Consider the following 144,179-nt stretch of genomic DNA (forward strand, 5'->3'; position numbering starts at 1 on the left):
GAAAGACACCCATTAGACGATGTTTCATGATGTTAAGTTTTTATGTCACACATATAATGAAAAACAACGATCTTTCCTCCCTCGCCCCCTCCCGGCAGGGCTAATTTTAACTCAAGGGCTTTTATTTAAACAAACTTGGTAGACACCCATAAGAAGATGTTTCATTCTAAACATCTAAGCTCTAGCTCATCGGGTTTTTTAAAAGAAGATTTTTTAAGTTTTTACTATACACATATAAGGAAAATCAACGACACCTCTGGGGCGGGCCAATTTTGACCCCAGGGCTTTTATTTGAACAAACTTGGTAGACACTCACTAGAAGATGTTTCATGCTTAATATCTAAACTCCAGCTATTTGTTTTTTTTCAAAGAAGATTTTTTAAGGTTTTTCTATACACATATAAGGAAAATCAATGACCCCCTGGGGCGGGCCAATTTTGACCCAAGGGCTTTTATTTGAACAAACTTGGTAGACACTCATTGGAAGATGTTTCATGCATAATATCTAAGCTCTAGCTCTTTGAGTTCTTTAAAAGAAGATTTTTTAAGTTTTTACTATATGCATATAGGGAAAATCAATGACCCCCTGGGGCGGGGCCAATTTTGACCCAAGGGCTTTTATTTGAACAAACTTGGTAGACACCCATTAGAACATGTTTCATGCTAAATATCTTAGCTCTAGCTCTTTGAGTTCTTTAAGAGAAGATTTTTTATGTTTTTACTATATACATATAGGGAAAATCAATGACCCCCTTGGGCGGGGCCAATTTTGACCCCAGGGCTTTTATTTGAACAAACTTGGTAGACACCCATTAGAACATGTTTCATGCTAAATATCTTAGCTCTAGCTCGTTGAGTTCTTTAAAAGAAGATTTTTTAAGTTTTTACTATATACATATAGGGAAAATCAATGACCCCCTGGGGCGGAGCCAATTTTGACCCCAGGGCTTTTATTTGAACAAACTTGGTAGACACCCATTAGAACATGTTTTATGCTAAATATCTTAGCTCTAGCTCTTTTGGATCTTTAAAAGAAGATTTTTTAAGTTTTTACTATATACATATAGGGAAAATCAATGACCCCCTGGGGCGGGGCCAATTTTGACCCCAGGGCTTTTATTTGAACATTCTTGGTAGACACTCACTAGAAGATGTTTCATGCCAAATATCTAAGCTCTAGCTCTTTCGATTTTTAAAAGGAGATATTTAAAGTTTTTTTCTTTTGGTTGCCATGGCAACCAGAGTTCTGCATGGAATTTAATTCTTTGAACAATTTTTAAAGGTGACCACCAAAGGAACATTCCTGTGAAGTTTGGATTAAATTGGCTTAGTGGTTTATGAGGAGATGTCATTTAAAGTAAAAGTTTACAGACGGACGACGGACGGACGACGGACGAAAAGCGATCACAAAAGCTCACCCTGTCACTTTGTGACAGGTGAGCTAAAAAAATAATTAACATAACTTCTTAAGATAACAGCAGCTGGGTGTACAGATAATATAGATTATAGAACACTATTTATATATAATTACCCAGTGGAAAGACACCAAACGTGTAGTATTATAAGGAAATGTTAACATAAATAAAAAGTATTTAATTAAATCCATTTTAACATCACTTACCAAGATTGGACTGTGAAGTGACATTGGTATATGTCTATAAACTGTGCACAGAACAAGAACCAGAAAACTGTAATGAACAAACAGTAATTATAAAAGCTCTGAACAAAGAGCTTCAAAAAAAAACAAAAAACAAACAAACAAAAAACAATAATTTAAAATAAAAATAGAACAATAAAAAAAAACATGAACAAGGAAAACAAATAAAAAAATCCAGAATGAAGTCTCAGAAGACATCAAGTTGATTGCATAATAAATATTTTTAACTGTTTGATTTATGTACAAACACACAAAAAAAGAACTTCAAAAAAAAAGAAGTGTAATATTATAACATTTTTGATGATGTCTGTGTTCATTCAAAGCACTGGAAAACATTTGCAATATCATTCCAACACACTTGTCTTGTTCTAGAGCAGACAAACTTACAAAAACAAGAAATGCGGCTGTTAAAGACAGATTGTTATCTAATATGGGTGTCCGCAAAATTTAATTCCACATTTTAACTTATTAAACTTCATAAAAAAGAAAATTGCTTTGTTTGTGTTATATATATTGGATCATTCACCTAGGCAACTCAACTTAAAAACTTAAAAGATAACTCAACAGAACTCAAATATAACGAGAAAATCTGTATTGAAAGAAATGTACCTTAGAAATATAATGTCTCCCTTCATTGATGAAGGCAGCTGTTGCCTTGACTCGAAAATCTAATGCCTCTGTGCCACCATAATAAATATTCTTTGGTGCTCGGAGAGTGACTTCTCGATTAGCATGTTCACACTGCTGGCTGGAGCCAAGATCAGCAAACTGACTAGCTTTGAGTATTATTGGCTTCATTATTTCATCAAACTTTTCACGCAAAACTTCTCCAGTTAAATTTGTTTTATACGGTAAAGAACGGTGAACATACTTTTCATCAGGGGTTCTCAACTGTCCACAAAAGCTGGCTTTGCACAACTGATGGTCACCAAAGTTATGTGGAACTATAGCACATAAATTTTCTTGAAGAGCAACCTCATTACCACTATTTTTGACAAAGCATATGAAATGCATTTCTGTAAATGAATTATTGTGTTTTTACTTAATTTCACACCTTTTTGAGACTGTAAAGAATACAAACTTTTGCCAATGTTTTTCATTATATGGTTTTTATCAAATCTTTTCTTCAATGAAATGTTCTGATTATTTTTAAGTCTAGCTAGAAGAGTTGTATCTCCATCCCCTTCAATGTATTCTACAGGTGTACCTTCATTAGCAAGCTCTAAGACTCCCTTTTCCCCACTTGTGCTCTCCATCAGCCTCGCGCTTCCGGTATGATTACGTACACATCTGTGTTCTCGGACTTTCTTCCCTGGTCTGTTTCGTCTCCACCATGTGCACGTTGAACACTGCCTATGACTAACTATACCCTTCACAATTTTCTTCCCATAACGAGACTTGCTCATGAAAAAAGTATGGGCTGAAACAACAAAATGTTTTTTGGCACTAATAAATAAGTTGTTCTGAAAATCCTTTTTACTCAGAAAACTAAGCTATACATGATTATAATAACGGCTAAACGTCTATGTTCTCTACAATGATGATTTCAAATAATTATGTCTCTCAAGAGCTAAGATACCTTTTAATTAGAATTATATTTCTGTTATTAATTATTATATTTCAGTGTTTTTTTTTTTCTTTATTCATGATGACTTATCTTACTTGTAGCTGAAAAAAATGCATAAAAAAAATTCCCAATTTAAGTAAAAATAGCGCATTTTTCCCCAATCAGCCTGGTACCAGCACCATTCCCAAAGAAGTGTAAAAAAACGCTGTATTTCATGATAAAGAATGTATCAGTTACTAAGTATTTACAGCTGTACACATTAAGTTACCTGTTTGACTGTCAAATCCACGTTTCTGCCATGCAGTATCCACTGCACAGGACATTCCATATCGCCGCTTGCATGGAAATTTGGGCATTAGCTTCTTCTTAGCCTTCAGTTCAACATCACTAGCATTTCTTGTACGGAATTTTCTTTTATAATGTTTTGCTGGAGTTTCCGAAGCAGGAGAGTCAAAATCCACAGTAGTCCGTTGTATTCTCTCTCTTAAAAGTATCAGAAGAAATATACCTAAATGCTTAATAAAATTAATTACATGAAAAACACATGATGGCAAAATTGTACAAAACAAAATTTAACTGCTCTAAAATCAAAATAGGTATTATAAATAATTCAACAAAAAATAAATTTTATTATGCAAACAGCCAAAATTAATGGAAAAAAGGCTAGAAAAGGTAACAATTCAAATCAGACTTTCAGTTTATAAATATGGATATCAGTAGAAAACTGGATACTGCTCAAGCTGGTGCTAGAAAGCGCAAGTTTCATTAATACTGAACATTTCATAATCTCTTACAAACAGACTCAATCAAACAGAGTTTGCAACTTTCATATAATTTTGCTGTTTTTCAGTTCTTCCGAGATATCTCTCTTTTCCAGATTTTTTTATACTATTCATCATGTACAACTAAATCAATGCATGTTGCACTTAAATACAACATAGAAACTTACTTTAATGATGGTGATGCATCAGGCATTGGACAAACTCCAAGGTCATCTATAAGTCCTTCCATATGTTTAGCTGCCTCTTCTGTTTCTTCATTAGCAATATCACTATAAAAGGAAAATAATATTGAATGTGTAACTTTCATTTATTCCTTGGTAAATATACAATACCTCCTTGGGACTGGGAATTCCCATCTGCACCGGTTACAAGTGTAAGATTCACATGCTCTTAATGAAAATCAACAACATACATTGTATTTATTTCATTATAAAACATGCTGAAATATTATTGGAGTTGAAGATAAAAATGATGATATATAGTGTATACCAATCAGCAAATTTGAATTGAAACTGAATTCTCACCTCATTTCTTTCTTAAATGCATCCTTTGCTGCACTTCTTATTGAATTTTCAGCAACATCTTCGACGAAACTGCCTGACCTCCTTTCAATGTGTTTAAGATTTTTCCTGTGTATTGGCTGGATATTAAGTGTTGACAACAGATTATTCACTTTTCCTGCACCACCAACACTGTCAATCATAGCTGCAAAAAATCCAATATCAATATATTCACAATTCATGTGTGATATTTTACAGCAATGGCGTGACTAAAGTAAAGGGAGTTAACCTTTAAAATATCAACAGGGTCTAAAAGTAATTTTCCATTTTCCGGTACATACCGTATTCACAGTGTAAGAAATTCAGATTTGAATCCACTAGGCTGGTCGGACTACCAGATTGGAATATTCACTAGCCCAAAAGACATTTCACTAGCACGATTTATTTGTTCAAAACAGTTGTTTATATATTGCCTCTGAAAATACAGTAGCCTGGTCGGGCTTGTTACTGTGAAAAGTTGGTAGCCCGAGAAGAAATTTAGTAGTCGGGGGCTATAGGACTACTGCTAATTTCGAACACTGTATTCAGCTAAAGGCGATTTAATTCAGTGCAGCATAAATTGATGCACATTTGAGTTTGACATTACTGACATATTTTCCAAAAATGATATAATGAAAACATGAGGCCTAGACTACCTATTTTCCTATTCGGGTAAGTTTTTGGTCACAGTAAATAATTTACAACCAAAAGATTAGAATTTATTATAGTGTCTGTTGACATAAGTAATCCCATAAGAGGTGATTTTAAGAAAATAATATTCATATTCGGTACTTCCATTCATATTCGTGAATATGAATTCATATTCGGTATTTAGTCATACCGCAGCATGAACACTCATAGGCATACTATACATGTTGTTGATCTGTTATACATTAATTCAATAAAATAATAAAATACAATGAAATCAAACAAACTTCCTGACTGCTTACCTATTCCGAGATTTGTGTTCCCTGTAAAGCATGGCATGCCTCTCTTTTTGACCCTTCGAGTTTTGCAATAAGGTACACAATTGACTTCTCCACAGTCTATATTCTGACACTTGACGTATAGAAAGCCACCCAGTCCTTTCCTAAGCTCACCAACAACACTTCTGTTAGTTAAAAGCACTGGTCCGAGCCTACATACAGAACAACACTTCAAATTGTCCAACAAAAAACCCAGATCTAGTACACGCATTCCAACTCTCCAACCATCGCGTTTCACGTTATTTGGCAGGTCAATATGGATATCAGACTCACAGTAAGGCCGATTACATTCCTGTCCGTTACACATCGTTAACGTATCAGTATAATTGTGGTCAATTTCAAAATAATTACCGTCTACGGACGTTTTCCTACCCAAAATAGTTTTGGAATATCTGCCCCGTTTGTCAGGAGCAGCCATTTTGAACATTCGGATGACGTAATGGTTTCCCACTATAGTGTTATCCGTTGACTGGTAACCAGGAACCAGAAATTATTTACGAAACAAGTCGAGTGGTTACGATGGAAACAGGACGTTTCGGCCCCAAACCAAATCGGCCCCAGTCGAAAAATCGGCCCCTGGACGTTTCGGCCCTTTTCCGTGAGACGTTTCGGCCCCACTATAGTATATTGCTTGATTGATTAACAACAATTTATTTAATAACAATTAAACAATTATGACACTTTAATTCTTTAAATGATTATTTATTATCTTTTGATCTCTTGAACCATTTAGATGTACGTTAATGTTTTTAAAGGTGTAACAAACAATAAAGGCAGGTTACTTAATTTATAAAACAAACCACTAAAACTTCTGGATTAAGAAAGTTAATTACAATTATTACTTAGATAACATTATCTTTTGATCTTAATTAAACTATACGTAATTTTTTTCAAGGTGTAACTAATTAACTGTTTATAGCTTTATGCTAATTGGCGGTAAGTAATATCAGAGAAAACTTCAAAAGATATGAAAAACGGTTTGCTATAATCTCATGATAATATTTTTAATTATTATTGCTATTAGATAATGATAGATGCTAGATGTTATAAAACTGATTGAAAAACTGAAACCAAATTATAAATGCTATGTACATGCTATAGATAAGTTATAACATTCGAAAATAAAGTGTTTGTGCGTATAATTGTTGGAATAACTATAGTGGGGCCGAAACGTCTCACGGAAAAGGGCCGAAAAGTCCAGGGGCCGATTTTTCGACTGGGGCCGATTTGGTTTGGGGCCGAAACGTCCTGTTTCCATCTATGTCAAGATGCGACAACAAAACACAATTCAATAAAATGGTAAATACAAGTTCTTTTTATTTGCACAATTTGCTGGAAATAATAAGAACAGTGGTACCATAGGGGACCATCCTATGTATAATATAATACAATAATATAATAGTATACCTGATCTGCAGATATCTCTTATTTTTCATTTAAAATACATTAGATCACAGGAACCTGAAATTATGTCCAAAACAAAAAAAATAACGATTTAAAAAAAATCCCATACTGGGCAGGAACCAGTTTCCGGACAGAATTCGAGTTTTTTTAAATGTTTATTTTTTAATAATAAACATGCATTAATAAAACTAACATTACCAAAAACCTGAGCTCTAACTACGTCCGATAACACAATTAATACTGCCTGGTGACGTAAGCAATGTACAAACTGAAGGGTTAAATTAGGTCATCAAAAGTGTAAATTGTTCACTCTTGCAGAATATTAAGCTGCTATTCATATCTGTTTTTAACTGATAATTATTCTAATATAACAAAAAATTTCTTCTGACATATTAGCTTTCTTATATAATTAAGCTGATTTACTGAAAAATGTTTATGATAGGAAAAATAACGATCACGTGATGGGTCTCGGAATGACTGAAAAGTGAAACGGATTTTTTTGTGTGTACGGCAGCAACGAAGTGCGAAAGTGGAGAAAACCTAGTTAAACACCGTTTTCCAATACGTTACAGATTTAGTTTTGGGGAATTACAACCAATGAACTTCGAATGAAGTAGATTGTGCATTAATTGCTACCCCAAATTATATCCCCATACAAAACAAAATATTGCGCATGCGCAGAACAAATTACATGCCCCAAAGGGATATAAGGCTGTTTTTAAAACACAGGTAAGATATCCTCACGCAATTTTAATGATGTATCAACTTGGAAGGAAATTTATTTTCTCAAACAATCAAACCAAGCATCTTCATGACATAAAATACCGATTGTCATCGATAAAGCCAAAATTAAGCCGTTATAATACTTGTCCAGAAACTCGTATTGTCTGGAAATTTGGTTCCTGCCAAGTATATATACTATAAAAATTAGAGTATATATATGGGATTTTTTTTAAATCGTTATTTTTAGTGTTGTCCAGATTGTCTCTGAAAATCGATAACTAATCGGACCACCCCAAAATCGGCAACTATCGATAGTCCTTTTTAAAAATCGATTGTTCTAATGTTCTACCACCGCATGAATTGCTTAGGGCGTAACTTTTTTACACGCGGTAAAATAGAAATTTCCTGACTGAATCTCTTCAATTCCAGACAATCCTTAAGTCTTTTTGTATTCAAAACCTATTTATCATGGTTAATACTTCTTAGATAATTATAGTGTGTAATAACATAACATTATAAACTTATATGTAATTATCTACTGTAGTTAAATGAGTGATCTACAATACTACTCATTTACACTGTGACCTGTTGACTAGTACTAATATTGACTGCCATAAAGTTGTATTATACAATAATTGACTGTCACAAAGTAGTGTTAATTAGGTATTTGTGTCATTTATTTTGAATTCAAAGAGCAAATCATACTTTAATCTTGGAGACAAGTTTATTTATTCTCAAAATGTGGTCACTACTGTATAAAAAAATATATACAAGGATTGGTACCTTAAACGAAAATAGGTCCATAATAAGTGCGAAACTCGATTATACTATAGGCAGACTATTGATTGTGGTGGTCCGATTATCGATAGTGATTTTTGAGTCCTATACCCAAGACTAGTTATTTTTTTGTTTTGGATATAATTTCAGGTGCCTGTGATTAGATGGTTTTGATAACATGCAAGTAATCAGAACAAAATTAATGTTTTTTTTTTTTTAAGTTGGCCGAGTTGACCCGTGCCGAGCTGGTATACAGGTATAGGGCCGAGTTGTCTCAACCCTGTAGATCTAGTCAAGAGGGGGCTCTGTAGGCTACGTCAACCCATTTATATCAAATAAGAAAAAAACGATCTTTTTAAAACAATAAAATGGGGAGAAACTGTCTGCAAAATATCGCACAAATACAGACAGTTCTCTACAGTGCCAGTGGGGATACAGGCACTAGACACAATTATTATACCCATAATATATACGCTCATTATACTACATATAAAGAATATTCTTTGTATATAGTATTATGAGCGTATATGGGTAAAATAATTGTGTCTAGTGCCTGTGAGTGGGGAGGTCATGAGGGGTCCCTGTGTCAGTGTGTCCCGTAACACTTTCCGCGTATTTGTTCCGTTCGCTTTTCAGTATTATTTCTAACAAAATTGACAATAATAGAATGAAACATACAGGGTATCTTAAGCTTATTTACGGGTCTTTACTTACACGAAAAGAGAGTTGGTTTGTTTCTCGTGTTGAAAGATGATGTCTCCCAATTTTTGAAGGGAGTTTGAACCAGAAAAATGGTATTTTTTCTGGACAATTTCCCGCGCCTCAGTTTTGGAAGCCTCCATCTTGTTTTTCTGTGATGTCATAAGCATGTGACTTCGAAACTCCGCCTCCTCCAGGAAAGGGATGTCCGAAAGTGATTACCGTTCTTGAATCAATATAATGAATTTGTAATGACATTTGTTACTGGATGAAGCTTATAAGAGTGCCTTGCTGTAATGGAATTCTATTGAATTTTACGCATGAATTAAAACGTAAAGGTACATTGCCGTAAAATATCCACTATTTGATATATAATTTACATGTATATTTCAACAAAGAAATAAATGGACCTTTTTATACAACTTGCCGTCGCAGTATAATGAACTGTATCATGTTTTCAGGAATTCAACTTTCGGTTAATAAATTTCATTTCATCTTTCTCCAAACTTAAGACATTTAGTTTTTTGTATCACATTTTGAATTTACATTTAGTTTTATTTATATATTTTTATTCATATTTTGTTTTATAGAAATTTCTATTTCAGCATAAAATACTAAATTGTTGATTGTTCTATTAATTTGAATTATCTTTTATAAAAAATGCAACGTAAATAATTCTTAATGTGACAATTAACGAAAATAAATTTGATACAGTTATAATTGCGTGCCAACCAAATTTAACGCTAAATAAACGTCATGGATGGTTTATTAAACTCATTGTTTTATTTGGAACCCCGTGACGTTGAATACGCATAGTAATTGTTCTATAGTCCCAATAATAAATCTTTCAATACAAATAAGTGACCGCCTGTTGAGTTATCCGATCGCGTCATTTACTCAAAATTTTAATATAAAAAAGGTTTATCGTTGGGTAATATTTGTATATTATTTTTGTTATAAGAACACGCTTATAAATTAATAGTGAACAACTGAAGTGTAAAACCGCAAGACTGCCATGACAATAATTAATGACTACGCAACATGTTAAGCAATCTAGAAAATTTCCTGTTTGTAAACATTGTACATGTACCTTTACTTCAGCCCAAGAGCTTGAAATTTGGTCAATAAATGTATAATATTGTCAAACAAATAAGAATTTACGCCAAATGTACACCATATGATGGGAGTATACATGTATATTGTATAATTGTTGACTAGTAAGCTATTCAATACGATGTGATATTCACCAGCTAATGTCATATTGACCGAGACAATAGCCGTTAGATTGTTCGAAGAATTATTTTCAAGTGTGTATAAAATTAAACAATATCGACATATTGTGTACACATTTTTGTTTAGAGACATTGACACGGGGGAGGAATTGTTACACGAGGGATGGAGTTCTTATGATAACTTGTCAAGGAGTTCTTGTGATAACTGTCACGGACTTCGTCGTAAAACTGTTGTGAATACTGCAAAACACTATTCAAAAATGGTAATTTTCATCGTTAAAAAGTGAGTATTAGGTAGTAAATTAAACGTTAATGATTAAGCTTGCCTTATATATTGTATTATGTGTCAAAAACTAATTCATAGTCCATTATTCATAGCCTCTTGCTTAAACTCTGGTAGTTTTGAGTAAAATTTCCAAATTATTTATTGACCGGTTCATTTCAAGTCTTCATCCTTGCCGTACATAATTACCTAATTATAATGCAAAATTGCAAATATAAAGCCCCGACTAACAAATTTATACCCTATTTTTTAAATGTCCCTGAGTTCTTGTGATAACTCAAAATATGTCCTGGAGTTCTTATGATAACTTTTGTTACTGCCAATGTATTTCTTGAGATAAATCACGGCACGTTTTAGCGATTTTATTATTCATTAAGGTTGTAAATAATTATGAAATATAATAGGCTCATCCTTTGCACAAAAATGAGGATATATTGTTGGTCTTGATGGAGTGTCTGCAAAGGATTCACATGTGATATTCTAACATCTACAGTAAAGATTGAATCAGCGGCAGTATCATGGCCTAAACCACAAAACTAAAATGTATCAAAATTTACACGTTGTTCGTTACAATCTTTCTTAAGCAGATAAAATATAGTTGTGCATCGCTTAACGAAAGGCTAAGTAATTTGTTTCATTTTATACCATAATAAAGAAGTACATGTATAAAACCAGGATAATTTCTTCAAACCTATGTTTCCAATAAGTACGACACTGTGATAAAAACTCTACTGCAGTTGGCTCTATAACTACCGATCTCTCGAACAAATTTGCAAGTCACTCCGGGTTCAAACGAAATAAGCGCATTTTATCATGAAAATCAATGCTCTACATCAATCCTTTTTCCAGTCTACGAAATTTGCGTCAGCAAAAATACCATAAAAAGAAACGGGGATAAGATATCTCAGTAATATCTCTTTAACTAAAATACATATCTAACTCACTTTTTAAGTATGAAAATTTCCACTTTTGACGAGTGTATTTGCAGTATATACAATAGTTTTCCGACGAAGTCTGTGACACTTATCACAAGAACTCCTTGACAAGTTATCATAAGAACTCCATCCCTTGTGTAACACTTCCTCCCCCGTGATTGAGTATGAACATGTCACTTCTGTTAATCCGACCGCCTAAGAGGACTTATAGAATTTGTAAAGGTGTTATTACTAGATCTAGCTATTTATATTTTTTTAATCTTTATATATTTCTACACATATTTTGTTATTTTATTGAATGAATATTATTTACATGTGTCCATAACATGCATAGCTTAGTCATTTGTTTAGAAATATAAATCGACTTTCTCAGGACTATTTTGGTGAAAAGGAATGCTAAGCAGCTCTTATGCAACGATACAATGGCATCCCAATGTGTTCATACAAGGTATGTCGTTATTTTCTAGTGCTCAGATTTGTAATATCTGTCATATGTTGGATTTCAGATCGAAATATCCGTCCCGAGGGTTACCCATCCATTGAGCGGATATACCGATCCGAACCGTAAACATATGTCAGATATTTATATATAGAATTAATTTCTTTTGTTACTATTTTCTTACAGATTGATCCATATTAAGTATTTAAAGCTCCATACCTCAAGATGAGCTAAAATGTTTCTAGACAAGAAATGAAAAGATTTAAGATAAAAGTAATAATTTCTGTGTTATAAGCAATTTATGATCGATTTTGCAGTATTTTCCCCAATATTTCTACTGCGTTACTAACGCAGTAAGGCCTATTTTTGCATATTTCGACCTCTTTTTGGTAATATACATGGGTTATTTATGCTGTTTGCAATGTAAAAATTATTTTTTTGTCTGTTCACTTCACAATATTTTACTTTTTAATACATTTTAAAAAATTTCATGAAAATAAACATGAATCTTAGTTTGAACATATTTATTCTCAGAATATGTACATTATAACATTTGAAATATATACACATACAAAATTTGGCAATATTCAAAGAAGAGGATTAGAACGAAAGACTAGGTCTTATAGGATTCTTCTCCTTTTAGTTGTTAAATATTTCGGTGTCGAACTGGTGATGTAAATTTCTGAGAAAAATATATATAACCATACGTATAATAGAAACAAATATATATGAAAAACATGAATCTTGAGATGGGTGTGCTGCTTTAACAGAAACTGTTAATTGAAGCCCGCGTCGCCAAAGTAAAACCCAATAAAACTGTTATATTTGAAGCGCTCTATATGCAGGTATTATTACTCCTAACATTAAGCAAAGCGTTTCCACAATCTACCCCTCCCCCACCATAACTAAATGGTTAGAGATAGAACTTCGGAGTCTCATATGTCCTATCGTATCAAGAAATATATGACTGTTACTCAACATTATCATGCAAAATTATATAATAATGTAGAATTTCTATGTAGCGTGAAGCAAAACGCTTCCCATTTTATCACCACTAATCACCGGCATATATAAGGGTGTCATGCAAACATTAAATTAAAAGCATCCCAGCTGCCCCTTTTGAGTTCCAGGGCAAGGTTTTAGCGGTAAAATTTGACAAACCTAACAAAGGATTAAAAAACGGTTGAAATTCCTCATGTGATCATGTCATGATTCGCTCATAGCCTTATTATTCCGTAGCGAAATTCTAAGGTCTTTCAATGTGGACAGAATTAACGAAATCGCTGAAAAATCTACAAGCCAGTTAATCCCTATCCATCACTGGTTAAAATTAATCATAACCTAGTTGCTTGCTTATATCTATTTCCATCTGTCAATTTAGTGTTTCCATTTTTATCCGCCATAGCTTTTTGTACATGTACTTCCGTTAGAAGTATGAAATCAGACAAATTTTTGCATTTCTAAGCGGCCATTTTTATTTGATCTTTTGAACGCCAAGGTTAAAGGTCAACATTATTTATCTTATGCATACCGGTATTTGTTTGAAACACTTAAGATACCATTTTTACCATAAAACCCTTGCATTCAATCAGTACTGTCTATTATACACACATACATGTACATACATAGATGTATTTTATAAATATCTTATATGGGTGATCATCAATAATTGACGGACAATAATTATGTAAATTTATCCACGATCTAAAAATAATAACAAGGAGTAAAACACTGTTGTGATATCGGACTGGTTAATGTTCTGAATTATGTAAATTTCCAAGGAATGACATTCAATTCACAGTTCTATCTCTTCTAGTCTTCTAAATACGTCGTATTTGATAGTATCAGCTAGTTGACCAATAACATCGGAATGGGACCGGCGAAAATCAGTGCATTTAATGGTGTTTGTCATGTAAAACAGATACTTGTCTGCACGGCGAACATGTTTGGTAGTTGTATTCAACCATTCCTCTCTACAATGTCTATAATGATGTATAACGGCTTCATTCACATTCTCCATATAACTGAAAAAAAAAGAAATGGCTTTTATAAATTAGTTGGGCATGTTGTTGTTTAATGATTGTCATTTTTCTTTTTCATTATTATGGTAAGAGTTATTACATATTAGTTTGCCATCTTGTTTAATTTTACTTTAATTAATGAGCCTAGGGATTTAGAAAAGATTATTCAAGTACCTAGTAAAACCCTGTAACGGATAAACTTGATGTGTCCACACACTTCCTTGTCGTATTCGAGATGGCATAAATACACCCTTAGTTCTATCATACATTGGTAATGTACAGTTGCTATATTGTCCGATATGAAGCGGATGGCTTTTGTTTGAAGGTCCCCACGTATATGCATGGATTCTAACGGAAAAGAACAACGCCCCAACATTCTCTGTACTAAACTTATTTTCCTAGAAAACACAAAAAGAACAAATGATGCATAAGATGTTTGCTTTATAGTAGGCATTATGCGTAAAAAAAAATTCGGCATTGGTACCAGTTACATATTCGTAGAATAAGATGTATTAATAATAAGACGGTTCGGATCGGAATATGGGCGGGTTTCCGAGGAACGCATATTCCGATCAAAACCGCAAACATATGTCAGATATTTTTTCTTGCATGTTTCTATATATATTAAATTCCTTTTCTTAATGAAAAATTTCCCATGCAAATGTTTGTTATTACACTAGTAACAGTTTCTCTTACAACAGCGTATGAAATTACAACTTCATTCGTAAAGTTAGAACTTTATGAATGAAGTTGTAATTTCATACGCTGTTCTGCAGCATGCCATTGTATAGAACGCGACTCATCTGGTACCCCCTTAAATATTAGATGAAATTTCCGGAATGGGTAGAACTAACGGAAACATCAGTCTGATATGCAAGAAAGTTTGTTTAATAATTTTGAAATGGTTTTGATTTATATCTGTTATGCTGAATACGGAAAACTGACTATTCATTCTATGTTAATGATCCAGACATATAGTTTCAATAGAGTAAATAATAATGTGCATAGCATACAATTTTTTTTTATATCTATTTATATGACGAATGTCCGGCCACTTTAAAATGACTTACTAGGTATATTTTCCAAGCATTTTTGAAATGTTTCGTACTCGGTAGTAAGAACTCATCTGTGTCGATGACTGCAACATAATCATAATGCCTTAGTCGTTCCTGGCAGTCAAATAACACCACTTGTTCATCATTCCAGTATTGATTGTCCTCACCACCAATGTTGCGTTTTACGATATCTGAAAATATTACTTAACAAGTCGTTAACAAGTCGTTTAATGTCAAATAAACTCATTCTTTTAAGTATAATTGAGAAAATTGTTTTATGGTTAACAAATTATATTTGTCTGCCAGCTAGCTTCTTCATCCCTCGTCGGAAAAGGGATATCAAAATAGCATCGTCTGTCCGTTCGTCTGGCAAGGTGAACGAGATTATATTTGTTGCGTACAGGGAAATATGAGTAACGATATATTTTAATAATTCTGACAGACAACATCAACAACAAAAAATATAAGGACGTCCTTCTTGATTAACTTCGTAAAATCGGTCATAGTTCTAAAAAATTTATGAATAAAAAATACTTTTTTGAATGTTCTTTAAACAACATGTTGAATATCTACCATTGAATGTTTCATTTACTTGATTTGATATGTGTATATGCCTTACCTTTCTGTGGAATTCTTACCTTTCTCTGGAAGGTCAAAGTAGTCATAAACCTGAGCCATTCCACTTCTTTCATAAAATCTCAGAACCTTAGCTGCTTTTAAATTTAATTGGTAGGTATATGCTATAACCTTGTCAACACCAAATAGTTTATGGATCTCAAACCATTCTATCAGTCTTTGTGCATCTAAAGATCCAAATGCGAGTTTTATACAAACACCAATATTCCGACTCCTTATATTTTTAGGACGTCTTTTGTGTTTAATGATTGTAGTAGTAATGTAGAATATGTTTTCCTCTGGACAAGTTGCATTTTTATCATTTAAAATAGTGATCGAAGAAATATCGTTAATATCAAAGTTAACTGGACATTTGAACTGTTTTGCCTGTAAAGTAACGTTTTCTAGAAATAACCAATGAGATTTATTCAATGAAAGAACGGAAACGAACGTGCCATTCTTTAATCTGAAGCAACATTTAAAATCAGAAGAGGATCCGTTTTTATGTTCCCATCCAGTGACAATAGCAGTTGGAGATACTTCAGTAGTATTTTGAGTTTGATTTTGTTTAAATGCCTGATCGTTTTCTATATAGGCAATAATGGCAGAAAATAAATATATCCGACCAGTTTTAGTTTTTATAAAAGGTGGCACTATTTTTGCAGTCACATCTCGATTTGTCAAGTGTGTTACATTTATTTCTAGTTGTTCGATAACGTCAGTTTGCTGAAATAACAAAAAATATTCGGTTTATAAAACTAGTATATTTATTAATATCAAGAAGTTTATCTAAACTATAATATAAATAGACAAAACTAGTTTAGAAATGAACTAGTGGTTCTGATGCACAGTCGTAAGATTTAAATGACGATATTTATCTTACCTTTTATTTCACTATAAGACCATTGCATTGTCTCATTGCTTTATATTCGAACTCATATTTTTTTGGAGCGCGTTCTTAAAGGATTCTGTTTTTTTCTATTGTATATAAAACGCTAGACTGGAAATGATTTTAGATATATAGAAAGTTATATTACCTTTAAAACAGAGGTAAGACTGGAGGTGAGTTTAAATATATAGAAAGTAATGTTACTGTTTAATCAGAGGTTATTCTAGAAATGTGTGTAAATATACATGGAGATATATTACCTTTAAAACAGAGGTTAGACTGGAAATCAATTTAAATTTTGTTGGAGCGAGAAAGATCACTATTATTATAGCAGCTATATAAACCATAATATTTCTCTGCAGACGAACTCTATAAAAGTTGCAACGGGACAGTCGTCTCATAGTGCGAACCTATTAAACAACAACAAGACATTATTTACATATATAGATAATTGGTCATACAAAAGCTGTAAATAATTTATCAAGAAATAAGAATAAAAACTTGTTATTCAGAGAGTATCAAATTGTATTCACTTTATCCGAGGTAAAATAAAACAACATTGAAAGGGACATATAAAGGAAACACTTAGCGTCTTTGAGGTTACATATTTATAATTAACGTACAGAGACTGGGTCTATAGACAGTATTGATTGTGTTACGAGGGATGTTCGTAATGTATTGCTTATTTCTATCTGTAGACTTCAAATTTCAAGTTAGCTCAAAAAGTGTTCATTTCATGCTCTCGAAGTACTCCCCGTGGTTAGAAATGCAAAAGTTTCAGCCGATGTAAATCCACTTCTTGAAGGTGTCACGGTACGCTGATTTGGGCACAGTAATAAGGTACTGGTGAATGGCAGATCCAAGTGTCTGTTGAGACTTGTATTTCCGCCTAGCAAGGAAGGATTTCAATTTCGGAAACAAAAAGGAATCACATGGGGCAAGGTCTGGAGAATACGGGGGGTGAGGCAAAACAGTTACTTTTTCTTTTTTCAAAAACGCCGAAACTATTGCGGAGGTATGAGCGGGCATTGTCATGTAGAAGACGTATATGCTTAAAACCAGTGACAGGGCGTCGTTTCTTATAATACTTTTTCTGTTCCTTAAGTACTACGTCTTTGTAGTACTTCCCAGTGATACTTTTGCCTTTTTTCACCGGCACTTTTATTGCGACACCTTCACCAGAGAAGAAAATTGCATACAAAACCTTCTTTGCACTCAAAGACCGTTTGGCAATTATTGGGCGTTTGTTGTGTGTTTAGTGGCTCAGATTTTGTTGCTAAAAATTTTCTGAAATGGCTCAAAAAAATTTACCCAAGTTTTATCACCTTTTGACCAAAATTGGGGGAAACTTTTTTTTGTCTTTTTGAAAAAAAATTTTTAAACAGCTTTTTTTTCAACCTTTTCCCTTTTTCCCCTTTTTTTGCTCATCGTTAACAGATGTGGACCCATCTAGGGAGAAATTTTTCCCACTTTTAAAAGCTTCTTTTGAATAAAGTGAAAAACCCTTGATAGGGGATATGCCCACCTTTCATGCCCAAAATCAGAACTGTAAAACTGGCAAAACCCCCTTCAAATATTTTCTTTATTTTGGAATTGATTTCGTTAACCGGGGGAAACGATTTTGGCCTACCCTTTATTTTGGTTTCCCCAAATTTTGGTTTAAAGCTACCCCAGGGCTCCCAAAAATTTTTTTTCTTTTTCTCCTAACTATGTCATAAGACACACAAGAAGGCCCATAAGCAGTAAAGAGTTCAGTCATCAACTGCTTCAAAGAGCAACCCAGTTTTGAGCGAGTTTTGATGTTTGCCCGTATTTCATCTTTTTTGTCGACACTTGTACAAACCATTTTTACTTCAGTGGTCAATGACTGCGTGTATTTAAATGGCAAATTGTATGTCCTACACTAAGTCTTACATGTACATTTATACACCGTTGTGTAGGTATTGAATTACCCTATACAGGTATGTATTGGTTTTTATCGTGTCCCACGTGGATCACGAGATAGAGGACAATAAGCATTTCTTTTCGGACAGCCCTCGTATAACGGAATTCTGCATGTTGGTTAAAATTGAATACCCTTTAGAAAGTGTGGTCAAGCTATTATGATCAATGACTGTGTTGTCGTTGTTGTTATTTACGATCACAAAGTTTTTCAACTTATTGAAAAGTGAAGTGCATGATAACCATAAAATAAAATAGAATATAATAAAAAGCTTTCCAGTCATTGGCCTTTACAGGCATATAATCATATTATAATAATGATACTGTACAAAATGCACGGAACTAAGATGTAATATAACAACTAAAGCTTAAGTATGATTAGCAAACACAATTAACAAAAGACAATAAGAAACTAAAGCATGCATTAAATGACAACAGTGGATAAAGGTGACACTATGAATACTAGTAAGCCAAAAATAATAATCCGCTAAATAAGTTCAACCAGATGAAACAACAGTTTTTAGAAATTTGAGTCTTGACGACAAAATTTGCTACAGCATTAACAGAACCAGTATTCTCACAAAACATCATATACACAAACTGTTCTGATTTTTTTAGAGTTTGAAAATTTGTTAATTTTTCAGTTATACGCGATATTTAGAAATGTCTTGCAAAATCATAAAGATGACATCTCAACATAACGTGTTCTTCCGTTTCAATATCTTGTTAATAGACAACATTTACAAATTCTATTGTTAACAGGAATATTTCCATATCTTCTAGTTTCTATTTCTAGTTCATGAGCAATAATAAAGTTAAAACATCATAAAACTCAATTATTTTAGTCGTTGCTTTTATCAGAAAAGCAATATGACTGCATGTGGTGCACTTCTTGTAGCCTCTTCTTACTTTTCTGAAATAGCTAGGAAATATTTTCTAAATACAGCATGGCTGCCTTTAGTCCTATCTCATGTAGACCATAACTTTTCTAACAGAATGTATCGAATTTCTATACCCCATTACTTTAAACGCATACTTTGATGTGGTGGCTCATTCGTTTGTAGGTCCTGTTATCTTTGTTTGGTCATTCTGAGAGAAGTTATAAACTTAAGTTAGATGTAGATGATTGATTTTAAGTTCAGTAGGTCAATGTGAAGATTCCAGGACCCAGTGACATTGACCACTATAACGCTATGGTCTACAGTCCTAATATCAAAGATGGAGGTTGTGTATGACTGATAGATGACCTCTTTAAATGTTGAGGTTAATAGATCAAAACCTCAAGGTCACCGTAACATTGGTCACTAAACAATCATCAGACCAATTGCTAAAGGCACTTTGGCCTACATTTCTGATTTAGTGTGTATAGCATATAACCAATATTATTTGATAAAAGCGAAACTTTTTAAAGACATTGCTCTGGTCATAAGACGAATCCTATTAATGTAGAGGTCATTTGTGAATATCCCAGCGACACCCTGTGTAAAATCCTTACTTCAAAGATAACCGGAATTTTTTTTGGGAAACTTCACATTCGTGTTATTTGTGCCGTGTGGCGGCTGTAAAATGTCAATGATGTTATATTTTCGATCCTTGTAGATCGTTCAGCACGACATTATTGTTGTGTATACATGTAATGTGGTACTTTAAGTTTCTTCTATTTGGCCTTTTTCTACTTTGGTGGTTCCAGTATTCCTACTTGAATACTGTATAATCACCATTAGGATATGTTGCCTGCTTTTTAAATTTGTCTTTTGACGTCATATCTGTGATATGCAGGCTTCATAACCTCAGATCCCCTTTCAAAATTCCATTTTATTTAGTTCCGCCCATTGTTTTCTCGTTTAGGTCACAAGCATTATTTTACTTGGGGACCATACGCCGCTTTTCATGGAATGGCACTACTGTGTCACATTGAAGGTTCCATGATAATAGCCGTATGAACACATCTGCGGATGTTTCTAAATTCAAAATTTCACCATTTTTGTGTTAAATGTTGAATTCTGCTTAAGCCGGTGCTAGGGGGCGTGGACGGAAACTTGCACTTTCCATTACCGTTCATGAATAGGCTCAATCAAACCGATCCTGCAACATTTTCAATTTTGTTGTGTTGGGCTTTCTTTAGGGATTCTGTATTCATATAGACATTGTAAATGGTAATAAGATGACCCCTTTTGTTTTTAATGTCAATAGGAACATGGTTGAAGTCACAGTGAAACTGTTTGTTACATTCATGTCTGATCGATAACTTCATAAATATTAAGCCAAAATTTATGAAATGGGATAGAGACATTGTCAATGGATAATAAGTCTCAAGTAATTTTGGGGTCGTTTATTCAACAGACAAGGCCAAAGTATGAATGTAAATATGCCACTGTGAGAAGTGAATGACGTTAGAGCACATATGAAACAAATAATTAAAATAAATTATCAAATGTATAATTATGCATGTTAAATACTTTGCTATTTCCTTACAGCAGCTTTTTTTGAAGTTCATTTTTGTGATTCTACGTATTATTGCAACAAATGAATTCAACATAAAGTAGAAATACTTTTTATCAATATGTATCAAATATATAGATATTGTTGCACGACTGTTTTCGTTCCCACATCACATGTGACAAATGCTAGAATTATATTGACAATTTCCATACAATACTGTGGTTTTCATTGCTTCTAGGGGTCAATCTTTTCCCCTAATTTGAACTATCGCGCCGAACTCATGATTGTTGTTTTTAGCTGATTTGCTCTAAGGTAAGTTTCATTCTGTTTCCTTTTTTCAATCTTTGCACCCCCATCCCAAATTTTCGTGACCATCTGGTCAATTACCCTACACCCTTATCACTGTGTTGCATATCTTTGCACCCCCATCCCAAATTTCGTGACGATCTGGTCAATTACCCTTCACCCTTATTACTGTGTTGCCCTTAAGATTATTTATCTTCTTTAATTTCCTTGTCGGCTTCTATAATGTTCCATTTTGAATTATTTATAATAACACCCCGTCCGTGCTTTGCCCCCTTCTACTGTTTTTGGTTGGTGTTCACGATGTTCATGTTAATCATGTTGAAAACTCATGTTAGCACGATCACCTGTCCATGGTGCTTTCATATCTTTCTTTGCATATTCATGTTGTTTAACCTATATCTGATTGACGACATTTTATGCTGTGTACAGTCATCTAATCACGGCGTACGTTGTTCGATATACAGGCAGCCCTTATTTTGAAAATTTCCATAATTGGTCTTGTCCATATTGAAGAAAGTCAATTCCATTTTAGATATTTATTATATGGTATGTATGTTTCTTATGTTTCTTGATTTGTTAATTTTTTCATAAAGAAAAGACCCGATATACAATTATTGTGGCGTATATCTATCAGATAAAACAGCATATTTTTCTTCTTTATCAGTTTAATGCTATCCTTAGCCCGATTTTACTTAAAAGTGTTGCAAAGCTTTTATAATGTTAGGTCATTAGAATAATTATTTTGGAAAAACTGTGTGAGCAAATGTTCTGATTTTTTTTCAAACAAGTTTTTGGTCTGGACCTTCATTAAATAAAACTTTTTTTTAAAATTCAAGTCCCGTCATGTCAAAAAATCTCAGTGGAGTCTCCCTTAAATTAATAAAAAAAATGAATATGACTAAATTTGGGTATAGGGTTCTATGTCAAAAAAGTTACATAGTGAGTATAAATAAAAATATTCAAATATTGGAGGCAATTGTTTCCAAGTTCATTATTTTTTGTTTGATTCACGAACTCTTAAGAGTAGTAAATGAAATGTAACTAGTTTGTTGTTTCGCAATACTTTAAAAACTATATGTCAACATTTATCCTACCATATTTGCGCATTGAAGTAAAAATTTAAAGTTCGTCACGATCAACAGTTTCTTTTTCTTTTTGCTTCTTTCACATGTTTATTTCGATGTTATTCACAGACCTATGCAGTTCTGTAAATTAACTCTTGCATAACCATGGAAATTTCAGATATATTAAATATAGTGATAATTTGTCAAGTTCACTTCAAGAACACATCGCAACAAATGATTTGTTGCACTTAAAGGTATTACATACGATATATATGCAATATAAATTAAATATCAGCATGTAACAGATTGTGCATGCTACAAAATAACATATAATTACCCTTAAATCATACCTATTATTCAATAATATGTACAGAGTTTCCATTTATGTCATTGCCCTCCTGGGGTTTTCCCTTTCTTTCATGTCAATGGTTTTAGCGCTTCAAGATTAAAGAAATAAAGAATCATAAATGAAACAGCAAAAAAAAACCCTCATGTTATCATTATTTTAATTGAAGTATTTAGGCATAATAGCAGTTGTTTGTTAAAAGACAGATTTTAATATTTGGGACATCAGATCATGATAAATGTTCTATTCTGCTTAAGCCGGTGCTAGCGTCCATGAACAGTTTGTACACACCTTTCTAAACCTAACTGCATTAAAGGGTTTTCCAAGTCAGTACGAAAAAATAAACGGACCACAGCCTGTGGTTTTGGCAATCGCAACTACTCGGTCCTTTCCGTCAGTCTTCGGATAAGTACCTCGAACACAATAGCATGAATACACAGAACGGATGCGGTATTTCGGTCTAACCTACGATAAGAAACTAAACATGTCAACAAATAGTAATTTAATGCTGGGAGTTGTTGACAAGTTTTTTTCTTCTAAAATATGTAGTAAAAGTCCACCAAAAATAAGTGAAATCATAGGTACAAAAGCAAACAATACATTATTTATATATTTATTATTATGGTTGTAGAAACCGAAAGTACAAAAAACCAACCTGTTGACATTTAGTCGGATTTGTTTAAAATTGAACATCAGTAGGCAAATTTAAATTACAAATTGTTGTCAGTCATATTTTCAAGCATAAAAGTAACGGAACATTAGATGTCAAATATATACATTCGTTTTACATTATCTCTGTTCTGTTTACATCTGAAACAGCGTGGAAGAACTACTTTCAATCCGTATTGTTTCCGAGCTTATAATAGATAATAGCCGAGGCAGTTTCCGAATGCGGATTTAGTAGACTAAACTGACTTACCGCTTCCTTAAACGTTTGGATGCTCTCACTGGCGAATACTTTTGTAAAATAGTTAACTCCAAATTATGGTAATAGTAGCGTTGAAGTGTAATTTACATTGAACTTTTGTCGCTATTTATGTCCTTAAAGCGTTGTTGCAGTTTAATTGATCCCGAAATAAATTTGTCTATAGTTATGTATCCTCAAGTTATGCAACATACGGCACATCAAAGTCAATACTACAGTTGGCATTAGAAACATTTTGTACATTTAGAGCTTTATTGCAGCATATATTGTCAGTAAAATATGACTTTGACCCATGCTTGAATGACTTGTGTCATTTTATTATACAGATAACATCTACATCAAATTTGAAAAGGGAATGTTTATTAAACAGTTCCGTCATATTTTAAACGTATATTTACGTGATTTGGGAAGACTACTCGTATATTAATTGGCAAAACTGCAAAGCAAAGGGGGTATCATATAATTGAGTTCAGCATATAAGATACATGTTTTTTGTATTAGACAAATTTGTAACTAGATCACATATATTAAACTTTATCGACTATAGACAAATTTAAAGAATGATGAAAAGAAAAAAATCACACCTTAAAAAACATATTAAATGACGATCATGAATAGAATCCATATAGAAAATAACCGAGACATGCATTTATTAACACAGTTTGACAAAAAGTGTTTTGTATATCGCTTTGTGGGTAAAGTGAGCAAATATATTAGCTAAGAATACGCTTAGCACGGCGGAATTGAAAATGTTGCAAGGTCAATTGTTTTCTCGTTCAGGGCACACGAGTTTGTTTACTTGTGGACTATATGCGGCTTTTCATGGCATGGCACCAACGTGTCTCATTGAAGAATTCATGATAACCGCCGTAGAACACATAAACTGATGATTTTAAATTCAAAATTTTGCTTTTTCATGTAAAATGTTGAATTCTGTTGAAGGCGATGCTGGGGGTGGAACTGTACTTACCAGTACTCAAACCGAACTTGCAACATTTTCAATTTTGCCGTTTTTGGTGGTCGTTCTTTAGAGTTTCCTTTTTTGTTTTTTAACACCATATCAGCGTTTTGTATCGTCGGGTGGTACAACGGAAGCCGGTGCTAGGCGGTATGAGGGATATTGCAATTTTTCATTATCCCTCATGTACAGACTTAATCAAATCGAATCTACAATTTTCATGTAACTTTGTTTATGGAAATAAATGTTTCCGAGAGATCACTTTTTTCCATATTTTTATATCATGAAATAAATGAATTGAGTTGAGCTGAGTATATGGAAACAATTAAATCATCTATTATGCCATTCACATAGCAATAACCTATGCATCAAGTATAGGAATACACCAAATGTGACCATTACATTTGTGAAATGAATATTAGATAAACCAATATATTGTAGTGCTATTGTTAACTTGCAGAGTACGATCTGAAATTTCTTTTTGTCTTAACTGATATCTAGCGCGTAGTTAACAATAAATAACTATTTCTGCAGAACTAGCCGGACTATAGCATTTTTAGTCTTAAAAATTATTTGAACATTTTCTTTAAACTTTCAATTGTTTCATATCAGATATTTAATATTATTTAATAGTGTTCTACTTACTGGTGTATTTTTTGACGCGCATTTTACTGTATCATAGACTAGACTGCAAATGTTAGTTTATGCCACGTTATGTTGTTCAGAGATGAAAAAGAGCTTACCGAAACATGATATTGACATTAACTTTTGCATTCGTGAAGATGTTATTCTACATTATCTTTCAGGTCCTTTCAAAGCGCATATTCCAACGATTTGAGCCGCCTATGTCAGCGTAGTATCACAAAAATTTACGCAATATTCGTCGCAGTTGTAACATTTATGATTGTCATGGACCTTATTCAGTTTTCAGCTCGCCCTTTTACCATAACAGTAGGAAAGGTAATATGACTACAATAACCATAGGTAAAATTGTATGGATACTGCCATACTAACTTCAAAGTATTAATTTATGTATCATCTCTATGAAAGGGTTCTAAAAGTTCACTTTTACTTTATCGAGTAAGAAAACGTGAAAATCTCACTATGGCCTGTATAGTATGCGCATGCATAACAAGATTAGATTGTAAATACATTGTGCATATATTTCCTACGGTCTTTTAAATAACAGCATTTGAAAGTACTTACATTCAACGCAGATAAACAAATATATCTTTAGGCTCTGGAGCGCATAAATTAAAATTGATTTTATTTTTATTTTTTCAGAAAAGTAATGTTTTTGGTCAACTTCAAATCAATGTGAACCATATGAGAATTGTGGATGAAGTTTAGAAAATAGTGCAGCCGTTTATAAAAGTTAAAAACGCTCGAACATATTTATTTTCTGCCATCATTTCCCGAGTTTAATAGTAAATCGCTTCCTTTATTATAACTTAAAGGGCTTACGTGAAGGCACAGGACGCTACTATGCATCATTACAGAAGCTGTAGGAAGGAATGGCTTAAACCATGTTCTGTGGAGGTCAGCAAAGAGAAACGCTACCTGTATAATATGAAAAATACAACCAAACGTTTCGATCTCCGTCGATCACATTCACAAATTACAGAGGAACTAGCCCATGTTGTCAGAGATGAAGTGCTTTTACAAAATTCTGGAAACAAAGTGATCCCTCGGTAGCATTAGTCACAACAAAATAACGTAAGAATTGCAGACTCGGTTTGATTGAGTCTGTACATGAGGGATAATGAATTAGTGCAACATCCCTCACGCCCCCCAGCACCGGCCCGAGCGGCACTCAATTCCCAACACTCTATAGTGTTGGCACCAATGATCCCGAAGGACCAGAAAATATAACAACACTGAAGTGAAGTACGGGGCAACTTTTTACGGCTGCCACACGGCACTTGACACCCGCTGTTGTGAAGTACAAAATTCTGGAAACAAAGTGATCCCTCGGTAGCATTAGTCACAACAAAATAACGTAAGAATTGCAGACTCGGTTTGATTGAGTCTGTACATGAGGGATAATAAATTAGTGCAACATCCCTCACGCCCTCCAGCACCGGCCCGAGCGGCACTCAATTCCCAACACTCTATAGTGTTGGCACCAATGATCCCGAAGGACCAGAAAATATAACAACACTGAAGTGAAGTACGGGGCAACTTTTTACGGCTGCCACACGGCACTCGACACCTGCTGTTGTGAAGTACAAAATTCTGGAAACAAAGCGATCCTTCGGAAGCATTAATCACAACAAAATAACATAAGAATTGCAGACTCGGTTTGACCGAGTCTGTACATGAGGGATAAGGAACAAGCGCAACATCCCTCACGCCCCCAGCACCGGCCCGAGCGGCACTCAATACTCAACAATTTACAGCACTGGCATCAATGATCCCGAAGGACCAGAAAATATAACAACACTGAAGTGAAGTACGGGCAAAGGACACCCGCCAAAGAAATTATATAACAATTGCAGACTCGGTTTGAAGTACATGATAATGAATTAGTGCAACATCCCTCACGCCCCCCAGCACCGGCCCGAGCGGCACTCAATTCCCAACACTCTATAGTGTTGGCACCAATGATCCCGAAGGACCAGAAAATATAACAACACTGAAGTGAAGTACGGGGCAACTTTTTACGGCTGCCACACGGCACTTGACACCCGCTGTTGTGAAGTACAAAATTCTGGAAACAAAGTGATCCCTCGGTAGCATTAGTCACAACAAAATAACGTAAGAATTGCAGACTCGGTTAGATTGAGTCTGTACATGAGGGATACTGAATTAGTGCAACATCCCTCACGCCCCCCAGCACCGGCCCGAGCGGCACTCAATTCCCAACACTGTCTCGAACAATAGAGGAGAAGTGTATGTCCTTCTGCCACACATGTATAACGCCGCATTAGTGTAATTGATTCAGAAATAGATATGTCTATAGTTATATATACTCACATATTACTAGTATACATGTAAATTTTTGTAACAGAAGGTATATCAAATGCAACATTAAAGTTGACATTAGAAGCCTTATGTCAATTTAGAGCCATAAAGAAACGTATATTACTGACATAATCTGATAATCTTATAAATACATATGCAATATGACTTGTGCCATAAATTACACAGTAACCATTTAACTATATCAAATTATTAAGCAAATATCTATAAATGGCGCCGTCATATTATGAAATGTTTATTTAACTAAACATGCACCATATCTCGAAAGACAATGTGTAAATTTTCCTAAGTTGCAAAGGGATTATAAGGCCATATAATTAATTTTATATATAAAAACAGTACTATATGATACACCATTTTAAAATGAATAACAATTCATAATTTACCGGGTATATAATAGCTTTTAAGAAAGAAATACTAGAGTTGTCACAAGAATGACAAATAACCCTACCACATATCTATGCCACATGATATTATGTAGTGCACTTTATAATTAATATTAAAATTAAACGTTTGAGGCAAGTTTTTTTAAGTCATTTGAAAAGTATAAAACCTATTGAGGAAAAACAAAATATTCGAATTTTTATCTTCAAGGATACCCTGGACCTTTAGCCTACACAATGGCAGCACAAGCTTATTAAAGTAACACTTTTCAACCAAGTATGTAGAAAATGCCTCAAAGGGTATATTATTTAAAGAATGAACAAAGAATTGTCTTTCTGATATTTGACATACATGGGATTCCTTGGCCTTGAGTTTCCACATCGGGGGCATCGGTTCTACACATCGCATTGTTGGGTGAACATTTGAGCCAAGTCTACAGAAAATCCTCCAACTGGTATAGGCTTTATAAAGCGACAAACGATTTCAGACATTCGACTTTCAAGGGTTCCCTTTGCCTTGCACATCTGCTGTATGGGCTCTTTGAGCTAAGTTTGAAAAATTTTGAGCTAAGTTTGAAAAATATCCTTTAAGTAATATGAGATTTATAGAGTTATTGAGTAGACTCGAACTTGTCCGACATTTCACATTCAAAGGGTATAGAATTTAAAAAGCAGACAAAACAGTATCAGATACTTGACCTTTGACCTTCAAGGATGACCCTGCCGGCACAAGCGGTACATTATGCTTCTGCACTTTGCCTTGTTGCGATGAACATTTAAGCAAATATTAAAGAAAATGCGTCAAGAGGTATGGAATTTAAAGACAGGACACAAAATTGCTGAATGTATGACCTCCAAGGGTGACCTTCACCTTAGGTCTGCACATAGCCTTGTTGAGTTAACATTCTATAGTCAAGTTTTAAGAAAGTCATTCAATAGGATAGGTATTTGGTTTATAGAGCGAACACGATGGACTGAACGACCAGTTTAGTTCCCATACATTATGTGGTTGGAGTATAATAATGATTTTCACTTGTAGTACAATCATTTTTAATGATCATTTAGAATTAAGTATATACAAACAATAAGGAATTTAAAGACGTACCGATGTAGCTTGTATTCATAAACAAAATAATAGGAAAATGGCAATCTTTCAGAACGCCAAGCAAGACAAAATTAAAAAAGGTTCCAAGATCTGTCTAAGTGTAAATACAGTTCCCTATTAATCTTACTACAAGCTAAGTTAAATGTTGTAGTGTAACCTTGAAAAGGTTACTAAAATCCCTGCAATATTTGTATCCACTCAAAAAATAACATCAAACATTGAAGGAGACTGACTCATTGCAACACGATTCTTAAACATGAGTCTACATAAAATATAATGTCCATGTAGGGGACAGAACCTGAATTTATCTTAAAACTTGATAAGAGTTACTTGTTCAACTCCTCTTGCAACAGGTAACCAGGCTACCGCCACTCATGAAAATCAATATTTATTTTCATACTTCTCGATGAAAACAAATCCTGTATTTATAAAAAAGTCTTGAATATCCTATACATACTCATTTGTATAAATTAAAAAATAAGACATGTCAACAAAATATACTTTTAAATTCAAATTCCGATTTCTTGAACTTGACATACACTTCTCCTCTATTGTTCGAGACAGGTCTATCATTTTCGGTTGGACCTGTTTTAAAAAAAAATCTGTAACGAGGTCTTTCTTGGTTTAAACAGTTTTGTTAATGCTCGATTGCGAAACAAGTTCTTGCAAGTAATATTAATCAAGTCCGCTTCCTGGAACTAATCAGTACTGGTGTCATATGATGAAACATGGTCGTGACCCAATTTGGACTCGAACCCATAATCCCTGGGTTGAGAGACAGACACCTTAACCACAAGGCCACCGCTCTTTCGTATGCATGTGCACAGTTAGATCTAGTATTTTCCGACAGTCGAGGTGATGTAAAGCAATCGGAGAACATGTACATGCAGTAAAAGATAACAATAAGATAAATGAAAACTATGAATGAAATCAAAAATTTTACATGATTTTTATAGTATCCCTTTCATACTAAAACTAGAAACGAACTGTAAACGGGATAATGATACGGGATAATGATTAATTTTTCCAAATCATGGACAACCTATCAACGTTGAGACACATTTAAGATTTATTTGATCGTGTTATTTTCAAAGTTATAATCTAAACGGTTCTTCCGGCATAAATACGTTCACGATATGTTATAAGTGGAAGCTTGAGGTTTACTTCTATAAAACTGTAACTTTTATCAAAGCGGTACTTTTCGACATTTTAAATGACATGATTCAAAACATGTTAAATGCACTTAAAATTACAGAATGTTAAAATTGTACATAAAGTTCATATCGGAAAAAACATAGCAAAACTATGTTCGTGGAAGCGTCTGTGTGGTTCAAATAAAAACTATTTGATTAACGCTATGCATCATCATATGACACCGCAGTCAGCGGGATCAATAAGATTGATAAATAACTATAACATACCCCTCTTTATATAGACCTTTGAAAATATATTGTTCGGTAAGCATCTTTAATACAAATATAAGCAGATCGATCTAGAAGAGACAGTGCTTGCTCATACGGTCACCGGTTACTGACGTCGTTCAGAAATTTATTTTATTTAAAAGCCCGCTTCATGCTCTTATACTAACTTAATATAAGAAGGAATACATTTATGTACGGTGTCATATTAGGATGTACGTTCGAGAGACATTTCAAAGAAGACAGAAAATGCATTACAATGGGAAGCCATGGCTGTCTCATATTGTTATTTTCCCATTAATTTAACCATTTGGATAATATTTAAGTTCACTTCGACAATATATGAATTGAAAACGTCTTCCTTCTTATTAAATCGGAAACTATTTTATAAATCCGAAGTACAATATATGAAACCATGCCGCCAGTGTATGAAACCTAGTAGTTATATATAAGTTGGTTTTCTCAATATACGATACCAATTTTTCAATATATGGTATCAAAGAAACTATATATGGAACCAGATGTCCTTATAGACCTTTTTACGACGCTGTCCGTTGCTATGAAAAAATGACCGGAAGTAGTATTTTTCGCGCATGCGCAATTAGCGTAGGGCAAAAAAAGCTATGCCCTACATAGAAATGAAGTAAAAATTCATGGACAATTCCGAGTTTGTTTAAGGTCAATCTGTTTGACACTTACCGCACGCCTAGCCAATCCACTTTCAAAGCAATACCAATTGTGTAATAGTATGTAATACATGGGTAATAAAATGTGACCCTGCTGTTTTAATTTAAATTACTGATGAAAACGTCACCTAATGATACCTTGAACAGAGGACTTTTGTTCGTTGAATTACAAGTCCCGCTAATTTTGTATATCTGTTATGAATATCAATTCACGTTTAAAGTACTTACCGCTTTAATTCATCACAAAATTTCTTTTTTTTTTGGGGGGGGGGGGGGTGACATAACTTGAAATCACGCCTTTTAAATACTTTAAGTGCGCTAAATGTATGCTATCGTTATTGCGCTTTTGAATGCGCATGCGGGAAATGCAATATACGTTGCTATGGAAAATCGTACTGTAAAAAGGCCTATATGAGTACGAATTATCAGTATATTAATTTATTTTTCAATATATAAAATCATGTCGTCAATGTATGAAACCAAAGTATGAATATATAAGTTGATTTCACATTATATGTTACCAATTACTCGATATATTGTACCAAAGTAACCATGTAACGAACCAGATGTTCATATATGAAACTGAATCATGAATGTATTAATTCATTTTTACAATATATGAAACAATTTAGTCAATTTATGGAACCAAAGTAGCAATATATCAGTTGATTATCACATTATATGATTAAATTTTTCATTATATAGAACCAAATAGCCGTGTATGGAACCAGGTGTCCTTATTTGGAACGGAATTATCAATGTATTAATTCATTTTTACAATAAATAAAACCATTTGAGTGATTTATTGAACCAAAGTGGCAATATATAAGTTGATTACCACATTATATGACACCACTTCTTCAATATATGGTAACTTATTCCGGTTATTTAAAAGTAGTGGCGCGTTTTAAATTTCCAAATAAAATGTAATTTAAATGATCTTGTAACGTTTGTTCTGGGGAAATGTAATGATCAGGACTATAAACAGATATATATATAGTGAAGTGAAATGTAAAGAATTGCGGATTTTTGGTGGGTACGTAAGTTAAAACGTCTTATTTGTGATACACGCGTCATATCCCACCCACATCATACCCCACCCGCTTATTTTATATATCATCAATATGCATCCAGATGCCTGCAAAATTGAAAAGTAAGCGTAAAAGACACAAATCCTCCCCAAATCAGGACACGCATCAGAGTATATTTCTGAAACGCCACACATATGTTGACCAATCAGATACAGAATCAGAATACTTGAGTGCTGTTTTGGATAGTTCGGACACTCCAAACACAACATATCTCTCACCCAACATAATGTTTTCCAAGTAGGAACTTGAGAAGGTTGTGGCTAGAATGCTAGCTAAACTGAAGGTAGATCTTATCCATGAACTAAAATTCGAACTTAAAACAGAAATAGATCATATTGTGGATGCTAAAACGGAGAAATTGAAAAATGAGGTCATAGAACTACGTCAGGAGGTATTACATCTACGCAACTGTATTAAAACTGCTAACCACAAAAACGATGACTCAGAACAATATGGTCGGCGGATGATGTTGTATGTTTCTGACATATCTGGAGATACAGGAAACCCTCAAGAAGATGTTGAGGATAAAATTGTGAAATTTGCCAACAGTCAATTAGACATACCTCTATCCGCTGGAGATATTGATAAAGCCCACAGAATTAATAGGTAGATTTGATGAATAGACGTAAAATAGTGAAATTTACCAATTCTAAAGCACGTCAGTGTGTATACAATAAGCGTAAGTCAGCACCCGACGGAATTTTCATACAAGAATCACAAACAAAAAAACGTGAGCAACTTGCGTACGAAGCCAGAAAATTGAAACATGAAAATAAACTTCAACAAACATGGGTAGCAGGAAGTAACATCTATGGGATTATGCTTATGAACAGTACTGAAACAAAAGTAACAACAAAGTCCCTTGAAGCCATCGAAGAAATACGGGTAGGTAATGAACCAACTTACCATGCTCAAGCATACTGGGGCAGTGTTTGTTTATTTACATTATGTTGACCTCAATGATAAATTGAATATTTATAGACAACCGGTTTTCCACTCTATTATTAGCAACGCTGTTCTAAAAATGAACTGTGTCTTACCTGTAAATTTCATATCTATCCTCAAACATCATCAGGAATCCAATCTATTAATCCGATTTATTTAGTAAAGTGAGTATTAGAATATCATTGTTATGTAGATGAACAATACACATGTATAATTAATATGCACTTTATATAGACCTTTTTACACTACGGTTCTTCCATAGTAACCGATGTTGCATTTCGCGCATGTTATGTCAACCAGAAAACAGTAGTTTTGGGATGACTTAAAACGTGAATTGATATCCATAACAGATATACGAAAATATGCGGGACTACTAATTCAATGTTCAAAATGCGCATACAAAAGTCGTAAAATTTAAGGTATCATTAGACGACTTTTTCATCCGTGATTTAAATTTAAATTGTATCATAGTTTGGGGGCCTTTCTCTTGAAAATGTTATATCGTATACATATACATGCACAGTGCGTTAACTGGAGAGCAGGTATTAGTTACCCGCACTCAAGAGCAGCCCATTAATTGGCTCATTTTTGTTGGGGTTTACAAATTATGACGGCAGAGAAGGGGAAAGCGAAAGAAATATTATATTCAGATGCTCGTTCATTGGTTCCTTTTTTCTGGGGTTTCATATTGTGACAAAAGGGAACGTGTTTTTATATATGTTTGACTATGATACAAAAGAGAAAGAACATCAAAACACTCGGCAATCTGATTAATACTCGGGGGCTACGCCCCCTCGTACAAATCAGATACCCTCGTGTTTCGATGCTCTTTCTATTACCAGCAGGGTGTTAAAGATAAATCAAGAGATTAAATTTTATTACCCCTGTATTACATAATATTACACAATTGGTATTGTACACTTCCTTTGAATTGGCCAGATTGACTCGCGACCGGTTGTTTGTTTAGTATCATTCAACCGGGACGTTTTAGAACTATAACACAGTTAATCGTAATTTAAGTAACTTTTACATATACCGATCTCATCAATGTTTATTGATTTTGTGAAGGGACAATAGTGCATTGAAAAAATTTAATATGTGTTACAAGGAACCGGATAAAATGTGTGTTATTTCACTTCCCCTATCCATCTTCTCTCAAGATTTGTTTTAAAAATACTATTTAATAATTTAAAATACATGTATATTTATTATTATATATTGCATCACAGTAAAATCGGATTAAGGATGAAATCAAGTAAACTGAACACTAAAAGTGCATTATATATCACCTGTTCTAACTTTTTTCAGAATGATAATTAACCTCGATTTCATACGTTATAATAATTTCTTTTATCTTTTTTTCAGCTAGACTACTATTTCAACAACAACTTAGATAACCTCTTTATTTGCTTATACATGTAGATTGTATTCCACATTTTCTGTAAAAAAAACTCAATGTCAAGTTCGTGACCACAAGGTGGAATTCTTAAACAATTACCTTTTCTGTGCCTTTTTATGGCAATCTCTGTCACAAAACTATAATGAAATCTTTTCTATTTTTGTTAAAAGCTATTTTATATAATTATCTACCTTAAACCTTTAACTAACTCGGAATTGTCTATGAACATCTACCTTATTTCTATGTAATGCCATGCTTTTTGCCTTACGCAGATTGCGCATGCGCGAGAAAGTACTACTTCCGATCAATTTTTCATTCTTATTTATAGACCTTTTTACAGTACGATTTTTCCATAGCAACGTATGTTGCATTTTGCGCATGCGCATTCTGCGTAGGACAAAAGCGCAATAACGATAGCATGCATTTTAGTGTACTTAAAGACTTTAAAAGGCGTGATTTCAAGTTATGTCACGCAGAAAAAAAAATTTTGGGATGAATTGAAGCGGTACGTAAGTACTAAAAACGTGCATTGATATTTATAACAGATATACAAAATTAGCGGTACTTATAATTCAACGACCAAAAGTCCTCTGTTCAAGGTATCATTAGGAGACTTTTCATCAGTGATTTCAATTAAAACAGCAGGGTGTTAAAGATCACATTTTATTACCCATGTATTACATAATATTACACAATTGGTATTCCTTTGAAAGTGGATTGGCAAGGCGGTAAGTGTCAAACAGGCCACTCAACGTGACTGGTTGTTATTTGCCAGCTAGTTTATCATTCAACCGGGTCGTTTTAGTAACGTGACATAGTTAATTACTTAAACCTATGAAAATTATTAATCGTAATTTAAGTAACTTTTATTTACACCAATCTAATCAATGATTTTGTGAAGTGACAGTGCACGTGACGTGTGTTAAATGAACCGGACAAAATGTGTGTTATTCCACCACTCATCTTAACTTCCCAAGAGTTTGAAAAATTATTGAAATATATAATTTATGTGACTTAAAAAATTTTTGTTTGGCATCTCAGTCAAGTCGGATAAAGGATAAAATTAGCTAAACTGAAAACTAAAAATGCATTATAACACGTATTCCGGCTTTTTTTTCAGAATGATAATTAAACTCGATTTTAAATGTGATAAAATTTCTATAAAAATGTTATATATTATATGTTATAAAATAGTTTTTATATGGACGATTTGAACAACAATTGAATTGACTTCTTTATTTGCTAATATATATATTTCCACATTTTTTTACAAGAATAACTTCAATGTCAGGTCCGTGATCGTAAGGGGGAATTCTTAAAAAAATCGTCTTTCCGTGCCTTTTTTGGGCAATCTTGGCCACAAAGCTATGAAGGCATCCTTTGTGTTTCTGATTATATGATTTTCTTATTTTTACCTTAAACTAACTCGGAATTGTCTATGAATTTCTACTACATTTCTATGTAGGGCAAGGCATTTTCTGTCCTACGCAAATTGCGCATGCGCGAAAAAACTACTACTTCCGGTCAATTTTTCATAGCAACGGACCGCGTCGTAAAAAGGTCTATTGACAGAAAAACAAATTATGACACAAAAGTAGGGCAATGACATAATCAGAAATTATGTACATATTAATGCATAATTTATTTAATAAAATGGTTATTACATGTAATTTGGTAACATGTGTAGTCCGATAGTTGCTGATATAAATATTTAGTGTCCAACTTTATTTGTCATCCAATGAATAAGCTGTATTTCTTAAAAAAATGTGTGCGTTAATTTTTATAGAAGTACAAAAGTCGATACTGGAAGGGAAAGGAAGACGGACAAAACCCCACCAGTTAAAACCCACCACTCAAAATTTTATAGAGTGGACAAAACCCCACCACTAAATTTTATAGAGTGGACAAAACCCCACCACTAAATTTTACAGAGTGGACAAAACCCCACCACTTACCAATTATTGGGCAAGATTTGATGAATTAAAATATATATAATATACAGTACACATTTCACATTTTATTTTTTAATTTCAATATAACATTTGTGTAATATAAAAGATCATACAAACAATTTACAAACTGTTAAATCAACATCAAAGAGTAGTCATTTATTTGAGACTGTGCCACATTTATGACCTTGAATTATCCATTATTTTTAGTTTCTTCAAATTCATTTCTTCAATTTATTTATATAAAAAATAAACTACTTACTATTAATCAAGAATGTAGCACATTTTCATCAATTAATGATTAAAAAATAGCACATTTTTATAGCACATTTCTAATTTATTCAGTTCAGTCAATTTTCCTTCATTGTACTTCATTGTACTTAGTTTAAGTGGATACTGTGGCTGAAGCCTGAAGAAACTCGGGTACAGTCTTCTCCTTATTGATGAGTTGTTCACACATTCTTTTGAGTTTCTGCTGATGCACAATTGTTTGTTTTTTAACATGTTTACAAGAAAGTTTTGTCCACTCTATAAAACTGAAGTGGTGGGGTTTTGTCCACTCTGTAAAATTAAGTGGTGGGGTTTTGTCCACTCTATAAAATTTAGTGGTGGGGTTTTGTCCACTCTATAAAATTTTGAGTGGTGGGGTTTTAACTGGTGGGGTTTTGTCCTACATTCGTCGATACTATATCGAATTCCGTTCATAGTCGCCTTCTATTTTTCATAGTACTTCATAGAACCGCGTAGTGACGTAATAAAGTGGATAATCATGAGGCCAAATAAAGTTTGACACTAAATATGTTAGTATTCATCTGTGCTGTTCTACAGAAATTAGAAACATTCTCCTGTCGCTATCGCTCCCGTCAAAGTTTCTAATTTCTGTAGAACAGCACGTATGAACACTAACATATACATATTGCATAGTGGGTACGTTTAAGTATATGTTAGTGTTCATCCGTGATGTTCTACAGAGACGGGAGCGACAGCGACAGGAGAATGTTTCTAATTTCTGTAGAACAGCTACGGATGAATACTAACATACTTAGTGTCAAGCTTTATTTGGCCTCATTATTATTCACTTTATTACGTCACTATGCGGTTCTATAAAGTACTATGAAAAACAGAAGGCGACTATGACACGGTGATAGGGCGATTACCACAACTTTTCCGCGCAACGTCAAAATATCTTACTTCTGTCCGAGACACCGTATATTTCTGTGGTACAAAATGAACAGCAAGCCTGTAACCGAGACGAAAACAGCATATAATTTGCTCAAAACAAGGTAAAATCATCATTTTTTCTTTTTCATCGAATGTGCCATTTAATTTGAAACTTATTTATCTTTACTACATGCAAAATACTTCATTAATTAAGTCGGGATAGTGAAAACATTTAGGGCATACTGAAAAAAACTTGCTTTGATTACGAAATATAACGTATTTCTAGTCCGTTCAGTTCATATAACTGGTCAAAATACAATATAAATATGTACATTATTGTCGTATGAACAAGTTACAATACATAAATAACCCGTTTTTTGTATATTTGGTATGATTTTTATGTTTCCACGTGTGTATTTTAAGGCACCGCACAACTTTGTCAATCATAAGATTAGGGCACCGCATTATTCCTCCTTAAAATCACCGCATTTTTCTGTCTTTTTAGCACCGTTGATTTTTGATATTAATGTTTGCTTTCAGAAAAAGAAGACGTTCAAACCTATGTCTGAACAAGCCAAAGCAACGTGCGAAATTGGCAAAGCTGCAGATACATCAACTGGAGAGCGCCCAACTAAGTCTTCTGATATCAGCAGTACGCCAATGGATCAGCGCCTCCCTGTATTTCAGGACGATATGCGTAACGCACCACATAAGAAAAAGAATATGAAGTCAAACTTTCGCAAAAGATTGTTTAAAAAGCACATTGGAGACGATGACTAAAGAGATTATGGAAATATTGTCCGGGTTCCTGCAAAAACTACACCATGAAAATTTGTGTTATGACTTTTGCAACTTTATCAAATTAGTATGCAATAAGAAATTCCCATTAACAAATAGTTCATTCCTTTTGTTTCTCGATGTTGTTTGATGGTATAGTCTGCCAAGAACTTCAATCTTTCCATGTGGGGTTTATCAATTTGAATAAGTTCGAAAAGGAAAAGACATCCTTATCTATATATAGATACCATTGCACTTATCTAACTGGTAGTATTAACACAAATCAGACCTTCAGAAATTTTCCATAACATAACGTATGATATAACAGCAACATAACATAACAGCAAGTAAACAATCTTTCTTCAAACTTTCATCAAATAAAAGTTATTATAAAACATATTTGTAAGATTATTGTATAATTCAAAAGAAGACGGTTCCAGTATTTATCGGTCTAACGGAAAAAGAATGCGGTGTTTGAATTCAGTGTTGTACGGTGCTCCAATATTCGGGTCAGTAGGCCTTTTTTCAACAAATATTCCCTGAAATTTACGATAGAAACACACAATTTTGTATGGAACTTGAACTTAGGGTTAACCATAATAAATACACGAGCTCGTTAGGTCATAGAACAAAGACATCGTCGTTATAACATATGTTTTTGTGACAACTACGAGTCATGTTGAGGTACACACAATCTTTTGTAAACACTATTTCTTCGAAGTATGTGTTTTTGTGTGAATTGTATTGTGCTAGATTAACAATAAATTGTCTCAAAAATTCGATGGAATACTTAAACAATTGGAATAATCTTGCAATGTCCAGCAGTAAGATATTTTGTAAGCTATTACCTGGAATTTGTTTATCCCGCCATTAATATTTTGTCCAGAAATATACGGTGTCTCGGTCAGAAGGATGATATTTTGACGTTGCGCGGAAAAGTTGTGGTAATCGCCCTATCATCGTGTATGAACGGAATTCGATAAAGTATCGGCTTTTGTTCTACTATGAAAATTAACGTACAGAATTTTTAAGAAATACAGCGTTTTCATTGGATGACAAATAAAGTTGCACACTAAATATAGAAATAGTGTTATAGAACTGTGTAGCTAATTTTTGCGATCCTTCTTGTAAAGAACTTGCATGACAAATTCACAATTTTGTTAATACAACTGAAGTGAAAGTTTTCATTATTATACAAATGTCAATTTGTAGAACTACAAAGGTCTGCAACAGCGTTGAAAAATAAACGTGTACAATAAACTATTGATCTCGACTGAACATTAATTTTTCAATTTCAGTGCACAAAAAATATAGCATGGTAAATAAAGAAACGAATATATTGTTTTAAAAGCATTGTTAAGCAACAAACTACTTACATGTCATTTCAACTTTTAAGAATTTGTGAATCAAACAAAACAATATGGCTGAATTGCGAATAGTGCATACCTTCATCAGACGGCACCGCGGTGTCGGCTGCAAATAGAATTAGACGCTGCCACTAGGCTGTAGTTGAAACTAAAAGAAAAGTCAAAGTGAGACACCATGAAAAGGTCTTCGTGCCAACATTAGAAAAGGCAAAAATTAGACAATACCAAATTGTTAAGGGCGAGCCTCGTAAGTCTGGTTCCGGCATTGCTGCAAGTGCTATTGGGACAAAAAATACGGTCCTGCAACAATATGCTCAAAATTAATATGTCTCATCTACTTTGTCTATATTAAGTTTCAAAAACATGCGCTAATTTCTTCTAGGATCATCGAGGGGACATACAAATATTTAACACAGGTATTTTTGGCGCAGCAGCAGCTAGATAAATATAGATTTGGTTGACATATTAAAATACTTAACACTTTTGTCAAAACTTTATGCATAAAGTAAATAAAAAAGACTCGCTGGCATCAAATATAACTATTCTTTCTTTATTTATTTTATTCTTTATTTATTCACAGCTTGTGTATGTGTGTATCAAAAATTACTTAATACAACAAAAACTTATTGAGGTTGAATAGGTTCGCCTAATCATAATTTTCACTTAGAATCCTATTGCGACTATAACCGAGATCGTCAGCACAGAAATATTATGGTAAATACAGCTGTAGTCATTACAGTACTGCAAGTATAAAAAAAAACTTATTTCAAGACTTACCTCTGTTTTAAATGTTATATAATTTCCTATTTAGTTACACACGTTTCAAGAATAATCTCTGTTTTATAAATGAAATAAAATAGCATAACATTATTTGTCATAGCATAAGAGTTGAATAAAATTATAATATGCGAGCCTCTGGCGAGCATAGAATTATTTTAGCATAAGAGTTGAATAAAATTATAATATGCGAGCTTCTGGCGAGCATAGAATTATTTTAGCATAAGAGTTGGATAAAATCATAATATGCGAGCCTCTGGCGAGCATAGAATTATTTCATTTAACAGTTCAAGAAATTTAGTTTATGATCGTACACGAATATAAAATTCTATTCATCACATATCTAAAATCAGAACTGTTAGCGGTAAAAAAAGAAGCGCTTATAGCGATACGTTATCATTTAACGCTATTTTTGTATGACGAAAATTACGTTTCGTCAAAATATATGCACATTTTTACGGAGTCGCAAAATCGGTACGGATATGTGTGATAGTGTTCCCTATTTATTTATAAACATTTCATGACTAACCTCTGATTTAAACATTTTAAAGTGACATTATGCTCATCCATGGGTAGATATAGAGTGAACAAATAAGTTACCATTTTTTCGTAATTCCTTTCAATGTTATAATTTACCTCACATGAACGATAAATAACTCACTAGACCCTGTGAAATGTTTGTAATTATCCGTCTGAATGTATTTGTAACTTTAAATTTATAAAAAGAGTGGGGCAGTCTTTTTAAATATTTAGGTAAATGTATTTTTTACCCTAAACATTTTCAAATATCATGTGTTGGTCAATCACCGTTATAACGACTAGTCTATTGAAATATATACAAATGTAGTCAATTAAAGTCAATTTGACAACGAAAAAATGAGCATAATGTCACTTTAAGTCGAAGGTAAGATATATAAACTAATTTCAAGACTTACCTCTGTTTTAACTCTATCAATATTTCAGAAGCAGTAAATTAAAAATTGTGTTGTATACAATCGCAATGTAACCTACATAAACATAAACAATAAATATACTTGATGTTTCAACATCTCCGTATAAATATAGTAAAATAACAGTGGATATGTAATAGTTTACAGGTTATTCTGGGGTATTATATTATATTATTTCATATTATATCATATATAATAAAACAAAACTTTGTTTTCAGTAGAACACCACGTGACAATTGACATTGCGCCGCCTGTCAATCAAGCTGGCAGGAGTCTTACAGATAAGCCAATCAGCGATCGTTATCAGTTTCACGCTAAAATGTCTGAGAAGTCCGCCATTTTCCTTAGACAAGCTATTTGTATAAGACAATGGTGCAGCAGTATTTATATTGAAATTATTTTGATTTTTTTTTTGTAAATTTAAAGCTATTACAGCGGTATATCTAAGTTACAAAATATCCTGACAGATTGACAGATGGAGTCAGTTAGTTCATTTTACAAAAAACAAAAATATCAGTAACTTTCTATATATGAAGATAATAAGTTATATAGCTGAGGTACGAAAGTAAAAACTGGCTATACCACATTGCAATAAACAAGGAAAAAGTTTAAACAAATACTCTATTCCTTCCTTCATTACAATTATGTCTATTCATAATCACATATATTATAAGGTCTCAGGATATCAAGATGATATGACATTTTTGATCGTTTACAACATAGTGTTAATAAAATGCTGCAGTAGAAAAAAAGCACTTGCAAATAAAATGAGAAAATATGCAATAAATATTTTAGGTGAAATTATTCTACCTAAATATTTCTATTAAAGCTCATGTACACAATGAATTCAATACATCTGATTCAAAAATATCATTATCTGATCACGGTTTTAATTCAAAGCCGAGGTCTGGTATATGCGAAACTTATTTTGAAGTGAATACTATAGCGTTTTATCACGAAAACATCTAATGTACGAATATACATATAATATATCATACAACAAAGTTACGCAAGGGCAATTTTCTCATTTAATTTTGACAATTTATGCACAAATGCATTACATATAAGTGTTTTCGCACATAAAACCACAAAAAATGTAAATGTTACTGTTTCATTGATTTGTAGGATTTATTTCATTTGTGAGTTTAAAATTTTTTAATGTTTGATATTTGCTGATTATTTAAGAAATAACATCGGCCTGAGAGGTGTATATCGGCTATTTAACACCGGTTTGGAGTTTTGATGCGTAAGAATTGACCACGAAGGCCGTAGGTGAGATATTATTTCGGTATTGTATGAAAAGAAAACATTATAAGAACTGAAAATAAAAATGAGAATGCTTTATATTGTTGCTTTAAAAGGTTTTGTAAACTATATAATCCAGGGTGAAAACATAACAGCCGCATATACAAGTAGTCCCTAACCAGTGTTTATTGGCAGTTTAACACCGGGTTTTTCCTTCTTTCTCTATAGTGACAAAATCACTCCTTCTTTCTCTATAGTGACAAAATCACGCGGAGTGTTAGAATTATTATTTAAAGATTAAATGTGTAGTTTTTTTGTGTACCGCCCACGCCTCTATACCTATAATGTTTCAAAATTGACCAATATTGTTAAACATTCTTCAACATGTATGGACATCTACCCCCGAATCCAACTTCTTTTAATAATAAGATGTTCAAATAAATAAAAATCGATGGTTACCTTTTTCAAGTTGCTCCGTTGCATGTCCCTATTATTATAATTATATTGATATAACAGTTATTGTATACTCTTGTTTCTATAGTGAAAACACCGAGAGTTAAATTTTAAAGTTTGTTTTGTTTTTTTGTAACTTTTATGTAACTATATGTCTTGACCATATTTAGTATGTTGTAAATGGTCAAAAGCATTTTATAAATGCCTTTGACCATTTACAACATATACTAAATATGGTCAAGACATATTTGCCAATAAATGAAATGATATAATTTTACTATTATATGTTCCGCTACATCAATTTTAACTATCTTTGAATTTGTAAACTAAAATGATATTTTGTATGAAGTCAGCGAGAAATATAACAAGATCTTTGCCAAACGTTTTATTCATCATTAATGCGTGAATGCAGTTATTTGTTACTTTTTTATATATCAGGCAAATAAATGACAAAATATCAAAATTTATTATATTTACTCAAGTCACGCTAAAATGAAGTTTTTAAAAGTCCCAGCATGTTTTTTTTTCTGGAGAAATATTATATAAAATGTGAGTTTGAAACGTAAATAAATCTACATATGTTGAACAAAATGAAGACGCAGAAAGAATCAACAAGTAGTTTTAAAACAAGTCATTTGACAGTAACAATCCCTGAAAGTTGAAAAAAACATACATTGTGGATATTTTAAGATTGAATCAAGTCCAACTTGCTCATATGACATGTTCTTTTACGTTCCTATAGTTTACTGTGATAACTATCGTAAACTCTTAATGCTCTAACCTGACCCGCGTAGGTCAGGTTAGGAAACCAACATTTTTTACTTTATATGGAGAAAATTTTTGTTCCCTAAACTACTAAGTGTATTCATTTCTACCACATTTATAGAATATTGGATGAAAAATTCAAATCGAAAATATGAAAATTTTGCCTGTGTCTCAGAAACTGAGAAAGTAGTTACCTGTGATAAGCAAGATTAATAGCAAAGAGATAACCTGTACCGCTGCAAAACTGGAAGTATTGTTTTTTGGGGAATTTAACATATATTTCAAACCATTTATTGCTATTCGTCTTCAGACAAATTATAAATGTTATATAAAAATACATTTTATAGTATGACTTGTGCATAACCAAACCATTGGTTCATTTAAACCGACAGAACGTAGGAAGTAACACATTGCGCTATTGTGTAGCCAAGTCTTGTGTTATTAGTGTAACATGGTGTACTTCTTTTTCATTTTTATCACTTTAAATGTTTCCAGCGCATGTGCAAAGAGAGTACCGTTGTAGTAGATTTCGCATGGGCGTAAGTTAGCCTCTAATGTACACAACAACACTGCTGCCCCTGCATACTGTATACTAGTATATATATTTCATTGAAAAAAGTGTACCTTCCTGTGTATAACCCCTAATATACTGAAAATTCAAACAAGATGTTTTTAAACATTTTAATGACATATCAAGGCTTCCAATTTATAACAACATACTAGTAACCAATACATTTAAATTTTCATACAGTGCATAATTATTCTTATTAAACAACCTGAGCACATTGTAATGGTGTAATATGTTGAAAGTTAATGTCAGCTATAACCAGACCCTGTAAATAAAATCAACAATGTCTGTTCGTATATTACAAATGTAACAGCAAAAAGAAGCTAGTTTTTAGTTATTCTTCAACTGAAGCCAAAGCATTCTACTGTTCGTAGGTTTTTAATGATCACTGGCAAGGTAAATCGACTGACTTAAAATTATATAAAGAAAATAGGACAAATGACATAATTTGAACAATATTGAAACAGACCCACTAGACAATAAGTACGCATCAGCCTTTCAGGTTTTATTAAAGACTTTTTAAGTTTCAACAATAAACATACATAAGAAAATCCCATGACATCCTCCAGACAGGACAGATGTTGACCCAAAGACTTTAATATGCAATCATGAAGCAGGGCCACAAGACAAATATTTAAGCTTTAACCATTCGCTTTCCAGAAGACTTTTTCAGATCTTTAAATTTTTACTACATAGATACATTGTGTATATACATCACATAAGAAACTTCTATGTTAACAGTGCATGATAACTGACACCAGTCAGAAAGTGAATATGAACACAGTGTGCTCAAGTAAACAAAACAAAGCTGGCATGGTTACCATAGTAACAAAACATAATATTTAAAATATAGTATTTACACTGTTATCATAATTATGTAGGTATATCAAACTTTTCTCACAATGAAATGAAAAGGCACAAATGTGATACATGTATATACAAAAATACTAGATTCATTTATTGAGATTAAACTGGGGGTTCAAAAAAATGATTTGAGCTGGTGAAATATCAGGTAATTTAATGGTACCCCTTACCAACAATACAAGTATGAGCCTCATGCTTTTCCTGAGAAATATTTTTTTTTTCATTTTATGATAAAGATACATGCTTCCTGACATGTACTTTTATGTGAATTATTGCACTCAACAACATAAACTATTAAAGATACAATTAACAATACAGAATAAACACAATTTAAAGTAAAACTCTTGAAGAAAAAACAAATCCAAAATCATCCTGTTTATGATTACGAAAAAGACAAAATAAAACACAAAATATGCTGGTATTTTACAATATGAACAAGCATTAAAGCATAGGTTCTGTTTTATCTCTTTGTTCCTATTAAGGTGATCGCCAAAAGTGGCAGATTTACACAGGCATATATTCAACTGAACAGAAATTTCCATGTTCCCTCTTTTTGCCCTACATAAACATGAGTTATAACAGATGTTATATATAAAGTAGATACCTGGTTAAAACATTTAAGACTTTAGATCTGAACACAGTATATCATAACAAGAAACAATCATATCATACAACATTGTCTCTAACTGTATAATGGATGACCATTGACGTTTATCTTCATCCGTTTTAAACATACAATTGGACTAACATGTGCATCTTCTAACTTTCTTTTTGAAGGACTTTGTGAAGTTTTCCCTGAATCTATAACACTGTCTCTATATTCTCCTGCATTGTCTATGTCATCACTTTGATTGGAATCTTTCATTGGTATTCCTTTATGTTTTAATTTCTGTCTCACACTGCCTGCAGATGTTGATGCTTCTGGACTTCCCTGCTCTAGAACTTGAAAAAGTAGAAAATGTCATTAAACAAATTAATCAGTTTACTTCTACTGTTTTAAAATTCATAAATTTAAAATTTCACAACATATTTTTTCTTTCACACCAAATAAAAGATTTTTTTATGGACAAATGATAATATTTAACCCATTACTTCATGAGCATTTTGTGAAAAATGGCTGTTTTCATTGAAAAGTCTCCCGTTACAAGTTCAAATTGCTATAATACTATAAAAACTGCTTCAACACTAATCAAACTTGGCACAAATGTTGACTGGACCATTGCCCTTGCAACAACATGCTCAGGCTTACATTTTCTGTTACCATGGCAACGAGGGGACATCTCAAAATTGCCAAAAATCACTATTTTGCGTTGATTTTTTCCAATTGATTTCAAAGTGAAACTTCTCAATGGATTGAGATAGAGTCAAATGCTTTTCAGCGTTGGTTACACGTTACCTTATGATAAAAGATTTTTTTATGGACAAATGATAATATTTAAATGTACATGTAACCTACAACATATCCAAAAACAAAAAATCAACTTTCACAATTAATATGTATTGGTCTCATCTCAGGATGATAAAAGATATATGTACACATAAAATATGCTAAAATAAGCTAAAATAAGCCAAATACTGTGCATTCACTTATATTCGTGGGCATGAAATTTCGTGGTTTTATCAAAATGGGCATTTTCTTGAGTTCTTAAAATCGTGAATTTTCAATTTCTTGTAAAAAATAAAATAAATAACCTAATGCAAAGTAATCTGACACTTAATCGCCACGCATTTTACTTGCCATGTGTACAATAAATTTAATCCTTGCGTCTGGGCATACATTACACAAAAATCGGCGGAAAAGCGCTGATGCATGTTTGTAATATATAGAATAGAGGTTTGTAATAATTATATAGAATAGAGTCATGGCAAGAAGTATATGTTGGGATAAAATTTCGTCGGATCTTAAATTCGTGGATTGACCTACCCACTAAAACCTCGAAAATTCATGCCCCACCAATAATAATGATTTTATAGTATCATTTTTTAAAAACATTAAACCAATAAACTAGTATCATGAAATAAATCACCTTGTTTGCTATTTTTCCATGTAGCTCTGTCATCTGGACTGTCAGTATGTGTCAAACTATTCACTTCAATAGCACACTGATTAAAAGGACAAACTCCAGTAACTTGAAATGCCTGTTTTACTTGTGATGATGACATGTGATCTACAGCTTGCTCTAGAAGGGCGGGAAATCTTGCACTAGTTATAGTTCCATCAGAGAACATAGATTTACATAAAGTACTTATTGAGGTATTCAACGGATGACTTATCTGAAGAAAAAACAATAATTTAAAGACTTAGCTTACTAACTAAACAAACATTAAGGTATTAAAGCATCATACCTTCAGATTCATGCTAATTTCATGAAATATTTGGTGATCTATTTAAACTGTAATGGTGAGAGATTCCGAAAAGGTATCCGTACATTTAACGCGATTAATGATGACAAAAATATTGCAAAATCAGCAGATACATAAACAACATAAATTTTAATGATCTGTTTTCCTGTATGCTTTTAATCACTTCACTTTTTCAAAAGTTTGATTTTCTTGGAAATTTTGTCTCTGGCGCTGCTCAGTTTTAAAATAAACATATACAATAATTCTTACAAAAAGAAGTGAATAAAACAAATATGACTACAGGTTTTAAGTCTAATATAAAACAATGTTTGCACCAAGTTTATGTAACAATTAATTCATAAATCAGCTGTTATGGACAAATGACCATAACAATCAATGATCAGGATCATCTGTCACAGTGAAATTGTGTGTATTGATGATATTCCCATCTTGGCTTATAAAAGGTTAGATGGATGTTCATGTTGTTCCAGTCAAATGTGTACCTCATTTAGTTTTGTTTTGTTTGTTTTCATTTTACGCCTTTTCCCAACAGTATTTCAGTCATAAAGTTTCCTAACCATCGTTCCTGGAGAGTTACACCAGTACTAGACTACCTTCCTACGCGCTAAACTACCAAAGCATCTCCCGGGGATCGAACCTACGCCAGAGAGGTAACTGGATTAGAAGTCATCGACTCAAACCCCTCAACCACGAAGGCGGTTTATCTCATTTAGTAGACAAGCAGAAATCTACTGTCAGACATACCCTATTCAGATCAAAGTTACCTCTCATGGTGAAAGACATACTGTCTGCTCCAAACTCCTGAACCAATGGAAGGATATTCATAAGACTTAGACAAAAAATATTTTCACCAAAAACTTTGGAATAAGAAAAACTGTTTTCATTTGGGTTTCTCCATTTCATTTCACCTTCAAAAGTAGATTGCCTTGCCTCCAGATCTCTTTTGTTGTTAAGTTGGTTGATTAGATTTTTTAAGTCATTATAAAGGTCAAAAGCGGACATTCCTGTGACCTATTTAATAAATGGTGCCTGCATCTCAATCCAGGCAACATTTATTAAGTCGTAACCTGTTTGTTTTTATTTTAGCACCAGTACTAAAGCCAACCACGAAAGGGGCATTATTACACACATTTTTTTTTTCAAACTGATAACTTTGCAATTATGACTTGTAATAAATGTTGTAATAAATGTTTGAGCGTAACAATATGTGACTACCTTTGCCTCTATAGGGTGCAATATTGATGCAGCGTGAGAAGGGATTCCAACCAAGACAACATCATTTTCTACTGCAGCCTCTATGATTGGTACAGTGAGAAGACTGCACATATTGTTCAGCAGTAAACAGACTGGTCGCATTGATCCACAATTCGGAATAAAACATGTCTGGAACCATTCCAGAAATATCTGGTTGTTAAAACAACCAAATTCTGATGTAGCATAACACATTGCTGATGGAAGTTCACGCAAGTCCTTCATACTTGGTAGCAGTCCCTGAAAACGGAAATGGTGTTATATGGCAAAAAAGACAAATATTCAATCTGATGTAAGCCGCTATTTTTTTTTACCAAGATGATTTAATTTTTTCAATGAATGAACCATCAACAATCACTGTGAATGTTAACATCTTATCTGTTATCATATTTTATATATCAAAATGAAAATGTAAAGGAATAATTTCACAAATGAGAGATGACTGTAATGTATGAGAATGTTTACAAGGAAAAACTTACCTGGAACACCACTGTTGAAGGCCAGAAGCTTCCATCAGCACAAACACAAAGACTTGCTGAAACATGTTTATTTATTGTACTTCTATTTACTTCTTCACCTCCGTCTTTAATTTTCATAAAATCTGTACAATCCCAGTCTACTGTGTGAAAACTATATATCTAAAATAAACAAATGAGATTTGTAATATTGGACTTTAAATGTCAAATCATCTCTGCCAAAAAATCATCAAAATGAATCTTTGTATACATCACTAGAGCGTGAAATTAATAATTTTTAACTCTGATAATGTAAACATGAGTTTCTACATGATGAAAAGTTGGAAAGAGATCTTTCTAGCCTTGGTGACATGATTCAAGTTAGGGTCTAGCTTGGTGACATGATTCAAGTTAGGGTTTAGCATTGGTGACATGATTCAAGTTATGGTCTATTCTTGGTGACATGATTCAAGTTAGGGTTTAGCATTGGTGACATGATTCAAGTTAGGGTCTAACTTGGTGACATGATTCAAGTTAGGGTCTAGCTTGGTGACATGATTCAAGTTAGGGTTTAGCATTGGTGACATGGTTCAAGTTAGCATTGGTGACATGATTCAAGTTAGGGTTAAGCATTGGTGACATGATTCAAGTTAGGGTCTAGCATTGGTGACATGATTCAAGTTAGGGTTTAGCATTGGTGACATGATTCAAGTTAGGATCTAGCTTGGTCACATGATTCAAGTTAGGGTTTAGCATTGGTGACATGATTCAAGTTAGGGCCTATCCTTTGTGACATGATTCAAGTTAGGGTTTAGCATTGGTGACATGATTCAAGCTAGGGCATATCCTTGGTCACATGATTCAAGTTTGGGCCTAGCTTGTTGACATGATTCAAGTTAGGGTTTAGCATTGGTGACATGATTCAAGTAAGTGTTAAGGAAGATGTGTATATTACATATTGACTATAATAAATGTTTGTCTGGTTTTTGGTCATATCTTGGCAGTCTGTGCATCTAAATGAGCTGTGTCATGACAAAACCAACATAATAGGTTTGCGACCAGCATGGATCCAGATAAGCCTGCACATCCGCGCAGTCTGATCAGGATCCATGCTGTTCGCTTACAAATTCTATTACAAGTAGAACAAGAGCTGTCTGTAGGACAGCACGCTCGACTATTCTAAGTGCTTGATAGTAAAAGAGCCTTGATATTGTTAATTTTTTTAAGTTCACAAAAGGGCTAATTTTTTTTTATAAATTCATGTTATAGGCCTTACAGAGAGTCTAATTATACAGAATTGGCTTGACTATTCGGAAGGTAATGTCACAAGGTTTTTTTTATTGAATATAATAATACTAATTACCTATGAATACATAAATTTGACAGAAAAGGTACATTGGCTTGTTATTAAGATGTTTTATCAAGTAAATCACTGCTTTATTATTATGAATGCATAAAATTGTCCCAAAAAAGGCACAAACCCTTCAGTAGTTATTGAGATAACAGCTTACAAGCAAAACTTTACCATGAATTTCTAAGTCGAAAAAGGGGAGAAAAATCAGCCTAAATGCAAGATTGAATTATGGATCTTTGTCAGTGACCTACAATTATGACCCTAAATGCATATGTGAAGTTTTAGATAAATATCTTTAATAGTTATTGAGATATGTAAAACTTGCATGTAAACATTAACCAAGAAACTAAGTAGAAAAGGGGATATGAATCAGCCTTAATGCAAGATAGAGCTATGGAACTTGGTCAGTGACATACAATTATGACCCTCCAATTATGACCCTAAGTGCATGTGTAAAGTTTCAAGTAAATATCTTTGAAGACCGTTAACCTTTAACCAAAATTTCTAAGTTTCAAAGGGGCAAATAATTCTGCAAATATTGCAGACAGAGTTATGCAATTTTGCAAACTGATGTACATTGTTACTATAAATAAGTATTTAAATTTCAATTGAATATCTCAAGCAATAATTGAGATATTTGACTTTACAAAAAAACTTTAACCAAAATTTCTAAGTTCCAAAGGGGGCATAATTCTGTCAATATGGTAGGCAGAGTTATCCAACTTGTCAATCTGATGTACATTGTTACTATAAATAAGTATTGTAAGTTTCAATTGAATATCTCAAGCAATAATTGAGATATTTGACTTTACAAAAAACTTTAACCAAAATTTCTAAGTTAAAAAGGGGCATAATTCTGTCAATATTGTAGGCAGAGTTATCCAACTTGTCAATCTGATGTACCTTGTTACTATAAATAAGTATTGTAAGTTTCAATTGAATATCTCAAGTAATAATTGAGATATTTGACTTTACAAAAAACTTTAACCAACGCAGACGCCGACGCGGACGCTGACGCCGACGCCGACGCCGGGGCGACTACAATAGCTCTCATATTCTTCGAATAGTCGAGCTAAAAACTGATAGCGAACAACATGGATCCTGATCAGACTGCGCAGGCTGGTCTGGATCCATGCTGGTTGCATATGCATAACGTTGGATTTGTCGTGACGCGGCTCATATGATTTTCATAGAGAAATTTAGCCACACAAGAGGATCAAACCAGTGACCCCTGGGTTACAAATATGATGGTATCCCTATAAAGCTAAGTAGGTAGATAATAATATATACATATATTATAATGTTTAAAATTTATGCATGTATACCTGTCCAGGTTTGTCTTTTATTTCATACTTGGTCAATAATTTTTCCAAGTTTGTAAACCAATTAGAAATACATTCTGCAGTTGGAGTGGTTTCTTCTAAAATCATTTGGTGTTTAAGATGAGCAATCTCTGGATGACTAGTGAAGAATTCTTGTACCCAACGACGTGTCAATGCCTGGCTACTTTTTGATTTACGTCCTAAAATAAATTTTGTTACACACATTTTAATTTAGCCGTTTCAAAGACAAATATGTTTATCAAATCTAAATTAATCAGACATGTCAATAAACAATATACATGTGTAGTTAAAATTAAAATACCTTAACGATCATGTACATTATTTTAGACAGGAGAAGGTACCTATATCAAACTATTCTTATCTTGTTTTTTGGGAAGATATATCGATCTCACAAAAATTATTTTGAGGGACCACCAACTTAACCAACATCCACACCTCTAGCTAGAGACGTTATCAGGAACTCTGCATATCTGGGTTTTCCCAGCTAATCAGTAGGTACCAACAAACTTTACCTTTATAGCTTCACTGTGCACTTCCCGTCACAGTAGATAAGTCAACCTGTTGCACTAAGTTTCTAAGCTGTAACTGTTAAAGTTTGTTTGTACCTATGGATTAGCTGGTAAAAACCCAAATACTCTTAATTCCAGAGTTAGTCTATTAAGGCATGTTAACATTCATTCTTTTATCATTTGAAAACAGAACTTACCAAATCTGTGAATAACCTGTTTGACAAATGCACATGTCTTCACCAAGGACATGGGAAATCCGTGCTCTAACATGTACATCACTAAATTCAGCAGAAACTTCTCCTCCATGTAAGTCATCACGCATACATTATCACGCTTTGATATTTTCTGTATCAAGTCTTTCATCACTGACCCCCGATTTACGCCAAGATCAACACCAGATTGTGATAAAGCTACATCTTCTTGCTGTACTTTGACAGGTGACGTTTTAGCACCTTTATGTAAAAACACATATAGAAATTATAGATTCATACCTACATTACTTTTCATATACTTTAAAGATATCTTATACAGTTTGGTACCTTGATTACTTTCAACCACCAAAATCCTGCTGAATTTGATTAATGGATTTGCCCATCTCTGGGACCATCCTTCCCATAATGGATTTGCCCATCTCTGGGACCATCCTTCCCATAATGGATTTGCCCATCTCTGGGACCATCCTTCCCATAATGGATTTGCCCATTTCTGGGACCATCCTTCCCATAATGGATTTGCCCATCTCTGGGACCATCCTTCCCAAAGTGATCAGAGAGCAGACACATGACTCTATGGCAATAGCTAATCACTTTTGGTTATCTGATACACATAACACATGTGTAACTTGACATTAAATGCAAATTACTTTTTTTATCTATTTATTTGGTATGTTTAAGCATATAAACTATTGTTTAATGAATGAGATCCATTAATTTGATATCAAGATTACCTGAATTCTGTATAAGAAAATGTTTATTTTTAAAATCAACTGCTGGCTATATATTGCATGACCCCAACAATAAATGGGTTTACAAAAATATCTCAGTCTAAATAAATGTTAATAATATGTATGACAATTCATTTCAATACAACTATTCACTAAATCTTCAACTTAGGATAAAATTCAGAAAAAGTCACAGATTTATAGATGATGACATTCAATTGTGTTTGGTTAGTAACGATTATACCAAGAAAGGCCTGATTTTTTAATGTGAATGTTTATTCTTATTCTGCTCTTGTCAAAGACCTCATTTCTTAAAATTTACCTCATGTAGTTTATTAACTAAAGATAAAATTGCATTAAGCAATGCATAAATAGATATCAAATTAAACTCTCACCTTGACCTTTTAATACTGTCAATTTTTCAGTTTCTTTAACTTGGCTTATGTCAATTGTTTCTTCACTCTTTTCCATGCTCCTATGAACAACTTCTAACTCTTTCTGAATTACAGGAGTTTCCGGAATTCTCTTAACATTAACCATATTGGGAGTAATGTGGGTCTCAATTCTATTCCTATATTGCCGACCTGATATTTTGCCAGTATTAGCATTTGTGGTATTGTACTGTCTGGTGTTATCCTGAGTGGTGTTATCCTGTTTGGTGTTATCCTGTTTGGTGTTATTCTGTTTGGAGTTATCCTGTTTGGAGTTATCCTGCTTGGTGTTATCTTGCTTGGTGTTATCCTGCTTGGTGTTATCTTGCATGGTGTTATCCTGTCTTGTGTTATCTTGAGTGGAGTTATCTTGCTTGGTAGGATCCTGCCTCGTGTTATATTGTCTGGTATTGTACTGTCTGGTGTTTTCCTGTGTGATAGTGCCTTGTTTGGTGTTATCCTGTGTAGTAGTGCCTTGTCTGGTGTCACTCTGTCTGGATTTGACTTTACTGGTGGCACCCTGTCTGGTGTTTTCCTGTGTGATAGAGCCCTGTCTGGTGTTTTCCTGTGTGATAGTGCCCTGTCTGGTGTTACCCTGTGTGATAGTGCCCTGTCTGGTGTTATCCAGTCTGATAGTGCCCTGTCTGGTGTTATCCCGTCTGATAGTGCCCTGTCTGGCGTTATTCTGTGTGATAGTGCCTTGTTTGGTGTTATCCTGTGTGATAGTGCCTTGTTTGATGTTATCCTGTCTGGATTTGACTTTACTGGTGGCACCCTGTCTGGTGTTATCCTGTGTGATAGTGCCCTGTCTGGTGTTATCCCGTCTGATTGTGCCCTGTCTGGTGTTATCCTGTGTGATAGTGCCTTGTTTGGTGTTACCCTGAGTGATAGTGCCTTGTTTGGTGTTATCCTGTGTGATAGTGCCCTGTCTGGTGTTATTCTGCGTGATAGTGCCCTGTTTGTTGCTATCCTGTCTGGTATTTACTTTACTGGTGGCACCCTGATCGGTGTTTTTTGACAAATTATTCATAAATAAGTAAGTCGTAAAATATGGTACAAAAGGCACTTCTTTTGTATTTCTTGTTTGCCTTTTGTAAAGTGTACTATGTGTATTCTGCATTACAGACTGTTTGGTATTACTGTATGAAACTTTACTTCCAACATGACGCTTAGATATCTGGTCTAAATCAGAAACTGTTTCTGGCAAAACACGACGTGTAACAGGTGACTGTCTTGAAGCTTTTTTCTTGTATGTTTGTAGATATCCTTTCCCATCAGAAACTGCTTTATAGTCTACATTTGTTTGTTTAGCATGCCTTTTAAAGGAAAGTCTTCCATACTTTTTAATTCTATGTGGTGGAATCTTTTTACATTTTACATTTGACCCAGCCTCCTCTTGTCGAGGCAGAACAGTTCCACGCATGGCACAAGCTTGTCTCTTGCCTCTAAGTACTCGAACCATTTCAAACTTGGTATTTGCTTGCGTTTTGCCTCTTTTTGAACCTGTTTTACTTATCTTACTTATTTGTTTTGAATCTTTATATTTTAGCACCACATTTGCTTTTTTATCACGTCTATTCACTGAAGCTGCTTTACAGGTAGAAATTGTTGCCATGTCAGTGTTTGGTCCTTTGACTGTTTTACACATTGTAATTACTTGCGCAGTTTCTTTAGCTGTTGGTAAGACCTTACAAATTGCAGATTCTTTCTGTTTTGAAATGGATTTACTATTTACTGTTGTACTTGAATTTTGTAGTGACATCTGCGGATGTGTTGCACTTGTATGTTGATTGTCTCCTTGTACTGGTACTGTCTGTGTATCATCTACAACAACATTATCATCATCTATAACTATCACATCTGAAGCAGTTTTGCAGCTTAAATTCACACCTTCATCGGTTTCCTGAAAATTTTAACATTCATATTTACAACACTTTTATAACATATTATTTTTTTTTACAAAAAGAAGTTCCTCATTTTCTTTTATGTCATCTTTTCCTACTTAATAATTACAATTTCATCTTTCCCTTTTTTTACATACTCTTCATTAACTAACTCTGAACTTAAATAGTTATTAATTTATTTCTTCTTTAATGACCACTATTATTCTCTCAATAAATAATTACTATTTCATGATCTTTTCTTTTATAATTATTTTCTCATCTAGCCCCATCCAACAATTACTATTTAATGATCTTTTCTTTTATAATTATTATCTTATCTAGCCCCATCAAACATTTACTTGATGGTTCTCAACAGCAGACTGTACCTACAAAATGGTGCTTAACACGTGTATCGGTGACATTTTTAAACATGTGACATTTTTCCTGCTCTTTATAAAGCAGTATATAAATGAGGGTACATTCATTGAAAGAGTAGAGTAATTTTGGATAAGAAACAGTTTGGACATAAAGAACATTAAAATATACTTATTTCAGACTTAAAGCAATACTTTTGGATTATTTGTTATTATTATGTAACAGTCTATAATAGTTAATTTCAATTCAATGATTTATCAAATAAATAAACATGATCATAAAAAGGTGAAATTTGTTCTGTGTTAAAATTATCAAATGTTTGTAGCAGGAAAATGTCTCTTATATCATAGGTAATATTAAAATAAAAATCTACTACAAGTGCCACAGGTCATATTTATCTCATTCAGGCTAATTTCTTCCCTTAACTATCAGCAAATTGTATAACTAATAATATCTTATAAGGAAATTTTGTTGAAAAATCACAAAGGCAAATGATCTAGGGTTGCCAGTTAAGAAAAAGAGCCAGCAAACATAACTTTCCTTCTATTAGCCTCATCACTAAAATTCATATATACATACCTTTCTAAGATCATTTGGGTTTATGTTTTTCCTTGGCACCATTTGGCCAAGTGGGCAAATACCACAGGCACGAAATGCTTCTTGGACACGAGATGGTTTATGCTGTTTAATACCAGCATACATAAACCTTTTTAATTGTTCCATTCGCACTTCAGTATGCCTGCTGAGAATAATACACTTGTTGATATATGTATTTAGTCTTCCAAGAATCTGTTTGAAAAAGAAATACAACAAGAATGTCTTCATTAAAGTATATTATAACATGTTATACAATTTTACAAAAATTATTCTTAGGTCATGTAGCTTTAACAACTATTGTTTCTTTTGATGTTTCACATTTAGTACTGTTGAAGTAATTTAGTGTTTTGTTTGTTTTATTGGGTTTTACGTCACACGGACACAGTATAGGTCATTTGGCAACGTTCCAGCTTTACTGGTGGAGGAAGACCTAAGTGTTTTGTATGAACAGGGTTCGTACAGACATCCAATGCCAAAATTCAAGGACTTTTTAAGCACTATTTAAGCACATTTTCCCATTTTTCAAGCACATTTGTTGCACATACACCGACACAATCTTCAAGTTCAACCTATGATAGATAGTTTGTTCACCATTTTTTGTTAAATACATATTTTCTAACATTATAGAAGAACAACTAAGGGTGCATCAAGTACAGATTAGTTCAAAACAACTGCAATTTGTCCACTTACTGTTACCTTGAGTAAACATTTCATTGATTTTGATACTAAATTGGATCTTTTTTTTATTTTGTTAACAGTTGATTATTATCAAAACTATGTCATTCTGTGATTCAAACATTTTCAAGCACATTTTTAGCAAATTTAAGCACTTTTTAAGCACTTTTCAAGAGAGTAATCAAATTCAAGGACTTTTAAGCACTGTTTTACATTTTTAAGCACTTTTTAAGAAAGAGACTCAAATTTAAGCACTTTTTAAGACTGTACGAACCCTGATAAAAGTCAAAATCCTGCTTTGTTTACATTACACTTACACTGTTACATTGTCCTTAATGACAAATTATTTCACATTCAGCACTGCTTTCTCCCATTGATATGTCTCTTCAATGTTTTAAATCCTAATTAAAACATTATCAAATTCATGTTTGCCCTTTCTCAAGGTAAACAAGATAAAAAATGTTTGTAAAACATGTATGCCCCCTATCAGTATCCAATTAGTCATGTGGCCAGGTTATTGTGACTAGACTTTTGACTTAGTGACCAAAAAATCAATAGCGCTTATCTACTGGTCATGACTAGTCACTAGGTCATTATGACCATGAAGGTTGTGTGCAGCAATTTTATGACAAATTTATCACAAATCTTACCACATAATATATGCATAAATTTTATGACTCATGTAGGCCTCCTTAATGAAACTCAATTTGTTACATTACTTTAGATCTTAAAATGTGTATACCAAAAGCAATTTTTTGATTAATAAAAAATATCAACCAAGGCAACTTGAGCTGTTGAGATGTTGGTCAGAAACTATTTTACGTACAAGGTCAATGTGACTGACCTTTGACCATTAAATCAATAGGGGATATCTACTGGCCAAGACCAATGCACCTAAGCAGTTTGAGGGCCAAGGGCCCAAGGGTTGGCAAGTTATCGATCAGAAACCATTTTTACCTACAAGGTCAATATGACATTGACCTTTGCCCCTTCAATCAATAGGGGTCATCTACTTGCCAAGACAAATGCACCTACAAAGTTTGAGGGCCAACAGCCAAGTCAAGTTATTGATCGGAAATCGTTTTCACCTTAATAGTCAATGTGATTTTGACCTTTGACCCCAAAATCAATAGGGTTCATCTACTGGCCAAGACCAATGCGTCTCTATAATTTGAGGGCCAATGTCCCATGGGTTGTCAAGATATTGATCAGAAACCGTTTTTACCTACAATGGCAATATGACCAAATCCCTTGACCCAAAAACTGATAGGGGTCATCTACAGGCCATGACCAACGCAGCTGTGAAGTTTAAAGGTCGAAGTCCCATGATTTGTTGAGTTATTAATAGGAAACCATTTTGACATTCAAAAGTCAATCTGACCTTGACATTTGACCTCAAGACCCTATAGACAATAGGGGTCATCTTATGGTCATGAACAATTCCCATAAAAGTTTGAAGTTCCTAGGCCTAATTGTTCTTTAGTTATTAATCGCAAACAATTTGGTCTACAGACCCACCAACAGACAAATGCAAAGTAATATTCCCTCACTTCTTTGAAGGGGGCGAAATAAAATATTCATTTCTAAGGCATAATGTGCTTATCAGCAACAAATGATTATTTTTTTTAACAAATTTTTTTTCATCTTGATTAAAAGCATGCATATATAATAGACTCCACATTCTAGAGCATCAAGCATGGCACATCTATTCCAATAACTAAAGTCAATGCCAATATGTTGTGCATCAAATAAGACTTAAATAAAAAAAACACCTTAAAAGATATATCAACAATTTGTAATATTAAAATATAAACATTTATTATCATTTCCTACTAAAATTATGACCATGTACATTTTTTCCTACTTTTTTTAACACAACTGTTTTTATCTTCTTTGCATTTTAAAAAGACACCAAATTTCTTTTCCAATTCTTGGCCCAGGTTTTTTACCCGAACCTATTAGCATGGATCTTACAAACAAACCAAAGGCTTCAAATAATAGATATTAGAAAAATCAGATTCAAACCAAACAATTCTAAACTTAGAAATTCCTTCCGATCTGAAATCCTTCAGCAGTAGAGTAAAAAAAAAAGAGAGCAAAAAAAAGTACTATATTCAAGGTATAGTGAAGAAGACTGAAACTAGAAATATGTCATTGGGACATGGATGCCCCTACATTCCTTTGTTTTCTCAATCTACAAGCAGAAATCATGAGATGTGGACAAAAGGCCTCAATCTTGTTTTACTGAATCATAACTCTAAGCAGAAGTGAAGCATAATTTTGTCACAACTATTTTAAGTTTCATGGATGCTCCTACATTCCTTTGTTTTTTTTCTCAATCTACAAACAGACAGCATGACAAACAGGGAGAAATGCAATAAGCAGGTTGGGCAAAAAACTAAAACTGGAAATTTACCCCAGAAATATCTAACCTGGTCTCCTTATTATAATAATATAGCAGTCATGCTAAAGATTACCTTATTTTTCAATGGTTGTAAAGTTTCAGCAGCATACAGAGGGAATCCAATTAGAACAACTTCGTTTCTGATTGCAGTCTCAAGTAGTTGCACTGATAGGATATCTACACAGTTCACCATTAGAAGACAGACTGGTCTCTCTTTCCCACAATTTTGGAGAAAGTTATTCTTAAACCAGTTCAAGAAAGCCTTACTTTCATTTCTTCTATTTTTGTCATCATTTTTCTTCAATATCTATAGATAAAATAGTCATAGTATACATTACAGAATTTTTCAATTTACAAAGATAAAATGAGAATAAGACATTGAAATACGTATAATGAGAAGAGCTATGCTTTCTTATTCAAAGGATCATTGCTATCCTATTAATGGCAGTTGCATGATAAAATACATAATTTGATTTAACAAGAGGGCCATGATGGCCCTGAAGTTGCTCACCTGTACATGGCCCCCCCACCCCCCAGAGAGGCCAGTTTAAACCCCAGGGCTTTTATTTGAACAAACTTGGTAGACACCCATTAGAAGATGTTTCATGCTAAATATCTAAGCTCTAGGTATTTGAGTTTTTTAAAAGAAGATGTTAAGTTTTTACTATACACATATAATGAAGAACAATGACCCCCTCCTCCCCCCCCCAGGTCCAATTTTTACCGCAGGTTTTTATTGAACAAACTTGGTAGACACTCACTCAATGGTGTTTATTAGTATCTAAACTCTAGCTCTTTAGGTTTCCTAAAAGAAGATTTTTAAGTTTTTACTATACACATATAAATGGAAAAGCAATGATGTCCCCGCCCCCCGGCAGGGCCAATTCTAACCCAAGGGCTTTTACTTGAACAAACTTGGTAGACACCCATTAGAAGATGTTTCATGCTAAATATCTAAGCTCTAGCTCGTTGGGTTTTTTAAAAGAAGATTTTTTAAGTTTTTACTATACACATATAGTTAAAAACAATGTCCCCCGGGGTGAGGCCAATTTTGACTCCAGGGCTTTTATTTGAAAAAACTTTATAGACACTCACTACAAGATGTTTCATGCTTAATATCTAAACTCTAGCTATTTGGGTTTTTTCAAAGAAGATTTTTTAAGTTTTTGCTATATACATATAAGGAAAATCAATGACCCCTGGGGCGGGGCCAATTTTGACCCCAAGGCTCTTATTTGAACAAACTAGGTAGACACCTATTAGAACGTGTTTCATGCTTAATATCTAAACTCGAGCTCTTTGGGTTCTTTAAAAGAAGATTTTTTAAGTTTTTACTATATGCATATAGGGAAAATCAATGACCCCCTGGGAACGGGGCCAATTTTGACCCCAGGCTTTTATTTGGACAAACTTGGTAGGCACCCATTAGAAGATGCTTCATGCTAAATATCTTAGTTCTAGCTCTTTGCGTTCTTTAAAAGAAGATTTTTTAAGTTTTTACTATATGCATACAGGGAAAATCAATGACCCCCTGGGGCAGGGCCAATTTTGACCCCAGGGCTTTTAACTGGACAAACTTGGTAGACATTCACTAGAAGATGTTTCATGCCAAAAATCTTAGCTCTAGCTCTTTGGGTTTTTTAAAAGAAGATATTTAAAGTTTTTTCTTTTGGTTGCCAAGGCAACCAGAGTTCTGCATGGAATTAAATTCTTTGAACAATTTTTAAAGGTGATCACCAAAGGAACATTCCTGTGAAGTTTGGATGAAATTGACATAGTGGTTTATGAGGAGATGTCATTTAAAGTAAAAGTTTATGGACGGACGACTGACGAAAAGTGATCACAAAAGCTCACCCTGTCACTTTGTGACAGGTGAGCTAAAAATAGATATGACTTATTCAAAAAAATAGAACTGTGATAATGTAAGTGCAAACTTAAAATATTTCATAAAATTAACTTTGGAAATGGACTTGACCATCTTTCAATGCAGACAAAACCATTCATCATTTTTAGGAAAAACTACAAAGTATGCACTGATTGAATTACAGGTTAGGAAAAATTGAAGACCATGATCTGGCAGCAGGAATTTGCAGAATAATTTTGGTCTGCACTCATCATATGTGTAGATTTTGTTGCCGTCTGCAGTGTCATGGTTAGAAGAGGCAATATTCAACATTTAACATATTTCAGCAATATTGCAGTCTGCGAAATAACATTTTTAGATCATAGGCCATTTGGGCCTTCAACCCAGGCAGAAGTAAGACAGAATATCACAGGCCCAAAACATTTATTGTGCAAAATAAATATACAATTTATTTTATGTTTTATTCACATCATTAAGGTTCAATTTATTCACAGAAAATCAGCCACTTTTCAATAAAATTCTCATTTTCTGTTCTTATATATACTTAACATTACTCGTCAATCACTTACTGCTTTCCACTTTATTTGTTTAAAATATGAAAACAAATATCAACAAAGGAAGCATTGCATTCAATGAACATATCCTCTAATTAAACACAACCAATCACCTGTTTCACTTCAGATGTTTAAATTAGCCGATTTATGTTTGTTGTTCACAAATCTAAATGGGTCAATCTAAAAATAAATTTATTCTTCAACAGAAATTTACCATAACTTGTTCTTTAACCCGCGAACATTTATGATTATACTCGAGCATTGTCCGTATATTTACACTAACCAATAGCTGTAGATGATGATATAGATTATACATAAATGATTGACATACATTCATTTCGCAAATCTTTTTGGAAGTACATATACAGTGGCGTAGATACTTTTAGGCCATGTAGGCACGGGCCTACAAGTTGGTCAAGAAATTAACATTTTCCAAAAATACAATAAAACATGCGAGAGTGGATTTGGTAGTGAGTTCAAGCCGTATAGTCGAATCAAGTGTGTGCGCATGATTTACCATTCTCAATAAAGTATGCATCTAATCAAATTCATAGTTTAAAATCATTGTTTTGATAATTTTCCATGAACATACTTTAGAACGTGCATTTTGCTCTTTTTAATCTGAACCGGGGGCTAAGCCCCCAGACCCCCTTTTATGTGCCTACAAGTTGAAAAAAGCTGGCTAAGCCCCTGATATACTAATGAAGTACTACACAATTATTTCGGAAAAATATTGAAACTAATTTTATATGAAAACACATTCTGAATTCAAAGGCCCGTCGGGCTTACAATCTTTGGATTTTTACAAGCCCGAATTGGATTTTACCAGCCTCGGGCATCGGGCCTATGCCTTATTTCGCAGACTGAATATTGCTGGTTGTAATCAAAGTAACAAAATTTACCTCCAAGTCTGTGAAATCTGGTAGTAGAAATCTTCCATTGGCACATACACAGATGTGAGTGTGTATGCATTTCAAACCATGTGATCCTTTACGACTACAGCCTTTTTCATCACTATCGCTTGCAAAATTTTCTACCTTTATTTTAAGCTTATCACAACTGAATATCTGAAAACATACATCTTTTCATGTTAAATTCATTTACATGTATATTTAAAACTTAGATACTTTGATAAAGCAGAATGAAAGAAAATTCAATGTTACATAAAAGCCAGACTTAAATTGGCACAGATGCACTAGCTGACTGTTCGACTTGTGAAAAATTTCCAACATCATGATAATTACACTTTGTGTTTTCTTTAAAAACTTTAATAACCCAAAATAAAAAATTATGCACCGTGTCGGATGTTGTCACTGACATTACTTGAAGATTATTTTCATAAAATACTTTATACAAGAAATTGTCAAAACATCCAAAAGAATTTTTTTCTTCATTATTTGTTAGGCTACATGAGATCGAAAATACCAGAGTTTAGCTGTTAATACAGTCCATAATCAAGGCTTTGCACGAAACGATACGAAACAATACATAATGTAAAATAAAATGTAGTTTATGTCTTCAATACCAATAAAAATTTACTTTTCACATCTTTTCTTGAATATTTATATTTCTCAATTGATTGCACAAGTTTGTTGCAAAAGGTAGTTTTGCTATGATTGGCTAAAAAGTTTTTGTTTATGACAATATTCAGTTTACGATTATTCAAACCCATCGATTATTCGAAGTAAATTTTCAGTTCCCAGCACTTTGAATAAACAGGGCTGTTCAGTATATTAAAAAGGTATACTCAGTTTAAAAAGAAAGTATGCACTTAGTACCCTGACCTGAGGTTAAACTTGCGCTCTGCACATCATCTCATTATGGCTTAAATTTCTGCCAAGTAGTTGCAATTTAAAAACATACAAACTGGTCAGATAATTGCTTACAGGAGGATAGAAGACAAGGGGCATAACAATACACGCTGAAATTCTTTCTGGCTTATAAAACGTTAAATTATTCAGTCCAATGAATCTAACTTACCCGATTTGCCTTGTTAAGTACTTCATATTTGGTTAATACTGTCTTCAGTAGATCATACCATTTGGACATATATTCAAATATTTTCTCATTGAAAGGACTGTCATATAAACGTTGCTCTAGTTCTGGATGACCATCAATGAACCTTTTTACTGTCCAAGTGCCAGGTACCTCATACTTTCTTTGCATACCATCTGATATAATATAAACAAGAGGGTCATAATAACACTTAATAGCTAACCCAAGATACTTTGCTGATGCTAAAAAAGTCCTAATTCTATCAATGCAGAGGTAGGTGACATTATTTAAAGATCATGCATGATAAAAGTTTTAATGTACATAGTGAAGTGAACAGCTTGTTAAATTAGATCCTCTGGCATAAATCGTATAACTTTTTCAGAAGTCAACAGGATACTCATAAAAAAATCTTAACTTTCACCAAAGATAATTCAAATGTGCTTTCATATACAGTCTACTATAAACTCAATGTCCCCAAGAGGAGAGTCCTTTTACACATGATTGTGGTCCTTATAGCTTAAACGTTCCAAAATAGTATACCATTCTATTTTATAGTACACCATACTATTTTCACTTATATACGTCCAAACTGGTAATATTTACTACTTTAACCCTAACTTTCCTTATCACTGACAAAGACAATTATGGTACTTGTTTGATTGATTGTTTGTTTGTTTCATTTTACGCCTTTTCCCAACAGTATTTCAGTCATATAGGCGGCAATTATGGTACAGTTTATTACTGATCTTAGATAACTGATGAAATTTATCTACATCCATTTTCATAGCACTGACAATGGAATACATTACTAAGTTTATATATAGTATACTGCACAATAATAATAAATGAGCCGCGTCATGACAAAACCAACATAATGCATAGTCTGATCAGGATCCATGCTGTCCGTTTACAAACCCTATAACAAGTAGAGAAACTGATAGTGAACAGCATGGATCCTGATCAGACTGGGCGAATGCGCAGGCTGGTCTGGATCCATGCTGGTCGCAAACCCATTATGTTGGTTTTGTCGTGACATGGCTCATTAATATTCCCCTATTTACAAGCAACAAGTAATTTTTATTCCCTTAAATATTAGCGTGAACCATTAACTGGTCAAGATTTTATGATAAAACTGTAAATTACATTTCAAATCCTTTGTAAAATTATAGATCAAAGCTATTGTTTTGAAACCATGTTCAGCTGCATATGTGGTAACCTTTAACAGATCTGCCTCAATATCCCCCTTCAGATTAAATCCTTTTGAGGCATCATGGTCATCTTGGTCATCATTGTCTTTTCGAAATTCAAGTTGATGGAGTTTTGGGTTGGCTTTTGGTATACCTGTAGACATTTCTGTCGATGTAGATGCCGTATTAGAGAGGTTCCTCGGACGATATTTATATCCTGAATAAATAATAAATTATTGTCTTACCACAAACTGGGACAAAGTTATGTTTATACCTATAGGATTTATTTTACTCTGCTTAACATATAAAATGGTCATGATAAATCAACAACTAATGACAAGAGAACTACTTACAAATCTGTAAAAAAATGTGTCCTTATTTTCTTATTTATAAGATCATCTCTTATTTCTGCTATAAAATATTGTTGTTATATAAATAGGTTGTTTGCAACTACAAACACAGTCTTAACATTCATGAGCACGATTAACTATTCTAAGTGCTTGATAGTAAGTTCACAAAAGGGCTACTTTTTTTTTACAAATCCATGTTATAGGCCTTGGACGGAGTCCTATTATGATCACAAAGAAGTGTATAAAATTCAATTTGTTTCAAAGCAAGATGTCAATGAAAGCTGAAAATATCTGAGGTGGTATGCAAACTTTAACTTAAATTCAAAGTCGAAAAAAAGGGGCATAATTCTGTCAAAAAACTTGATACAGTTACCTCCTCCTGTCTACAGGTTCGGGTCATGATGGTGAACAAGTGTGCAAAGTTTCAAAGCCATATGTCAATGTACTTTGGAAATATTTAAAGTGGTACGCAAACTTTAACGTAAATTCGAAGTCAAAAAAGGGGCACAATTCCGTCAAAATGCTTGATAGAGTTACCTCCTCCTGTCTACAGGTTCGGGTCATGATGGTGAACAAGTGTGCAAAGTTTCAAAGCCTTTGAAAATATTTTAGTTGTTACAAAAACTTTAAAGTAAATTCAAAGTCGAAAAAGGGGCATAATTCTGTCAAAATGCTTGATACAGTTACCTCCTCCTGTCTACAGGTTGGGGTTTTGATGGTGAACAAGTGTTGAGGTATTACAAAAACTTTAACGAAAGTAGCTATGCCGACACCGACGCTCGGGTGACTAGTATAGCTCTACTTATTCTTATCGTATAATAGAGCTAAAAATGACTTTAAAAGCACTGAAAGTTATAAACAGGCTAAAACCATTAATTTAATAACGGATGTAATGTCAGCCATACAGAAATTCCTTCTAAAAAAATCAATATCTCTCAAAATTAAAAGAGTTTCTGGGAAAGGAAGTGTTTTTGCAAAGAAAAGAAATTTCCTCAGAAGTTCATTATATTTCTACAAGTTAAGGATCTTTTAATGCTGAAATCAGCTCAGCTTTATCTTTTTTTACCTCTACGGCGTTTCCTTGTACGTTTGATCTTTATAGGTTGTTCATTTTCTACTGTCACTTCTCCACTGTTGGCATCGTTACTTTGTAAAGATGCACTTTCTTCCTGACTAACTTTCTCTGTTTCTTTTTCAGGAACTGTGACAAGATTTCTCTCAAATAACTGAAAGATACATGTGCCAATATTTGCAAAAGAATATCTACCAGATATATAAGCAAAATAAAAACTTTATGAAAGAAATTATTTAAACTTTGCAAGACCTTTACTTATGAAAGCTGTAAATAACAGACATATACAGTAGAACTTGTATGAGCCAAACTTCTATGAGCCAAACTTCGATTAGTAGATTTTCTCGATGTGCCGAAGTAAAATGATAGTCCCAATTATATATTAGCTACAAAAAGCTGTATATGATTAAAAATTTTATGTCTCGAATTTTTAGATGTGTAAATTTTTTTTTTTGGTCTGTATAGAATAAGTCAAGTACAATTTACCATAAATATGTCCAAGTTTTTTGGTTATTTTGACACCTTCGATCTCGAGACATTTTTCGAACCTTTTCTGGCCACCAGAATGATTTTTCAATCAACTTATTTGAAAGGTGTTAATTACATAGCTTTGTGTTCTGTTTATTACATAGCTTTGTGTTCCAACAGTCTTTGTATGCTTTCACACGTGTGATAAACTGCTCAGATTGATATCAGACAAATTGCCGTAGTTGCGACCTACTTATGCTTCAGACATGAACCATTTATTTATAAATGTTTGTAGAGGGCTGTCTAGGAATCATTCCTGCAGTTTGGTCAAAATCCACCTTGGTTAAAAAGAATTGCTCATGACGAAAATGACAGATAGTTAACCACATTGTGATAAAAATAACGAAAAAATAAGCCGTTAATCGTTATTTATTTTGGCTTGAAAGGTTTCAGTTATGATATTCTAAGACTGTGGGAAGCTTAAATCACTTTTATTGCACAATTTTCATTCTGCCATCTTCATTATTATGTCTTTGTTTAACTGTAGCAAACACATGAAAATTCAACATACACCGCAATGAATAAAAAATATATATCTTCAAACTTACATTTCGAAGTTTTTTTGGTAGTGGTAAGCTGGGATGCCGAAGAACATCTTCAGCACCTGCTCTTGATTTCTTGCGTATTCTTTTTATTCCAGACCCTGTACTTCTCATAAGATACTTAGTGGATGGAGCAATGTCCATTTTTTGTTTGTTATGAAAACTGTCAATCATAACCTGATGTCTTATCTGTACCTGAGTTAGTTCCTTTATTTCATCAATCATCAATTTCTTTTTTCCCCGTCTTTTTCTTTTGGCTCTACCAAGCAATTCTGCAATAAAAAAAGCCCAATAAACTAAAAAAAATGGGTCAAAGACAGAAAAGGCCGGGTTGCAATTGTACACCAAATATCATGAGGCTGTGATGTTACGAAAAAAATCACCACGGACCATTAATGTTGAAAATTTAACTAAGTCGGTAAACAGGAAGTGGATGAGCTGCAGACCTGAAATCGAATCCCACAGTATGGGACCATGTGTCAATGCTGTATGCCAAATATCAAGTGGCTGTGATTAGTAGTTGCTGAGAAAACTGTTACGAAATTTCCTACCATTCACTATTAATGTCGAAAATTTAACTAAGTAGGTAAACAGGAAGTGGATGAGTGACAGACCTGAAATCAAATCCCACCGTATAAGACCATGTGTAAATGCTGTATGCCAAAGATCAAGAGGCTGTGTTATGTAGTTGCTGAGAAAACTGTTATGAAAATTTCCTACCATTGAGCATTAATGTTGAAAATTTAACTAAGTAGGTTAACAGGAAGTGGATGAGTGACAGACCTGAAATCAAATCCCACCGTATAAGACCATGTGTAAATGCTGTATGCCAAAGATCAAGAGGCTGTGTTATGTAGTTGCTGAGAAAACTGTTATGAAAATTTCCTACCATTGAGCATTAATGTTGAAAATTTAACTAAGTAGGTTAACAGGAAGTGGATGAGCTGCAGACTTGAAATCGAATCCCACGGTATGGGACCATGTGTCAATGCTTTATGCCAAATATCAAGAGGCTGTGATATGTAGTTGCTGAGAAAACTGTTACGAAAATTTCCTATCATTGATCAATAATGTTGAAAAGTTAACTAAGTAGGTAAACAGAAAGTAGATGAGCTGCAGACCTAAAATCAAATACCACGGTATGGGACCATGTGTCAATGCTGTATGCCAAATATCAAGAGGCTGTGATAAGTAGTTGCTGAGAAAACTGTCACAAAAATATTTTCCTCGCCTGCCCACCGCCCAACATTCACCATACTATAACCCAGGTTTGCATCAGTGCAACCCGGCTATTAAAGTACTGTGAAATCATTTAAGTTCTAGGGTATAAAATTTCAAGGTTTGCTGACAAAAAGCATTTTCCTGAGGACAAAAATTCCTGGAAATTTGATAGCCAGGTACAAAAAATACAGGGCTGTAAATCCTTGGAACTCAACATTTGGTAATAAAAAAAAACAAATGACATCTTGGCCTTTGTGCTTCTAAATTGTGACACATACAAGAAAACATTTTCTCTACCGGATCAAACAACTGATCAGTTCAGGTGTTCCTATGGTAGTTAACCTATGATACTTTTTGTATTTTTTATATGTTTATGTTACATGATGCGTCGATATTGTCATTATGAATGATTAGGAATCAAGAAAAATAAATGTTCCGTGCATGGCTGTTGATTTAATTTACAAGTCCTAATATAACCATCCAAGAATCATGAAATTGGGATTGGGTAAAAATACAGCAGACGAAAATTTTGTAGTTAATTTACTATAACAATTTTTTAGTTCCTAAGTAATGATAGTTCACTCAATGTCAGTAAAGTTAAACATTTCAGACAGGAGCCATATAAACCTAGTGACCTAGGTATTGACCCCAGATGACCCATATTTAAACTTGAGCTAGAAATTATCAAAAAACATTTCGTGCAAATTTTCAGGATATTTGGGTTGAAAATATTACCTCTAGGGTGTAAACAAGGTTGTTCTATATTTGGGTTATGTGACCTAGTTTTTGACCCAAGATGTCCTATATTCAAAGATGACCACAAAACAACCTTTGAGACCAATTTCCAGGATTTTTCAACAGAAATATTAGCCATTAGACTTTTCCATATTTGGGCTGAGCGACCTAGCTTTTGATGCAGGGTGACCCATATTCAAACTTGAGCTAGAAATCATCAAAACAACTTTTCTGACCATTTTCTAGAATAATTGGTCTGAAACAGTCACCTCTGGAGTGTTTCTACTATGTTTAGCTCTTTTATCCGATATGAGTTTTATGACCCATTTTCAAACTTGTGCAAGCAATTAATTGGACAAGCATCCTGACCAATTTTGGTGGGAATTGAGGCAAAAAATGTGACCACTAGTGTGTCAACGAAATTACTGTGGACGGACAATGGACATTAAATAATCTAAGCTCACCCTGAGCTACTTCAGGTTAGCAAAAAAATACCCCCCCCCATGATAATGATTTCAAAGCATAACAAGAGCTGTCACAGGAGACAGCCAAGCTCGACTAATAAAATACTGGACGCAGTAAGGAGGACAAAACTATGAAAGAAAAATCAATTGTATCATAGTTTTGAGACCTTTCTGTTGAAAATGTGTCAGGGTTAAATCGTATACATATACATGCACAGTGCGTTAACTGGAGTGCGGGTATTAGTTACCCGCACTCCAGAGCATGCCCATTGATTGGCTCATTTTTGCTGGGGTTTACATATTGTGACGGCAGTGAAAGTGAAATCGACAGAAATGTCATATTTAGATGCTCGTTCATTGGTTCATTTTTGCCGGGGTTTCATATTGTAACAACAGGGAACGTGTTTTTATGTTTGACTATGATACAAAAGAGAAAGAACACCAAAACCCTCGGTAATCTGATAAATACTCGGGGGGCTACGCCCCCTCGTACAAATCAGATAACCTCGTGTTTCGGTGCTCTTTCTATTACTTATTTATAATTATGTATTAAGTTATAGTAAAAAAATAACATTTGTTAAAATAAATTCCAAGATCAAGGGAAATAATTCTAGAAATAGTCACGCTAGAGTTATGAACCTTGTCACACAACATGTATGTAATGATAAGAAGTATATATTTGAAGTTTGAAGTATAGATACCTTAAAAGTTAAAAAGTAACAAATTTATAATATTTCTTAAAGAAAATCCTAAGTTCAAAGAGAGATAAATCTGTAAATATTACTTCAAGAGTTATGAACATTGTCACATAAAATATAATTGATTATAAGGAATAAGTATTAGTAGTTTGAGGTAGATCCCTTTAAAACTAAAGAAGTTGTAGTAAAATAACATTTTTCTAGTAAAAAAATCTACGTTGATGGGGAAATAATTCTTGCAATATTGGTACTAGAGTTATGAACCTTGTCACATAAGATGTGGATGATGATAAGGTACATTTATTTGAAGTATGAAGTTGATCCCTTTAGAAATAAATAAGTTACAGTAAAAAATAATATTTTTTAAAGAAAATTCTAAGTTCAAGGGGAGATAAATCTGAAAATATTGGTGCTAATGTTATGAACCTTGTCACATAAGATGTGGATGATGATAAGGTACATATATTTGAAGTATGAGGTTGATCCCTTAAGAAATAAAGAAGTAACTGTAAAAAATAGTATTTTTTAAGGAAAATTCTAAGTTCAAGGGGAGATTAATCTGAAAATATTGGTGCTAGAGTTATGAACCTTGTCACATAAGATGTGGTTGATGATAAGGAACATATATTTGAAGTTTGAAGTTGATAAATTAAGAAATGACAAAGTTACAGTGAAAAATATTTTACTGCACCAAAACTTTAATCTGAAATCTGGACGCGGACGCCGACGCCGGGGCGAGTAGGACAGCTCTCCATATACTTCGTATAGTCGAGCTAAAAAATTAAAATGCATTGAAAAAGTTTGAAAGCATGATGAAATTATCATTACATTACAAAGAATACATAACTGATTAAAAGTATTTTTGAATAAATGCTTAATAACACTGAAGGTACTAATGTTCTACAGATCCATGATAAAGGTAACAGTGAACATATTGAGTCCTCCTAAAGTGCTGAACTGAGTATAACAATAACTTAAGTCTTGCTTATAAATTGATAATTTCAGCTTTAACTCAAGCCATATTTGTATAACATACTTATCTTCATAATCTACCTTTAACAGAACAAATAAAGAATTGGTTTCAATTAACGTTTCAACAAGTACACATAAATTATAAGGTTAAGGCATGGCAGGTTCCTTTGATAATATTGATTTTTATGAAAATATATCAGTACCTTTATGTGAAAGAACCGGCTCTTCCTCTAATGTTACTAATGCAAAATCTTCTACAACTCTGATGTCAGCTTCATCTGAATTGTCTTTCTCATTTACATCACCTTCCTCTGAATTGTCTTTTTCAATCACACCAACTTTTTCTGAATTGTCTTTTTCAATCACATCCACTTTCTCTGAATTGTCTTTTTCAATCACACCAACTTTCTCTGAATGTTTTTTTTCAATTACACCGACTTTCTCTGAATTGTCTTTTACAATCACACCGACTTTCTCTGAATTGTCTTTTTCAATCACACCCACTTTCTCTGAATTGTCTTTTTCAATCACACCGACTTTCTCTGAATTGTCTTTTTCAATCACACCGACTTTCTCTGAATGGTCTTTCTCAATCAAGTTAACTTTTTTTAAAATGTCTTTTTTAATCTTATCAACTTTCCTGGAATTGTTTTTTTTAATTACATCAACTTTCTTTGAATTGTCTTTCTCAATCACATCAACTTTCCTTGACTTGTCTTTCTCAATCACACCAGTTTTCCTTGAATTGTCTTTCTCAATTGCATCATCTTTCTGTGCATTGCCTTTCTCTATCACATTAACTTTCTTTGAATTGTCTTTCTCAATCACATCAACTTTCCTTGAATTGTCTTTCTCAATCACACCAGTTTTCCTTGAATTGTCTTTCTCAATTGCATCATCTTTCTGTGCATTGCCTTTCTCTATCACATTAACTTTCTTTGAATGGTCTTTCTCAATTGCATCAACTTCCTCCAATTTGCCATTCTCAATCGCATCATCTTTCTTTGAATTGTCTTTTTCAATCACATTAACTTTCCTTGTATTATCTTTCTCATCCACAACAACTTTTTCTGAATTGTCTTTTGAACTGTCATCATTTTGGTCCTGCACAGGTACACACATTTCCTTGTCCTTTAAACCTTTTGTTTTGAAACTGGAAAGTTTTACACTCTTGTTAAGTCTTTGTTCAGACTCATTTAAACCATCATCAGATCTAAGAACATTGCTTTGATTTAAATGGTTTTCTCGAAGGTCAAAAGGAACTGGTTTCTTAATTTTTCTGCCTACTCTAGTAGTTCCTGAATGAACTTGATCAATGTATGTTCCAGTGTTGGTTTGATGTTTTCCCTTTTCTGAACAAGATTTGTGTTTTCCAAGATCATTCTCAGATTCTACCTTGCTTTTTATTATCATTGTACATTGTCAATATCATCAATGTTTGTTTTAGTGTTGGTTTGATGTTTTCCCTTTCCTGAACAAGATTTGTGTTTTCCAAAATCATTCTCAGATTCCACCTTGCTTTTTTTATTGTCATTGTCCAATACATTGTCAATACCATCATTTTTCACTTTTTCAGTTTCATAATCATTTTTCACTTTTCCAGTTTCATTATCATTTTTCACTTTTTCAGTTTCATTATCATTTTTCACTTTTTCTGTTTCATTTAGATTTTTTACTTTTTCAGTTTCATTATCATTTTTCACTTTTTCAGTTTCATTATCACTTTTCACTTTTTTAGTTTCATTATCATTTTTCACTTTTTCAGTTTCATCATCATCATTTGATTCACTATGAGTAATACTTTCTATCTGATTATCAAGGTTGAGATCTTCATTTTCAGAATTAGTTACTCTTTCTAAGTTTGTTCTATCGTTAAAGGACAAAGTCCCACCCTCTTTACACTTGTATGGAGAAGTGGGGCACTTACTTGCATTCCCTGCCAATGAATCCATATCTAAGTCAATGTGTACAACCTCCTCTTTACCATCATGACACTGATGATCTAATATGCTAAAATTCCCATCTGTTGATTGAACATTCTTCTCTACATGGTCATCTTTTTTCCCACCATCATCACTTACACTGACCAAATCATCACCTTTCTTCTTATCCTCTGTTTCATTGTCTTTTCCATTCTTTTTCACTTTCTTTAGCATTTTAGCAATCATTTTTTCAATTTTTGTTTCTGTTTCAATACTCATCTCTCTCTCTTTATATAATCGCTCTATACTGGCCTTATTATCTATCCCCTCTGTATCTTGGTTCTCGACAAATGTTATTCTGCAATTCTCTTCCTCAGCATCGCTTATCAAATTAATCTCTTCTTTTGGTGCAATGAACATATCTGTGCCCTTGTCACAAACATCAATCCCTTCACCACTATCCATTGTCTGCCTTTGTTCAATATCACTGCCACTGTGTCCCTGAGTCCTCATATCCGTATCATCCTTCTTATGTGACACTAGGTTCATATCATCTTCCATACTAACATCTTTAAATTGTTCATGTGAAGTTGACATATTATCAAGTAGGTCTAGATGTGATTTAAGTTTTGACAAATGGAAATTCATTGCGCTTAAGATATCACTTTCACTTTCATTAAAATTGTCTGTCCCTCTATCTTCAGGAATTTTTTTACTTCTGAAATGAACAAATATTTGTTTATTTTTCTAAAATCAACCATTTACATATTTCAAAATAAACAAAGAACATAAAAAACACAAAAGGGTCATGGTGGCCTTGAACAGCTCCCCAGAATTTGTATCAAGATTTTTTTCATAAGATATTTTGGGTTTACTCAACCTCCAATTATTTGATAGTGTTTCGAATATTTGGTAGTGTTTCAAATATATTTCCTGGCCCTAGTTGAAATCCCTAAAGAAATACTGGAGAACTTGTGCACAAAAGTTCTCCTCCTTAAAAATAATCAACAACTAAGGACATGAATTTACCAAAAAATAATTTAATCACAAAAGCCTGACAACAGGCACTACGGTACCCGAGAAAATACCCGAGTTCTTTGAAAATAATACTATATCAATAATGACCTGCACCTTAAGTCAAGAAAATGGTTAACACTGCTAACTAACTTGACAAAGCCATGAGAATTTATGTGTGTCAATTATGAGGCCATTGAAACAGGTAAAACTTAAGATATAGTCAACTTGTCGGTTTAGATTAAGCTTACAGGGATGGACAGACATGTGACCAAAATTGAATAAGGGGACATTTTTTTGTAATTTTATTTTGTTTGATAAAAGGTCACTGGCCTCTTCCTCTATTGTTATGGAATGAACTCAAATAATCTGTTTATTCTGTTGACAGTTAGATTACTGCCTATTTCTTTTTGGTTATGTAGACTAACATCCTGATGGACAATGCAAAATTTATATCCTTCTACGTTCAACAGGAAAAAAATAAACTTACTGAGATTTTTGCAATTCTCTATTCACATCTGTTCCATCCATTGTCCATAGTTTTTTCTCTGCAAGAAATACAGTCAGCTGTGATTACTCAATGTGAATTCACATATTAATATGTCCTTAGGTTACATGGAAGTGAAATTTTATCCCTATAAATAAACCATATAAACTTTGAAGGCATAAAAGTATTCCTAAGATTGCAATAAATAACAATAAATATAAACATTTCTAACAAATAAAGTTGTATGGCTTAATTTGTTACAAAACAAAATGAAAAATTGTCCCTCTCTTACATATCAATTTGCAAAACAGGGGTATTTGGAGTATTCCTCCAAAAGTAAAATGTTAAAAGTCACTTTAGTTATCACCAAAACCACAGCACAGGGACAAATCAAACCTTATTTTATAATGAAAATTGCGCTTCCATGAAGCTTTTTTTTTTAAAGATACTAACAAAATACATGTATTCCAATTCTGACTAACCTGAGGGGCCAGAGTATTCTGGACTATCATACACCCACGAGCCATCTTGTTTAAACTCTACTTCATTTACACACTCGGGTATAGTTGATAAAATACTCAAAAATAATCTAAAAATATAGAAAAAATCCTAATGATTAGCAGAGGTAGACAGAAATACCGTAACCTTTCAGTGTATTCATACTATTGTGTTCGAGGTCCTTATCTGAAGACTAATGGAACCGGTCTTAAGGTAGCAATTGGCTATAATATATAATGAATTTTTTTTATAAAATTTGTTTAAGTTTGTTTTCCTCTAAATTTCATATACAATTTTCAAGATTTGTAACATTTAATGTCTATGTTACATGTATTTAACACACATAAATATTTTATCTTAACTGAATAAAATGTTGTGGTACAAAATGTTATGATGCCAGTTAAAGTAAGATAACTATCAAGCAATGCTTTGGGTTTTTTTTGTTTTTTGTTGGGTTTTTGTTTCTTTTTGTGAAATACCGTATATGTGGATATTTATGAGTCACATTAAATTTGTGAATGTCAAAAAGTGAACTTTTAGCATGCAGAAATATTTATAAAACTAGAAATGTGTCATCATGCCACGGATGCCCCCGCATGCAGCCAAAATTTCAGATGGTGCATTAATTATTTTTTTCATTTTAAGTTCAAAGCCCTTAAAACTTTTCAATGTTAACACAAACCATTTCATACAATGTTCAAGGCACTGAAATTATTCAGTCTTAACCTTTTAAAAATAGCATATTGCATATTTGTAGCCAAAATAATGGCTAAAAAGTATGAGTGCTGAAACTGAAAGTTTCAAAATTTTTCCAACATTCAGGAAAGATAAGTTTGTCTAAAATCATTGAACCACGACCAAATTCAAACTTAAACTGCTTATTCCTAAGATGTATCTATGTTATTTTCAAAGTGAAAGGGACATAACTCTGCCAAAAAATCATCGAACCATGACCAAATTCCAACTTGACCTGCCCATTCCTTTGACATATCCATATGTCAAATTTAAGTTGAATATGTAACACTGTTGGGTAGATAATGAACAGAAACTGTAAATTTCATATTTTTTTCAAAGTGAAAGGGGCATTACTCTGCCAAAAATCATTGAACCATGACCAAATTCAAACTTGACCTGTATTTTCTCATGATATATCCATATGTCAAGTTTGAGTTGAATGTGTTGTTTCATTGGGGAGATAATAAACGGAAACTGAAAACTTCATATTACTAAATCAAAGTGAAAGGGGCATTACTCTGCCAAAAATCATTGAACCATGACCAAATTCGAACTTGACCTGTATTTTCTCATGATATATCCATATGTCAAGTTTGAGTTGAATGTGTTGTACCGTTGGGGAGATAATGAACGGAAACTGAAAATTTCATATTACTTTCAAAGTAAAAGGGGCATAACTCTGCCAAAAATCATCGAACCATGACCAAATTCGAACTTGACCTGTATTTTCTCATGACATATCCATATGTCAAGTTTGAGTTGAATGTGTTGTACCGTTGGGGAGCTAATGAACGGAAACTGAAAATTTCATATTATTTTCAAAGTAAAAGGGGCATAACTCTGCCAAAAATCATCGAACCATGACCAAATTCGAACTTGACCTGTATTTTCTCATGACATACCCATATGTCAAATTTGAGTTGAATGTGTGCAACCGTTCTTAAGATAATGAACGGAAACTGATGATGACGGAATGACAGAATGATGGAAGGACAGAACATGGCCATTACATGGCGGGGGCATAAATATTATAAATAACTTGACCTGCCCATTCCTTTGACATATCCATATGTCAAATTTAAGTTGAATATGTAACACTGTTGGGTAGATAATGAACAGAAACTGTAAATTTCATATTTTTTTCAAAGTGAAAGGGGCATTACTCTGCCAAAAATCATTGAACCATGACCAAATTCAAACTTGGCCTGGGCATTCCAAAAACATATCCATATGTCAAATTTGAGTTGAATGTGTTGTTTCATTGGGGAGATAATAAACGGAAACTGAAAACTTCATATTACTTTCAAAGTGAAAGGGGCATTACTCTGCCAAAAATCATTGAACCATGACCAAATTCGAACTTGACCTGTATTTTCTCATGATATATCCATATGTCAAGTTTGAGTTGAATGTGTTGTACCGTTGGGGAGATAATGAACGGAAACTGAAAATTTCATATTACTTTCAAAGTAAAAGGGGCATAACTCTGCCAAAAATCATCGAACCATGACCAAATTCGAACTTGACCTGTATTTTCTCATGACATATCCATATGTCAAGTTTGAGTTGAATGTGTTGTACCGTTGGGGAGATAATGAACGGAAACTGAAAATTTCATATTATTTTCAAAGTAAAAGGGGCATAACTCTGCCAAAAATCATCGAACCATGACCAAATTCGAACTTGACCTGTATTTTCTCATGACATACCCATATGTCAAATTTGAGTTGAATGTGTGCAACCGTTCTTAAGATAATGAACCGAAACTGATGATGACGGAATGACAGAATGATGGAAGGACAGAACATGGCCATTACATGGCGGGGGCATAAATATTATTTCTTGAATTCAATACTGTTTTTGTGATATTAATAAAGCAAGATTTTATATTGTCATATTTTTTCTCTTTATTCATTTGACAAAACTTTATAAAGACAACTCCTAGAATATGATATTCTATATTTGATATATCTATTTATACTTAGTTGTTTCTCATAATCGTCAATATATGGGCGATATATAAAATTTAAAAGAAAAGGTTGGCAATACTTGTAAATAACTTCCAACCAAACAGATTCTAATTCATCTATTTCTTTACGACCGTAAAGAACGGCGCCTACATGGTACCTTGTCGGCAATATATATTACAATTAAGATTACACATTTTAATGCCTAGTAATTAGTTACCCGCAGTCACTGTCTGTCTAGAGCGCGCTTGTTGCTTGGCTCATTTTATTCCTGGGATTTATTTAATGTGACAACAGGAAAAGATATAAAGATAGAAAAGTCATATTCAGATGCTCGTACATAGGCTCCTTTTTTCTAGGGTTTAATATTGTAAGCTAAGTCAAAAACTGTTCAAATAACAACTTTTATTGATAAAAAGTTAATTCCACAATTTCTTTATTCAACTCTGAAGAGCACTAAATTTGCTATGTTTAACAATAGAAAGTTCCACAAAATGCTCTTATCACTAGTTTTCGCGACTGTCAGGATTTAAAGCCAAAATGCAAACTGAAAACAGCCTGTCATGGCTACTTATATAGACTCTGAAATGGCCAGGACTGTCACAATTGACCAATCATAACTTTCCATTTGGCCTGGCAGTCTGACAGGAAAAACAGGAATTTCTTAAAATGGCAGCCATATTGACAGGAATAATTTAGAAAATTTAAATTAACAAAGTTAACTTATAACAAAATATGCAATAAACACTTGAATTACATGCTTAACTTGATGCACTTAAGATCTGGACCAAAAACAATCATGGTTATAGCTTAGAAAAATAAACTATTGATATAAAAAGATTCCAAGTGCCAGGAATTTGAATTTTCCCTCCTGACAAACTTAGAGGTCATACCGGTCATCAACATTATTATGAAAAACAGCAATGCCAGCTAACTATTTGGAAAGTAACTTATGTCTTAGGTAATTAAGGATTACATTCTTTGTTCTTACATGTAAAATGATAAGTTTTTGTATATGTTTATGAAAATAAATGCATTTAAAGTTTTGAATCAAGGTAGACAACTCTTATCGGCTATTTTGATGCCAGGATAAACAAAGTAAGTAAATAAATCATTTCTTGAAGTATAAACCTCCTTATAGTGCCTTATATAGTCCTAGAGCCTCAGAATGTCCTACATCATGGTCTTTAAATTCCTTCATTTACCAGAAGATTATCTAAACAAATTAAATCAGCAAATATGAATGACTGAGGCAAGTTCAGGAATCCTGACAGGTAAAGTTCAGGAATCCTGGCCGGTAAGTTTTAAGCATTGACTGAAAAGTATTACCTCATTTGTCAATAAATTATGCTAGTTTGATGTTCATATTGTCATAAAACATTATTTGTTTTAAACTGATATATCCATTACAAGGTCCTAAAAGTAATTATTTGATAAACATTCACAGTCCCTTACACTCTCCCCCTCTTAAAAGACATAAAATACTTTTTAAATGTTTTCTGTCTGTTTTTCTATTTTTTTTCTTCTGTATGATTGATTCTCTCTGTCACAATTTTTTTACGTTAGGACACCACTAGTAGAAACATCTTTGTTGTCAATAGCATGGATACAATGTCAACATCATTTCCTTATTAAATGAATATCCTGCAGGCTTTAAAGTGTAGAAAATTTCTTTTCATTCTTACAGTTTTGTTTGAACTAGATTTTATCTGTTAAGTTAAAGAAAGTACATGTAGTAGTTTTCAGATGTGGGTAACTGAATAATTATCTCCTTAACAAGATTTATCTGCATTATTTCTCCAATGTCTCTGTTACACATATGTCTAGTAATTCATATAAGCATTCACTCATTGTTAGTTTTAATTTCTTAAAATTTTTACTTGATTCCAAAGATATCCTTATTATTATGTTTGGTAAAGTGTATTGTTCACTGCATTACAGCAAATTGAGATAACCATTTCCGCTGATAATACTAATTATCATTTCCGAGTACAGTTCCAAAAGACTTAAGAGATAGATACTGAAACCACTTACCAGGAATTCACTCTTAACCATTGCCTGTCAATGGTTTTGAATTCCAATGGTTAAAGCGATGCAATGTATAATTGCAAAAAGGTTCGCAAATAACCATAATCCACATAGTGAAACATGGTTGATCAGGCCATTTCCAACTATGAATTTCAACAACACCACACAGAGCTCTGTGATTCACTTCAAAAATTTCACATTAATTAATCTTGTCATTTCAGTATCAATCCCATTGAACCATTGTACATGTATAATTACGTATTACAGCTAACTGCCATGTTTGCTTTACTTTGTTTAAATTTCATAGAACCATTGTTTAAGTATAATTACGTATTTTGTATTTCGTATTTAAGCTGAATGAATTACTGTTCATGTCTTTTTTATGCTCTACTTTGTATTATTCCTATTGAACCATTGTATCAAAACATAAAAATCACTATTAATTAATATTAATGTCTTTCTGGGGCTTCTGGTGCTTTAATTTAACAGTCATAACATATAACAAATCAACAGTTAACTTCAAATGTAACCAATAATAAAGTTTAACAATTTTAGTAGTCCATAAAATTATGTTTTCACTTCCCACTTGTGTTTTAAGCTTTCTTATCCAAGTTGGAAAAGTTTTCCACTTTGGTACATTACTGATTCATTTTGTTATGACCAGAACCAAAGATACCCTCATATGTGTCAATTATCTCAACTGCATGCGCAACTGATTTGCAGTTTTCCACAATACATTTGTACTTCAGGTCTTGACCTAAGTCTCTGTAAATTGTGTGAAGTGTCATCAGCTCCTGGGCACTAGGGTCAAGATGAGGATATGCTTTCCTAATCATCTGCTGGATAGCATCAGCAAACTGAGATGCACTTTCACCTGGGATTCTTACCCGTGCCTCTAATAGTGACAACCATTTTGACCTTTGATTTCCACCACCAAACCTCTGTTCAAACCTTGATATAAGTAAATCATAGTGTTCCTTTATTTCAGTGGGTAGGTGACTATAAAATTCAAGTGCCTTCCCTCTAAGAGAGCCTGCCAAAACAAGAGCCTTTGTGCGTTGATTCCAGTTCCCTAACTTTGCACATACTTCAAACTGAGTCTCAAATATCTCCCAATCACTTTCACCTGTGTAAAGGTCTGGCTTCATAGTTATTGAATTGTTCTCACTTCTATGATGTATAGGAGAGAATGAATAACTTCTATTAGTGCGCATTTCAATATATCTCTGCCTTTGAGTTTGCGAAGAACTTCTGCTATTATTTTGGTCACCCCCTGCTTCTGAGTCATTGTCACTCATTTGGCCTGTTAATTGTATATTTCTATTTACTTCATCACATGAGGAAGACCTAATATTATTTTCTTCTGTATTTGTAAAAACAATTTCACTTCCAGAGTCTGACATTATTATTATATTCTTTCTTTCTTTTTTTTTTTTTTAATGGTGATTAACTTTTGTGTAGTTACAAGTCCTTTTTGGTATTTTATAAGTCTTCAAGTTCAAGGTCAATTCCAGGAAAAATGTAAACAGTTCTTTTAATCCTCTGATTCTGACACCAATTGTAAGCTAAGTCAAAAACTGTTCAAATAACAACTTTTATTGATAAAAAGTTAATTCCACAATTTCTTTATTCAACTCTGAAGAGCACTAAATTTGCTATGTTTAACAATAGAAAGTTCCACAAAATGCTCTTGTCACTAGTTTTCGCGACTGTCAGGATTTAAAGCCAAAATGCAAACTGAAAACAGCCTGTCATGGCTACTTATATGGACTCTGAAATGGCCAGGACTGTCACAATTGACCAATCATAACTTTCCATTTGGCCTGGCAGTCTGGCAGGAAAGACAGGAACTTCTTAAAATGGCAGCCATATTGACAGGAATAATTTAGAAAATTTAAATTAACAAAGTTAACTTATAACAAAATATGCAATAAACACTTGAATTACATGCTTAACTTGATGCACTTAAGATCTGGACCAAAAACAATCATGGTTATAGCTTAGAAAAATAAACTATTGATATAAAAAGATTCCAAGTGCCAGGAATTTGAATTTTCCCTCCTGACAAACTTAGAGGTCATACCGGTCATCAACAATATTATGAAAAACAGCAATGCCAGCTAACTATTTGGAAAGTAACTTATGTCTTAGGTAATTAAGGATTACATTCTTTGTTCTTACATGTAAAATGATAAGTTTTTGTATATGTTTATGAAAATAAATGCATTTAAAGTTTTGAATCAAGGTAGACAACTCTTATCGGCCATTTTGATGCCAGGATAAACAAAGTAAGTAAATAAATCATTTCTTGAAGTATAAACCTCCTTATAGTGCCTTATATAGTCCTAGAGCCTCAGAATGTCCTACATCATGGTCTTAATTCCTTCATTTACCAGAAGATTATCTAAACAAATAAAATCAGCAAATATGAATGGCTGAGGCAAGTTCAGGAATCCTGACAGGTAAAGTTCAGGAATCCTGGCCGGTAAGTTTTAAGCATTGACTGAAAAGTATTACCTCATTTGTCAATAAATTATGCTAGTTTGATGTTCATATTGTCATAAAACATTATTTGTTTTAAACTGATATATCCATTACAAGGTCCTAAAAGTAATTATTTGATAACTATTCACAGTCCCTTACAATATTGTGACACAGGGAACGTGTTTTTATTTTTGCCTATGATACAAACCCTGGGGCTCTTTTACAAATCAGAAAGCCTCATGTTTCCATGCATTTTCTATTACATGTACGAGATAAACCAAGCTTTATAACCTATTATATAGTATCATCGTATATCACTTTGTACCCACTATAAACATACCCATCTATATACACATCACCAAGGAGTTGGTCACACATGTAACATTTCTTGTTTAGTGTTGGACGTTCTTGATTCATCTTCAACAATGTTAAGGCATCCATACATTGTATATGAGTACAGTTAGATCCTCTACATGGTGATACTAGACGTGTCTGTCCCAACTGAAAAATCAGGCAAGTCAAAAAAATACAATTTGTAAAACTTTCGTGATATATCAGATTTGAATGTTTAATTATAAGACAATGATTCTAAATACATAACAATGAAAATTTTCACATTATTCAAAATAAATACAGTGTATGTCTGCTGCCAACATGAACCTGCTTTGAAAAAAGCTCAACCATACAAGCAGTTTTTTCAAACACTATAAAAATGTTCATTTAAAATTTATAATCAACAACCTTAAGGAATAACAAGAGCCACCGCCGGGGGGGGGGGGGGGGGGGGGGCAACACTCGACTTTTAACTTTCTCTAAAAGCAAACAAAGAAATGTTTGAACTAAATATTAACATTTCCTTTTTTATAAAATTAATCATTCTGTTTTGTCACATTAGTGTTGTCTATATATTTTATTATTATATAAATTTACTAATTTATATATATATAAATAGAGACAACCAATTCGAAGTCACATGGTGGTGTCACGTGGTAAAGTCTCGTGGTGGTGTCACGTGGTGGAGTCACGTGGTGGAGTTACTTGGTGGAGTCACTTGGTGGAGTCACGTGGTGGATTCACGTGGTGGATTCACGTGGTGGAGTCACGTGATGGAGTCACGTGGAAGTCACGTGGTGGTGTCAGGTGGTGGAGTCAGGTGGTGGAGTCAGGTGGTGGAGTCAGATGGTGGAGTCAGGTGGTGGTGTCAGGTGGTGTAGTCACCTGGTGTAGTCAGGTGGTGGAGTCAGGTGGTGGAGTCAGGTGGTGGAGTCAGGTGGTGGAGTCAAGTGGTGGAGTCACGTGGTGGAGTCACGTGGTGGTGTCACGTGGAAGTTAGTGGAAGTCACGTGGTGGTGTCACGTGGTGGTATAACGTGGTGGAGTCACATGGTGGAGTCATGTGGTGGAGTCATGTTGTGAAGTCACGTGGTGAAGTCACGTGGTGGAGTCATGTGGTGGTGTCACGTGGTAGTCATGTGGTGGTGTCACGTGGTGGAGTCAGGTGGTGGATTCACGTGGTGGATTCACGTGATGGAGTCACGTGGTGAAGTCATGTGGTGGAGTCACTTGGTGAAGTCACGTGGTGGAGTCACGTGGTGGAGTCACGTGGTGGAGTCACGTGGTGGAGTCACGTGGTGGAGTCACGTGGTGTAGTCACGTGGTGAAGTCACGTGGTGAAGTCACGTGGTGGAGTCACGTGGTGGAGTCACGTGGTGGAGTCACGTGGTGTAGTCACGTGGTGGAGTCACGTGGTGGAGTCACGTGGTGGAGTCACGTGGTGAAGTCAAGTGGTGGTGGAGTCACGTGGTGATGTCACGTGGTGGAGTCACCTTGTGAAGTCACGTGGTGGAGTGACGTGGTGAAGTCATTGGTGGAGTCACGTGGTGAAGTCACGTGGTGGAGTCACGTGGTGGAGTCACGTGGTGGAGTCACGATGTGAAGTCACATGGTGAAGTCACGATAAACAACAAGGTCTAGTCTTTAAGTATGTTCTGTTATAATATGAAGTTGATCCCTTCAATAATAGCAAAGTAACAGCCAGTTAAAGCCAAAACAAAGTCAAGGTCATTCATGAGTGAAGGTCAAAGTCTGTCATGTTATTTTTAAGGGTTATCCTTGAAGATTATTATGTTCAAGTTTGAAGACAATCCATTTAAAAATAACAAAGTTACAGCCAATAATAGCCAAAAAGATGAAAATTTCAATAATTTGACCTTCAAAGTCAAGATTATTATGTTCAAGTTTGAAGACAATCCATTCAAAAATAACAAAGTTATAGCCAATAACAGCATGAACAAGCAAAATTTGGACTTTTAACCTTGAAGGTCAAGGTCATTTATGGATTTAGGTCAAGGTTAGTGTGGTCTACTGAAAGGTCTTGTCCCAAGGGTTGTTGTGGCCAAGTATGAAGACAATACACCAAGAAATAAAAAAGTTATGATCCAGGTACAAGTTTGCGGACGGCAACGGCTACGGCAACGCCGTCGCGACTATAACAATACCTCTACTTTTTTTTTCAAAAAAAAAAAAAAAAGTCGAGCTAAAAATAGCACTGACATACCTTATCAAAAATTATAAACTCCAGTCATTATTTAATAAATTATGCTTAAGTCAGTTGTAAATAGTATGTCATTACCACAAGAATTTAAAACATTACTTACTGGGCAAATCAGAGAAGCTTTCAGACTTGTGCAGCTAATATCCTTGTCAAACTCAAACTTAAGCTGGACTGTAAATAATAAAAAAAACATGTCTCTTCAGAACATATGTCTTCTAGTTTCAAATACCTAACAGCAGTTGTCAAGTATCAATAAAAATATAAGGACATCATTGTTTTAAATTTAAAATTTGAAGAGCATAAATATATACTACTCTCCGCCATTATATTACTATGTATGTTAATAACAATATTTTTCTACGCAAAACAGTTCATATCTACCCACATTATAAATGGATAACAGGAAAAACTTCCCAAATTCCCTATCCTGCATTAGTTTCTATTTAAACACCTGTTAAGCATTGTCTCTTAGACTTTTGGCTACCCGCATGGCACCAATTTGCCATTATCATCATCATCAGAATTTTATTTTAGTCAGTATATTTCTTGAAATTTACTCTAAAAGTTATCAAAGCATATGTTCAGATTAAATGATAGACAAGTCCATTTAAGATATCTGGCAGGTTATAGGTTAATCAGCATCTTAACTATTAGTTATTCAGTTTTTGACAATCTACAAGGCCCTATATAAATGGTTGTTTGGAAATATAACCAGAGCAACAAGACAAGGATTATATTTCAAACAACTGTTTATATATGACCATATAACCTGTCAGGAACATTTATAACAAATTTATAATTCAGCAAACTTCCTTTTTTAGAGCAAAAAGTGAGATTTCTTCGTAAATTGACAGCAGCCGTGTAAATAAAACCATATAAATGTTACGATAATCCAATGAAAAGCGATGTTACAAATGTTACAATTATCCAATGAAAAGCGACATTACAAAATTAATGTGCAGCATGTTTAATTACCCATCTCTGTAGTGATGGACTGATCTTTCACACTGTTCTCCAACAAGTTAGACACTACACCAGGTATAGATAGTTTTTCTGCCACACATAACATCATACAGTATCTCTGTAACAGTAATATAAACAGTTTTAATAAACATCATCTTCTGAAGAAATTTTCAAGGATATCATCTGCAGTTTGGATATACAAACATTTAAATCACTATTCGGTGTTCGGATTCAATTTTATCCAGGTATTTGTATTCAATTGATGCCAATTTAATTTGATTATCTAATCTGTCATACTTTGCAAAACAAACTGACTTCATAAAATGTTTTTGATTGGCTTTCATGGTCACATTTTGTCGAATTTATCCAATTTTAATTAACTTAATAGCAACTAATTATCTTATACAAGAGTAATAAGATACTTATGTTACTGTTTTAAATGCCAAACAAATAAAAAATTTATAGGACTTTAAGGTGAATACTCTCTGTATTCCGAGACAAGATATCACTCTTTTGTAAACAAACATTCCGGGACAATGTTACTCATTATTATATCCAAATTTTTATATTGAATGTACACTTCCTCATAGAAGAAATTTAATCAATATAAAAAAATATCAAAAGAAACATTCTAACACTATTGTAGATGTCTCTTATATTAACAAAGAAGGCAAGATATGTGCGTTATTCTACGACAATGCACTCGCTGTTTTTATTTCCTCACTCTGTATTTTTAAACTGAGACTTTGATGGCACCATTTTGTTTGAAAAATCTGATAAATAAAAAACAATTTTTGTTGAATTTTGTTTTGAAAACTACCTTAAATGATAGACAAGAGCCACCGCCGGGCGGGGGCAATGCTCGACTTTTTACTTTTTCTTAAAGCAAACAAAGAAATGCTTGAACAAATCTTAACGTTTCCTTTTTATAAATTTAATAGGTCTGTCTTGTCACATTAGTTTTGTCAAAGTATGAATCCTTTCCATATATATCCGCATGTGTATACAGAAGAAAAAAGAAAAGCAAAAGATCTGTTACAATTTGATTCATAGCGTGTGACAATTGGGTTTATGACATTTATAGTTTGTGGGGTTTTTTTTATTCATGATGTGATATAGTGTCACAATTTTAATTATGACATTTTAGTATTTGACAATTTGAATTATGACATCATTTTTGTGCTGTCTACAATATGAATAATGACATCATATTCTGTGACAATTTGGATTATGACATTATATTTTGTGACAATTTGGATTATGACATTATATTATGTGACAATTTGGATTATGACATAATATTATGTGACAATATGGATTATGACATTATATTTTGTGACAATTTGGATTATGACATTATATTTTGTGACAATTTGGATTATGACATCATATTATGTGACAATTTGGATTATGACATTATATTTTGTGACAATTTGGATTATGACATAATATTATGTGACAATATGGATTATGAATCATATTCTGTGACAATTTGGCTTATGACATTATATTTTGTTACAATTTGGATTATGACATTATATTCTGTGACAATTTGGATTATGACATTATATTCTGTTACAATTTGGATTATGACATTATATTCTGTGACAATTTGGATTATGACATTATATTTTGTGACAATTTAGATTATGACATTATATTTTGTGATAATTTGGATTATGACATCATATTATGTGACAATTTGGATTATGAATCATATTCTGTGACAATTTGGATTATGACATTATATTTTGTGACAATTTGGATTATGACATTATATTCTGTGACAATTTGGATTATGACATTATATTCTGTGACAATTTGGATTATGACATTATATTCTGTGACAATTTGGATTATGACATTATATTTTGTGACAATTTGGATTATGACATTATATTCTGTGACAATTTGGCTTATGACATTATATTTTGTGACAATTTGAATTATGACATCATTTTTTGTGCTGTCTACAATATGAATAATGACATCATATTCTGTGACAATTTGGATTATGACATTATATTTTGTGACAATTTGGATTATGACATTATATTTTGTGACAATTTGGATTATGACATCATATTATGTGACAATTTGGCTTATGACATTATATTTTGTGACAATTTGGATTATGACATAATATTATGTGACAATTTGGATTATGAATCATATTCTGTGGCAATTTGGCTTATGACATTATATTTTGTTACAATTTGGATTATGACATTATATTCTGTGACAATTTGGATTATGACATTATATTCTGTTACAATTTGGATTATGACATTATATTCTGTGACAATTTGGATTATGACATTATATTTTGTGACAATTTAGATTATGAATCATATTCTGTGACAATTTGGATTATGACATAATATTATGTGATAATTTGGATTATGACATTATATTCTGTGACAATTTGGATTATGACATTATATTTTGTGACAATTTAGATTATGAATCATATTCTGTGACAATTTGGATTATGACATTATATTTTGTGATAATTTGGATTATGACATCATATTATGTGACAATTTGGATTATGACATTATATTCTGTTACAATTTGGATTATGACATTATATTCTGTGACAATTTGGATTATGACATTATATTTTGTGACAATTTAGATTATGAATCATATTCTGTGACAATTTGGATTATGACATTATATTTTGTGATAATTTGGATTATGACATTATATTCTGTGACAATTTGGATTATGAATCATATTCTGTGACAATTTGGATTATGACATTATATTTTGTGACAATTTGGATTATGACATTATATTCTGTGACAATTTGGATTATGACATTATATTCTGTGACAATTTGGATTATGACATTATATTCTGTGACAATTTGGATTATGACATTATATTCTGTGACAATTTGGATTATGACATTATATTCTGTGACAATTTTATTTATATGACATTATATTCTGTGACAATTTGGATTATGATATATTCTGTGACAATTTGGATTATGACATTATATTCTGTGACAATTTGGATTATGACACTATATTCTGTGACAATTTGGATTATGACATTATATTCTGTGACAATTTAGATTATGACATTATATTCTGTGACAATTTCATTCATAATGATATGTTCTGTGACAATTTGGATTATGACATTTATTATGTTTTTTGACAATTTAATTTATAACAATATGTTTAATGCTGCTCACTGACGTACTCACTTTTGAAAAAAAATTATGTGGAGAAGTTTGCAATTTTTTGAGGAGAAAAAAATGTGTACTCCTGCTATGCGAAAACATATAAAACAGACAAATAATAAATCAAGAAAAATTTAATACTGATTTTATAGAGAAGACATGTTTCATTTCAAGAGCTATCCTTGCAAGGATTGTGAAGAAGGATATTTATGTTGCTATCAACAGCAAGATATCATAAAATGTAAAATTTGTTTGTACAGCGAGATAGCATTTACAAAAAGTGAAATATCTTTGTACATTTATATCATGTAACATGCTTGTTTAAATATTGAACAAGTTTTGGCTGGTGAATCAAGAACTTAATCTTTAAGAAATGTTTTTTTTTAAGTTTTCATATCAGCGGTTAGACTAGATGGGAATTCACTTGTCAGATGAGATACATTAAATATAATAAACTTTGTGCATTTAAAATATCACAGCAAGGAGGATAAACCATAGTGAGTTTATAATCTTATTTTTAAAAGTAAATAAAACAAAACTTAAAGTTTATAATCTTGTTTTTAAAAGTAAATAAAACAAAACTTTACAATATCTTATTTATGATCATTATAACATTGACCTTGACAATAACTTTCCTGTACCCCTCCCACATCTTTCCTAATTTTCAATGTTCTAGATGGGGTAGTGGTAAGCATAAAAGATTTTTCAATAATTAATATGAAAGCAGTTCCGTAGGTGATAAAATAATCTGAAATTATGCTTTCAACACATTACTTGAAGTTTACATGAAAGTTTAAATCAGGTGTTAGTAACATATTGTGATGGGCAGTTAGCACTCAAGATTAAAGAATCTGAATCAAATTTCTTCTTTATGCAAATTCACTGCTGGTCATAAATAACTGTATGCTATTTGTGTATTCAAGGTGAATAATGGCTGTTCCTGGTAAAAAGGCATCTCAGAAATTCTCATCTACACTATCTCAGGGTGGTGCTGAAGATTTTGACATTTATTGTGAAATATGTGACAGAGCTGATATCAGGCTTCCAGCCTTTGGTTACTGTGTAGATTGTGAGGAACACTTATGTCAATCTTGTTTCAACACTCACAGACGACCAAAACCACTATGCCATCACCAACTCCTAGATAAAGATCACATGCCACAAAAACAAAACTTCCATAGATCATCAAAATCTACTTCCAGTCCACAGACTGGTGATTTTACAAAGCCTTGTACTAAACACAGCAAGGAAGTGATTAAATTCTACTGTCATGACCATAATGCTCTTATATGTAGTGTTTGTGTAACCCTTGAACACACACCAACATCCTGTCATGTGGACTACATACCTGATATATCAGAACAGACTTTAGACAGCAAGGAGTTCAAGGAAACTCTAAAAGATATTGATAAATTGACAAACAAATGCTCCAAGATTACAAGTGATCTGAAACAAAGAGTTGCTAAATCAACATCTTCTCTTAAAGATGCTATAGCAGAAATTGACAATTTCAGAAAAGAGATAAACAAGAGATTAGATGAACTAGAAAAGGAGGTTAAAGATACTGCTACAACACTCCAACAAGTCAACAACAAAAAGTTGAAAATAACAGAAACAACATGTGATGACATCAACAAATCACTTCAAGCATCAGCTGATACTCTAAAACATCTCAATTCAAACAAGAAAACTGACCAACTGTTTACTGAACTAAAGAGAGCTCAGCAACTGATTCAAGATAATAACAATATAATATCACAACTATCAACAATCAATGACATTGATGAGTACATCTTTGAACCAAATCAAGACATCAAAAAATTCTTTCAAGATCAGAAATCATTAGGAACATTGAGCAGTAAGAATAAGAAACAGCCAGCTGAACCAAAGAATCCAACTGCAGTAGCAATGAAATTGTCTACACCTAGAAACTTCAATGCTAAATCTTCCTCAGATAAAGGTGATTGCTGGATTACTGGTATAGCTGTTTCTCCTCAAAATCAAAATCAAATATTTGCAGCTGATTACGATAATCACTCTATTAAAATGATACACATTAATAGTGGAACAATAAAACAATTAAAGCTTGACTCAGAACCATGGGATGTCACCATTGCCAGTGATTCACTTGCTGTTACATTACCAAACAGGAAAACAATACAATTCATTTCCTTCTCCCCAGACTCACTCTCACTGAAGAACAAACTGAAGGTAGATGGAGAGTGTCATGGTATCAGTCATCATCAGGGAAAACTTGTAGTCACATTTACAGCACCTGGTAAACTACAAATCATGGACTTAAAAGGTAATACTGAAGTTACAGTTTATAAAGATTCCAAAGAGTACAATATACTCATTTATCCTTGGTATGTCACAACAAACAGCCATTCAATCTATGTATCTGACTGTTACAAAAATGCAGTTCTACGATTTAACTGGAAGGGAGAGATGATAGGATTAGTAGGAATTCGTGGACCACATGGTATAACACTGTTAGATGATGGGTCTCTCATAGTGAATGATTGCAAGAGTGATTGTATATATAGAGTAAGTGGTGACTGTAAAGACAGTAAAACTATAATGGCGGATGTAGACAGTCCTTATGCTGCATGTTGGTGTGCTGATAATAGTACACTTTGTGTTAGTAAAAGAAACATTGTCAGTGCTGGCAGTGATAACAATTATATCAGATTGTATAAAATGATGTAAAAGACATGACAAGATATGATATGACACTAACAATTGTATAAGTGCATCAGATCATCATCATTCATTCAATACATTACTATAAAAATTAGTGAAACATTATGATATCACATATAACTTTAGTTTTGTTGATCTATAGATGAACAGACATATTGTTATAGTGTAAAGGTGAAGATATGCTTCATTGATCAATTTTTTAGAATTTTATGTGATATAAAAGATAATTTTATTTTTTATTGATGACTTGCTAGACAGCAGTAACATTTTACAAAAATAAAGATATTATATATAGAGTAACATCGGGTTATTTCAACACTTTTAGAGAATTTTGCTCACAAAAGTTTAGGTGTCGATGTTACAAGATCCGATTTTAACCCGAATGTGAAACTCACATTCTTGGAATACTTCTTGATTATGTAAACAAACAAGAATGTCTTGTTTGATTTGCAATATCTCTCTTACGAACATAGATATGGTCGTATAATTTCGACATGTTTCGTCTTATTTCGACATACTCAAATTTTTTTTTAAAAATGAAAGGAGAACATCATACATTTATTTGTTTGACTGTGCAATTAGATAAAGATTTATATATCATATTCAATCATTACATATAATTTCATTTTTTTGTTATAAGACAATAAAATGACATTCAACCATGGAGCTAAATATATCTGTGATTCAACTAATGAAAGAATTTGATGACATAATGTTCAAATATAATATGATTCATTTTCGGAGTAACAATCACGTTTCTTTTAAGTTCTGAATAGGTTCATAATTATATTCTCCACAGTACAGTACATGCAAGAATATATTTGACTGATAAGAACGTTACCTGTACATTGCTTCTGCAATGATTTGATGTTAATATACTGCGCTATTAAGTACAGACAGATATGCACAATCATTGACCATCATTTATCAAAACGGACACAAAGTGTATTTTTATCATTTACTCAAGAGGCAACTTAAAATTCATCGGTTTGCCTGTACATGAAAAATGCCATCTTTTTTGACATAATTAGTACCATTAATCCATTTGTCAGTGTCACAATCTTCATCATTCATTATTTGTGCATCCAGGACGCTGACTACTTTGACCAAAGTAGTCGTCAGTGTCAGCATAGGTTGGAATTTCAGAATTTGATTCTGACGATGTCTGTTCACTTGCAAAACAGGACTAGCAGATGACTCAGTGATTATGAAAGTACACTGAACTTTTGTCCAAAGACAATAGAGGACTATCAGACGACGTAGGGCAAGCAGAAGATTGAATGCTCATGAAAGTAGTCAGTAGTCCTTTGTCAGTAGACGAGACACAATAAGGAAACGGCATAGGACAAGCGGATGACTCAATGTTTATGACAGTAGACGGGATGTTTGTGCCAGAAAAAAATACAGGGTTAGCAGACTGAGACGGCAAATTATCAAAGGACTTATGAAAATTTGGTGATGCTAAATCTTTAAATCTTTAAATCAGTTACAATTCATGCATATTTGATGAAGTTAAGTTTGTAATGTCAATACAGCGTTGGAAATCTGCATTTTGGCAACTTGAAATTAAAATAACATAATGATTTTTTTTAATTAACGTATTTGTATAATTTATTAATGCATGTAGAGCTAATAACTATTGTGAATTTAAAGTTTTAATATTTCTATGGCTATGTGTCGAAATTGGCCAACAGAGAAGATAAGTATCGTTCAATTTCTACACCCCTGTATAATTGTTATGCGTCTTATAATTGAGAATAAACTCAAGCTTAAATGTTCATAACATTCATATTTAAAATTCTGGAAGCAAAGTGATCCCTCGGAAGCATTAATCACAACAAAATAACATAAGAATTGCAGACTCGGTTTGATTGAGTCTGTACATGAGGGATAATGAATGAGTGCAACATCCCTCACGCCCCCTAGCACCGGCTTGAGCGGTACTCAATTCTCAACACTTATAGTGTTGGCATCAATGATCCCGAAGGACCAGAAAATATAACAACACTGAAGTGAAGTACGGGGCAACTTTTTACGGCTGCCACACGGCACTTGACACCTGCTGTTGTATAGTACAAAATTCCGGAAGCAAAGTGATCCCTCGGAAGCATTAATCACAACAAAATAACATAAGAATTGCAGACTCGGTTTGATTGAGTCTGTACATGAGGGATAATGAATGAGTGCAACATCCCTCACGCCCCCTAGCACCGGCTTGAGCGGTACTCAATTCTCAACACTTATAGTGTTGGCATCAATGATCCCGAAGGACCAGAAAATATAACAACACTGAAGTGAAGTACGGGGCAACTTTTTACGGCTGCCACACGGCACTTGACACCTGCTGTTGTGAAGTACAAAATTCTGGAAGCAAAGTGATCCCTCGGAAGCATTAAGGTTTATTTGCATCGATAACCCATCAAAAATACAAAATGATGATAAAGTTATGTGCCTGAGTTATCGACCCTTCTTATGAGATTCTGTAATTGGCGTTTTTTTTGGATAATATTACGAGCAATGACATCTATAGACCGGGAATTTCTAGAAAAGGAAGAATGCCTCAAAGACCAAGAGCAAGTGATGACGTCACATAGAGTTCTGACATCGTAAAATTGATTTAAATCTAAATCAAGTAGAAAATGGTGTTTTATTGTTAATATAGTAGGAAAACTGAAGAAGGTGTCGAAATTACACCAGTGTCAACATTACCCGAAGTTACTCTAAATATAGTAAATTAGTTTACAAGAAAAATTTGAAAAAAAAAAAAAAAAAAAAATCAGAGAGAGAAAATAGTAGTGGGATTGAAGCAAGAGTTTTATTTTTTTTACTACAATCAACCATGTATCTTATATTGGTCAATCCCTTGAATAGTTTGCTACATAGAAGAAAATTGAAGGTAAGAAAAACTTGGACAGTATATATATGATATAAAAGTCACATGTTTTTCCCCTCTGCTTATCTTATAAATGTATCTATATTATATATATAAATTATAATAACTCGTGTGATGCTTTGTAAATTTTATGCCGTATAAAGTTAAATTTAACTATTTTAAAGCATGTTTCACCAAGAACTAAAAAAGTTATAATCCAGGTACAAGTTTGCGGACGGCAACGCTGCCAGGACTATAACAATACCTCTAATTTTTTTTTTTTTAAAAGTCGAGCTAAAAATGGTCTTAATAAGAAAATAAATCCGAAAACACAAATATCTTTTATTCAGTCATCAACACTGTACAGACATTTAAAGTGTTGTGTATGTGAGTGATATGTTCTGTGACAATTTGGATTATGACATTTATTATATTTTTTGACAATTTAATTCGTAACAATATGTTTAATGTTACTCACTGACGTACTCACTTTTGAAAAATTTTCATGTGGAGAAGTTTGCAATTTTTTGTGAAGAAAAAATTTGTACTTCTGCTCGATGCGCGAAAACATAAAAAAAAAAACAGACAAAAAAATAAATCAAGAAAAATTTAATACTGATTTTATAGCGAAGACATGTTTCATTTCAAGAGCTATCCTGGGGATTGTGAAGAAGGATATTTATGTTGCTATCAACAGCAAGATATCATAAAATGTAAAATTTGTTTGTACAGCGAGATAGCATTTACAACAAGAGCTGTCACAGGAGACAGCCAAGCTCGACTAATAAAATACTGGACGCAGTAAGGAGGACAAAACTATGAAAGAAAAATCAATTATGTATAATTATGTATTAAGTTATAGTAAAAAAATAATATTTGTTAACATAAATTCCAAGATCAAGGGGAATAATTCTAGAAATAGTCATGCTACAGTTATGGACCTTGTCACACAACATTTGAGTAATGATAAGAAATATATATTTGAAGTTTGAAGTAGATACCTTAAAAAGTAAAGAAGTTATTACATTTCTTAAAGAAAAACCTAAGTTCAAAGAGAGATAAATCTGTAAATATTGCTTCAAGAGTTATGAACATTGTCACATAAAATGTAATTGATGCAAAGGAATAAGTATTTGAAGTTTGAGGTAGATACCTTTAAAAATAAAAAAGTTATTAGAAAAAATAACATTTTTCTAGTAAAAAAAATATAAGTTTATGGGGAGATAATTCTTGCAATATTGGTGCTAGAGTTATGAACCTTGTCACATAAGATGTGGATGATGATAACGTAAATATATTTGAAGTATGAAGTTGATCCCTTTAGAAATAAATAAGTAACAGTAAAAAATAATATTTTTTATGGAAAATTCTAAGTTCAAAGGGAGATAAATCTGAAAATATTAGTGCTAGAGTTATGAACCTTGTCACATAAGATGGGGATGATGATAACGTAAATATATTTGAAGTATGAGGTTGATCCCTTAAGAAATAAAGAAGAAACAGTAAGAAATTGTATTTTTTGAGGAAAATTCTAAGTTCAAGGGGAGATAAATCTGAAAATATTGGTGCTAGAGTTATATGAACCTTGTCACATAAGATGGGGATGATGATAAGGTACATATATTTGAAGTATGAGGTTGATCCCTTAAGAAATAAAGAAGAAACAGTAAAAAATAGTATTTTTTAAGGAAAATTCTAAGTTCAAGGGGAGATAAATCTGAAAATATTGGTGCTAGAGTTATGAACCTTGTCACATAAGATGTGGTTGATGATAAGGAGCATATATTTGAAGTTTGAAGTTGATACCTTAAGAAATGACAAAGTTATAGTGAAAAATATTTTACTGCACCAAAACTTTAATCTAAAATCTGGACGCGGACGCCGACGCTGGGGCGAGTAGGACAGCTCTCCATATACTTTGTATAGTCGAGCTAAAAAGTGAAATACCTTTGTACATTTATATCATGTAACATGCTTGTTTAAATATTGAACTAGTTTTGGCTGGTGAATCAATAACTTAATCTTTAAGAACTGATTTTTTTTAAGTTTTCATATCAGCGGATAGACTAGATGGGAATTCACTTGTCAGATGAGAAACATTAAAATATAATAAACTTTGTGCATTTAAAATATCACAGCAAGGAGGATAAACCATAGTGAGTTTATAATCTTATTTTTAAAAGTAAATAAAACAAAACTTAAAGTTTATAATCTTATTTTTAAAAGTAAATAAAACAAAACTTTACAATATCTTATTTATGATCATTATAACATTGACCTTGACAATAACTTTCCTGTACCCCTCCCACATCTTTCCTAATTTTCAATGTTCTAGATGGGGTAGTGGTAAGCATAAAAGATTTTTCAATAATTAATATGAAAGCAGTTCCGTAGGTGATAAAATAATCTGGAATTATGCTTTCAACACATTACATGAAGTTTACATGAAAGTTTAAATCAGGTGTTAGTAACATATTGTGTTGGGCAGTTAGCACTCAAGATTAAAGAATCTGAATCAAATTTCTTCTTTATGCAAATTCACTGCTGGTCATAAATAACTGTATGCTATTTGTGTATTCCAGGTGAATAATGGCTGTTCCTGGTAAAAAGGCATCTCAGAAATTCTCATCTACACTATCTCAGGGTGGTGCTGAAGATTTTGACATTTATTGTGAAATATGTGACAGAGCTGATATCAGGCTTCCTGCCTTTGGTTACTGTTTAGATTGTGAGGAACACTTATGTCAATCTTGTTTCAACACTTACAGACGACCAAAACCACTACGCCATCACCAACTCTTAGATAAAGATCACATGCCACAAAAACAAAAACTCCATAGATCGTACAAATCTACTTCCAGTCCACAGACTGGTGATTTTATAAAGCCTTGTACTAAACACAGCAAGGAAGTGATTAAATTCTACTGTCATGACCATAATGCTCTTATATGCAGCGTTTGTGTGACCCTTGAACACACACCAACATCCTGTCATGTGGACTACATACCTGATATATCAGGGCAGATTTTAGACAGCAGGGAGTTCAAGGAAACTCTAAAAGATATTGATAAATTGACAAACAAATGCTCCAAGATTACAAGTGATCTGAAACAAAGAGTTGCTAAATCAACATCTTCTCTTAAAGATGCTATAGCAGAAATTGACAATTTCAGAAAAGAGATAAACAAGAGATTAGATGAACTAGAAAAGGAGGTTAAAGATACTGCTACAACACTCCAACAAGTCAACAACAAAAAGTTGAAAACAACAGAAACAACATGTGATGACATCAACAAATCACTTCAAGCATCAGCTGATACTCTGAAACATCTCAATTCAAACAAGAAAACTGACCAACTGTTTACTGAACTTAAGAGAGCTCAGCAACTGATTCAAGATAATAACAATATAATATCACAACTATCAACAATCAATGACATTGATGAGTACATCTTTGAACCAAATCAAGACATCAAAAAATTCTTTCAAGATCAGAAATCATTAGGAACATTGAGCAGTAAGAATAAGAAACAGCCAGCTGAACCAAAGAATCCAACTGCAGTAGCAATGAAATTGTCTACACCTAGAAACTTCAATGCTAAATCTTCCTCAGATAAAAGTGATTGCTGGATTACTGGTATAGCTGTTTCTCCTCAAAATCAAATATTTGCAGCAGATTTCAATAATGACTCTATTAAAATGATAGACATTAATAGTGGAACAATAAAACAATTAAAGCTTGACTCAGGACCATGGGATATCACCATTGTCTCCAGTGATTCACTTGCTGTTACATTACCAGACAGTAAAACAATACAGTTCATTTCCTTCTCCCCAGACTCACTCTCACTGAAGAACAAACTGAAGGTAGATGGAGAGTGTCATGGTATCAGTCATCATCAGGGAAAACTTGCAGTCACATTTGTAAATCCTGCTAAATTACAAATCATGGACTCAAAAGGTAATACTGAAGTTAAAGTTTATAAAGATTCCAAAGGGGACAAAATATTCATTTATCCTTGGTTTGTCACAACAAACAGTCATTCAATCTATGTATCTGACTGTTACAAACATGTAGTTCTACGATTTAACTGGCAGGGAGAGATGATAGGATCAGTAGGAATTATAGGACCAAGTGGTATAACACTGTTAGATGATGGGTCTCTCTTGGTGAATGGTTACAACAGTGATTGTATATATAGAGTAAGTGATGACTGTAAAGACAGTAAAACTATACTGGAGGATGTAGACAGTCCTTATGCTGCATGTTGGTGTGCTGATAATAGTATACTTTGTGTTAGTAGAAGAAACATTCGCAGTGATGACAGTGATAACAATTATATCAGATTGTATAAAATGATGTAAAAGACATGACAAGATATGATATGACACTAACAATTGTATAAGTGCATCATATCATCATCATTCATTCAATACATTACTATAAAAATTAGTGAAACATTATGATATCACATATAACTTTAGTTTTGTTGATCTATAAATGAACAGACATATTGTTACAGTGTTCCCATTTACGCACATATGTGCGTATTTATTTTACGCACAAATAACAAAATTCACGTACAGAAATTTAGGCAAGAGGGTAAAAATACGCACAGAAAGTCGGAATCTTAATCATGGATAATTCAAAAATTATTCTTTTGAGCAATTTTTCAAACAAAATTCACTTAAAGTGCATTGAAATTGATGAAATGTGAGAAAATCTCCGAATTCACAATGAAGTTTACAGACCCCCAACTGGGAATTATTGCCGTAAATTACAAATTTCAAATTTTTGTTTTACGATGCCTGTAAGAATAGCCAATGAAAAACAGTCTTAAAATATTAAAAAAATATTAATTCTAATATAATTGTAATCAGCAACAACTGAAATTGTAAATGTTTCTGCAGAAAACTGACGAATTTTCATTTGTCACATATTTTCGCGATGCCGATTTTGTTAATTAAAAACATCAACAAAAGGGAAGCTTTGTTTTGTTCAAAGGTGTGTAGTCACAATTTATATGCTGTTTATGAACTTAGATAACTTCAATAATGTTATATTAATTGAGATTGAGATATATGCCAGTAAGTGTTGGCAGAGACATAGATAACAGAGATAAGCAGCTCCTATATACTCCATTGAAATATCACTCATGCCTATAAAAAAGTGAAAAACTAGAGGATGCTTTTGTAAAAAAGCGCATGTCTCCCCCACTGCTGAGAATAACTGTGAATGGAAACAGGAATGGAAATGGAGATAAGATAATGTAAATACCCGGTAGTCACTTCAATGAAGGCTGTCTATGGATGGTTTCTATTGTTAAGGTTGTATGAGAAGATGCTTCCTAAACTGTTTGTTTTTAACCAGGTATTCAATTTTGAAAATCCTGGTTATTCAATCAGCGTATGGCAGGCGGGCGTCAAACGAAATTGCACTTGATGGTCATATCATATATAGTTTCACAAATGAAATTAAATGAAATTGTGTCTGCTCCATAATTCTTCAAACCTTTAAAGGATTTTGATGATACTTGAAACAAACGTTCATATTGTCAGATTTTTTTACACTATTGAAAGACAACTCAAATTAAAATGTATGTAAAATCATGATAACTGTAGTGTGTTGGGATGACTCCACTCGTTTTCACAATGAAGCCTCTCTGGTAGATACTTGAAACAAAAATTCACCACATCCAGAGAACGTGTAGAGTACATGTTTCGTATGGCTGGTTCCAAGGTCAAGGTCTACTTCTCTATAAGACCAATCATCCTATGAAGTTTGAGGGCTGTAGGTCAAAAGGAACTCTAGTTATCATCCGGAAACGAGAAATTGACCAACGGTCACTGTGACCTTGACCTTTGAACTACTGACCCCAAAAACAATAGGGATCATCTGCTCAATAAGACCAATCATCCTATGAAGTTTGAGGTCTGTAGGTCTAAAGGAACTCTAGTTATCATCCGGAAACGAGAAATTGACCAACGGTCAGTGTGACCTTGACTTTTGACCTACTGACCCCAAAAACAATAGGGATCATCAGCTCTATAAGACCAATCATCCTATGAAGTTTGAGGGCTGTAGGTCAAAAGGAACTCTAGTTATCATCCGGAAACGAGAAATTGACCAACGGCCACTGTGACCTTGACCTTTGAACTACTGACCCCAAAAACAATAGGGATCATCTGCTCAATAAGACCATTCATCCTATGAAGTTTGAGAGCTGTAGGTCAAAAGGAACTCTAGTTATCGTCCGGAAACGAAGAATGGACGGACGGACTGACGGACGGACAGACTGACGGACGGACAGGGCAAAAACAATATGTCTCCCCCCAGTTTGAGGGTTGTAGGTCAAAAGGAACTCTAGTTATCATCCGGAAATGAGAAATTGACCAACGGTCACTGTTACCTTGACCTTTGACCTACTGACCCCAAAAACAATAGGGATCATCTGCTCTATAAGACCAATCATCCTATGAAGTTTGAGGGCTGTAGGTCAAAAGGAACTCTAGTTATCATCCAGAAACGAGAAATTGACCAACGGTCACTGTGACCTTGACCTTTGAACTACTGACCCCAAAAACAATAGGGATCATCTGCTCAATAAGACCAATCATCCTATGAAGTTTGAGGGCTGTAGGTCAAAAGGAACTCTAGTTATCATCCAGAAACGAGAAATTGACCAACGGTCACTGTGACCTTGACCTTTGAACTACTGACCCCAAAAACAATAGGGATCATCTGCTCAATAAGACCAATCATCCTATGAAGTTTGAGGTCTGTAGGTCTAAAGGAACTCTAGTTATCATCCGGAAACGAGAAATTGACCAACGGTCACTGTGACCTTGACCTTTGAACTACTGACCCCAAAAACAATAGGGATCATCTGCTCAATAAGACCAATCATCCTATGAAGTTTGAGGTCTGTAGGTCTAAAGGAACTCTAGTTATCATCCGGAAACGAGAAATTGACCAACGGTCAGTGTGACCTTGACCTTTGACCTACTGACCCCAAAAACAATAGGGAACATCAGCTCTATAAGACCAATCATCCTATGAAGTTTGAGGGCTGTAGGTCAAAAGGAACTCTAGTTATCGTCCGGAAACGAAGAATGGACGGACGGACTGACGGACGGACGGACAGGGCAAAAACAATATGTCTCCCCCCAAGGTGGGGGAGACATAATTAGGTATTTTGTAGCACATAAAACTTTATGGATGTACATTTTATCCTTTAATATTATATACCATTTGAAAGGTAAATCTTTTATCTATAACTGTATGTTAAAATATTGGTAACTTTCCATGTCTTTCACTTAGAAAAACATAGCAGAACATACCTACTGAGACAGTTTTTTCGTAACATGAATTGTTTTGTAACAAAAATTAATAAGTAGTTCTCTTTAAAAATCGATAAATCATTTATTTAAATGGGAACTGTAAATGTTTTTACCTGCAGCCATAGACAAATGCATAAGCTTTCAGAAAATGTATTATTTTCCTGATTTTGATATCTGGTTAATAAGTTTTACTTGGTACAAGTTTTAAGTTTAGCAGGAACGCGTGATATTTTAACTGGTTAGGAAGTTGCCTATCTCTATTATCTATGTCTCTGGTGTTGGTCACAATTATTTTACCTAAGGGGGGGGGGGGGGGGGGAGGGGGGGCAGTGATGAAGTGAATCTTGAAGAAAACAGCATAATTGTCTGATGTATGATTTTGGAATTATCCTTAAATTTCATATAAATATTGTACAAATTTATGTACCCCCTGAATTTTTATTTTAACCCCAGTTTTCAAAGGTAAGGGGTAAAAATACTCCCAATGAAAAATAGAAGTGGGAACACTGTGTTATAGTGTAAAGTTGAAGATATGCTTCATTGATCAATTTTTTAGAATTTTATGTGATATAAAAGATAATTTTACTTTTTATTGATGACTTGCTACACAGCAGTTACATTTTACAAAAATAAAGATATTATATATAGAGTAACATCGGGTAATTTCGACACTTTTAGAGAATTTTGCTCACAAAAATTTAGGTGTCGATGTTACAAGATCCGATTTTAACCCGAATGTGAAACTCACATTCTTGGAATACTTCTTGATTATGTAAACGAACAAGAATGTCTTGTTTGATTTGTAATATCTCTCTTACGAACATAGATATGGTCGTATAATTTCAACAGGTTTCGTCTCATTTCGACATACTCCAATTTTTTTTTAAAAATGAAAGGAGAACATCATACATTTATTTGTTTGACTGTGCAATTAGATAAAGATTTATATATCATATTCAATCATTACATATAATTTCATTTTTTTGTTATAAGACAATAAAATGACATTCAACCATGGAGCTAAATATATCTGTGATTCAACTAATGAAAGAATTTGATGACATAATGTTCAAATATAATACGATTCATTTTCGGAGTAACAATCACGTTTCTTTTAAGTTCTGAATAGGTTCATAATTATATTCTCCACAGTACAGTACATGCAAGAATATATTTGATTGATAAGAACGTTACCTGTACATTGCTTCTGCAATGATTTGATGTTAATATACTGCGCTATTAAGTACAGACAGATATGCACAATCATTGACCATCAATTATCAAAACGGACACAAAATTCGCAAACAAAGGTGTATTTTTATCATTTACTCAAGAGGCAACTTAAAATTCATCGGTTTGCCTGTACATGAAAAATGCCATCTTTTTTGACATAATTAAAGTACACTTAATCCATTTGTCAGTGTCACAATCTTCATCATTCATTATTTGTGCATCCAGGACGCAGGCTACTTTGACCAAAGTAGTCGTCAGTGTCAGCATAGGTGGGAATTTCAGAATTTGATTCTGACGATGTCAGTAGACTTGCAAAACAGGACTAGCATACAACTCAGTGATTATGAAAGTACACTGAACTTTTGTCCAAAGACAATAGAGGACTATCAGACGACGTAGGGCAAGCAGAAGATTGAATGCTCATGAAAGTAGTCAGTAGTCCTTTGTCAGTAGACGAGACACAATAAGGAAACGGCATAGGACAAGCGGATGACTCAGTATTTATGACAGTAGACGGGATGTTTGTGCCAGAAATAAAAATACAGGGTTAGCAGACTGAGACAGAAAATTATCAAAGGACTTATGAAAATTTGGTGATGCTAAATCTTTAAATTAGTTACAATTCATGCATATTTGATGAAGTTAAGCTTGTAATGTCAATACAGCGTTGGAAATTATGAATAGCATTCTGCATTTTGGCAACTTGAAATTAAAATAACATGATGATTTTTTTTAATTAACGTATTTGTATAATTTATTAATGCATGTAGAGCTAATAACTATTGTGAATTTAAAGTTTTAATGTTTCTATGACTATGTGTCAAAATTGGCCAACAGAGAAGATAAGTATCGTTCAATTTCGACACCCCTGTATAATTGTTATGCGTCTTATAATTGAGAATAAACTCAAGCTTAAATGTTCATAACATTCATATTTAAGGTTTATTTGCATTGATAACCCATCCAAAAATACGAAATGATGATAAAGTTATGTGCCTGAGTTATCGACCCTTCTGATAATTGGCGTTTTTTTTTATAAGATTACGAGCAATGACATCCATAGACCGGAAATTTCTAGAAAAGGAAGAATGCCTCAAAGACCAAGAGCAAGTGATGACGTCACATATAGTTCTGACATCGTAAAATTGATTTAAAATCAAGTAGAAAATGGTGTTTTATTGTTAATACAGTAGGAAAACTGAAGAAGGTGTCGAAATTACACCAGTGTCGACATTACCCGAAGTTACTCTAAATATAGTAAATATGTTTACAAGAAAAAAAAAAAAAAATCAGAGAGAAAATAGTAGTGGGATTGAAGCAAGAGTTTTATTTTTTTACTATAATCAACCATGTATCTTATATTGATCAATCTCTTGAATAGTTTGCTACATATAAGAAAATTGAAGGTAAGAAAAACTTGGACAGTATATATATGATATAAAAGTCACATGTTTTTCCCCTCTGCTTATCTTATAAATATATCTATATTATATATATAAATTATAATAACCCGTGTGATGCTTTGTAATTTTTTATGCCATATAAAGTTAAATTTAACTATTTTAAAGCATGTTTCACCAAGAACTAAAAAAGTTAAGATCCACGTACAAGTTTGAGGACGGCAATGGCAATGGCAACGCAACGGCAGGACTATAACAATACCTTTACTTTTTTAAAAAAAAGTTGAGCTAAAAATGGTCTAAATAAGAAAATAAATCCGAACACCAATATCTTTTATTCAGTCATCAACACTGTAGTAGCGCCAAACACAACGTGCAAAATCCGACAACCGAGCTTGAAAAATATAGTGAAATAAAATAAACACACAAAAAAATTTATCAACGATTTCAAAATTTGTTATTCCCAAAATATTTCTGCAAACGATAGACTGAACGACAGTTTTTTATCAACCGACTTGAACAGCCTATAAAGAATGTTATTGGAAACTCTGAGACAAAAAAAGAATTTAATCACCAAGCATATAGTCTAACTATATGTATTTCTTGATGTGTTAGAATGGAAATAGATATCAATTCTTCATGCATTATAGTATAATAACGCACAGTATTTCGTTCATATGCTTTGTAATTATTCACTCAGGCCTATCGGCCTTCATGATTATATTTGTACGCATTTAAACTCAAACCGTGCATTATTCTACAACAATGCACTCAGAATTAATATCTTTTTCCAAACAAAAATAAAAATAATTTGATGATTTGTTGTTTGATATGTGAATTGATAGGTCTTAATCAAGGGTCAGGTGGAATTGTTACCTGCTTGCCAAAACACAGCCCACAAAATTGGGAGTATTTTATGATACCTTTTGCCTGCACTATGTGACTTTACTTGACATTTACCTTTCTCATACTTGGCACCCATTCAATAAGGAGATAATCTTCACTATCCTTTCCTTTAGTAAAGTTACATAAGTGGGTAATATCCACAGGTCCGCTATGTTTGTCCTTTACCTAAAATATTCAATTGTTGAATCCTGATCACAACATTTTAAAGACAAGAATATTACTTAAGGCAATGAGTGCTCCCTGAACCTGAACATTGTCAATTCATTTATGTACTTAGTATTTTCTCTGACTAACCTATATCACTGTGTGAAGATAAAGATAAAACCAAATTCTTTCAATACTTTATTCTCCAGCCAAGCATAATTAAATATTATAAATATTAAATATTATAAAGGGAGATAATTAAAGAAAACTAAGTAATGTAAAGTTACGGTTCTTTAACAAAGCACTACCTCTAACTAGTCTGTATAAATGTTTAAGTTTCAAAGAGATATCCTTGATAGTTTACAAGTTCTACACAGGACAAGCCTTAGGTACTTATGTAGCATTTTTAAGTATCATAAAGGGAGATCATTAAAAAAATTAAACAAGGTAGAATTATGGTTCTTGGACATTGCAATTTCTTTCCCTGGTCTTTATCATTCACATCAATCACATCCCTTCAATAAAGGAGAGCTAAAAACTATAGGAAAAATAAATTCTACATGAATTACCTGAAGTAATGCAATCTTGTTGTTAACTTTGACCATACAATATGGTATTACATCTTCTTGAATACATCTTTGATCATTTAAACAAAATCTGAAACATAATAAAATCAGAAGTAGCCAATATCCAAAAGTGACACAATTCATCATCAAAAACACTTAAATTTAAATAAAGAAATTTTAATTCTCCATGTAAAAAAAATTGTAAATGTGAAATCCTTTTCAACTGAAAATAATCTAGAACAAGAGGTCCATGATGGCCCTGAAATCGCTCACCTGAATATAAAACTCTCCATGACAAGGAACAAGTAATATTGTAATCTATAAACAATTTTGACCCAAGGGCCTTTATTTGAAGAAACTTGGTAGACACCTATAAGAAGATTTTTCATACTTAATATCTAAGCTCTAGCTCTTTGGGTTCTTTAAAAGAGATTTTTTTAAGTTTTTACAATATAAATATAAGGAAAATCAATAACCCTCGGGGTAGGGCCAATTTTGACCCCGCGGCTTTTATCTGAACAAACCTGGTGGACACACATAAGAAGATTTTTTTCATGCATAATATCTAAGCTCTAGCTCTTTGGGTTTTTTAAAAGAGGATTTTTTAAGTTTTTACTATTTACAGTTAAGGAAAATCAATGACACCCCCAAGGGCTACTTTTGAGCCTAGGGCTTCTATTTGAACACTCTTGGTAGACACCCATTAGAAGATGCTTCATGCTAAATATATAAGCTCCAGCTCTTTGGGTTTTTTAAAAGAAGATTTTTTAAGTTTTTACTATATACAATAGAGGGAAAATCAATGACCCCCTGGGAGGGCCAATTTTGAACCTAGGGCTTTTAATTGAACAAAATTGGTAGACACCCATTCTCAACATCTAAGCTCTAGCTCTTTGGGTTTTTTAAAAGAAGATTTTTTAAGTGTTTACTTATAATAGTCTACATATAAGGAAAATCAATGAGCCCCAAAGCGGGGCTAATTTTGACCCCAAGGCTTTTATTTGAACAAACTTGGTAGACACTCACAGGAAGATGTTTCATGCCAAATATCTCAGCTCAGTTCTTTGGGTTTTTAAAAGAAGATATCTTAAGTTTTTTCTTTTGGTTGCCATGGCAACCAGAGTGCTGCATGGAATTGAATTCTTTGGTGACCACCAAAGGAACATTCCTGTGAAGTTTGGATGTAATTTTGGACCAGAAAACAAAATGCTAGTTAAAGCTTGTGATAAGCAAATCTACTACATCTGATTAACTTTTCTGAAGCACAAAAATGAAAAAATATTTATTTCAGAAACTAGATCCTCACAAGAGTGAATCCGCATCAGAGAAGGTTTAAAGATTTTTAGTTGGCAACCTTAACCAATGAAACTGAATATTGTTATTGTCACAAAATACGTGAACCATAAATATTTCCTGTAACTGTCTTTATTCTATACTGTTTATACAGGATTTTTTTAAGTCATGTGTATATAGAAAATAATCTTACCTCAGGAATACCTGTACACCATATGTATCCCATGATGGTTCTCTGTAATATACATTATATTAATAGTTATTAAGATTTTTGACAGGTTATATGGCCCTATATAATTGTTTGTTTGGAAATAGAAGTTCAGGTTATAATTATTGCAAACAACCATTTATATACGGCCATATAACATGTAAGAAATATATTCATAAAAACAAATTTATAATACAGCAAGCATCTTTTCTTAGAGAAAAAAGTGAGTTTTCTTCATACAGTTGGCAGGTTTATAAAACTATATAAATGTCACGATTATCCAATAAAAAGCAACGTTACAAATGTGCAGTATTATATATGTTAAAATTACATACTGGTAACACTATACAGTAGCGATAAAATAACTGTATCATATACACTGATTTGCATTTTGTTCAGTTAATCAACCATTATAGATCATGCTATGGAAATGGAAAATTTCAAAATAAACGATTCCAATTTTTTACAAAACAACTTCTAAATCGATGATATGATATCTTAAAGGTAATAAGTTATGAATGATGATTAAGAATAAAATGTCGATGCAATTTCTTGGGTTTTCAACTACTTCAATGCTATTTTTTTGCTACTTGGCAAAGCTCCATCTTCAAGGACAGAACTTCAACAATTTAACAGAGTTTCAAAATTTCAATAACTCTCAATCCCTTTCTGCATGACTTTGATAAATCCAAAAATTTCTACAATGCTGTCTACAGTGCTAACTTACATATCTGTTTCAAAGTTTTAAATGGAAAAATATGCAGCTTAAAGCCTTCTGGTTAGCTCAATAGGTAGAGCTTTAGCCGGTAAATTAGCCAGGCGATCCTGGTTTGATTTCCGGACTGTGCAGCTCTATTTCATTATGATTGATCATGAAATACTTTCTACAGGCTTTCACACCATACCTCTGCTCTTGCATGTACAGAAGTTTCAGTTCCTTGCAAAAGTGAAGGCAATTAGTACTGGTAAACTGTTTGACAGCCTGGCCAAGGAAAGATGTGGTGGTTGAACTGTGCTCTGGTAAATTCAATGTGGCTTACTGCCGTCATCTGGAGTGAAACCTACCAACACCACCACCAATATGCAGCCTTTTTACTTTAGGCAACTGAGGCCCATTGTACAACTATACAGACCTCATGAACTGTTCTAATATGCAACTTTTATAGGCAACAAAAACCTGACATTTTGTATTTCACTTACTTTGAGTTCAGTATCCGATTGACAAGATCTGCTTCCAAACAGAAACAGTACTTGACACTTTTATAAAACTCTGATTTAGACTCGAGTTCATCACCACCTGCATGAAAATATCAATCTCAGTATTACTTTAAATTTGGCATTCAATATGTAATTATTACATGTAATGATTAATTACAACTGTTATTTAATTCTATTTAATATTATACTAGCTATAAGCTAGCAACAGACACCTGGTTAATGGAAGTTAAATGTTTTTATTTTCCCCCACTTTTTTTGTAATGTTCATTTCCGATGTAGGTGTACCACATAACTAAAAATTTTGCACTGTTACTAAGGCAACAGTAAAAATTTGTTCTTGTTTTCTACAAAACAAAATGGCTACTTTCTTTTCTTTGATTAAAAATTAAAATTTTCCACAGTTTACAATGTAGGGTCAAGCCTAAGTGACCATGACCATCTGAAAATTCAGTTGTATATATAATAACCTAGAATGCTTTTTGTTTTTAAATGAACAAATTTTGTTTTACAATATCCTTTGGTAGAAAAGTCGATGTAAACATTGAGGTCAGACATCAGGTTACAAAATCATTATGTCACAGCTGAGGGGAATGTTTATTAGGCAATTGCACAGATCAAAGGAAGGGTCCTAAAGAAGTTATCATTTCAAAAAAGTGAGTGGTACATAACTATTCGAAGCACTTAATTCAATGACAATAACAATTTGGTTATTCCCTAGATTTCAATTTTGTGTGGTCTGAACTGTCCATTTACTGTTGCCTGCTTAAATCTAACTGTTGAAATCCCTCATGTACTTTGTCCTAGATTTTTCTACCCTACGCAACATTTTACTAACATATTAAAATTACAACACTATAAGTTTTGAAATTTTTTTTTTTAAAATGAACGGTTTTGTGCAGATTGAAGGATGGACAAGTCATTTGAGATACTTAGTGTGGCAAGTTAAACAAACAAATGAAAACATTACTCTATCAAACATACATACTATTTTTACTATCAAGGGCTGTAAGCTTGATTGGTGTACACAAAACTTTGTGAAACTTCAGTGGCACCATCTTCACATTACTCTTGATAATAGCATAAGATCCTGGTGATTCTTAAATGATAGAAATGATTTTCATAAAATCCTTTGTTAAATTATTCACTTAAATTATTAAATAAACTATTTCCATTCTTAACAACATACTTTTCCATAAATGTTAATAATAGTGCTATACAATATGTACATGATCATGATGTACTGGTAATACCAGTAAAAAGGTAGGTAATAGATTTTTACTTCTTGTTTGATTTTTGTTGTTGTTTTTGCTTTTTCCCTGGTCTGATTTGAATCACACAATGACTGTTGACAGGTTTGAAAGACAAGTTGATGTAGTACTGTCATAGACAGTCTGTCACATGCAACTTTAAATTCTTGATAGTAATTAATAAAACTATACTAGATGAATATAGAATTGCAAATTACCTATATTCTTAGGCATTTAATTTCAGAAAAAAAGAAGGGTGTGAATTGGAACATCAATCAGAAAATCAATACATACTACTAGGAAAGTAGCATTGCTTGTCTCACTTACTTATGTTAAATATTAAATAATGTCTGTCTTAGCAGTGTTATTTGACTATTCAACACCTATTTATTGCTTTGATGACAAGATATTAACCACTGATACCTACATGTACAACTACTGATAAAGCTGGTATTTACGACATTTATCCTTAAATATTTATTATTAAAAATCCAAATATTTTAATTGGTATTTCAAGTATACTTTGTTTAGTTTAAATGGACATACTGGGCTTAATTCTATCAAACAGTACATTACTGAAAATGAAACTGTTTCTTTTTACCTATGCCACCAGGAACTAGTATATCATTTGAATGCTTCACAAACACATAAGAATTGCTTTTGTAGAGTTCAGCACTGTCAGAGGGGTTGCGTCCTGTTTTGAGAGGTTTGCTCACAACTATTTCACTGTCCTGATTGTCTGTAATAAAATAACTCATGCAACAACATATTTTTATGATCTATAAAATATACCAATGCAATAATGAATTTGGTATTTAACTTTAATTTTGAGTACATTCTTGGATAACAATGCATTGTAAGGAGTTGTAAAGTGATTTTTATCTGAAGTATATAAAGCTATAGATACATGTATTTCTTATGGTAACCTTAGAGTTTATTGAAATCATTGTGGGAATTTTAAAAAGAAATGTAAACACTACTAGACATGGCTTTAGAACACAAAGGCTGTTCGTAACACAAATACTGTTCATAGCAAACACCTGTTCTCATTTACGACACATGAAAAGAATCGACTAAGTACTGTTCAACACATAGAGGTTTTAATGTATCATCACAGAATATTACCTTTGAATGAACAAACTCCAATCTTTATGCCCATTGGTAAACCACTGAAATGATGTGTTTTACTGTCACATACCATCTTCAATTTCCATGATTTACCATCTACTGATGTAAACACCTGTAATTTTATCATCGAAAAGGAAAACAATCAAATGGCTGACATGTTTTTTTTTTGCAATAATTATAAATGTGTTATATAACAGGAACTAATAGTGCAATCGAAACAGGACTGATGTAATTTACATATTTTATACAGCAAGCAATGGGGACAATCCAAATATGACAATAAACTAGACTTTGATATTGGAAACAGTAGTGTGAAATTGACTTTTGAGTGATCTTGAGCCTTTGGTATGAAAACGTTATAACTACATACACTTGTGTTGTTATAGCAAATAACAATTATGCATTATTATTAAAATGACAAATTGTTTACCAGACACAACCATAAATGCTCTTTTATGAAATATTTGTGTGAAAAAAGAGTGCGCTTGACCTTTAACCTTAAAACTTGGATCTTGTATGCATGTAATGCCAAACAATTTTTTTTAAGTTCACAAAATGGTCATAATTTACTAAAAGTCAATATCACAGTTAAGGGCCTTTGATTGTGATCTTATGATTCCAGAGTTTCGAGAAAAATACATTCAGTTGTTTTGAAGATTGCATGCAAAATTTTACCACAATATTCACAAAGGGCAATACTTAAGTCAAAATCCTCTTGGAGTACCTCAGCTAAAAACTAGGTACCTTTCCTTTTTGAGCATAGATTTTGCTGCAAAACACATCAGTGTTTTTTTCTCATTTAATTAAAAAGAGACCTCAGCCTCTTGATTTTGGGAAGAATTCTCACTAAAATTGCTACTTTGGAAAGTTAAAAATCTGGTGTATTTCAGATTTTTAGGAAAACTGCATCATTTTAATGAAAATTTCAAATGGAAGGTGGCCTTTTAAATTAGGTGAAAAATCACTCCATGAACAAGGCAAAATATCTTAGGGAAGTTTACATGTAAATATACACTTACAGTCAGGTTTAATTCAAATAAAACTTATGCCAACTGAGTGAACTATCAGATACTTTTTATACTGCTCTAAAATTTTATTGAAAATGATGTAACAGGTCATTTAATGTGGGCAACTAAATGCTTTATTTCTTCATGAATGACTATAAATGGCAACAGATCTATCAAAGAGGATCTACAGCATGACAGACTGTCAATCAAAATATACACAATTTGTACCTTGTATCCATCGATAAGCTGCTGTTTCTCTGCTTGTTTCCAATAAACTCTACGTAAATAACCATTAACTGTTGAATAATGTGCCGTAGAAACATCTGTCGGAGGTCCTGGGCCAGATTCTAACAAAACAAAACAGACAAAAATGGAATGCTTTCATCTTTGCTTAAAATTATCATTATGCAAAATTGTATTAAAATAGCATAATACAATCAATACAATGATTTATGACCATTAACTGTGAGAGGTCGACGTTACAAAATAATAACACAGGAGAGTCAAGAAAATATGCATTGGAATTATTCAAAGTATGTCCCTTCTGAATGATATTTACAAAATAATTGCACAAATAACAATGGTTTAGCTAATAGATAAAAAATCCCTTCTTCAGTCATGTACAAGAAAATGATACAATCTAAAGGCCCTAGCAATGTTCTTTTTAACTGGTCACAGGAGCTGCTATTCCCATTGCCATTTCTATTACACAGGATTTTACGTAGGTCCATTTATCATTGTTTTTGAAGGTGAACATTTGAGCTTAGTTTGAAACAAATCCTTCAAGGAATATAGAATTTATAGTGTGGATATAAAATTATCTGACATTTGACCTTTGAAGGTGACCGTGCCCTCGAGGTAGAACCTGGTTAAAATGAATCACAACTTGGAGATATAGTCATCTTACAAGACCCTATAAGTTTTTTTGCATTTCTGTAACCATAGCAACCAAAGTTCTGTGTATAATGAAATTATTTGTACAACTATAAAGTATAATTATTAGGATGTTTTGCAAGAAACCTGCCTTGTTTCATCAACATTAGTCCAGAGAGATTACAGATAAGTTGCTGAAGCAAAATTAAGTAAGGATACATGGTGTGTGCATTACAATGAGTGATCCCAAATAGCTTACAAGTAGGTAGACAGACCTCAAATCAATATTTTTATTTGGTTTATTTAAGAAACAAACTGAAACCCATCCTGTTGGTATGACTTCAGTTCTGTGACCTACAGAAGCAATGGTCTCTGTAAATATGTCCACGATATGCTTCACATTTTGTAAAACCACATTTACCTTTAGTAATATGTTGATTCGACAATAACAGTAAATCTTCATGTAGAACACTTGTACCCTTCTTTTTCAATGATGATTTATAATTACTCATCTGGTCACAGACTGCTGTTGCACTTGGTAAACTGGACCGTCCCTGTTTTGCAGGTTTGGCCTAAAAAAAGGAATACTCAAATATAAATGATCTAAATTATCAATTATACAAACACTTTTTGTATAATTATAAACTAAATGAAAGGCAAATTCTTTGAAATTATTGTATTGAAATATTGATGCTTTTAAAACATATGAATTGCTTTAAATCATTCGACTTATTAAGCTCTTTAGTTTAGTAATCTAAAACTGTTAAAAAGATGGATGCTGCTACTTTTTTCTTTACTTTACAAGCATTTTGTTTCCTGATAAGACAATTATTAAACTCACATTTTGCCTACTCCTTCCCGTCTGCGTACTCCTATCAGTATCTTTAGTCAAAGACATCTTCTCAGCTGACATTATCTACAAAATTCAAATGTTATAGCATCTTAATACCAGATTATAAACAAAATATATCATTAAAGGTGAGAGATGCTACCAAAACCTGCAGGTTTGTCAATGAATAAGCAAAAGTGTAAAAATCTATATCGGCTGTCATTGATTATCGCGATATCTGTATATCATCGATATTCATCATCCGATACAATTGCGATACACATTTTCAAATATCGATACAAGCTAAAATTTATTTATTTCTGTAGTAAATGTATACCTCTCAATTTTGCCTAATAAGAGCAATCACTTTTTTCCAGTTTTCTACGCTTACTTGAACTTTAAACTCTGTTTTCAAATGTCAGTGACAAAAATAACAGAAAAAGAAACTTTATGATAGTTTGTAGTATTTGTAGTCGAATACAAGCATGCATAACACCATGATCCCAATTTATAACACATATTTAAATGTTTTTCATTGTATCTACTGTTAAAGTTGATATATTGATATATCGTCGATATTTGTCTCTCGATATATTGATACAAAATTGTCCATCAATGACAGCCCTACGGTATTTCTAGCACTGGTGATTTGACCTTGAGTTGACCTGAAGATTACAAAGTTAGAGGACAAACCAAGATATATACTAATATATCAAAGACATAAGTCTGAATGATGTTTGTACAAGCTAAAGTGTATTCATATTTTGTAAGCATTGATGATTGTGCCTTCCATACCCAGATTTTCATGCAATGTAACACATAAAAACTGTCAAAATTACAAAATAATGAATGCCATAGAATAAGACAATTTTTATCTTTAAACATCTATCCAAAAAATATCCCTATAAATCGCTTAAACTTTACTGCATTTTTTTCCATGAAATGTTAAATTCAAAATAATAAACAAGCTAAACAAACAGTTGTCTTATTTTCTGAATCATCAGAATGAAATGATTTGCTCTGTTATTTAATAATAAACTGGCCAAATAAAATTGGATATAGCCTGTTATTTATGTCTATAATATTATGTGGACATTGATGATGTCACTTGCAATACAAATTTTGATGTCACTTCATAAATTTTTTACTTAACTATTCACTATCTAATTTGTGCGGCACTGAAAACCAAATGGAAATAATAAATATTTCATCTCGATTTTAGACTTGCAAGGATACGAGATAAAATTGTAGAATTCAAAGCCTGATGTAGATAAAAATTAGATTTTAAGCTTTCGAAAAAAGTCTTGTTGAAATCGCAGGGCTTATTTTTTATATCCTGATATCAAAAATAATGATCAGGCAGCTCTGACTGGCTTATATCATATAACACTGCATATGGGCAGAAACTATGTTGCTTATTGATACTGTCACTAATTGGGATGTTATTTTCAGCAAAATTAACTTCCCCTTGACCTCTTGAAAGTGTGAAATAGGAATAAACAAACTTGCAGACTGTTGTGTATTTGCACTGCCATGCACAATCATACTATTTAAATCACTCAATACATTTTTTCAAGGTCTTTCAAATAGAATGAAAAACCCTGATTTTCCCTCTTGTGAGATATTGTGCAATTTTGAGTATGGGCAATAACTGTCTTCAAATGCTCAATATCTCTCATAGAAGTTTCCTTTTTTTTACCCAGAGCAAAAATATCTCAGAATCTAGCTTTGGCATGTCAAAATATTTTAACTATGGTACATAAATGAATGAGTACTTTATTCATAGGTGGGTACTCACTGTGTAGTATAGTCTCAATATTTCAACTGTCAGACCGACCAATTTTACAAACTGATATTTCATAGATGTCAGTCTTTACCTAAGGGTGACTATAGTATATATACAAACAAGAGGGCCAAGATGGCCCTAGATCGCTCACCTGACCTGTCAAACTCATCCGAACAATTACCTAGACAAGCGTTCTGACCAAGTTTCATGACAGGTGTGTCAAAAATGTGACCACTAGTGTTAACAAGGATTATCCATATTTGAGCAGTGTGACCTAGTTTTTGACCCCAGGTGACCCATATTCGAGCTTGACATTCGAGCAATTACCTAGACAAGCATCCTGACCAAGTTTGATGATAATTGAGTCAAAAATGTGACACTAGAGTGTTCACAAGGTTTTTCTATTTTTAGCTCCTGTGTCCTAGTTTTCCATCCGAGATAAATCATGTTCAAACTTATCCAAGCATCGACTAGACAAGCATTCTGACAAAGTTTGATGATGATTGGGTCAAAAATGTGACCACTAGACTGTTCGCAAGGTTTTTCTATTTTTAGCTCCTGTGACCTAGTTTTCCACCCGAGATGACCCATGTTCGAACTCTTCCAAACAATTGACTAAACAAGCATCCTGACAAGGTTTCTTAATAATTGGGTCAAAAATGTGACCACTAGAGTGTTCACAAGGTTTTCTATTTTTAGCTCCTGTGACCTAGTTTTTCATCAGAGATGACCCATGTTCGAACTCATCCAAGCAATTGACTAGACAAGCATTCTGACCAAGTTTGATGATGATTAGTTCAAAAATGTGACCACTAGAGTGTTCACAAGGTTTTTCTATTTATAGCTCCTCTGACCTAGATTTTCATCAGAGATGACCCATGTTCGAACTCATCCAAGCAATAATCTAAACAAGCATTCTGACAAAGGTTGATGATGATTGGGTCAAAAATGTGACCACAAAACTGTGACCACTAGAGTGTTCACAAGGTTTTTCTATTTTTAGCTCCTTTGACCTAGTTTTCCATCCGAAATGACCCAGTTTCAAACTCATCCGCGCAATTGACTAAACAAGCATCCTGACAAAGTTTGATGATGATTGAGTCATAATGGTGACCACTACAGGCTGTCCAGCACCTTCTAACAAAAAATTAGGGCAAATTTTAGGGCAATTTTAAAGAAATTTTAGGGCTAAAATAAGGAATTTTAGGGTAAATAAAGGAAATTTTAGGGTTAAAATTTGGAATTTTATAACTAAAAAATGGCCTCAAAAGACCATGATATGGGCTCAACTTCGTATATTTGACACAAAAGTAACTCACAAATAATGCCCTAGTTCGGTTATAGCACAGGTGTAACCAGTGTTCCATAGTCACCAGTGAAGAAATGGATTCACTGGTCAACTGCCTTTAAAGAGCTGAAAAACTGCATTAAAACATAACTAGAAAGAAAACATTTTCAAAGTCATAAGTATCCCTGAACAACCAATATTCAATTAGTTAAGCTACGATTAGCCAATGATAAATGGAAGGGGAAATTATGCTTTAGATTTATTTTAGCTATAAATGCATTTCTTATCAACATTTATTCATTTTAAGGTTGGTACATTTTCAACAAGTCTTGATCTTTCTTAAAAAAACAATAAAAACGATATGGCCCACTCAAGTCATTCCCAGGAATTCAAACAGCAGGGTATACACCTATGATGAATTTGTTCAAGATAAATCAGGCTACAAAAAATTGTAGAAAATTTCATAACAGTGTCAGTTTTTTCAATGATTTTCAACAGTTTTTTTCCAGATTTTAAAAAACTTACACCAGGGCTAGCACTGGCAAATTTTTTCTTTGAGCCACTTTTTTCGTGGCGACAATTGCCTGCCTGTATTTTATTTTCAAATCAGGCAATGGTACGGCATGAGATATTTAGAAAAACACTAGAACTCCGCGAGTCGGATGTGTCGCCTTGTGAACAATGTAGTTTAGGGGAAATGGCCAGAACAAAAATGAAATATGAAAAATAACAAAGGGCAATAACTAAAAAAATAATAAGTGCAGAGCAGCAGTTTCTGTACACTGCACTTCTTATCAATAAGATCTATCATTCTATGATGTTTCAAGTAAATAGCTTTCATACTTGAGGAGAAATGACCAGGACAAAAATAAAGTAAGAAAATCAACAAAGGGCAATAACTCAAAAATAAGAAATGCAGAGTATCAGTTCTTATGCACTGCACTTCTTTTTAATGAGATCTATCATCCTATGAAGTTTCAAGTCCATAACTTTTATACTTTTCGGAGAAATGGCCTGGACAAAAATTAAGTATGAAAATTAACAAAGGGCCATAACTCAAAAATTAAGAAATGCAGAGTACCGATTCTTGTGCACTGCACTTCTTAATAATGAGATCTATCATCCTATGAAGTTTCAAGTCCATAGCTTTTATACTTAAGGAGAAATGGCCCGGACAAAATTAAAGTATGAAAATAAACAAAGGGCAATAACTCAAAAAATAAGAAATGCAGAGTACCAGTTCTTGTGCACTGCACTTCTTATTAATGAGACCTATCATCCTATGAAGTTTCAAGTCCATGGCTTTTATACATTAGGAGAAATGGCCTGGACAAAAATAAAGTATGAAAATTAACAAAGGGCAATAACTCAAAAATTAGGAAGTGCAGAGTACTGGTTCTTGTGCACTGCACTTCTTAATAATGAGATCTATCATCCTATGAAGTTTCAAGTCCATAGCTTTTTTAGTTGAAGAGAAATGGCCCGGTCAAAATTAAAGTATGAAAATTAACAAAGGGCAATAACTCAAAAAATAAGAACTGCAGAGTACCAGTCCTTGTGCACTGCACTTCGGGTTATTAAAAGAAGCATGCATACCAAGTTTGAAGTCAATCAGACTTATAGTGACTGAGTTATGCTCCGGACAAGCTTTAGGGGACGCCGACAACGACGCAGACGCCGACACAGACGCCGCCGCCGACGAAAGTAACCCCTATATGTCACCTTTTCAAGGCGACACAATAAACTATATCCAACTTTATTTTGGTAGCTACATCATATTAACAAATCTTACATATATAATTTACAGTCAGTAATCATAAAAGAGCTTAGAGGTCAGTAATTATAACATTTGCCTTACGTTGGGCAGCAAGTAGTTACACTATATGTTATAACATATGTTCAGTACATGTTAATGTGTACAAAAAGGGCAGCTGAAGGTGTCACTTCTTAGTACGCTAATTGGGTAGCAAAATGGTAAAAGCATCCAATCTTTGAAGCCAGTTTAACTTACCCACTTTATAATTAGCAAATATGGAAACTTGTCTAGATCTGGCAGCTGGGGTATCACTTACAAAAGATCTGTTCTAGTCATCACTTGAAAATAACTTGATTACAAATTAAGATTTTATTAATAAGGACCCCTACATAAAGTTTGATGAAATTTAGTGGTTCATCATGTAAACAGTTGCTTTAAATACACCTAAGACTGAGGTAAATGGTAAAACTCTGTAGCCAATAAAAATGTAACTTCCTTGGAAATTTTTTTTATCACAATTCTAAACAGGTGACTATTTTGATATAGTCAGTTGGACAATTTTCATTGTTCCATTTAAAACAAACAGTTTCTTATTATTTTTCTGATAACATCTGACAATCAAGTATAGCATTTCTACATGAGTTGAAGTAAATACAACATGTGACTTCATGAGATTTAGTCCAGACATGACATCAGCTCCACTGACTGTGTTTGAATTTGGGTTGTGATTGAAACATGGTTGTTTCGCGATATGTTTATCACAAAAGATAAAAAAAATAGGAATTTAAGTGAAAAAATAGGGCTTTTTTAGGAATTCCCTTTGAATTTTTCATTTTTTTAGGAATTTTAGCCAAACTGAAAAAAAATAGGATTTTTTAGGAATTTTAGGGACGCTGGACAGCCTGCCACTAGCATGTTCACCAGCAATTGTGGACGTACGACCACCGATCCTAATAGCTCACCCTGAGCAAGCTCAGGTGAGCTAAAAAAACCTGGCACACAATTTGTTGGGCTAACTGCAAGATGTAATTCATACACTGTGGCTTACAAGAAATTATGGGACAAGCACCTTTTACTAAATTGTACTACCCATTGAGATTTTGTGCTATTTTGTGTGGTAAAGGGTCAACTCGGCCCTATACCAACTCGGCACAATTCAACTCGGCACAGGTCAACTCAGCCCTCTATAAAAAATTTATATTAGGATATAGATTGTTTAGTTAATAAAAATTTAAGGAGTAAATATAATAATTATTATAAAAGTATTCAGAAGTACGATCAATTACAAACAGAAATTGAAAAGGTTGGCAGTGTACATGTACGTATTGTTTGAAATTATCTTTGTTAAGAAGAGATATCAAAACAGTACAATATATGTTAAATATTGATCCATAAATAAAGTTTCTGGATTGAATTTTTATGACAATAAATGTTATTGTATTTAACACTGTTTGTTCTTTAACACGACCAATGCTGTTTTAATGATCTGAAGTAGACAAAACATGCATATAAATCGTCAATTCTTCCTTTCTCTACAAAATCACATACAAATTGGTACTTTCGTCAATAAAACTTTTCATTATCCTTGAGTAGAGGTATATAAACGTCAAAATGTTAAACAATGAAAGTTATGATGAAAACATAAAAAGTAATAGATTCTAAAAGTATTTTTTTAAGTAATCATTACAACTAATATATAATTATGGGCGGAGTTGACCCGTGCCGAGTTGGAATAGGGCCGAGCTGACTCGGGGGCCCAAGTACGTTTTAGGGCTTAGCTGACCCTGATTCATTTTGTGTATGGGCAATAAAAGATTCTGACACAGAACAAAAATATCTTGAATATATCTAAGAACCTACAGAATCTGTACCTTTGACACATCTAAATATTTTGACTAAACACTGTCATACAATAACAATTCATTTTTGCCATCAGTTCATTTAAATGCGTTTTTATAAAGTGAAAATATCAGTGATAGTAATTGACATAGTTTTGCACACACAAATTATGGGACGTCACGTTTTGCAGTTTACAACTGTGCACGTTACATCTGAACGGACTGCTGATGTCGAAGAGGGAAAGAAATTAAATTGCATAGCAATACAGTTAAGATAGAAATACGATTTTTACATCGAGATTAAAAAAGAGACAGTATGAATCAAAACTTTAAAGAAATGAAGTAAAATATCGTCAATTTACCAATCATTGTACAAAAACAACAACAACACAGTCATTCGGAATACCTCGCCGTCTGAATCAATCGCATCTTCTCGGTCTTTTCCGATGCGTCCGAAATTTGGCGGAAAGAACCGAAATGTTGCAATTATAGTCTGCATTATTTTTTTCAATATTCTTTTTTAAATTTATGTGATATTATCTAGTTGATTTTTGACTGCAATTTTCTGTTCATTTGTTTGTTATATAACCAGTTGCCTTGGTTTAACAAAAACTGAAACTGAAACTCAATAAGTTAATTTATTTTTTCTTAAGATAGCGTCTATAGAGACTGAAATTATAAATATTAGAAAAATATTATAGATCTACCAATCATTTCAAAACAAATGATCTTGATCGTTTGACCGTCTATAAAGGTTTCTTCAACCAAAGCTAAGGGAACTTTAACAACAGGTTGACTGGGTTCTAGCATGTAGAATAGAATAGAATAGAATAATGTTTTATTACCAATCATGGGCCTTCTCAGGCATACAATTACATAAAAATATCAGTACATTAAATGTACATAAACAAAACAATAATAAGCTAACATAAGCTAATTCTGATTTGATAACACAATTAACAAAGGACTAGTAACTATATGTATTCAACAAAGGCATTTTAAATGACAACACATAAAAGAAATAGAATTTGTAAAAAACCTCAACAATGACTAACCCACAATATCTTTTGAGATGTACATTGACAAAGACTAATTAATGATGTTAATAAATAACTACAATTACTTATTATGCATAAAAGTTCTATTATTGTTGTACTGTATAAACGTATTTGACTAAAATGATTATTTATACAATCAGCTATTGACCTGTTAACGCATATTAACATGATGATTGCTTTACACATTTGAATGTATTTGACCCCTCACTAGTATGTGGGAAAGATACTTCTATTAGATTGGGAAATAATCTCACAATTATTTGGCATTTTTAAGTTGTTGTAATTTTAAGTGACCGTATGTTATAACACTGCCATATATAAGATGCAGTAAGTTCAATAAATTTTTCATCTTCATTGCTAAGCAAAAATATAAATTGATCTTTACAATTGAGTGTAGGAAAGTTTTTACATAAATCAGCACATTCTTTAAGGTAAATGCTTCTAAAAGTGTCATATTTAGGACATTCAAGCATGAAATGAATTTCATCTTCTGTTTTCCCTAGATATTTTACATAATCTCTCTGAGATAGGAATATTTTTGTATCTACCACATTCTATTTCTAATCTATGGGCACTTATTCTAAATTTTGTATAGCATGATCTTAAATTACTGTCCCCTAAAACACTAAGATATTGTTCACTTACAAAAACAGTCTTAAATAAGGCATATGTACGTAATTTACCGATTTGTTGTTCGCCACAAACAGTCATTCTGTTTAACCAATTTGATTTAAAACTATTAATGGCTTTGGACTTGACAATATGATGAATGTTTTTATTATATGAGCAAAAGTTGTTTATATTCATATGATCTTTAACAAAGTAAATACTTGACATCCAACTAGTTTTACCATGATCATGCAACTGACAACTTTCTTTAAATGCTAATGATAACAAGTGAGGGCAATCAGGCCCTGCCAATCTTTGGTAATATTTAACAGAATGACATAGAATGACATGTTGTAGATGCATAAAGAAGATACTTTGAAAATGAATAAAAGAAGAGCGTGTTCTAAGTAAAAACAAACAACAACAAAAAACCAGTTATTTAAACCCAAATCTTTTAATAAAATCCTCCACTTTTTTTTAATTGCTTATAAAGTTCAATATTTACTGCTACTCAGAAGAAAAAAATCAGCTTGCTGCATTAATTTCGTACAGAACAGAACAGAAAATGAATTTTATTTTAGATTTGAGCATTTCACTCCTCATCCATAACATAATTATACATTATTATGTCAACGTCAAACAATATAATGATATAATACAATATTGAAAATGACAATATCTGTGGTAAACATGACAAAAGAAGGTATAGAATATATATCAGTACCATTTAACATGAAATTCTTAACGTACATGACAATAAATTGAGCATTTATTTATTTATTATATATTTATTAATTATTTATTGTAATAGATTATGCCTAATTATTAATGCACAATTTAGGAAACTAAATAATTCAACATTTTTTCATTTCTGGGTAAGTTTAAACATAGATGGTATTTCATAATAATATTTATCAATGTAAAGTATGTAGCAGGGACACACACAAATCATATTGAATTCATCCTCAATGTCTCTAGATTTACAAATATTGCATGTTCATACATTATAAGCAGGCGAATCTTGTCCCCATATATAAGTGGCACATAGATATATGTCTTTATCTAACATAAACAATGATTTATCCAGCTTTATCCAAAGTGATTTCTAATAATTGAAATTCCTTTCGCTATATAGTCTCTGTAAAACAACATAATACCACCACTATTTCGACGTGCTTTTCTGTGTTGAAATTTGCGATAGAAGTTGTGCGATGCATATCCTTTCAATTTTGTATTACTATCTTTAGATGTCCATGGTTCTAGAAGAAAAATAATATCATATTTAGATACTATATTACAGAAATCTTCATCCTCCTGTTTCTCTTTAGATAAGCCATTACAATTCCATACGGCAATTGAAACTACACCTTCTTGTACGGTACCGTCCCATACGGACCATCTGTATACACTTTACCATCCACGATAAGTTTGTTATATTTGATATATGCTTCCCTTTTTGCCTCTCGAGCCCTTTTCATAATTGGAACAAGTAATTTCCTTTGTGAAACAACTTCCGGGGGATATTGATCATGCATGAATAGTCCAGATTCTCTAGGATTGACATTATCTTTGAATGATTTTACGTAGTTTTTTGTCTTAAGGTTGTTGAAAGTAACTAATACATTTTTGGCTTACTTTGTCTTCGAACGCCAATTCGTCTAGCACTCTCTATTTCTAGTGTTGCCAAACTTTCCTCGGGGATCTTCAAATCGTCCTGGAAGTATTTTTTGACATTTCCAAGTGTCTGTTCGGCTGTTTCATCCTTTGATCCCACCAATGATCAAATTACACATCATAGACTTAGCTTGGAAATCTGTATTTTAGCTCTTTTTTCACCGCCATTAAAAGATTGGAAAATAATTCAAGCATGTTATGGATAAAGATCTCTGTCAATCCCTCCAGGCACGATATTTATTAACAACCGGGTGACAGCAATAAATGTTTAACTATGGTCCATAAAAGCATAGAATGGCTTCAAAAATATGCTGGCCTATATGTATCTTTGGGCTGAGCTCGAACTTTGGTAGAAGTGAGGCTGCAGCTCTGAAGCCAAAAACTGCTTACCCTGCGTAAAAATACAACACGCACGTGTGCATATATACAGTTGATGAGATTAGTTTGAAAATTTTAAAACCGTAACTCTTACCATAAATCATTGGAAAGTCGGGGAAATAACATCATTTCAACCTCGGATTTAAGACTTTTCTCATTGTGTCACACCCTCACATACCTTTCCCATCACATGTACAACAAGATACCTGTCCTCAATGTCAAAAACAACGCAACACGCCTCTAATAAATGCAATAAGTTTTAGTAATATTTATCTAATCTTTTCATATTTAAAAGAGATAAACATTTAAGTATACATGCATGAGAACTAGTAACTAAGTGAGGTGGTTTTGACCCATGGTTTTGCTTTAAAGTTTGTAACACCCGAGTTTAAGTAAATAGCCAAAAAACCATTTCCTGTTTCGGCGCCGTATGACTTAATTGTGTTGGTGCGCCGTAAAACCAACCAACATCCAACCAACAAACAAATTTGATATACTCATTATGCATACACATGCCAGTGCTCTTCTTGTCGGCCAAATTACAAATTATTCAAAAATATGTTCAGAATGTGACTGGATAAAGGGGTTTTGGCATTCCTTTATAATCGTCTTTTCATGCTGCAAAGCGCATTTTTATTTTTTGTTTGTTTTGTTTACTTTTTTTTTAAACCATTTGCTAGACAATATGTATAGGATATCGACCGAGTATTTACTATTTAGCAAAGATGTGGTCACGAATTTCAAGGGAGAGCGCTCCAGTTATTTCCAGGTCTTTTCTTAACAGAAAGATGTACGAAGGTCGATATCTAACTAAAGGGTCCGTCACAACAGGACGTTCTGGTCAACACTTTCTGAACTTTTCAATCATTCAATTTTTGAACGTTCTTGAATGACGTTGACGCATCTAGCGCGTGATTAACGTGCGTCTAACGCATAACTAGCGTGTGTTTAACGCACGAGAAGCGTGTAATAGCGACCAAGTAAGATTAGTCTGGAACCCATAAGCGTGTGCTAACGTGCAACTGGCGCGGGACGAACTATTTGTCAACGCCTGACGAGCGTTGTGAGCGTGTGAGTAACGCGTGAATAACGGTAGAATAGCGTCTTGGTGGCGTGTTATTTTTACGGCTTAAACGGCACAGAACGCTGGAAATTTCATAGTGATTTTAGTTGCTCTTGTGAGTTTAAATTGTCAGCATCATGACGCCAACAAAAAAAAATGTGGGTGAAGGCTCCTACTAGCTACATTTTGTATTTCCAAATCCTTGACGTCTTTATATTCATGATTTCGTCCAACACTGTCGTCTTCTTCGGGGTCTTCTTCTCTATGGATGAGTGTCGGGCTCTTTTCGCGGATGAATTCCCTCAATATGTTCAGATATGTTTAAGTTCAGTACATCTACTTGAAGCTTGGCTTGAGCAAACATCTAAGCCTACTCGATCTTTCAGGATCTTCCATAGTAGGTGTTCTCTACGATAACCCAAAATCAAATGAACCTTGCTTTTTACATATGCATAGACGTTCGAGTGACGCTCTTGAAAATGACGCTCAATTGACGCCAAAAGGGCGTTCGTTTACCTTTAGTCACACGTTTTGTGCGCTTGAAGACCGTTCAGCGGTCGTTGAAAGGTCGCCAGTGAGTCGTTCACTGCAAAGCAAACGATTAGTAACAACTAAGTGGCGACTGAGTAACGACTGACTAACGATAGCAGAACGTGTGCAACGCTCGGCGAAAGTTAATCAAACGTTCCATGAACGTTCTTAAAAGTTCTTCAGCGTTTGAGATTAAAACCATGAAAACGTTTAAGAACGCTGGTCTTAGTGAGAACTTTTGTGCATGTTCAAAACTTTTTTCCGGACCAGCGTTCTACGCCGATTCCCGGCGATTACTGGTGTTCACTGGCGATCACACAACGTTCCTCTGGCGCTATCCCAGCAACCATTAGCGATTACCAACGTATCTTAAAACGTCACAGAACGCTAACCAGAACGTCATGGTGTGACGGCCCGTCATACAAATGACTTGGACACACGTGTTTAAAACAGCTGATGATTACGACTTAGATGAACTTTAATCATAGATGTACACATATATTTTAGCACAGAAAACAACAGGTTATAACATATATGTCTATGTGAGTCAGGTGACGTCCATTTGAATTAAGCCTTTATCACATCAACCGCACGAAATTTGGTTCGCACGATGTGTAGAAAAATCTGTCGCAAGCAACTTCGCAGTCTATCTATAGACAGACTTGAGATCGTTTGTAGATCTGTCATATGTGACAACATTTGATTATGACCCACAGTTGCCGCACGTGCTCGTGCGGCAACCCTGCAGTCGTTGCAAGACAAATGTAAAACATTTTTACTTGAGAAGTTGAGTGTGTCGTTGTCTACTGTAACGACAGTCTTAATTTAGACGTCCAAAATATGTACGTCATGTAATTAAAGTCGCAGAAATAATGTGCACGATCTGCGACGTTGCGGCCACCTTGCGACCTTGCGATTAAGGTCTAGCCTACGATGGTTAAATCCCTTTCCCTCAACCCCTGCAAACTTCCGCAGCACCAGTAGGGCTTAGTATGTATGCTACATAACGACGTTTAAGTCATTTTATATTTATACTATAATTTATAGTGATTACCATTTTCACGTGCAGGCCTACGTTTCGGGGATATGTATGTATGTTAACACGGTGATATTGACCAAATTAAACGTTTTCATTCACCTTTAAATAATGTCAAACTCTACTGTATGTGTCAAAGTTGTTAAAGTTCACTTTGGACATTAATTAGTCTATTCTAGAGTTTAAAACTTATTAGCAATTCATTTGCAGATTCTTAACATTTTGATCTACTTTCATTTTGGTGTTTATCATGGCGTAAATGACCTTCACACCTAATATGAACCAATCAAATGCATCGTAGTGCATGATAAGGAAAATGGCGGCCTCCATAAGGGTTTGTTTTGCAATGTTACAACTTTATTGATAATTTCTTCGTAACTGTCGTCCTATTTCATTGAATTTGAGTAAAATTATGTTCATCAATGAAAGGAGAAATGTTGTTTTCAATTTCAGGAAAAGTACCTCGCTAGTTTCACTGCAAAATGGCCGTTTGCTTCAAAGGTCGAATGCGAATCCCACAAGGTGAACAGTTTTATGTGTTTCGTGCATTAAAGTTGTTTCAGAAAGTGTTTTGTTTCAAATGAAGCGAATATAATGATATGAATTTAAGTTTGAGATCATAATGATATCTAAGTTTATAGTCATAATGATGAACAAGATGGTATCAACTACAGTAAGCTCGAAATTCTAAGCACACAAGACTTCACTAGTCTAATTGAAAAAAACAATCAAATAATTAAGAAATAATGGCAAATATACTGGCATGCGAGCAGTTCCCGTACAGAAGCAGTACCCGTATTTTTCATTTAAACGCTTGATTTTTACATGCATTCTTCAAAAATTCATTTCAAATCAAGCAGATACATAAACGAGACAAAATCTAAGTGTCAGTTCGGCAGTACGTATAAAAAGTCTCATTTTAAATAACTTTCACCTGTGCGTTGTCGAAACGTGACCTTGTTTTATCTGGGGGAATTCCGTCTTTGCGCGCATGCGCAAACATACTTACACGTGAGGCATGTTAAGGGTTTTCCACTAATACCACATGTTTACAGATAAGAAGGCAATGTGATGAAAACTTGTTTAATTATCAGAATTTCGACCAATATTACTATATAAAATAATTTTATGGCTTTGATGCGTAAAATATCATGCATACAAGCATGCCGTCGCATGTGAATGCGTTGGGGGTAACGGTACCGGGTAATAGATACACGCGTTTAGTCTACTTTCTATTTTCTGAATTACATCTATTTATCTCTTAGAAAATGGTCTGTTCAACAATTATAAATGAAAAATAGGTCCGATATAATAAAATTGTATAATTATGATGGGTTAAATTTTATGCACGGGAACTACTTCTCTTCATACAAAATAATGGATAATTTCGGTACCCCATATGAGGCCTCATAACTAAGGGTTATTCTATGTTTAGAACATGATGGAATTTCCATGATTTGTGTGACGAGCCGAATATTGATGTGTAACATTCAAATTTTGGTGAGTGAGCGTAATAAAAAATAATGATTAAGTAACTACGATTTTTGTACGGGAACTGCTGGCATGCCAGTACCCCCACACTACTGTAGTCTTATAAATATGACGTCGCTTTGAGATATTTTTGCTTCTGGGCAAAAAACACATCTGCGGATGTTTCTGAATTAAAAATTTCAAATGTCATGTTTAAATGTTGAATTCCGCTTAAGCCGGAGCTAGGGGCCTGGACGGTACTTTGCACTTGACAGTACCGTCCATGAACAGGCTCAATCAAACCAAGTCTGCAACATTTTCAATTTTGCCGTGTTGGACTTTCTTTAGGGATTCTTATTTTCTCTATTTGACCAACATAACTATAAGCCTGTAACGTCTATTATATTGGACTACCCCCACACTCACTACTGGTTGGGGACCACCAAAACCGGACAGCCACCAAGCCCGGACGGCCCCAATAATGCTTAATTTAGTATTTTCTTTGGTCAGTGGTTGTCAGTCACTTTTTTTTATCAACAGTAAATGCATGTTTCTTCTAAAATTAAGTAAATAAATTTTATTTCAACCTCCGTAAATGGTAATATTTTAATGGCTATTTCAAGAATGTTAATCTAGAAATTTGGGGGTCAAGAAAGCAATGCCTGACCTCATATACCAGCTATAATCATTTGCAGAGTAAACAATAAAACATCCAAAACTTCAGCATTTGTTGCTGAAATATTGTATAAGATGTTAAATAATAAATTAAAACACACAAGCTTTTATCTGAATGAAATCACATTATGTACATATCTGTCGGGACACATGGTACTGTAGTGTAGACAATTTAGGTTATTTTTATACCCTACTTGTCGAGCCTCAGATATAAGTGTCAATACAATTAGAAATAGACAAACTAGTTTGTTAGTTAAGAGAAGAACCTAGCTGAACTGTGTCAAATTTTTAGGTCCCTAGGTTAAAAATTATTAAATCTGTACGGAAAAATGTTAAAAAAGTGTCCGGTTGATGGTCCACGATACAATAAATAAACACAAGGAATGCAACGCTTTCTGCACATCCGATTAAAATTTTATCTAATTACATGCAAGGAAAATTCAATTTCAACACAATGGTTTAGCAATTTCTATACACAACAGACAACACAAAATTATACCTTTTACAACCTGAACCGAGCGCTGACATTTTAAATCAAAGCATTACATAATAATAAATTGCAAATATTTACTCAAATGACAACAAAATATTTTGTCTGGCACTTAATACAGTATATCAGAACTGCATTTCTACAGCCTAGGCTGATGTGACAAAACCTAGATGGAGATCAAGATTTTCTAACTTGAAAGAAATACAAGTGCTTTGCCAAAGTAATTAATTTTTCAATGCTTTCTGTTTCTTTTTATATTGTTTATTACATATATGAATGGATTCTTATGTTATTACAGGAAGGGTTGATGCGTGCAGACCAGGAGCACTTGAAAAATATTTTTTCAAAGGTATTTGTATACAAATTCTTATTTACTTGCTTTCTAATTTGTGCTTTGCTTGCTATAATTTGAACAATATTCTTTAATGGACTTGTTGAGTTACCCTTATCAGGGATCATTCTGGTCAGGATTTTTAGTGAGAGATTTTCTCTCATTTGAGAAATTTTAATGACTGAAAAGTTAAGTGTCAATTCCTGACCTGATACTGTTTTTTATCTCTCGAGGTAGAACTTCACTTGCATATGTTGTTTTCTTCATAAATAGGTGGTAAATATTTGAGTGACATTATCACATGTGTTTTATTTTCTTTATGTTAGTATGCCAGTGTGACAGAGGGAGATGAGCAGTTTATGACCTATGCAGACTTTATACAGAGATATCTCCAACTGTTGGATACCGAGGATTTCAACGAATACACATTGCAACTGTTTGGTAGCAGTATCGATACAAGTCGTGATGGGTAAGATAATTTTGTTAAAAAAGATTTCAACCCGTTGGTTTACTAAGTTTACTATGCTGACATTGTTCTGAGCATATATATATGTTGAAATTTGGAACTCACATTTTGCAGTTTAAGGAATTTCAGTATCAAAATAACAAAAAATTTATGGGAAGCCAAGAAAATTTACAGACTGGTCTGACTATTGATACCATATAATGTGTGTCATCATTGGCACTTAACTGTCACATGTTAACTGTTAAGCTTCTCTTTTGATGAAGGTTCGATGGAACCGAAACTGGTAGAAAATAAATAACCTAAACCAGCACAGGTGTTGACGTGTTGTACTTTGATTTCTATGTTGTGAAATGTGATGTCAATATATCATTATGCAGTTTCTTGAAACAATAATTATAGGACATTATCCGAGGATTTTGACTGAAATATGGTCTTTGTGAACATCCAAAGTTTCAGGGTCACTACAATTGACTTTTTAATATGTTAACGTTTTTTTAATGAAAATTTCCTATTTTATAAATCCCTACATTATTTTTCTCTTGTTTTACAATCAAGCATTGATATTAGTCAAGAGGGCTGTTTAACTGACAGATCTTATTCTGTTTATGGTCAGAATTAGTCAGAAGATCAAGAAAAACTGAATTTTTAGTTAAGAACTGTTTCATTGCACATTTCATTAATATTTTATTGTTGCAGGAAAATCTCATTTACAGAGTTTCAGGCATTTGAACATTTGTTGTCCCTACCAGATTCTATGTACAGACTGGCCTTTCAGATCTATGATCGAAATGGAAGTGGTTTCTTGAACTTCAGTAAGTGACCTTTTTCTTGACACACTGAAAAGTGACAGCAGTAGTTATATTGGCATAAACAGCCAGTATAGAGTTGACTCAGCTTGCGAGTCAGTGAAGTTGCTCGAGACTTTACACTGATACCCGAGAGTATTTGCCTTTTGATATTTAGCCCTCTTTATAAAAAATATGCACATTTAAAAGTTCAAAGAGGGTAAAAGAAAGTCAGTTCATCATTTACCAGTGATGGAGTTAATAAATCATTTATCATATTTCAAATCTAAAATGTTATTTTAATCCAGCTCTAGTTATTAAACAGTGTAGATATGCCAATTTAACCATTATTTTTTTAAAGGGGAGTTTGAAGATATTGTCCAACACACAACTCTACACAAAACTATACCGTTCAATTTTGATTGTGACTTCATACAGCTGCACTTTGGTGAAGATAAATCAAGACGCATTTCTTACGCAGAATTTACTCAAGTCATACATGTAAGTTAAACAGATTTTTATTCTGACTGTTATTCTCAGCTATCTGGACTTACTCAATTATTGTCCACCCAATGTTTGAATACATGTTGTAACTGATAAAACATCATGAATTGTTCTTAATTCTGTCATACAAGAATACTGTCTGGATACTTGAAAATGGTTCATTTTGCAAGATGTTTAAATTTAGATTAAAAGTCTTGATTGACTTAATTAAGGGGACTAAGGAGGCATAGCTTCATATTCTTTTGATTAAAAAAAAATGAAATCTTTTATTCTGTTTGCTGACTTTAAATATTGCCCCAATATTTAGTTTATACTAATTAACATTCATCTACAGACTTTAAAATTTGGAATATTACATTTCATAAACAAAATGTATATAATAGTTTATGGTTCTGTTTAGCCAGGGCCACATGGTCAAGGTACTTACCATTTACTAGAGAAAAATAATTTAAAAGAAAGTTGTTGGGTACCTCAGTACATTTGTACAAGTTTTCAGGCATTTGCCTGAAGGTCAGGTTTTTTTATGCTGTTGAAAGCACTCTTTTGCAACATAAAACAAGTTGAAATAATGCTTAACTCGGACATGGTTTTGAGTTTTTCAGACATTTTGAATTTGCATCCATCAAGCTGTAAAACAGGAAACAGAAGGTTATGATGGAGCTTGTTTTTGTTTACAGTTTTCTATATACTATTTTCAGGATTTTAATGAAGAACATGCTCTACAAGCTTTTAGAAAATTTGATCTTGATAACAATGGCTATATAAACGCAAAAGATTTCGAGGAAATTATGATTGCCCTGAAAAGTTACCTGCTCACACCATTTGTACAGGATAACCTTGTTGCTGTAAGTATATTTTAACATGAAATTTTAAAAGGAAAAAAAGTACTATGTCTGGAGAGTTCTTTGGTACTGTGATTGATATTTTGGATAGAAATGGCACTGAAGACTTGTACCAGCTTCACTGTTTGTTCAGGTGTTGAGAAATTTCAGGCTATGAAATGGAAGGTGATAGTAAAGGCTGTTTTGGACAAAAAAGATCTGTTTTGCCAAATCACTTGTAGGAAGATGAAATTAGCCAATGGTACCGTATTCATGTAGAAAGACAGATTTTCTGACTGTTTATTAGTTGTTCTATATACATGTTTGTATATTTTTGTCTTTGAAAAGGTAAAAAGTTAGATATTTTCTTTTTGTTTGAATTATGATATGTTAATTTTTTGATAATTTGAGGAATGCTTAAGTGAAAACCAAAACAATTTCTGAAATAGAATAGGAAATAAGAGATTACAGAAAACTTGCTTACAATATAATCCTCAGCACTTGCATAATAATCTCAATTAAAGTTGTGTCATGACTTTTTTTCATTTTGAATTTTTTTTAAGTTGAATAAGGTTATTCAATTTCAAGTTTGGCGTCGGGCCACTTGTTCTTTTTATATAGTAATTTTCTACATTTTTTTACAAGAAAAAAAACCCAACAATTATCAATAATTACTTTTTAATGAGACAATATATTATGATGATTTTTTTATTTTTCATACATAAATTTACATGATCACGCCTTATAGAGGTTGAGATAAATCTCGGCTTTAGACCACAAAATTCTTTTTTACATAGTTATTTTTAAAAAAAAGAAAGAATTGGTTTCAGGATAATGACTATTTAACTTTAGTTTTGATACACAACATCACAAAATATTGGTCAAGTTCAAAACTTAGTTTAGACCACAAATTTTTCAATGTATCTCTGTTAGTGATAGCTTTAGTTAGGACAGTTTGTAGATACATGTTCTGTAAAGACAGTCCATACATTAGTTTGCTAGGAAATACATATGATATGAAGCTCTAACAAAGCAGTGCTTTAACTAGTAAATAAAATTCACTCTCTGTTTCCTGAATATGACCACTACCTAACTGTTTTTGCCCCTCACCACTGTGGGTTCGAATCCCGACAGGGACTTTGGATTGTTTCATGTGAGGAAGATATCCAGCTAGCTTACGGAATGTTGTAGGTTCTACTCAGGTGCCCGTTAGTGCCTGAAATAATGCATGGAAGGGCACCTGAGGTCTTCTGCCACCAGTAAAGCTGGAACATCGCCAAATGACTTATACTGTGTCGGTGTGACGTAAAACCAAATCAAACAAACAAACCTGTTTGGTTATTGTATTTGATATAAACTGCAATATGTAGTTAAAGACGAAAGCAAGGTTTGAATTTCTGCACATATCCATATCTGATCAGTTGTTCAAGCATGTTCATTGAAGGGACTCCACTAAGGTTTTTGACATTATGGGTCTGGAAATTATTTTTTGAGATTTATGTCCCACTAGATTGATGACTTTGAATCACTTGGTTCACACAGCCGTAGGTTTGAATCCCACAATAGACCATGAACCTATCTGCAGTTATGTGTCAGTGTGACTTTAAATCTAAACAAATAACAGATTGGTCTATTAATGAGTTTAGTACTTTACGTCTCTACCCCATGGTTGAAAACTAAAATTTACTATACTAGTAGGACAAAGGAGAAGTGATCTGAAATCTAATTCAATGCCATTTGGTACCAATTCTTTACAGTAATTGGTATAGTTGTTCTATGTGTTTTAAACTGTAAAATAATGTTACTGTGGTGAAAGCAAATGCAAGTTTTTAAAATAGGCACAAAATTTCTATATTGGATGTCATATGAAAGGCTAGTTGTCAAAATACAATGTTTTTAAATATTTTGTAAGCCGATATGTTTTCATTAAAATGATTCAATTGGGTTCAATTAAATTTTTATTTTGATTTCATGAGGGTTGTATTATTATAAAAGTTGAAGTTGAAAAAGGCAAAGGAAGAGCCATTTACAATGTATGTGCAGATTTATACATTATAAGAAATTTAATAATGTCCATTATTATTTCTAATTGACAACTATAAGATTGACATGAAATGATTTTGTAGTGAACAAGCTTTGGTAAATATATTTCCCCCTTTAGTTGTATACTGTATACTGTATTTTATATTCTATCCAAGGTGCTTCTACTTTCCCATATTTTTTAGAAAAATTAGCTTAACCTTTATAATATATATAAATTGTTCATAACACACTTTTATACATATTGTTACTTCATCATGGAAAATTCATTAATTTTACCTTCTTATAACTTTGTATTTTTATCTTCACATTTTTTCCGATTCTCACCTTGTATGCTAGATAATTTAATATATAGGCAAACAAATCTAATTTTAATTCTTGTTTTATTTTATTTATATAAAAACGTTTTAGTTTAATTTAATAAATTTTTGTATATTTTTTCTTCTTTTTCATAAATTCAGATGTGTGTAACGGTATGTTTCATGGCAATTCTTAACTATATGTATATTCTTTCTACGCATTATTAGTTTCGCAGATTTTTTTCGCACCTAATGTGGTATACAAATGTATATACTTGCCTATTTTTCTAAACCGTAGTGACAGCTTATGTAAGCCTAATTGTTAACCTTGTTTGAAGTTTGGGAACTGTCTAAAATGTTTTCTTTAAGTAAATTTTAGTGGTATAATTCTGATATGTTCTTGTAAAAAAAAACACTTTTATGTTTAAAACAAATCCTGTCCTTGTTTGTTGTAATTTTAGAACGAATAGTTCTAGTCATACAGAAACTTGAGTCTATGTATTTATGTCATATCTACTTATTTAAATAAAAGGTATTTTAGTCAAACTATCAATGGAATTTTTATTTTATCAAAAATAATTTTATAACTTGCCTTTTTATATATGTTTTGAAGAAATGGCTGCAGAAGATTTTTTTAAAACAGAAAATTATACCTTTTAATTAATGAAAATGAAGGATTTTTTTTCACATTATTAATTGAAAGTGTTGCATCTGTGTAAAGGGATACACTTACATACATGTATATAAATGTATTAACATTTGTAGCTTTCAGTTCTAATCCAATTAATGGGTCAGATAAACCGGGTGCCTGAAAGCAGTCTATCACTTTCATACTTATATAATATAATTATACAGTTCACATCTTTAATGTAGATTATATCTTTGGCAACATTTATTTCTGATTCTATACAGCATTCATGTGCATTCTGTTTCTACCTTGCTATAATTGATTATCTAGACTGAATTATGATTTGTAAAAAATTTACAATTATTTTTTCTTCATTTAATGTTTCTTTGTAATGAAATTTAAACAATTTTTGAAGATTCCAGGTTCAGTTGAAATTGTATGTTATCAGTTTATTCTATACACTCTACATTGAGTAAACTATCAGGTCATTGACTAAATTTTTTTCACAGTCAAGTTTCTGAAACTTATTATGAAATATGCATAAATATATAAAAATGCCCCTGTGAAATGAAACTTCAAGATACATGAACCACTTTGTAATCTTAGGGTCCAGGTAACATACATTTTGACAGAATTAAGGCCTTTTTTAACTTGGAAAATTCTACATTATCCAGGCTCTTTGTTTTACTATCAAGCACTGGGAATAGAAAACATGACAGTTCTTGTTAGTTACCTAAGGAAAATTTACCATTGGCATTGAAAATGCATATGTAACTTAAATCATCTTTATAAATTAAGGACTGCTGTCAATATTTTTGGATGCTTTGAAACTTCACATTTATAATATTATGCACAAATGTAATAATATATATGTATATGAAATAAGTTATATATCCTTCACTTTACAAGTATTTATGCATGATCTATGATTTACTTCTCACTATGGTATATTCTTAATGTTTATGATATCATACTGAATAAATAAGGTTTACTGAGAATTATTTTTGTAATATTGCAAATATTATGTGGGGGGGGGGCATCATCATCTTTGAATATAATTAGAGGAAAAACACAATTTAATAAGTAATTGCAGTACAGAATCCTACTATCTTAAACAATATATCAACTGGATATATCCTATAGCTTTGGTTAAATGAAATCATTCTTCTTGTATAAACCTAATTTATCCAAATCAGTTTTTGTTCACATTCTTTTTCCAACTAAAATTTTGTATCTAAAAAGAACACTTATAGTATATAATAATTATTAGAAATAGAGCTGTGCTAGTATTGCTGAATTAATTTTCCTCTATAATTACTTTGTATATCCAAATATCTCTGTGCCTTAGAAAAATGGAAATTTGTTTACGAGTCTGTTTGTGCTAATCATGCCCCCAAAGGGAGGCAAAATATAATCTCACCGTCTGTCTGTCCCACTTCATTTGTGTCCGGCCTGTTACTTTGTCATACATTGATGGATTTTGAAATAACTTGGCACAAATGTCTATCTCATAACAACATTCTGTTGCATCCAGGAACCACATCCCTTCTTCAAAGGTCAAGGTCACAGTTTTATTTTGAAGGTTCACGCTATCACAGAGATTACAGGTACAGTTATACAAAAAACAATATTAAGCAATAAATTACTTTCATTCTCTTTTTTTTTCATAATACCTGCATGCCTAAGAAACCTTTTTGGGGGGCATTCGTCACTTGGGTGACAGCTATTGTTGATATTTTTTTTAGACAGTTCAAACAAATATTTTAGTTTATGATGTTTATATGTAAGGTACTTGCAGGGGCATCTATGACCGTTTGGTTAAGGTCGTTAACTTCATACAATTTGTCTGTCACTGCTGTGGGTTCAAATCCCCCTTGGGACTTATGATTTGGACAGTATTCAGCTAGCTGACTGGACATTGGGGGTTCTTCTTGGGTGCCCAGTCAAGCATGAAAAAATGCAGATGACATTAAATTTTCATGACTGAAATTTTGTATGTCCTATTTAGAGGCTAAATAATTATGTAGGAATAGTTTCAACTTTGTTTTTTCTGTGGATTACTTTGGGTTATTTATTGAAACATATATACATGATAGTTTACATGCCTTATTTGTTGCTGTAGAAATAAAATGACAATCAAATTTAAACTTTATATGTTTTAAGCTTTTTGTGAGCCTTTTATTGCATGGCTTTGAAAATAAGTTGTTTTTAAATGTATTCACTTTAAAAAAAAACTTTGATCTAAAATTTAGTGTTCTGCAAAGTTTGAAACAAGGAAATGAAATACATTGTACGTAGAAAATAATGAAAGTTTTGCATGCAACATCTTCTTCAAAATAACTTGACAGTTTTCACTTTAAACTTAAGACATACATGTATATTTCTGATAATGGTTGGAGCTCACTATTCAAAGCCAATTACACTCTTATCATGTATTTTGATAGAAATATTGCCTTTGAGAACTTTGGAAAATGTTCTTGGTAAGTTGGTTAAAGATTGCCATGCAATATCAGTCCAATAGGACCTTGTTATACTTTTGGCAAACTTATTTTAACTTTCATCTTGATATACCCAAAATTTGTAATGAACAGTTATAATGAACAATCATGAAAATGCAAGTTGAACAAGTCAATTTAAGAAATTCATTAAGTTAAGGGTTAAAATATGATATATTTTATGGCAGTGTATATTGACAGTGTGTATATTGTTTATTGCAGGTGGCGGTGGGAGATTTTCATAAGAAGATTAGCTATGCTTACTTCACAGCCTTTATTTCCTTGCTGAATAACATGGAACTGATGAAGAAGATTCATATGGCTGCTACTAAACGAGACAGAAATGCGGCTTGTACTAAAGGTTTGTTAAGTCTAGACTATAATAATATATCTACACTTTTTAACAAGTTGATTTAAGTTGCATTGTTGAAAGAAAATATATTTGTTCTGAAAATTCAGTCAAAACCATGAATTGATAATGTTATAGATGATGATGTATAACTTTTATCAATAAATTCAATAGATGGTATTACCTCCTGAAATCGAAATTTCTGAAAATGTTTAAAATTTAAAAAAATTGTTCCTGTTAGGTATGTCCTATGTAAGTTATGTTTGAAAAATAAGCATTAAAAGTGAAATTGTATTTTTCAAAGATTTTATTTCGAAAGAATACTGTATAAGTGTTAAAGTAAGCGACATGGAAATATTGCTGAATTTCACGAATTGACTATAATTGCTAAAATTTTATCTAGAGTAAATATCAACCAACATTCATGAAATTCTACCCTAGCATGATTCTATAATATTTCCTCACATGAAATGTTGGGAATTTGAAATTCGCTAACTTTTCGACACACAGAAAAATATTGATTTATACAGTAGATAGTTTCTATGGTTACATGTATGTTGAATGTTACAGAGGAGCTACAGTATCAGTCACAAGAGTTTCCACAGATCACACCAATGGAGATTGACATTCTCTTTCAACTTGTACAGCTTCTTAACCAAAATCAGTATGTTCAAATTTACATGTTTTATAACTTAAAACCGCTGTATCTATTACTGTATAGTTTTTCACAAGGCAACATCCTTAATATTTTTGTAGACAATTCTCAATGTCTTGTCATTGAATGTTGTGAGTTTTTGGAAAGTTTGAAGCAGTTTAGTGATATATAATTACTTTTTTGGACCACCTAAAATCTAAGCAAGCCAGTAAGTTTATGGCATTATAAGTAAACATTTTGACCTGGATAAATTGACAATATCTTGATTTAATAAATTGTTTTCTCTAAAAATAATTTTCTCTTAATTTATTTAACTTAACATTTCTTTTCAGACAATCAGAGAGACAGATGGGGTAAGAATTTTATCATTATAGAGATCAATATTGAGATTTTTCCATATGTTTTATACGTAAGTTTGTAAAAGATTGACATTCAATAGCAATTTTTTGGGCCTATGACATTGGCAAATTTTTGGCCTAAATGTGTTGTAAATTTTTAGCCTAAATGTGTTGAATGAAATTGGAATCCAGATATATAAGTTCCAAGATTGACATTGTATGTGTAATATGAAAAAAAAATTATTTGATGACATGACTCATATATTGGGCTAGAGATAATGTTCATTTGTTAGATTTTAAGACACTGAGATTTGTAAAAGCTTTTAATCAACAAATTTTATAAGAAATAATACCCACCAAAACCACCTCCCTATCACTACCACTATATTAATTTATATTCACATTTATACCACATATTATTTAGATTCAAGTTAACGTTTTCTAATTTCAGACTGATAATGTTCCAAGATCTAGAGGAATTATCTCCAATGGAAGGTCGGGAAACACCTTTCTCGTTACAGCTTCAAATTGCAGAGGTATTTTATTACTTACTATTCAAATTCAATGGTTGAAATGTTCTAAAGGCTTAAAGGAACTCCACTAAGGGTATTGAAATAATAGCTTGGGAATAATTTTTCAAGATTTATCAAGATTTATATGTACCATGTATGTCTGAACTGATAAGTTTGTTTTTCCAGAACAATCATTTTAATTGTACAAAATGACCAAAATATGAAAAATGTATAAAGCTTAAAACTGAAATCAAGCTCAGAATCACACAAAAATCAATTTGAATTTAATTCTGAGTACATACTATATTTTGTCCCCTTTCATTTTAAGCTACCCTCTTAATTTGTGTATAAAATAATTTCAAATTTTAGTTTTTAGTTTTTTCATCTTCAATAGAATGGAATTCCTTTAATTTGTAATATTGGCTGAGTGTTCTATATATTATGACAAAAGAAAGTTAGATTTGGGATGAATACAAATTTGCTTTCATGCTCAACTTTAAATGATAATGATATATGACTTTGTTGCTTACACATGCCTTTTTTCCTCTATTTTGTGAAAAGACCACATGTCAAATTTGGGAAATTTGTGTTGTGAAATTTTCCAATTTGGGGAAAAAAAATAATTGCGAATTTTGCCAATTTAGGAAAATATGCTAGCATTCAAGGTGTTACAATTGTTGAAATAAATCTTACTTTAACTGTTCAGCTTTTTCTGTCATATGTACAAATGTAAAACTGATATCAATTAAAAATCCTGTTTTTATTCACAAAACATGAATATATTCCGTAAGGCTATTTCGCGACACCCAAATTGAAAATGCAGTACTTTTTCTTTCAAATTGCCCGCTTCTAGATTGGGAATAATTTTTTGGGATTGGGAAAAAAAACATAATTTGGATTCTAGGGATAGGGGGAAAAAGGCCAGTTACACACAGTTGATATTTCTCTTATAATAAGCAATTGCTAATTATTTAATTCTTTTTGTCAAAACTGTCCAAAATATTTTCATCTTGTATCACATTAGTATTTATTAATATATGAAATGACATATTACTTTGTCTTTGGAATCATCTTTCTGAAACTACATGTTATGGAGCTTAAATTTTAGCATGTTTCCTTTCCTAGTGGACCCATGTAAAAGTTTTTTAAATCATGCCCCTGTGTGTACAAAATGACCCAAGTACATACTTCTGAAATGAAGATTTTTTACCTTTTCTAACAATAGTCTTGAGTGAGCAACCTAGGGCAGTCATAACCCTGTTGTGTAAAAAAAAACCTTCATTTTACTCAAAAAATATATTTTTACTCAAAAAATATATATATATTTATACCCCTAAAAAAACCAAGTTAGGGGGGGTATATAGGAGTCACCCGGTGGTCGGTCGGTCGGTCGGTCCAGACGTCTGTTGCATTTTCCTTGTCCGGAGCATAACTTGAAAACTAATGGTTGGAATTCAATATAACTACATACAATGGTCAAGCACATTGAGAGGAAGTGCAGTGCACAAGAACCATAACTCTATCTTGACTAATTACAGAGTTATTGCCCTTTGTTACTTTTCCTTGTCCGGGGCATAACTTGAAAACTACTGGTTACAATTCAAAACAACTTCATACAATTGTCAAACACAATAAGGGGAAGTGCAGTGCACAAGAACCATAACTCTATCTAAAGTAATTACAGAGTTATTGCCCTTTGTTGCTTTTCCATTGCTTTTTTTTTTTGTCTGTTGCATTTTCCTTGTCCGGAGCATAACTTGAAGACTTATGGTTGGAATTCAATATAACTACATACAATGGTCAAGCACATTGAGAGGAAGTGCAGTGCACAAGAACCATAACTCTATCTTGACTAATTACAGAGTTACTGCCCTTTGTTGCTTTTCAATTGCCTTCTTTTTTTTGTCCGGAGCATAACTTGAAGACTAATGGTTGGAATTCAATATAACTACATACAATGGTCAAGCACATTGAGAGGAAGTGCAGTGCATAAGAACCATAACTCTATCTAAAGTAATTACAGAGTTATTGCCCTTTATTACTTTTCCATTGCTTTCTTTTGTCCGGACCATAACTTGAAAACTAATGGTTGAATTCAATATAACTACATACAATGGTCAAGCACATTGAGAGGAAGTGCAGTGCACAAGAACCATAACTCTATCTTGACTAATTACAGAGTTATTGCCCTTTGTTACTTTTCCTTGTCCGGGGCATAACTTGAAAACTACTGGTTACAATTCAAAACAACTACATACAATGGTCAAGCACATTGAGAGGAAGTGCAGTGCACAAGAACCATAACTCTATCTTGACTAATTACAGAGTTACTGCCCTTTGTTACTTTTCCTTGTCCAGAGCATGACTTGAAAACTACTGGTTGGAATTCAAAACAACTTCATACAATGGTCAAGCACAATAAGGGGAAGTGCAGTGCACAAGAACCATAACTCCATCTTGACTAATTACAGAGTTATTGCCCTTTGTTACTTTTCCTTGTCCAGAGCATAACTTGAAAACTACTGTTTGGAATTCAGTACAACTTCATACAGTTGTCAAGGACATTTAAAGGAAGTGCAGTGCACAAGAGCCATAACTCCATTTTGACAAAATACAGAGTTACTGCCCTTTGATACTTTTCCTTGTCCGGAGCATAACTTAAAACGTACTGGTTGGAATTCAAAACAACTTTATACAATGGTCAAGCACAATAAGAGGAAGTGCAGTGCACAAGAACTATAACTCTCTTCAGTACTTATAGAGTTATTGCCCTTTGTTCTTTTTCTTTGTCTTTCTGGACTTATTACAGAGTAATTCAATTAAACTTCATCAATGGCCAACCACATTGAAAGGAAATGCAACATACATGAACCACAATTATCTTTAATTGCCCACAACCATAACTCTATGTTTCAATTCTTTTACAAGGTATTCTGTTACTAGTAACATCCTTATTTCCGAAGCAGACTTGTGGGGGTATTAATCAAATTTAGTGATAGTTCTAGTCAAGTTTTATTTTCAAGTTTCTTGTCAGTGCTTTTATTGCTTAAAATATACATACAATGTACATTTACCCTTTATTTCCAGCAAATAGCCAAGGTGGTAAATTGTTCCACATACATATAGGCAGTTTCTATTATCAGTAGTTATATCATAGATATCTTACACAATGATCTGCTCACTTAGCTAAATAAAGAGAGCATCAGATTTGTAATTCAGGGGTCGCTAGTTTGATCCTCTAGCCATGGTATTCCTG

At 33.0% G+C, this 144,179-nt stretch overlaps 6 protein-coding genes across 8 annotated transcripts in view; 3 read left to right on the forward strand and 3 right to left on the reverse strand.

Moving 5' to 3' along the window:
- Positions 1-1,619: 1,619 nt before the first annotated feature.
- On the reverse strand, positions 1,620-5,928 carry LOC132741959 (uncharacterized). Its single transcript, XM_060730232.1, has 6 exons — positions 5,496-5,928; positions 4,531-4,711; positions 4,174-4,275; positions 3,493-3,707; positions 2,267-3,077; positions 1,620-1,688 (listed from the first exon to the last, which is right to left on the reverse strand). The coding sequence occupies exons 1-5, from the start codon at positions 5,836-5,838 to the stop codon at positions 2,602-2,604; spliced, it is 1,317 nt and encodes a 438-aa protein (XP_060586215.1). The 5' UTR covers positions 5,839-5,928; the 3' UTR covers positions 1,620-1,688; positions 2,267-2,601.
- Positions 5,929-12,530: 6,602 nt separating this feature from the next.
- Positions 12,531-33,504, reverse strand: LOC132741962 (uncharacterized). 2 transcript variants are annotated; one of them, XM_060730236.1, is made up of 6 exons: positions 33,291-33,504; positions 16,864-17,013; positions 15,738-16,440; positions 15,115-15,290; positions 14,219-14,442; positions 12,531-14,047 (listed from the first exon to the last, which is right to left on the reverse strand). In XM_060730236.1, exons 2-6 carry the CDS (start codon positions 17,002-17,004, stop codon positions 13,819-13,821), a joined length of 1,473 nt encoding a protein of 490 aa, XP_060586219.1. In that variant the 5' UTR covers positions 17,005-17,013; positions 33,291-33,504; the 3' UTR covers positions 12,531-13,818. The 2 variants fall into 2 exon arrangements, with proteins under 2 accessions (XP_060586219.1, XP_060586218.1); XM_060730235.1 differs by lacking the exon at positions 33,291-33,504 and adding an exon at positions 23,622-23,914.
- A 9,172-nt stretch (positions 33,505-42,676) lies between these two features.
- LOC132741965 (E3 ubiquitin-protein ligase TRIM71-like) lies at positions 42,677-94,573 on the forward strand. 2 transcript variants are annotated; one of them, XM_060730240.1, is made up of 2 exons: positions 42,677-42,847; positions 91,004-94,573. In XM_060730240.1, the coding sequence occupies exon 2, from the start codon at positions 91,011-91,013 to the stop codon at positions 92,787-92,789; it is 1,779 nt and encodes a 592-aa protein (XP_060586223.1). In that variant the 5' UTR covers positions 42,677-42,847; positions 91,004-91,010; the 3' UTR covers positions 92,790-94,573. The 2 variants fall into 2 exon arrangements, with proteins under 2 accessions (XP_060586223.1, XP_060586222.1); XM_060730239.1 differs by lacking the exon at positions 42,677-42,847 and adding an exon at positions 90,097-90,577.
- On the reverse strand, positions 44,706-115,145 carry LOC132741964 (uncharacterized). Its single transcript, XM_060730238.1, has 31 exons — positions 115,061-115,145; positions 114,641-114,791; positions 113,575-113,693; positions 112,337-112,451; positions 111,813-111,950; positions 110,950-111,060; positions 109,947-110,043; positions 108,732-108,773; positions 107,249-107,336; positions 106,590-106,700; positions 86,897-87,002; positions 86,025-86,092; positions 83,709-83,869; positions 76,139-76,245; positions 75,660-75,717; positions 73,748-74,873; positions 72,437-73,628; positions 68,150-68,415; positions 67,068-67,227; positions 65,608-65,868; positions 64,450-64,640; positions 63,372-63,536; positions 60,125-60,358; positions 56,955-57,164; positions 54,082-56,020; positions 52,944-53,198; positions 52,220-52,416; positions 49,565-49,723; positions 49,050-49,325; positions 47,498-47,744; positions 44,706-46,412 (listed from the first exon to the last, which is right to left on the reverse strand). Exons 1-31 carry the CDS (start codon positions 115,130-115,132, stop codon positions 46,153-46,155), a joined length of 8,682 nt encoding a protein of 2,893 aa, XP_060586221.1. The 5' UTR covers positions 115,133-115,145; the 3' UTR covers positions 44,706-46,152.
- On the forward strand, positions 97,655-100,175 carry LOC132741963 (E3 ubiquitin-protein ligase TRIM71-like). Its single transcript, XM_060730237.1, has 2 exons — positions 97,655-97,811; positions 98,238-100,175. Exon 2 carries the CDS (start codon positions 98,245-98,247, stop codon positions 100,018-100,020), a length of 1,776 nt encoding a protein of 591 aa, XP_060586220.1. The 5' UTR covers positions 97,655-97,811; positions 98,238-98,244; the 3' UTR covers positions 100,021-100,175.
- A 13,206-nt stretch (positions 115,146-128,351) lies between the features above and the next one.
- LOC132741966 (electrogenic aspartate/glutamate antiporter SLC25A13, mitochondrial-like) overlaps positions 128,352-144,179 on the forward strand; it is a 25,992-nt gene continuing 10,164 nt past the window's right edge. Inside the window, exons 1-11 of the mRNA XM_060730241.1 lie at positions 128,352-128,399; positions 128,519-128,587; positions 130,999-131,049; positions 131,358-131,500; positions 132,194-132,309; positions 132,644-132,783; positions 133,485-133,631; positions 139,292-139,430; positions 139,989-140,082; positions 140,406-140,426; positions 140,863-140,947. Of these exons, the coding sequence (XP_060586224.1) occupies positions 128,370-128,399; positions 128,519-128,587; positions 130,999-131,049; positions 131,358-131,500; positions 132,194-132,309; positions 132,644-132,783; positions 133,485-133,631; positions 139,292-139,430; positions 139,989-140,082; positions 140,406-140,426; positions 140,863-140,947 (1,035 nt within the window). The 5' untranslated portion in view covers positions 128,352-128,369. The remainder of the gene's footprint in view (positions 128,400-128,518; positions 128,588-130,998; positions 131,050-131,357; positions 131,501-132,193; positions 132,310-132,643; positions 132,784-133,484; positions 133,632-139,291; positions 139,431-139,988; positions 140,083-140,405; positions 140,427-140,862; positions 140,948-144,179) is intronic.

The sequence above is a fragment of the Ruditapes philippinarum genome, unplaced genomic scaffold (genome assembly GCF_026571515.1).
Source record: "Ruditapes philippinarum isolate M1 unplaced genomic scaffold, ASM2657151v2 ctg2556_1_1_1_1, whole genome shotgun sequence".
In the NCBI taxonomy this organism is placed as follows: domain Eukaryota; kingdom Metazoa; phylum Mollusca; class Bivalvia; order Venerida; family Veneridae; genus Ruditapes; species Ruditapes philippinarum.

Coding starts and splice junctions, on each gene's coding strand:
- LOC132741959 (XM_060730232.1), bottom strand. CDS start 5,838: ATGTGTAACGGACAGGAATGTAATCGGCCTTACTGTGAGTCTGATATC. Junction 4,276..4,530: donor GCATTTAAGAAAGAAATGAG/GTGAGAATTCAG, acceptor TTCCTTTTATAG/TGATATTGCTAATGAAGAAA. Junction 3,078..3,492: donor TGGATTTGACAGTCAAACAG/GTAACTTAATGT, acceptor TTGTTGTTTCAG/CCCATACTTTTTTCATGAGC.
- LOC132741962 (XM_060730236.1), bottom strand. CDS start 17,004: ATGAGACGACTGTCCCGTTGCAACTTTTATAGAGTTCGTCTGCAGAGA. Junction 16,441..16,863: donor GTCTAACCTCTGTTTTAAAG/GTAATATATCTC, acceptor TTGTTATTTCAG/CAAACTGACGTTATCGAACA. Junction 14,443..15,114: donor ATGCTTGGAAAATATACCTA/GTAAGTCATTTT, acceptor TGTGTTTTCTAG/GAAAATAAGTTTAGTACAGA.
- LOC132741965 (XM_060730240.1), top strand. CDS start 91,011: ATGGCTGTTCCTGGTAAAAAGGCATCTCAGAAATTCTCATCTACACTA.
- LOC132741963 (XM_060730237.1), top strand. CDS start 98,245: ATGGCTGTTCCTGGTAAAAAGGCATCTCAGAAATTCTCATCTACACTA.
- LOC132741964 (XM_060730238.1), bottom strand. CDS start 115,132: ATGTCAGCTGAGAAGATGTCTTTGACTAAAGATACTGATAGGAGTACG. Junction 49,326..49,564: donor CTTCAACAGTGGTGTTCCAG/GTAAGTTTTTCC, acceptor TTCCGTTTTCAG/GGACTGCTACCAAGTATGAA. Junction 47,745..49,049: donor TGCACCCTATAGAGGCAAAG/GTAGTCACATAT, acceptor TTTTTTCTTCAG/ATAAGTCATCCGTTGAATAC.